General features: G+C 47.1%; 3 protein-coding genes and 2 long non-coding RNA genes across 16 annotated transcripts; 3 read left to right on the plus strand and 2 right to left on the minus strand.

Annotated features, from left to right (window-relative positions):
- Window positions 1–7,126: 7,126 nt before the first annotated feature.
- Window positions 7,127–8,923, minus strand: rps16 (ribosomal protein S16). Its single transcript, XM_084701943.1, has 6 exons — window positions 8,832–8,923; window positions 8,691–8,742; window positions 7,874–7,975; window positions 7,603–7,699; window positions 7,428–7,475; window positions 7,127–7,313 (listed from the first exon to the last, which is right to left on the minus strand). Exons 2-6 carry the CDS (start codon window positions 8,736–8,738, stop codon window positions 7,168–7,170), a joined length of 441 nt encoding a protein of 146 aa, XP_084558069.1. The 5' UTR covers window positions 8,739–8,742; window positions 8,832–8,923; the 3' UTR covers window positions 7,127–7,167.
- Window positions 8,924–24,896: 15,973 nt separating this feature from the next.
- ppp1r12a (protein phosphatase 1, regulatory subunit 12A) lies at window positions 24,897–67,704 on the plus strand. Of its 11 annotated transcripts, none has more exons than XM_084701300.1 (27): window positions 24,897–25,215; window positions 41,778–41,908; window positions 44,632–44,750; window positions 49,184–49,343; window positions 50,000–50,144; window positions 50,280–50,354; window positions 50,634–50,725; window positions 50,980–51,137; window positions 51,388–51,512; window positions 54,015–54,239; window positions 54,504–54,595; window positions 55,052–55,171; window positions 55,803–55,955; window positions 56,299–56,463; window positions 56,594–56,740; window positions 57,591–57,681; window positions 58,341–58,523; window positions 58,759–58,915; window positions 59,634–59,755; window positions 60,008–60,073; window positions 61,604–61,620; window positions 61,781–61,901; window positions 62,178–62,282; window positions 62,532–62,579; window positions 63,949–64,020; window positions 65,530–65,784; window positions 67,497–67,704. In XM_084701300.1, exons 1-26 carry the CDS (start codon window positions 24,979–24,981, stop codon window positions 65,665–65,667), a joined length of 3,264 nt encoding a protein of 1,087 aa, XP_084557426.1. In that variant the 5' UTR covers window positions 24,897–24,978; the 3' UTR covers window positions 65,668–65,784; window positions 67,497–67,704. The 11 variants fall into 11 exon arrangements, with proteins under 11 accessions (XP_084557426.1, XP_084557427.1, XP_084557429.1 ...); XM_084701301.1 differs by having other exon boundaries at window positions 63,970–64,020; XM_084701303.1 differs by lacking the exon at window positions 65,530–65,784.
- A 5,984-nt stretch (window positions 67,705–73,688) lies between these two features.
- On the minus strand, window positions 73,689–74,675 carry LOC146276572 (uncharacterized). The gene is made up of 3 exons (XR_014762452.1): window positions 74,634–74,675; window positions 74,174–74,259; window positions 73,689–73,879 (listed from the first exon to the last, which is right to left on the minus strand). It is a non-coding gene; the product is annotated as an uncharacterized LOC146276572 (long non-coding RNA).
- pawr (PRKC, apoptosis, WT1, regulator) lies at window positions 74,200–119,389 on the plus strand. Of its 2 annotated transcripts, none has more exons than XM_084701507.1 (7): window positions 74,200–74,330; window positions 74,714–75,344; window positions 102,752–102,865; window positions 109,822–109,856; window positions 113,470–113,590; window positions 114,709–114,813; window positions 117,409–119,389. In XM_084701507.1, exons 2-7 carry the CDS (start codon window positions 74,757–74,759, stop codon window positions 117,493–117,495), a joined length of 1,050 nt encoding a protein of 349 aa, XP_084557633.1. In that variant the 5' UTR covers window positions 74,200–74,330; window positions 74,714–74,756; the 3' UTR covers window positions 117,496–119,389. The 2 variants fall into 2 exon arrangements, with proteins under 2 accessions (XP_084557633.1, XP_084557634.1); XM_084701508.1 differs by having other exon boundaries at window positions 74,319–74,449.
- Window positions 119,390–120,049: 660 nt separating this feature from the next.
- Window positions 120,050–121,215, plus strand: LOC146276574 (uncharacterized). Its single transcript, XR_014762451.1, has 2 exons — window positions 120,050–120,141; window positions 120,707–121,215. It is a non-coding gene; the product is annotated as an uncharacterized LOC146276574 (long non-coding RNA).
- Window positions 121,216–132,041: the final 10,826 nt, after the last annotated feature.

Below are 132,041 nucleotides of genomic sequence, written 5' to 3' on the forward strand. Positions count from 1 at the left end.
TTGTGACAAAATAGATTAGAGTTGTTGTGTGACACTGGAGTTGTTGTTCAACACAGCTCACATAATGTACCTTTCTGTGTGGTCTCCGGGGAGCTGCATTCAATAACAACCACCTGAGGGAATCAGCTGAGAGGGAGCTTCTGTTACACAGAGACGAGGCAGGAGGCAGAAAGCAGGAGGCAGGAAACAGGAACAGGAGACAGGAGGCAGAAGGTAGGAGGCAGGATTCAGGAGGCAGCAGGCCGAATTCAGGATATTGGAGGAATGAGGCAGGAGGCAGGATTTAAGAGGTAGGGACAGGTTACAGAAGCTACATGTACACCCAGATCCTTCGAGATGTATCTGAACAATCACAATGTTTCAGTGAGGACCCTGACTGTGGGGTTGAGGTCAGAGGAGGGGGAAGGGGAAGAAGGGGAGGGGGGCAGCATATGTAAACAGAGAGGGGTCGCTGGGGGTTCAGCCCTGGGAACCTGAGGACCACTCCCATCCTGACCCCTGTCCCCCCAACACCCCGCCCCTCGTCTAAAGTCCCCCCCACCTCCCTCTGTCCCTGAAATACACAGAGAGGTGATTGACGCAAGCCAGGTCAAATCAACACCTTTGACCTCTTTTACTGTACTACATGTAGATACTTTCTCAGTGTAATGCAATGGGGATTTCCTGAAGCCATTCTGCTCACTTCATGGTACACTGAAGAAGCGTGCATAGTTTTCCACTGAACCCAAGGTGAACAATCTTTCTTTATGACTGGTGCGGGGCAGAATGTTTGGAATGCCAAGGCCTTTCCTTGCATGACATGTATGAGTATGGCGATGATTTGTGTCTGACATTGGCTCTAGATCACCTCCAAATGTCCTCTTTGGCTGTGCCAGATGAGGTAGGGTTACATGACAGATGAGCAGGCATTTAGATCGCCTTACCCAACACAGACATGCACCACTGGACCATTGAGACAGAGCTAAATGAAGAATAGTTTCAAGTCTAATGCAAAAAGTGTCAACACCATGATAGAAAACCAGCTAGTCCATAGGAGAATATAGACTCCCCTCCAGGACTGCTATATTAGACTATTACATGTTGTATTACATTAGAACTATACAAAGCCAAACTAAAATTAAGGGGTCCTTCCTATGAGCATCTGAGCTATGGAGAGTGTCACTAGACTGTTGACCCTTCATTGGTTGGTTGATGTATACTCTGTAACCAATGGTGATGAAGTGCCCCTGTCGCCAGGCGCACACACAGTCTCTTCAGCAGATTAACCCTCATTGATTTATAGAGATTTACTCCTGAAAAGAAAACAGCTGGCACAGGGACAAATACCAGAGTTGGCAAGGAATACATTAAACCGGGAGAAAAGCCTGCTCATTTGTTTAAAAAATGAGACTTCATGCAATGAAACATATATTTACGGAATTACAAAATATGATAAGGCTAGGGAGCAATCAATTGGACGGGCCAAGATTATTACATTCTGAAACTTTTTTTACTGTGAATGCTTCTCTGACTCATTATATTTCATTGAATTGTTCCATGGTAAGGGTGTAACAAATGACTTTAAAATTATTCCATTCAAAACAATTGTACAAATTAGGATGCACCAGAAACTTCATCTGATTATATGTTAAATGTGATTGAACGTCACATTTTCTGGGACAAATGCTACGTAGCCAAGAAATTACTGTTGATTTCCCAGCTTTATCTAGGTTTATAATGAGGGAAACTGTGGATATGGATGTCCTGGAAAATGTTATTTTTTTACCCTCAGAATAGAGCAAAAGATATATAGATTCCCTCTGAAGAGCTGTGCCAGGCTAAAGACTCAAACCAAGTAAGAAGCAGAGGTTTTGGATCTGATTCAAACGCTACCTCGGAGGAATCCTACATGGAATTCATTTAGATAGCTATCCACCTCAAAACCCCCCAAAAAACTAAAAATCTTTATGTCACTCCCAGTCTCAAACTTCATCAACCTTCTTTTCTATACGGAGCCAAACAATTGAAAAAGTAAAAAATCCCAGCAGCGCCTAACATACACATTAACCCCACTCCCATAACGTCAGCTCTGTCTTTGTGCCAGAAGCCTGGAGCTCAGTTTCGGACGAATCCCCAGTGAGAGTCTCATTTGTGGGCTTAGGCATCCTCCACTCCCTGGTGTCTTGATAGAGTGCTGGATGAAGGCCTAGATCTATAGCAGCTCAAACAGTAGTCTCCCCTGTGAATGTGGCCTGTATCAGATCCAGCTGTGGTTATGTTAGGTGGGCCTTTGTGTGTAATAATGTTACACAGCGGCTGTCGGGCAGATGTGGCTCTGTCTTCTCTCTCTCTCTCTCTCTCTCTCTCTCTCTCTCTCTCTCTCTCTCTCTCTCTCTCTCTCTGTGTCTCTCTCTCTGTCTCTCTCTCACTTTTTCTCTCTCACTTTTTTTTTCTCTCTATCTATCTCTCTCTCTCTCTCTCTCTTTCTCTCTCTGTCTTTTTGTCTCTGTCACTGTATTGTTGCTTCTTTACCCATCCACCCCCTGCCTCCCTTTCTCAGCCCTTTCTCTTCTCCCTCATACAGATGTGCTGAGGTCTTTCAGCCTGTCTGTCTTGCTCTTAATCATTCCACACCTTGCCTGACCGGAGGTACCGGAACCTTCCGCTGTTCACTGGGGTGGGCTCCACCTGACTCCTGGGGAGGAATGAGAGGGATCACGACCCTGTCCAATCAGCTGCTTCCTGTTGTGTCAGAGGGCTCTTCCGAGGCCTGTGGTGATCAGAGGAGAGACTGGGAGCACAGCATCCGGCTGTGAAGAGGCTGGGGCAGTTAAAGACATACATCAGTGAACAGTAGCTGCACCGGGACCAAGGGAGATACTGAGGGGGGAGAGAGCGGGGGTGAGAAAGAGGGAGAGAGAGGGAGGGAGGGAGGGAGGGAGGGAGGGAGGGAGGGAGGGAGGGAGGGAGGGAGGGAGGGAGGGAGGGAGGGAGGGAGGGAGGGAGGGAGGGAGGGAGGGAGGGAGGGAGGGAGAGAGAGAGAGAGAGAGAGAGAGAGAGAGAGAGACAGAGAGAGAGAGAGAGAGAGAGAGAGAGAGAGAGAGAGAGAGAGAGGTGCAAGAGGGATGGTGATAAAACAGAAGTGGTGTTATTTATTGCTAGGGGGCCAGAGAGAGATGAGTTCACTCACTGTGAGGTGGAACAGAAGAGCGAGTGGTCATCTGGGGCTTTGCATGACCTGTTGGGGGACGTTTGAAGCTTTCAAAGACTTGACAGAGCTGTTCTTGCTGACAGTTACATAGAGAGTCTATCCCAGAATAGTGGTATGAATGTGAATGATCTTGACCAATGGGATTAGAGATTGTGCCCTTCATTTGCTGTGAAGGGCACAATGACTGAGGTGAACTGAAGGCCGACATTGGCACAATATATCATGTTGGGAATTAGTACTGGAGAAGGGTGTTACGGGCAAATTATGTATTTAAAAAAGAAATCCATTGTCGTTGGACATGGGGACACGGGAACTTGCTCAACTCTCTTGGAACATATTTAAAGATAGATGAGAGCTTTTTTCCTTTCCCTGCTGGTGAGTGACTGTTCTGACCTCCCTCTGCCCCACTCACAACTGTCACTCGCTGATTTAGGAATATTTTTAAATCAGGGGCTGTCGGGTTGATGGGATGAGGATGGGGTATCAGCGTCCCCAGAGGTCTTATAAATCTGGACAGTTTACTGGTGGGGGAAACGGCCAGACCTCTCTGTGTCCGAGGCCAGGATAATCCCAGTACTTCCTCTCCTCCATGTCTCTCCCCTGGCCCACCGCCTAATGCATTTACTGTAACTAACAGCCGCTGTTTCCCGATTGACACGCTCCCATCCCTTTCTCCAGGAATGTGTGTGCCGTACTCTTGACTCTGTGTGTGTGGTGTGTGTGTGTGTGTGTACGGGATAGGGGGACAGGATTTTCGGACCAGGGGCTTGATTTCTATGCTAGCATTGGGCCGACAAACATTGATGCGAGGGTGCTCAAAATATATAGAGTATGAGAGAGAGAGAGAGAGAGAGAGAGAGAGAGAGAGAGAGAGAGAAAAGTTAGCTTTAGAGAAATATGGGTGACAGAGCTGGTCTGGAGGTCTGGAGAACTCATTAATTTTCACACCAATGGCTACTGGCCACCTCTTCCACCCACTCCTTCTTCACCCCACCCCCACAGCCCTCTCAGTTCCCCTTTCTCCAACTCCACCCCCAGCTCCTCACCCTCCACCTTCTACCCTATGATGGCTCTGGCAGATAGGGTGCTGTAACAGGGCCTCCGTCACGCTTGTCCTCTCTCTTGTCCTTTCTCTGCTCTCTCTCTCTCTCTCTCTCTCTCTCTCTCTCTCTCTCTCTCTCTCTCTCTCTCTCTCTCTCTCTCTCTCTCTCTCTCTCTCTCTCTCTCTCTCTCTCTCTCTAATACCCTGCCCCTGTTGGAACACCACCACAGCAAAAGAGGAACGCGCAAGTATCAAGTCCTCTCGTGCTGGCAGCGTCCGGCACCTTTCAACAGCCTTTAGGCCGTTTAATGAACCATGTCGCTTATCGGCACAGGGTGACCCTAGCACATGGCCTGTGGAAGTCACACTGCGTACAACACAGGCACATCACACGGAACAAACACATGGACAAATTCTGAGTTTCAACAAAGACATGTTTTCACAATCGTCAGATCTGGAAAACCATCCCCAACCCTTTTGTCTCTGGTTTGTGTAGTGATGGGTGTATTCGAGCATGCCTTGGTTTGTGTGTGTTCATGTATGTTGTGTCTACAACCCAACTAAGCAAGCCGTCTGGCCTCAGGGGATTATCCGTGATGGCGTAGAGGTTCCCGCTGGTCTGTGGCCGGCCCGCCAGGCGAGGGGGAGGAGGTAGGGGTGGTAGGGTGGTCCTGGGTGCTCGGGGCACCCTGTGACCTCTTAGTCCGGGTCGGGTGTCAGGGACTCGCCCTCTGGGAGGACTGCGGCTTGACCCCTTCGTCTCATTTCACATGGCGCTGTGTTCCAGACTGGCTCCAAGGTCATGTTCAGAGCCCAGACATAAAACAGACTGTCAGAGCAACAGAGACACAGACAGGCTGAGAGGGATGTCGCGAAGGGTGCAAGAAGGACAGAGCCCGAAAAAAAGAAAGAAAACAGAAGGGAGAGATAAGGGAATGAAAGGCAAAGAGAGAAGGCCGATGATGGGAGATAAAGGCACAGTGGTGTGAAAGAAGTGGGACTAATTCCACTTTAGTTCACGTCTTGGGTAAATACATTAGGAATGAGTCAATGCTGGCAGGCCACAGTGTGACTAAACACCACAGGGGTCAATAACTCTAGGTCTATTCTGGCTGCTTTCTGACCAAAAACACACTAACGTCCCAGGTTTTGTATTGTTCTGAATGGCACTTTGAAGGAACACTCGGAGTGATGCACATCAGGTGGAGAGGGAACTCAGCAAGTGAGCCACAGAAGAAAGATCTAGGCTCAAGTTGACTTGTTTTGACCAAATGCTTTTCACCCCCAGGTGGTTGATGGCCTTTCAACAGGTTTCTCTTTTTGTAAAGTCACTTGTGATCCCTAAAACAAAAAGACAGAAGCACTCTAGGCAATTCAATATCCAAGGCAGGAGCGACAAATTGTCACTTGCCTTTCAATGCCTGTCTTCAAAGAAAAGTAAAAAATGTACTTAGGAAAGATCCAGACAATGCACCTCCACAACACATATCATCTGATGTCTGTTTCACAAAAGAGACCAACATGTAGATGTGATACAAAGGCCCTGTCTGACCAACACATTCCTTCCTGCGAAGAACTGTCCAGCATGATTCTACCAGCCTGAACGATCACACTCTGGCCTCACACAGCGGCGTGTCACTTGGATGAGCTACATTTCCTCACGAGCGAAGCGAGCATCTGTTTGTGAGTGCTACTGTCCTCTGATCCTCTGAGTCTTTGACACCTTTCCAGGCCAAGTGTTGTTGACTCACCCTGGACAGAGAGTGTCTAAGGGGGAGGGGGGAGAAGGGTGAGGGATGACAAAATGCATCCTAGTCCAACACCTTCTCTGTTTGTATGATTGTTGGAGGCAAGAGAGTGGAGGTGTGGACAGGGGAAAGAAAGGTGTTGGATGGTGGAAATGTGTGTATAGTTCCCTACAATAAACAAATAAAGCCTCCATCATAAATGACAGTTGTCTGATATATAAGCGATTTACTGTTGTTGAACTGTCTTATGGTGTCTGTTTATCCAAATTTGAATTGTGAACATTTAAAGACAATTGGTGCTCTAAAGTAAACATGTTTCCTAGACTTGCATCCGTATAACAAAACGCTATGGCCCTAACTACATTGTATGAAAATGTAGTTTAACTACATTTTTGTTGGGTACTTGTATCTCCCTAGTTGGCAAGTTTGAATTCTTGGTCTTCTTCTGGAGAGGATCTGACAGTTAACATACGTAAACAGCAGCAGCAGTGGGCCCCATGCAGTGCTGATTATTTGACTGTTGTAAAAATCCCTGCACCCGGGAGAGGCTCAGAGTGAATCACATCTGGGCCTCAGCTCAGCAAGCACTAGAGCTCACCTGCTCTTCTGATTTAGGCAGTAGAGGCAAAAGCATTTTCTTTTATTCTGATGGATCCTCCCCAGAATTTTCTGCATCTCATTTGAATATGCAATGGCAAAAGCAGTGCTGGGCAGTTTCACCACATCTTTACATGAACAATTGTGCTCTTGTGGCTCCATCTACTGGTGAGGATGGGGAATCGCAGTTTAAGTGAACCCACCATTTGCCACACAATTATGAAAGGCTGCTATTAGCATTCTGACTAGATGTAGCATTCAACATCCTTGCATGGTATAAATAAAAATATTTATAATCACTAGAGAAGTCAGGGTACTGACTTGCCAATGTACTTCAGTTATGTACGCACCCACATGCTTAAATCTTTCAACCTAGGTGTCTTGAGCAATTTAACAGATTAATCTTTCCAACAACAACCATTGTTACTTTTCTCTTGCAAAATGTGCTAATTCTAAGGATGTCTCCATACAGATATAAGTTAGCATAATACGTTGGCAACAGACATACAAAAGCATTGCAACCTATTTGAAATCAACGGCGCACACAACTTTTGTCCCTCAATTTTATTATATGAAAATGTACAGAGAGATTAACGGTAGGACTTCTGGTAACGGGCACGGGCTCCAGGTCCACCAAACTTCTTGGACTCGCAGCGACGAGGATCGGCAACCAGCAGGGTCCTGTCGTATTGGATCAGGATATCCTTGATCTCCTTCTTGGAGGCCTCGTCCACATCTGAAAAGGAGGCTTGGAGGTTAACTATCGCAGACCACTTCAGAAAAGTAACAGCTTAATCAAGAGTTGAGACGGGCAATGTGAACGTAAAACAGGATCATGGTGTTAACTTACACTTCTGATAGTAAGCGACCAGGGCTTTGGAGATGGACTGACGGATAGCTGTAGAGAAAGAACACAAAGGAATTGTGTTCCATCATCCTCATAATCCGTCATACATACAGCACCAATCAAATGATATAATATGGGTTTACAAATCTATACGCAAGAGCAAGCATGAGCCGTTTACCGTAGATCTGGGCGACGTGTCCACCACCCTTCACCCGGACTCTGATGTCAACCCCAGCAAAACGCTCCTTGCCCAGCAACAGCACTGGCTCTTGAAGCTAAGGACAGAGGAAAGGAACATGTCACCCACAATGCTAGGACTGCATGGAACTGGATCTGTGACAAGCTGAGAAGCACTTTAGATCAAATAATCTGAAACAAAGTCAAGTAAGACTGATAAGCAAGAACCTGTCGAGCTCGAGGATGATTTCTGCAAGGCTCTCAACACCCACCTTGTACTGGAGAGTGGCTGGCTCAATCATCTCCAGGGGTCTGCCGTTCACCTTGATAAGGCCATTTCCCCTCTTGCAGTGAGCTACTGCTGTGGCGGTTTTCTGTAATCACACAACATGGTTCAATCCAATTAGAGTATCCACTCTGAATATTATCTACATTTGTTACAACAGTTTTACTTGTTAGGGGAATAATCAGCAAATTTGAAGCAATAATAATCTGGCTACCTGTACATATATGTGTCCATTATTAAGGACAGATTAGCCATGCCTTGATAGTTAATAGTAGAAAGCGTTTAGGAGTGATGAAATGATTAAAGGGGTTGGCTAGGCTAGATGATGCCATGCCATAACATGTAGCCATGGGCTGAAAAGATGGCTAGAAATCTTGCTGGCGTTAAAATGACTGCTATATCACTTCAAGCACGACAGTCTACATAGGGTGCTCACTACGTATTAATTGCATTACATTTAGACTTGCCATTTCCATGCTTCTTACAACGCAGACAACTTCACTTGGGACAGTGACGAACAACACTACTGACAGCAATTTAGCCAGTTAACTAGCCTAGGCCCAAATGTTTCCACCCCATTTCCAATTTTGAGAGATCACTAAACTTGGAAAAATATAATTGTAAAAGTTTCTAGCACCTACTTTAAAACAGTTCATCAAATATATACTGTAACATGTGGTACATTAGTTGACTGAAACGGATATTGGCTTCTTTCCTTGCTAACGCGTTAGCACCACAACATGCTACGTTAGCCAGCTTGGGTGGTTGAATACACGTGGAATAAATATAGGCTTTAAACTTACTTTGCGTCCAAAAACTTGGACAGATTGAAGAGGACCTTTAGCCGGCATGTTTCTGAAATAAGTAACATACAATATTACTTTCACAGACACAGAAATGTCTTAATTTTTACCTTTATAACGGGTGAGGAAAGGAGAACGTACCGTCTTCAGCTAGAGTGCCGTACGGAGAGGCCGAACGGGTTTCTCACGCCGAACATCAGGGGCAGAGGTACGACATTCACAGTCGATATGCGGCTAAACGGATTTTGTATTTACGACAGTTGGAGTCCCTTTCCTCCATTTTGATATTTCACCACGCCCACTTTCAGAGTTTGTTTCCTTGAAAGGGCCATGAAGGACATTATTTTTGCAATGCCTGTACATAAGAATGGAATTTAATTGTATTACGGCTTTTGGTTGCCTGTCTTGGAATCTGCATTTCACTCAGTCGTCGTCATAACCTTTCTATTATCTAGACCAGGACAGTCTCTGGAGGAAATAGCGTGGAAATTCAACCAGAGCATCAAATAAGACGGACTGCCTTCAATACGCTCAGCCAAGAACACATTATATCGGCCATTTGTTACACCTTTTGTTTTAACAACCAAGCCAGTAGAGGGAGTCCATATTCCAACCTTTGTGCATGAACTACTGGTATAAGCCCACATGGTAAAAGTTTAGTGGATTTAACACCAAGCAGAGTTTTCACTCATACATGCATGTCATTTAATTATGCTAGGAAATTGTATTTTGTTTTGTATTTGCCTTTATGTAAGCCTGACATATTAAGCCCATTGAGGGGCCATGAATACTCTGCCTGCCTGCTTTCACGTCAATGATTCCAAAGCTCTGTTAAAGAGCACCATCTACTGGACATTAAAGGCAACTACATAATTTGTATCTTTAAAGTGACGTAATCCTTTTGGTTCACACTTCCCTACTGACAGTAAAGTGTCAGTTTGCTTGTCAGTTGAACAATCTTACGGACATATGTAAACAAAACACGCACACAAATGTACATATATGTATCGTTTTGTTTGCATATGTCTGCAAGGCAGTAAAACTGACAGGCAACATGTCAATGCACACAGAATTCCTGCACTCAGCATGTATCACTGTAATGGGTTTCTCTGTTTTTGCTTGGGTTTGAGTTGAATTCTTTGAGGTTTATCTTGACCACAGGGATCATGTGATCACAGCTGTCTGGGGAGCTCATGGTCCGAGGATGGGAAAGGGACCCCACTGTTAATGTGAGAAAGAGGAAGTGGGGAGCCTCTGAGGCTGTAAGTGGCCGACCTGCTGTGTGTCTGTAGGGCTGCGGTGGCTGGCTTTCCCATGAGTTCTTAGCCTACTGCACTGACGGGGCAGAATGACAAGAGAATGGGACTTTCAATGTGCGACTATGGAGGGTCAGTTCAATCAAGGGACTTGAACGTAGCACATGACAATGTACAGACACAATATGAAATGGTACTGACGCACACCCTGCAGACATGAATGACAGTGACCTGGAGAGAGGAGAGAAGGCACTGGTGTCTGGGCATACTCTTACCCTTAAAGGAGGGAAGCGGCAAGACCATTCCTGGGGCAAAGGAGGGCTGAAGATAGATAGCATCTTGGGAATCTGTATACAGTGGCATGAGTCATGCAAGCGATGCAGCGCCTTCATATGCCTGACATTTACTGCAGGGAGAGTGGTGTTTATAGTGTGGAGTGCGGATGAACAGGCACCTGGCTTCTTTTATTGTCAAGTAGTAGTCTGACTCCCCTTGCAGCTCAGTAAGTGAGCTGGCCTGGATGTGGAATGGTAATGGTTTTTGTCGTTCCTCTTGCTTCTCCGGCTCAAGGATTACTTTCACTTTGGTTCCCCCTCAAACTAGCTCTAGCTTGTATATTAGCTCCAGGGTAAATGTAGTTGAGTGATGTGTGCGACTGCTTGCAGGCCAATGCCGTCTCTAGTTAGCGCTTTCATATAGACCAGAGTCCCCTGAGCAGCAATTTTGAAAGTATATATTTTCTGTCTCCCTTAAATTTGGATGAGGTCCATACAAAATCCCAATCCACAGGGTTGATCTACTCAAGCAGTGTGTTTGTGTGGGAAAGCTGGAATGAAAAGAAAGTCCTTTTGTTTTTGAAGTGACAGTTATGTCACTATTATTGAAGTCAATGAGGGCTTAGTATTTGAGCGAATGGGTGCTTGATATTCAAGTGAATGTGGACTTAAAGTAAAGTACAGCTTGTACCTTTTCTTGGTTGTACTTCAAGTTACTGAAGAGGTCAACTAATGTGTGGTACTATATGAAGGGTCTGTATCCTGGCCGATGCTCAGACTGACAAGAGTCATTTGATGCTCATAAGAATTAACTGTATACTACCCTCTCACTTTGCTACAGAACAGTTCATTTGTGACTCCATCTTGACATCAACCAGCAGATTACTCCTCCGAGGGATGTCCATGCAACCCATCAGTGCATGGTAAGTGTGTCGATGTCTGCACCCCAGTGGGGTAGACAGAGGAAGGGTTGTGTGGGATGTGGACCCAGGTCTGGATGATAAGCAGTCAGAGAGACCTGTGTTTGTGCGGAGGGGGCGTCTCACAGCTGGGGCCCCCGCCGTCTGCATAGGAAACACTTTAAGGCCGCAGAATCGTTCCTGATTTCCTGCCCTCTACTCAGCGGTCGGCCTAAAGCACACAATCCCTTTGTGTCCCCTAACTGTCGAGCTCTCCTTACATTGTCCAGGCTTCTTAGCCATTTAGAGTTAAATAAGCTCAAATTGCTGCTTTAGGTATGATATTTCAAGCTCGGCCTTTGTAGCGTGCTAGGTGCTCTGCACCATCACATTATACCTCTTTTTTGCTCAGAATCGGGTCAAAGACAGACATCTTTTATACTCGCAGAGCGCTAGAGTTACCTCAGTCCGTTATTGTAGCGGAGCCCGTCCCTACCATAGACTAGGTCTGAAGTGTAGGACTCTGAGAGAGTCTGCGGCCATCCAGTAAAAGCAGAGAGAGAAAAAGAAGAACAGACAATAAATTAAGAGCACACCATATATGTGCATTTCCTCTGGGAGAGGCCCTATGGAAACACCTCACCTGGAGGTTCAACCCCAGGACCTTGTCTTGTCACAGCACCCCGAGCACGATACAACGCTCTCAGATTTACTGCGGAGGGCCTGCTTTTTCAGGGCCGGACATATCGTCTCATTTTGACCATAATAGGCTGTGGCCAAGGTTGAAAAAGTGTTGCTGGTAGCTGAAGTTTCCCCAAGCAGAGAGAAGGTTTGCCAAGCACACAGGGTGAGGGGAGGGTGGGAGGTGAGGGGTTTTGTGAGGGATACAGTAGTACAGTTACCATGGCGACGAGGCAGGACTCTTTCTACGAGACTTGCTTATGAAGCAGAAGAGTGACATCCCATTGAGGGGCCATGAATACTCTGCCTGCCTGCCAAGAGAAATAATGACTAGAAGCACCAGGTCTTACCATTTATATCCGTGTTTGGGACCGTAAATGGGTTCTGTCTCCCTGATCTCTCCCCACCCTAATCTTTGTCTGGGAAAAGTTCAGAGGCACTTTCCAGGTTCCTCATAATGACTTGTTCTATTGAGGAAGGCTTTGCAAAGATGAGTAATAATTGGTCAGAAGAAAAAGGGTAATGCTAATAACAATAGCACCTATTGTTTCTACCAGCCAATGACAATTGTCCTGTGGTCCTACTGACCAGCTTATTTGATGGAATAATACTTTAGGATAACATTTTAAATATTATAGACGCACTTTCTATTCCCAACGTTGATGCACCATATGCACAAAGGAATAAACATTTGAAACAAATTTGGCTTAGTTGATTTGGATTAATCGCTACGTTAGGGTTAGGGTTAGGCTGTGACACAGGTACACTGTGGGACATTCATATCCATCCCCGTCTTTGTCACAGGAGCACCAACTCCTGTGGGGCACCACAACAGGCCAGCATTACGGGGCTTTCCCCCACATTGCACACCATTTCCCCAGGGTGAGGGCGCCTTTGTGCCATGGCAGTGGTAAATATTGATGTCTGCCCAGTGGGTTGACAGCTCATGGTTGTAAAATGTGGCCCGATATTGAACCCTCCCTTGGACTTGAGCCCCTTCCATTAATTCAACTATTTTAAGGTGCATCGGCCACATAGCAGAGAGCCAGGCAGCAGCTGTTCCCTGACTTTGTCATCCTCCGTCTGCCTGGGTGGTAGGGCCTCAGCATGATGCTGAGCTGAGGGGACCAGGTCCATGGGGGGCGGCAGCCATTGTGCCCTGTTCTCTCTGCCCATCACCTGATGCTTTCCAGAAACAGGGCATTAGCTCCTGGGAAGAGACAGACAAGGAAATGGACAGGGAGAGAATCGAGAAGAACCGGCTCTGTTTGTGTGCTTGTATGCGTGTGTGTTTGTGTGTGTGTGTGTGTTTGTATGTGTTTATGTGTGCTAGTGTGGGTTTAATAGTGAATTAGGAAAACGGAGGGGACCAGGAAACCTTTCAGAGTCCAGGATTTGAAGTCACATAGAGGATGTTATGATTTAGGTAATGTAGGACTGTCATTGCCCAACCGTTTTAAAGATCATTATTAAGATAATATTGAGTCTTACCACAAAGAGATTTAAAGTCTGATACCCCCACGTTCACACAAACAAAACATTGACATCCCTTCTGAGAAAGCCTCATTATGCATCTCAGAGTAGGTTAGTGTTTATAGAGGGGGACAGTGGCTCAAAGACTGTCTAAAGAAGCTGCACTTGAAAACGTTGAGGACATTAAGTTTATGTGTCAGCCGAGCAAAGTAAGATGTGAAATGAGACAAGCTTGCCAACGCACCAGTCGTTCTGTCACTGTCTCTCTGTCATACTTGTCCCTCCCACATCTCTCTCTCTTTCTCTTTCTCCCACACTCACACACACAACTCGTTTTCACTTTCAAACCCTCTCTCCCCTCGTCAAGCATACACACACTCTTGTCCTCCCACACAATCTCCCTCCATCTCCCTCGCCTTCTTTGTCTTTCTTTGTGTCTCCCCCTCCTCCCTCTTTCCTCTGTATGTGTGTGGGTCCGGTCAGGGTTCATGTATGAGACAGAGGGTGGAGGGGTGAGGAGGGGCCAAGTGGGTTCTGGGTGACATCAGCAGGGTTCAGGGCAGGAGCAGCACAGACCCTCTCTCTCTCTCTCTCTCTCTCTCTCTCTCTCTCTCTCTCTCTCTCTCTCTCTCTCTCTGTTCTCTCTGCTCTCTCTGCCTTCTCTCTGCTCTCTCTGCTCTCTTTGCTCTCTCTCTGCTCACTCTCTGCTCTCTCTCTCTCTCTGCTCTCTCTGCTCTCTCCTCTGCTGTGTCCTCTGCTCTGTCCTCTGCTCTCGCTCTGCTCTGTGCGCTACTCTCGCTCTGCTCTCTCTCTGCAGGTCATGGGTTTAAGGAAAACAAACATATAAAGATACTAACAATAGGATTGGGTAATAATTAGTGGTGTAGGGAGTGGATGTGTGCTCAGTGGACGTGTAGTGTACAATAAGGGTAAAGGTTTGCCACAAAAACAATCGTTTTAATGTGCTTGTGGAGAGAAGGGGCTCTGCTAATGGTAAGGCCACGCCTACAGGACACAGTTCACAGGTGTGCTCTATCAGTGATCCGGCTCCTCCCCCTACCTGCCGTCCTGCAACTGAAGTAAACAGACAAAGGAACAGTAGACAGGGAGAGGAGGCCCGGAACACAGGAACACACACACACACACACACACACACACACACACACACAGGCAGACGCATACACATTCACCCATACACAAACTGGGGGACGTGCCTTAAGGGAAAACAAATTCGAATTTGTCATACGTCATTCGTATGTATTCAGTTACATAATATTGAATTTAATCTTGAATACGAACCAATGAATATGGAGACTGATGTATTTTACAGTCATGTATAATGATGCTACTAGTTCCTGGGTTTCCTTGGCCATCCATGTAAAATTTGACAATCCCTCTTCCCTTGGACAGTCTGAGTGATTATGTCTCTAAATCTCAATGGTTATGTACATTTTAGTTGTGTACATAAGCTGTCTTTGAGTCCATAACGTATGTCTGAATTTGTGTGTGTGTTTGTATTTTTGGTGTGTGTGTGTACAGTCATCCTCCTCTGAGCTCCGGGCTCCCCCGAGTGGGGATGGGGGGGCTGATGAGAAACTAGGCCAGCTCTCTCACAGGTCTCCAGAGGAGCACTCCTTAAAAGGCCTGGTTGGATGATGGCGTGGACTCTCTCCTCTCCCTTTCCTTTAAGCAGCACAATACTAGCAGCCGGACTTGCAAGACAGGCTGGCTTTGGGAAACTCATCATGCAGGAACACACACCAGTGATGACATCATAGATTTGCACTAAGGCTCCTTATCAGCTGAACAGAAAGAAGGAGAGGGAGAGAGTTCTCCCTGGACCTGTAATGTGATCTTAGCCTACGGTCTGATTCCATTATGCAAATAAAGGACCTTTGGACAAGTGTTAAAAGGTAAAGATGTTTTTGATGCGCTTGACAGTATTGCCAAGTGTGCCCGTAACTGAGGAACTTAGACAGCTTCCTTTTCTTCTAAAAGCAGAAGCATGCAGAAACACAATTGAAATACAAAGATGCAGAAGTACTAAAAAAGTACTCATTACCAAAAGACAGCAATGTTCACCACCAAATTGCATTGCCCCTTTTATTTCCATATAGTCCCATCAGCCCGTGTGTAAACCACGTTCTGTAACCAATGTCTTCAGACAACAGCTGCTGGCCTTTCTAGTTTCGGGAGCCCCAGCTAAATTTTTCCACTAGGACCTCTTTGATGAGGGTCAAGGACCGCTTCATGTACACAATGTCTAATGTAGCCAAAACACATCCCAGAGTCAGTCTTAGACACTTGTTCACTGGGTTCTCCACAGGGCAGCTCTGGAGACCCTGTCTTGTGGCATGTTAGAATACCATGGGCCTAAAAATAAAATGAATTAAGCTTGTTCGGGCTTGCTGTTTTATTCTTGCTTTTTCCCTCCTTCCTCCTCTCTCTGTCTATCTCTTTCTTTCTCATACTCTCTCTCTCTCCCTCCCCCCCCCTCTCTCTCTCTGTCTCTCTGTGTCTATCCTTTCTCTCGCTATTCCCTTTCAATCCTCTCTCTTTATCCTGTCTCTATCTCTCTATCCTGTCTCTATCTCTATCCTGTCTCTATCCCTCTATCCTGTCTCTATCTCTCTATCCTGTCTCTATCTCTCTATCCTGTCTCTATCTCTCTATCCTGTCTCTATCTCTCTATCCTGTCTCTATCTCTCTATCCTGTCTCTATCTCTCTATCCTGTCTCTATCTCTCTATCCTGTCTCTATCTCTCTATCCTGTCTCTATCCCTCTATCCTGTCTCTATCTCTCTATCCTGTCTCTATCCCTCTATCCTGTCTCTATCTCTCTATCCTGTCTCTATCTCTCTATCCTGTCTCTATCTCTCTATCCTGTCTCTATCTCTCTATCCTGTCTCTATCTCTCTATTCTGTCTCTATCTCTCTATCCTGTCTCTATCTCTTTATCCTGTCTCTATCTCTCTATCCTGTCTCTATCTCTCTATCCTGTCTCTATCTCTCTATCCTGTCTCTATCTCTCTATCCTGTCTCTATCCCTCTATCCTGTCTCTATCTCTCTATTCTGTCTCTATCTCTCTATCCTGTCTCTATCTCTCTATCCTGTCTCTATCTCTCTATCCTGTCTCTATCTTTCCATACCACTCTCTTACCTCTAGGCACAAATCTGTGAGCCATCTGTTGTTATCTGAGGAATGCTCTCTCTTATGGACATATATGCACCAGCACATTGACATGCTCGGCCTATTTATAGACTACCAGCCTACCCGGGTGGTTATTGTAATGATGTCACACAAGCTCTTAAGATAGATCACATTGTTTATCTTTGGTTGCTCTCTCTACCCACTGCTCGTGGCCTGTTTGTTTGTGTTTGCTTGTCTGTTCAGCTACATGTTTCTGATTGCTTCCATGCAGCGTATGAGAAGAATCAGCACCCAAGCGTGTTTCTTGAGCGACGAGTCAGTGAGAGAATGATTTGGTTTACAATTACTGGTGTACAATTACTCTGCAGTGAACTGGCACTTTTCTAATGGTTGTGAAGATTATGTAATTGGTGTGAAAGTATTGCAACAATGTGCTTGAGGGAGACCCATGTACATACATACCTGTGTGTGTGTGTGTGTGTGTGTATGAGTGCGAGCAGATCCTGTGTCAACTTGTGTTTGGCTGTGTCTAAAATAACGAGGTCTGACATGGGAAGGCACCTCAGGGACGACAGAGAAGATTGCCCCTACAGCTGACATGTCAGCTTTCCTTCCACCATTCAGACACTTCACACACACACAGGCATATGTTCGAGATTATACATGTATTCTGTCTCCCCAGCTAGACGTAGAACAAACCAGAACCTCTCATGGGTGGTTGAAAGACACATTATTAGTGTCAGTTTGTCTCTTGTGACATGTACATCTCTCTATGTACGGTAGCTCTTAGCTCACAGATAACAAACAGATGATGTGAAGTAAAATGACTGCATGATATCCTTACTTCTATCAAGCCTGTTTTCACCTGCAACAGTCATCTCCAGTGTGGAAAAGTCTGTGATTGCGACTGATGGCACACATTCGACCTTGACCCAATTTTTACCTCTCGCTCTAAATTAAACCCTGTTATAGAAAGCTACAGCGTGGCCCACCCACTCTGTGACATTACAAGCACCTTTGTCTAGCTCCCTGGCTAAAATAATTGTCCATAAGGCCTTTGCTGGGTTACTGAGGGTGCAGACTGGGTCCACATATATATAACAGTTGTCTGGGTCCAGAGCACCATGCTGGGGTGAATGCATTAACTTTGTTTAATGAGGAAATGTCTGTCTGTGTGATAAAGCCAAGTTTTATCAGAATCGCGTGGTGACAGTCCTATTGCACTTGGATGTTCTGGTGTAACTGCCTTGAAGGGTGAATATTCACAAATGACAGTACCTTAATACCTTGTAATTAAGCTTAATTGAATCACTCCACTCTTATCCCTTCATCTAAATACAGCTCTAATTTCTTTCAAGTATGCTTCAGTTACATCAGGCTTACACTGACATGATTGTCAATTGCTATTTAGATAAAAATAAATGTATATTTGTATTTGCCTGCCTTTGCTGTAATGCTAATTCTCGAGAGATACTGCTGCGTTAAGACTCATTGTGAGTAGCAACACTGAGAGAGGAAGAGTAAAATAGAGAACAAGCTGAACCACAGTGAGCACAATTAAAGACAGCTCTGTTTATAGTTGTGGACGGAAGGGTTTGCTTCATCTTGCAGACACTCAGCAAGCTAGCTTGAGGACTTCCTGTGCTAAATGAATAGAGTGTGTTTAAAACAACCTTACAGTCCAGTACTGGACATTTCAGACTATAATGTTACTTAGATTATGTCTCTGGGCTGTTAACTTTGGGAGACCCTATGTCGTGACTGAGCAGTTTGCCACCAAAAAGACTGATAATATGTAAAGACAGAAATACTTGGACAGTGTATCCAATTAAAAAACAAAAGGTTATTCATTTGAGGATTTGATTTCTGGGGTCATGGGGGAGATGCGAATTTGGTGGAACAGGACACCATAGGACACCTGTTCATTGAAACATGATGCATTCTGAATATAGATTTGAGGGCCTTGAAGTGCTGGCAATGATAAATGAGATGTAGGCGACCTTTGACCTTCTGAGCAAGACCCCCACCCTCTCTGTTTTGGACCCCCGTTATCATCAACAGGGTTGGCTTTAGTTCTTTAGTTTACCATAAGTGTGAGTAGTAGGAACATTATGTGCTTTTGACCTCGAAGACAGATATATTTTATACATTTAAAGTTTCTGATAGCGATGAAGCAACAGATACAAAGTTGACTCGATGGATCTACAAGGGAAAAGCCTTAAAGTGTGCTGTCTAAGAGATAAATGACTCCTCTCAGAAAGCATCCATCAGATTCAAGTGCAGGCTCTCAAGCAAATCACTTTTGAACCTGCTTTTACCATTACCAGATATTAGACCGTTCACTGATACTGGTCCTATCAATTCAAAAAATTGACATGGTGGCCATTCCAGTCTCAGCAACTCTAGGTAACTTTAGTTGTATCTTAAAACAAGGCTAAAAGTATTCAATCCCCCTTCTCCCTCCACTTCATCAATGTCACACATCTTCCCTGTTATGACAGTCTGAAATGGACAACCTTTTTCCATTTCACAACATGGTTTTGGCTGAAATGATTCATTTGAGCTTGTAGCTCCAGCCCATTACGACAGGCCTTTGCACAGTTCCAGATTTGTACTATTATTAGAACCTTTTCTCTAGGAAACAAGGTCACTGCAATTGCCTGTCTTATTGGGCTGTCACTTCTTATCCTGCCTTAAAGAGACATGTAGCCTTCCACCAGAATGTGCAGGAGAAACAGTTTTGAAAAACAATGGGATTTTGGTATATCCTCATCACACAAAGTGTAAGACAAAGGAACATGTATACCGAGTCCAGAGACTGGATATGAGTCTATACGGTCTGGACTGGAGAATGTGTTACAGGAGATTGAAGCCACACATACTCACAGAGAATCAAGTGATTGTACAGCTGTACTGGCTGCTAAGTGAACTGCCCTATTTCTGTCACCGGGTAGAGATCAGCTGTTGTCTACAAAATTATCCCCATACAAACACCCCCATGGCCCCCCTCCCGTGCCCCCCACCCCCAAGTCTTCACCCCATGGCCCCCCTCCACGGCCCCCTCCCAGGTCTATGCCCCACACATGTTCAGTGCTGTAATATCCTGAAAGTGTGAAGTAGATCTGACAAGCTCCAATGAGACTGCTGAAAAGTGACCCTCACGTCCCCCTGCCTGCCTGCATGCTCAGATTGGCACACTGTGCTGTGGGGGCAGAAAGATGAGCTGTGGACAGCTGCAAGGAGGGGGGGGGGGGCGTCGCACCATCACAGGTCTGTTTGAACTACAACCCCATGGCTTCAAGAGTCAAATTCCCGCCTGTCTCATTCAGTGTCTAAGCTGCTGTTTACACTGACATTCAACTGAACCCTAAGTACGTTGTATGCTCAAGAGACTATATGGTGTATACTTGTTTTGAATCAAAGAGTTGTGTCCTTCTACCTCACAAACACACACTATTCCTCTTCTAGTATTGATGAGTAGAAACTCACGGCCCCTCCTGAATCTCTCTGATCTCAACAGATCTCTCTCTTTGCTTGATACATTGTTGGCCCTTGTCTGGATGGTAGCCGTGATCATCGGTTGCAGGGCCGGCCCAAGCCTTTATGGGGCCTTAAGCAAAATTGATTTGGGGGCCCCTCGGCGTCGCTTATCGTTGCTGATAAAAAAAAAAGAATATATAAATTTTTACATAATACATTAAACTGTAATTTCATTTGCTCTTGGGTGCCCTCTGGTAGCCACAGGGGCCCTAAGCAGCTGCTTAGTTCGCTTATGCCTTGGGCCGGCCCTGATCGGTTGGTTCATCTAAATTCCACAGGCATCTTTGATCACGTACACTGAGGTGCCGGCCTCCCGGTTAGAGTCTGCTGTGTGGATGAGCCAAGATGTATATAGGAGGTGTCATTGTGGACTTAGTGCCTAGTTGGGGCATCATGCTGTGCTTTTCTTCTGTGAATGTCATGATATGCCCGAAGAACTTGTGCATATGACAACATAGTGGACTGAGAGCTCCACTGTCTGCAGACCTGCTAACTCTCTCCTGATACCAGCGGCCAGGAGGGAGATCTAAAATCCGACAGTGACTAATTGAAAAGACTAAGGGGCTGAGTCGGTGCTATCTGGACATTTCTAACCAAGGCTTTTGTACCTCACAAATAACATCAAAGTGTGACTATTTCTATCAGTGTGATTGCACTACAGTCTAGATGCTCTGGTCTTGTAGGAGTTGAGCGAGAGTGTGTGTCATGGGCGCCAATGTTGCCACGGTAACAAGCACAAGGCAACAAGAGAGTGGGCGTCTGGCTTCAATCAGATGATACTTACTTGTCCATACTCACCAGTCACCCCTTTCTGAGTGGCTGCTGCCTTTCTAACCTGCACTGATAGCTCAGTGTGTTAGTATGACAGCTACAAACATACAGTGTGTGTTTCCTGGAAGGGTTTCTCAGAACTGTCAACTGTTTTACCTTTTCAAGATTTTATTTTTATAAAGTAGAAAAAAGTAGTCTTAGTACACCCACTGATTTATCTTGTACCGCTTAGATATCTCCTTGTGTACAGAACATGCCCTTTCATCATTATCACATTTTTTTAATACAATTATGTTACTCCTTTAAGCGACAAAAACATCAGCCCCCCTCTAACCTGTACCCTCACCGGAACACTAAATCTTCTCACTTCATTAGGTTTTACAAACTGTGTCAGGGAACGTTTTATTTGAAAACACTAAGGTCATTATATTCCGAATTAATTTCTCCTTGGGAATCAGTCACAGACAGACTCTCTGTCAGAAAACAACCGCTCACCCAACAAACCTACATTTCAAATGTAAATGGTGTTTGTATTGCCCTTTTACAAATAATGTCACATAGGGATTCACATATGGCTGCAGATCAATTCCTGTAATCTATTTTAGTTATTAAAATCTGCTCACACACCACTGTGTCTTTCAAGGACAACAATCAAAGAGTTTGCCAGAGTGATTTTGCAGTGATACTGGACATTTGTGTTAGTACTCCCCCAGACACTTTGATCTGCTGCAGGAAAAACAGCGAAACAGCCGTTTGGCATCAGAGGGAAGCATTATGAGGGAGAGAGCCTTCTCATTCAGTGACACATGACTATGACGCACATAACTGAATAGGATGACAGCACTGCATTGACTTCAGCTGTTGAACGTGTAAGACAAGCCACCTAATAACAGTTACTGTACTACAGAGTGTGTGGTGAAATGGAGAGTGTAGTCATAATAATAAAGTGGTCGGCTCACTTTTCACCCCCTGGGAACTAGTGACACTTTAAAACACAGAGGCTGTGGTTAATGTGGGTCAAATGTCACTTGAGAAATGTCTTGCTCGGTGGGAGAGTATTTGACTGCGTATCAAGAATTGCAGGTTTGAATCACTTCCTGTCGCTTTGAATAAAAGCATCTGCAGTCGCTTTGAATAAAAGCATCTGCTAAATGAATGTATCATAGGCTATTATATATGATATAAAAGATGATGAAAACTCCCCTGTACTATAATATCAAACTGTGTCTCTTATATGAGAAGAACGCGGGTGCAGATGGCTTGGCCTTGGGCAGCTTCTGATGAACAGTGGTCTTATGAGTCGTCCAATCAGATGATCAGAGGGGGCCTTCACTTGGCTGTAGATGGGACTGAGATTGGCAGAGCCTTCCAGTCACAGATGGTTTCTTGACGTTCTCCACCTGCCCACAGCAGAATGGTAATGCCCCGCCATGTTTAGGTCTCCGTCTATTTAGTTTTGTTTTATCCTCTCTCCCCACTACTTCTGCTGGTACATTAAGTACTCTGTTTGAAGGACCATCGCTTCCAGATAACTGTGATGAATGTCTTGTTTCTTTTGCGTAATCTGTCAGTGGATAGCCTGTTCTGACTCCAATGGTACTGAATATTCTGATCTGATAAGTTTCTTGGTTAGTTGACAATACTGCTTTGACAGTGTACATTTCTACACCCGTCATAACAGTACAATCATTGCCAAACAGCAGAATAGGAGATATGTACAAGTGCTCTTGGCAGTACTGCTGTATGGCATTATAATGTGTCAGAAGTTCGCTAATAGTACAGTATGTGTCAGCTATTAGTTTATGTAGTTTAATTCCACAAAATGTAACACTTTTATCAAGGTTAGAAGTTTGCACATACTTTCAGACAGGTCATCAATGTTAAACAGACACTTGGCAGGGTCTGAATCTTACACTTACACTTACACACACACACAAACACTGGATGTTACATGTGGCCTCTCACACACTGTCCAATACTGGAAGGTCGGCGTGGTTCCCTTCCTACCAACAGCTTACAGGGCACCTTCCCTACAAGCTACAAGTCCTGATATCAGCAACTCTTCCAGCCACAACTCTTCCAGTCACTGACACACCCCTGACATTCTGTTCTCAACAATCCCTGTGTCTCAACAAACCTCCCTCCCTGTGGTATCCCATGATGCTCCTCTAGTATGGTGAACCATCCAGGGGTGCCGGTAAGTTAGGATAAACTGTAGTCTGATCCTCCTATGTGTATCTTGGCCCCTTCAGACTCTTCTGTCCTGGCCCAGAAACATCCATGCCTCAGCCTGGTGTCTCTGCCAGGAGAATTATTTATCTGTTGCATCTGCAGAAATCAGCTATGGTAAGTCTGTCTTTACTGAATGTCCACTAGGGCTTGATAGGTGGGGACAGGGGTTGGGAAAATAATGTTAGGGTGGTCAAGGAAACCCCAGAGTTATCCTTATAGAGATTAGCCTTGAAGTTGTTATTCATGTTGTGTAAATTATTTGGATTGTTTGCCGAGTGGATCTTTTTACTGACCAAATTTCAGTTGGGTCACCTTATTTCTTGGAGGATAGGTTTAATCAGTAAGCACTGAACCACACACACCCTACAAAGTACTTTTAAATGAACATTTCAAAAGTTTAAACGTTTTCTTTATACTATATACATAAACTACTGTAAGGTCCTAAAGCATTCCTGCCACGCACGTCTTCCAGGGACTGCTCAGGAAACTGGTCGGTGGCAGTCCACAACCTGCAAATAAGGACCCAAAAGCCACACCCCCTGCCGCGTACACATTGCCCTCTGCCAACAATAACGTATGGTGGTGCCAAAACAATAATCCCTTTTTGCTCGGCCACCTTGCTTTGAGTGGGAGTTGAGCTCCCACAGTCCACTTGACATTCCAAACACTTCAAGTTTTGATGTCAATTAAAACAGGTACTTGCTGTTTTATTTTATTGTGCACTGTCTGTTGTAAAAGAGAAACTCTTGTAATGGGACATGAAAATCTCCATGCTATATAGTATCTCTCTCTCAAACTTTTATCTCAATGAATTATCTTCATTAATTTCTCAGCTAATGTTTTACAGGCATTAGTCTCTCTCTCCATGTCTTTCTGTAATGGTTTCCTGTGGGAGTGGCACTTTAATGTCGATCAAGATTGTAAACACACTAGCCAGCAGCTGATTCTACAAAGGAACTACCACGTGTGGTGAACTTTTTATTCGTATAATTTGATGTATTTTTAAGTGTGTTGTACTTTGAATTTTTTTAAACGTTTACACAATAATTTCACATTCATGTAAACAATAATAGCTGTACATTCAATAAACTATTAAGCAACATTCCACGTTGAGAATACAATGACATGTATTATGTGTTACTGTTGAGACATTTAGCATGAAACATTAATCTCACTTCACTTGTTTCCTAAAGATTAGCGTGCAACAACTGGCAACTAGTTTTGCGACCAATTGCTCTGTTTTTATGCACAGTGAAGGGATGTAATTTGCACTTAGTTATGGCATAGAGTATCTATTTAATCGATTCTTGGCTGATACAGAAGAATAAACATATTTTCTAATTACTTCGTAGTTGACAGTGGACACATATTACAAATATTGCATTTTGTCATGGCTATTTAAATGTAAAATAAAACAAGTTTCAAACAATATTAAAATATCTGGTATGGTCAAACAAATTCGTCATCATGCTAGAGTTCATGTTCTTTTTAATGGCCTATTATAACAAAATTACCGTCTCTGTTCACCTTTTCCCTATCTGTTGATGATGACGTTATACTGCAGATCCTGAGGTGACGTTTCATTGTGTATACCCGATGTGTGTGCCAGAGTTCGCCAAAAATGTAGACGGCGAGGTAGGACTTAAAAAAGTTCGAACGACAGCTGACCGGAAACGGGAAGGGCATGTCACATCTCCTGCTACCATCAATTATAATGAGAAAACTATAACATAAATAAATATCCAAATATGTTTTAAATTGCTTTTGGAAAAGAATAGCAAGGTAGACCCCCAAGCGAACCTTTACGATTCCGCTCAGCAGGTCAAATACCGGCTGTCCTCGGAACATAAACCGTACAACCCTTTGTCTCGCGACTCGCGAGTTTATGGAAAACAATCCAGACGCCCTCTTTCAGCCCCCCCTTCCCACGCCCCAGTGCGCTGTGGGATAGTGGCACTATAAAGTATATCCTCTCTCGAAGAAAGATAAGGAGCCCAAGACAGGAGGGGATGAAGATGGCGGACGCCAAGCAGAAGAGGAATGAACAGTTAAAACGGTGGTTAGGCTCGGAGACAGATATCGAGCCTCCTATTTTGAAAAAGAAGAAGACGAAGGTGAAGTTCGACGATGGCGCCGTGTTTTTGGCTGCCTGCTCGAGCGGCGATACCGAGGAGGTGCTCCGAATGCTTGACCGGGGTGCTGACATAAACTACGCCAATGTAGACGGTCTTACTGCCCTCCACCAGGTTTGTTTGCTAACATACAACAGTAACTTTCGATTATATCTGCTTATTTAATACAAGAGACTTGTAGCAATGGAACCAAAGATGGAAGCAAGCTAGCTAGCTTGCTACCTGTCAAAGGAGAGCCATCTCATTCTGTTTACCTAGCACGCCCGTCCTCGTCGCTGAGAGAGGGCCACAATAATCGTCCTGGCTGGCTCGAATGGTTTGATGTGACTGTTAATTTGATTGAAATATACATTTGGCAGAGGAAACAACACCATCGGACATGATTGTGTGCAGAAAATGAATGAAGTCTATAGCAAAAGTAAGCTAAGCAAAATACCCAGCCTCTGCCCCTGCTGACACTAGCGCGAGCTAAGCAAATGATTCATTCGGTCTTGCTAATGCTGTTACGTTAGCTTTAATAATCTTGGTTGTCCGGAATAGGTAGCCAGCTAGTCTAGTGGTGTCGCTAGCTAGTCGTCGTATATCCCCACCTGCAAGATTCAATCAGCTTGTTCTTATCAAGTGTTATGTATTTATAGTCCACATTTATAGTAGCAGTTAATATGACCAAATGGTAGCCTCGTTGTTTAGTTTCTTTTAATAAAGAATATAGCTACGGGTTAATGAGGTCCCCTTCTCTGACACTGAATGTATGGTCTAATACTAGCCCGTGAGTTAGCACTCGCTTAGCTGGGCTTTATACAAGCATATCGAGCTTCTAAGTTTGCTGTGTGGACATGATAGAGCTGGCGTCCTTTTTCGTTTCTTTTTTTAACGCATTATTAAACCCTTCAAGGTTGCATATTAAGTCCATACAAATGGAAAGTTAATTTGTTTGAATGTAAACGTTGGTTAACATAAAACTGAGTAAATATCTACGACTTCTAATGACAATTGACGACAGTTTTTTTTTTTACTCCCCAAGACAGTCAGATTGCGAGTTAGCAATCGTAGCTATAGGCACAGTAACCAAAGCGTATAACATGACAGTTGAAAGCTATTTACTGGGAATTGACTTATTATAGTCAGTGTTGAGACACTGATTTTAAGTATTGAAATAATTGAGTGTACCGAGTAAGGTTGTTCGATGAAGAGCTTCATGCATCAAAATATGGCCAACCAGCAGCGTGCTAACAAGGCTAGCTCTACCTCATCCTTAACTTGTACTGTCTATGCACGTATAAAGCTAACGACGTGCCTAGAAAGTGCAATTCTTTTTTCAGGCTATTGTCTTAAAAGTGTTTCGACATGATTTAACGAATAGGCTTCACTATTTTAGGACATAACTACTTATTTTTCTTGGACAACGATATGACAGAGACTGGTATCCGTTTTGAGTACAGTTGCGAATGACAGCGGGGCAAGCTAGGCTACGTTATCTAGCTAGCTATTAGTCAAGGTAGCCTAGCCTAGCTAGTTCTGTGAGCTTAGCAACGACACACTGCAGACAGCCACGTCTTGACATTGACTAAAGATGTCTAACAATGGGTCATGTCATCGAAATGTCAACATAATTATAATTTGAAAGCTTAATCTTCCATCGGCATCGATTTTTGTCGAGGTGGGACAACAGTTCGTTACTTTCCGGTATGATCTACAAGATGACCTAACGATGTAAAGTCGGCCTACTTTTTAGTCTCTGCCAATCTAGCATTCAGTACACTCGGATGAAGTTATATGCAGAGGAATCTTGCTGGTGCCTAACTGACATCTGAGAGGGAATGCATTGTTTACATGTCAATGCCTGTCACAACGAGCTGTGTTAGGGAGAATATTATAGGTTACCTGTTGGCCTGACAATTCCGCAGCTGGAAATAAACCTCAGATGACTTAAACAGAACCAAAGGCAAAAAACCCAGACCTGTTTGTTGTTGGTAATGACATTTTATGCACTTGCGTGTAAAATGAGTAATGAGAACTGTCTTTGAACAAGAGTTGCATTAGTGTATTTAACTAGGCCTAGATGGACGGTGATCTCATACCTTTAGTCATTGCTCACAGATGTGCTGTTTACTCAGTAATGCATCACTGTCTTAAAAAGCTGCTGCATGGAGACTGTGGACGTAACCTTCATGTTATATCTGTCTGTGGTTTTGCAATGCTGTATTTGTTTTATATTTGAAAGATAACATAAAAAAGCATCACCAAAAAGAGGATGGGAGTTTTTTTGTTTGTGTGCAAATGGTAGCCTATTTATCTAAGATCAGCTTGGCCTAATAATATAGCAGAGACTGCAGCCAGTTTAATTTCTCCTGGAATTAGCCAGCCACCCGCACACTCATGTGGCCCGAAAAAAATTGGACCGTTGTACAGGGAGGAGCAGAGAGGGGAAAGAATTTGCTGTGCAGCTCTTCAGACCTAACCATGTCTGGAGAGCAGGCTGGAGCTGCTTGGTGTGTGTGTCGGTGTGTCTGTGTATGTACGTTCCAGCATGTGATCTGCAGCTCCGGGGTCTTAGAAAGGAGTGCAAGGCGATATAGGGATTTGCTTTTAACGTGCTAATCTCAGGATTGGAGTTGGTTCAACCTAATGTTGGGTTTTCTCACCAAGTGGGGAATTTTAAAGCCAGACTTGTCTGACATTCAGCTCAATGATGCCTCTGCTAGTGTGCTACTTTTGTGTCTAACATCAGTTATAATCCTAGTTCTACCAGATTGCATTGAAAAGCAGTTGCTTCATGCTTTAATTTTTTTATAGGTAATCTTGCTCTCATGTAAATGTGTTACCAATCTCTTCAAGACCTATAGTTTAGCCAACGTCTGGACCACATATGTTCTCTCTTTAAAAGAAGATCCAGTCGTTTTACAGATACTCATCCCAGATGATGATGATGGTGATGATGGAACACCTAAAATATAGATTTACTTCATGAATTGCAGAGTCAAAGTTTCTCAAGACATGACCCACATTTTACTACCATAAGAAAGAAAACACAGCTTTTACAATGTCATGATTGATGTGCTTCACTATGTAATCCTTATTCACTAGTTTTCCACAGATAATGGGGATTTTTATAGTGCTGTTAATCTTACCCAGCCATGAGTTTGCCTGATAGTTATGCTGATGACATAATGCCACTGACAGTTTCCAGGTGCCCCAGACCATGTCCTCTACCTCTCTTATTGTAATGAGATGGTGACCTCTGATTTTGGATTGAACTGCTCAGTGTTTTTACAGCAAGGGCTGACCACTCCTTCTTGGGACCAGTGATTGTGCTGGCTGGGGTTATAAATAACACCAGCACAAGTTCCCCCGACTGGGCATCAGGAGACGATGGTACTAAGTTTGGGTATGAGTCACACCATACACAGGCTGTACAGCTCTGTGCGGCTAAGCTTTGTAGAGGAGGCTGGAGGCTTGGCACAGGTCTGCCTTTGGATTTCGCACTGTGGACAGCCTGTGTCTCACTTGGAACTGACTTTTGTGTTTTGTAACCTAGAAACTCATCAATGACCTTGTCTTGTGAATGGTGTGCTATGTCGTTCAGCCAGAGGACAGTCGCGTTAGAGATTTCTGAGAAGAAATTGGTGATAAAGAGAACGAACAATTGGTTAACACCTGAGAAAGATTCTTGATTGGATTGTCATTTTTAAGAGATGGTTACCCCAATGACACCTCATGCCTGGTCTTGTGACGGGAGCTCACACCTTGGCCAGTTGCTCAAGAGAAGGTGGAGATGGAGAGAAAGGGAAGGGGACTTGTGAATGAGGTTGGCCAAAGAGGTGTGTGTGTGTAGAAAGACAGATATTCTCTGGTCTGGGTGCGTAGCATTCCCGGGCCCCGTCGCCCTGGCCTGTGCATTCCTCACATGACAGTCGGTAGAAACCATGGCAAAGGGAGAGCAGAGCGGAGCAGGCATTCCTCAGCTGTCACCCCCCCCCCCCCATCCTCTCTAGTCATCCCATGTCGTTCCGTCTGTGTCTCTGTCTTTCTTGCCTGATGCTGGGGCAAGCTCGCTAGCCTGCTGTGCCCTTCTTCAAGCCTTTAGAGAAGGAGAGACGGAGCACCCAGAAAAGCAACGGCCTCTCCCTGGCCCACACCTGGCCCTTCGTGTGTGTGTGTATGGGAAGTATTGGCAATCTATGGCTAAATGAGGTCTTTGCATCATGATATGGAATGCCAGACTGTTTCTCAACATTAGCATACACTCCCTCATTATGACCATTCTATCTCCAAATACTATCTCGCTAAGTAGCCATGGCAACGGCTCATGCCCGGTTTGCTAGAGGCTTGTCGGTTAATTTGCATACACCGGGAGTTGCATAACTCAGACTGAGCCGAGAGGAACGACAGCAGCAGCAGATCAGCAGCAAACACGTACTGTAGACTGCATGAATCTTGAAATGGAACAAACAGTGCTGGACGTCGAAGCAGCGACAGTTACATTAACAAATTGCCCTCTTTGCTCCAGCCCCAATCCTGACCCTGAGATTCTCAGCTGTGCAAGAGAAGCTCCCAGTTGGCCAATGAGGGCTACAGAAAGGGATGCTGCTGACAGCCCCCCCTGTTCAAAGCCTTATTGCGTCCTGTTACACCCTCTGCTTTGTGTGTGTGTTGTACCAGCAGCTGGGTGGGACCCAGTGTTCAGGCAGGCTAACATCACTATGTTTTATAACAGTTTCACCAAGCCTGACTCACCAGTTTTGATAACCCTAAGGGTGCAATGAACAGGTAGACCTTTGAGGTGTCCAGAAGGTAGGCTCAGTCCTCTAGACATGACTGTCTTCAAAACTCCTATCCAGCTGTAAAACTGTTTCTTAGTCATGTGGCAAATTGACATTTTTGACAGCAAATTCACTGAGCTTACCTTGGGAAGCCAAGTTTGGAGCAGTTTGGGTTTACTCACACCACCTGACATGTGTTGTTGAGGAACAGAATGTGTTAGGTTAGGGTGTCCGATTTGGGATAAATTGAGTTGATTTGGGACATATTTCGTTTTTAGTTTGGGATTTTTGGCGAGAAGAATGATGTTTAGCCCACCTTTTGATTATAGGCAGTAAATCCTTTGTGTTGTTTATCAACTGAGCTGAACACCAAAACCTCCCACCACCTCCAGAACCACTTCAGCCTCTCACTCTTTAGAAATCACAAACAGCAACAAGTGTTGCCATTGACAACCTCTGTGCCTTGTGTTTGACTGCAGAGAGTTTGGCACTGGCATGCGCTGGTTGCTTAGACGGGGCATAGCACGCTTGCCTACTGCACATGGTACTATGTTTGGTTGGTGGAGGTGGGGGGGGGGGACTTTCAGTGGAATGCCCTGCATCCTTTGTTGAAATCACACAGCCTCTCCGGGAGACCTCGTCTCAGCCTCACAGACATCAGCATCGCAGAGAGAGTTACTGCCCTGAACAGAGAGGCCAGTCAGCCAAGACAAAGGTCAACGGCATGAGATGGCTGCTTTTGAATTGGAGCAAAATGGTATTGTCTCATTGCATTCAAGGTTGAAGTGAAGGAACAAGATTAGCTGATGGTTGTTTCATGACACGAGAGACCATGCGTCATATTTAATGTAGAGTGTGTTTCTGTTCTTGCTTTTCTCCTGCCATGCGAGCAGTTTTCAATGACCTGAACACAGACAAGCACCTCATGCATTTGTAATTGCGAATATGACAGCAGCAGAATGAAAACACATTAAAATGTCACTTAATTATTTATTGTCTGCAATCAAGACAATCTGGATCTTATTGTTCTTTGCATAGCCCATACATTTAGCTGCCGCCCTTTTACAAAGGTTAATGGCTAACAGATATGCTTGGTGTATGTAATGGCTATAGCTATACCAGATTGTGCATTCTTCTGTTTCTAATACAGAATGCCAATAAACTCAGGGTTAGCATCACCACCAACCGCCAACCATTCATCAAGTGACTTGACAGCTCTCAAAGCATCAGGTCCACCAAACTTGCACATCTGACCTGTTTTTATAATTGGCAGGTCGCGCCTTACCAGCATACCATGCTAGTGTTTTCATTCAAGTCTTTTTCCACCAGCCCTATAATCAAGCACGAGGAAGGAAGTGTTTGTGGCGTGGCGCCAAGGTGCTTTTCAACATGTTGGGTCATCTGTTGATTGACACAGATGCCTCACTTTTTGTTTTGTTACACCTATGCACTTCTTTATGCTCTTTCTTGGAAGTCGATTTGGATAAAAGCGTCTGCTAAATGAATAAATGTAATGTTGCAAGGCCTTTAACAGCGACTTTCTGAGACAGTTTAAATGTAAAATCCAATGGCGGATACATTTATTAAAATGTTTTTTTTTCTCCAGTTAAGGTTATTTATAGTTGTGTTGTACCTTAGTTTGTGAAATGGACTCCTTGGGCTTGGTGCCTTAACTTCAGAAAGGCTGGACAGGGTGAAGTATTTCAGACAAGCGTCATTACAGGTTGAAACTGGTTCACCTGGGGTTGGAGGGAGAATTCCTCAGCTGAGTTCAACCTACCGTCATGCTAATGCCACGTATGTGTTCAGACTGACACAACAGCTGAGCTGTGGAGATCAACCCATCAAGCAGAGCGTCCATAGACGCTCATCTTGTACGTGTAAGAGTCAAAGAGTCAAGGCTCTTCTGCATCGCTGAGGGCTCTGCAAACCAATGAGAGTCTCTGGTGAATATTCACCAACCATCGCTTTTTTGTTAGGGGGGGGGGGTGACAAGCAACTTGAACAGAGATTTCCTGTTTTTCTTTTCTATGTAATACTTTACGCTTGCTATACCTTTCTCTACGTCCTCCATCAAGCGTTGCATATTATTGCGCTGCTGTGCGATGCTTGTGGAATAACTTCAGCCTGTCTGCTGTGTGGCACAGTCTCTCTCTGCTTCCCAGACTGGGCTGTGTCTCAGAAGCCTTCCCAACGTTGTTTTGTTCTCCAGCAATCACATGCCTCATGCTGGGTGGATGTTTTTTATGTTAGATTGTGTGTGTCTGTCAGTCAACCGAAAACACCTGGACTCTGGAGACTCTTCATTGTCTAGTTGCAAAGAGGCCAATTAAAGCAGAGGGTTGTCCGTCTGTCGTCTATTGGAGGAGACGGGTTGCATTCTTTCCCTGAAAACCAAAAAAATTACTTGCAATGGCTGCGTCGCCAGCTGATGAAATGGGTGAGAGTTGAGATGAGTCCAGTTCTAAAGCATGAATGTGAAGGGAAGGACGAAGTGATGAGAAATGGCAGACTACACGCCAACACTGCCCTTTCTCTGCATTCACATCCCAATTCACCTTATCGTGCAGCCCACTCACACAATATAAGCCTGTGCTTGAAACTCAGTACTCAAACAAGCGCCACCATCACCCCCCCCAGTCCATTGATCTTGCTCGTGTTTTTTTGCCATCAAGCAAATGTAGACCTGCAAAACTGCTGTGTGCTAGTTGTGCAACCCCAGCCTTTAGACAAAAAGTGTTTGGGGAGCGTGTGTTTATCCGACTGCAGAGGCATTGCAGTGTCAGTGAATGGGCCTGGGCGGTCTAGGAGGCACAGTGCTTGGCTAGGGAGTTTCAATGGCTGCAGGCGTTGGACGCCATTCAAACTGACAGGCTTATCTGTTTTAAAACTACCAGGTAGCCTGATTTTGTTGCTGTATGAACTGAATGTATGTTGTCGTTCTTTTTTGCACAGTTTTGCATTTATTGTAGTGTCATCAGTAATTTGATATGCATATTTTATGGAGCATGTAATTGATGTCAGGTCACTGAGTTCCAGATGTTAATAGATGCTTGCCAAATGAATAATTAAATCAACCACAAATGCCCCTTCTGCTGTTAGAATGTATAGAGGGGGCAAGCTTGGCCCTAAACCAACAGACAGCTTTGTAGTACAGTTGTTGACCATAGTCTGAGTTTAGTTAGTCACTCACTGGTGAGCCATTGTCGCACTAGAGATGCTTTACAATGCGGTTAAAGGCCAAGCTGCCCATGGCCTTTGGTTCCCCTATCTTTAGACCCTGAATATTTACATTTACTTGCATGATCAAGGGTTCTTGCACCCTGTCATCCATTTCACAGTTTGCTAAAGTGAGCTGGTTTAGAGTGGGCTGCTCTGCTCTTCTTCCCTGCTGGGGCTCGCTGGAGGGATGAGGGTGTCGTGAGCTTCAGTCAAGACAGGAACAGGAAGTGTGTGTTTATTTTTCTCATTTCCTCACCCAGGCTCTCTGCAAGTGAGCTCTGCTTCATCGGTTCCCTCTCCTCCTGCATGTGTCCCTGCACACAACCCTGCACACACCCTCACAGCCAGCCTGTGTGTAGTTCTGTTCCAGGTAGGCCATGGCAACCACACGGTGCTTTCAGGGCTCCTGGAGTTCTTTCAGCTGGAGAGATGATGACGGCTGAACTTTGCCCCAACACTCTTTAGTGCCTGATCCTTTGTGCGCCTCTCAGTTCAGATGCCTGATTGTGTGGTGTGAACCGATGGTTGGAGCCATTACTCCACTAGTCGCAGAGGTGATCCATATTTGTAGTGGTAATGGCTATGGATCGGTGCTTTGCCTGGGGGGCGTACTCTGGCAACCACGCTGCCTGTTTACTTTCTGGTGTTGTTTTGGCTTTTGAGGCTCTGATCCCAGTACAGAGGGGACTTTACATTGAAGGCCATGTTGCGTATTTACACTGTAGATCAAATCTTAGGAGATTTGGATACTTGACTTGCGTTTAAACTAGAACCAACCAGACCAGTACTGTGCATTTGGGGCCAGTATCAATTTTAGGGAGTAATACATCAGATTACTAAACGAAAAATAAGTCTAACGGTGCACTGAACAGTGAAATTCACTTATGTAACTATAAAAAAAAGCATCAATAGGAGAAAATAAATATAACTTTAAAAAAATTACTCAAAGGTGCATATACACAGAGACCGATATTATGGGCCCATATCGGTTTGGTTCTACTCTAAATCAAACTGCCTCACCCCTGTGGTGCTCCTTACTTTGCCCCTTTACTCTTTTCCTTGAACCCCTGACGGTAAGATCTCATGGAAAAAAAGAAAAAAAAACTCTTTGGAGTGTGGCTCTTGTTTTGACTGCTGAGCGTAAGCTGGAATGAAATGTACAGTTACGATCTCCCCTGCCTTTTTTTTTTTCCCCCCTCCGCCTCAATCCCGGCCTTCTTTTTCCATGGGAATCCCAATACCATATATGGTGGTCCTCTGCAAGAGCAGGAGGAGTGGAGACTAAGGCAGCGCTGAATGTGTGTGTGTGTGTGTGCGCAGGGCTTATCTTGTGGAAGGACCCAGCTGTCTGGCCTGCAGTGCTCTCTAGCCCTCCACAACAGCAGAGGAACCGTGTCCTAAATCTCCCAAAAGGCTACAAACATACAAAACATTATTTTCGATCCCGCACACCTACATTTGCGCTCACAGGCCCCTTTCGTTTTCTCTCATTCCCCCCCCCTCCACACACACACACACAAACTGGCGGTAAGCAGGAATTCCTTTTGTGGAAGTGGCTGCAAGCCTGTTAGCCTGTGACGTAGTGGTGTGGGCGGGCATGAAGCACCGATCCTTGAAGTCCCGGAGCCCTGGAGTATTACTTATCTGGGAATTTCTCCACTGGTATGCTAGACCAGGCCTTGGTTGCTGTCCGACTAGGTGACTGCAGAGCGAGGAGAGAGCAAGTTACAGTAGCGAGGCAGGGAGAGGGGAAGAGGTTGAGAGGGAGGCCAGCTTCCACCTCCAGGAGAAGCAGCTCAGACTAGTCCTTTTGCTTTATATGGGGGTAAGTTAGGCTTTCCGTGAAAGAAAACAAGGGCCATGTTATTGAGCTCCACTGTGGATGCCCCTATCTACCGTTATTAAATTAGCTGCTGACTGAAAGCCAGCAGTCATATTTTAGTTGCACATGTGATATTTTAAACACCCTGACCCTTCATAGATAATGTTTTGGTTTTCCTGACAGCCACTCAAACGTTGCAAACCCCCTCCTTACCCTCTCTCTCGCCTCCTGAAATTAGATTACCAGTTTCATTTTCCAGTCAGTGAGGCTTATCCAAAACACATGAGCCGATGATGGCAGCGGCAAAGGCTTAAGAGAATGACAATGAGATGTGCCCAATGACTACAGAGTGAGAGTTCGGGAGGAGGGGAAAAGTCCCACATTTGAATGATGCAGTGTTGATATTGTGAACTCGATAATGCTATCTATCATTGTAGTTTCATAATGTCATGGTTTCAGAAGGCTCAAAGTGCCCTGTGGCCCGCTGGGTGCTTTCATCCCCACCCAAACCTCTGATCCCAATAACTGTGGAGGTGACTCAGGGCTTGCTCTGTGGTTTTGGGTTTGAAACAGCTACTTAGTTACCAAGCCAGACCCTGCTTATGACTCAGTGTTGTGGTTTGTTTTGGTAATGGTTTAGAAATCCATTCCAAACTTGGCAAAGATTCTATACATTTTGGTACTTGAAAGTTTTTCCGCCCTACAGTAATACCAAGATTGAAAGTTGTGTAACGTTCAACACTTTCTGTGGTTTAAGGTGTGCGGGCATTATGCTTGCCAGTGATTTTGCTACTTTTGTGGGAAATAATTCCTTCGATGTCATCAGGTTTGTCGTTTTCATCCTGGACATCAGGCTACCTGTCCACTGTACTGTTTCACTTCCTTGTCTTGCTAAACGCTAGCGATTATCCAGGTCGACCATGCAAATGTTTATGACCACTGCTCTTGGGATTACCTGCAGGACTTGGAGCATGTGCCACTGACTTGTTCAGCGGCCCAGCCGTCAGAAGCCCGACCTCCCTACTAGTAGTCTCTCCGGAGCACAGAGATGGTGTGTTTTAGTTGGCCGTTTGAGAGCCCTGCCAGAGGAAGTGAGGGAGGGGTGGAGTCCTCAAGTGTCCCCTACTTGATGTGGAGTGCTGCTATAGTTAGCCTGAAGCGCTCCGCTCGATGCCCTAAGAGATTAGAAAACCTCATCAGACACAGGTGTGCCGTGCGCTCATTACAGCTGGAGGAAGGGTGCCTTTCAAAGGGTGGAAAAACCACGCTGACGCCTTTCTGAACTTTTACAAGGCAATCGTTTTTGGATTAAATTGCAGTTAGGTTGTGTTCATTTTCTTGTTTGAAAGTGTGTAGACTACATCATAGTAGTACCCACTTTTGGCTAGATGATGTGCACTAAATCTTTCTGAAGTAAGCATTTAGAGTATTAATCGTCAGTGTTTTGACATGTAAAAGCTTATTGGAAGATTATGACCATTCATAGAACTTTGTTTACAGTACAACTGCAATGTCTGTTTTGATTTAGCAATAAATAAAAGCAGACATTGATTTCACAATAAATACATGAAAATGAGTTGACTGTGAATGAAGGGTAATGGTAACATTATTTATAGGAATAGATTTTTTTTCTTCAACAATTACACCTCTTTCCCCTTTTTGTTATTCGTTATGTAAATGTTAGGCTACTGTTGCCATCCCTTGGGTCTGGTCAGGTTACCTGTTGTGGGTAGTGTAACCTGTCCAGGGAGAGAACTGGCAGCTTAATGACTAAAATGTAAAGCTGCATAGACAAACTGCATCACTATCCTTTGACTATAATGGGTCATGAGAACCTCACCAGTGTGACCTGAAACTCTGCAAAAAAAAACCCATATAAAAATAAATAAATGGAAGAAGAACCCCCTCCTTCCCTTTCAAGATTAGCTTTTGATCTTGTCTGGCGAAGGGTCCGCTGCTTACGCCTGCCTTCGGGGGCTATGCGGAGCAACCCCAGTGTGCTTCAAATGAAGTCTTTTCTCTCCTTTTATTTATGTTTGGTTCAGAAAGGGCTTCGACGGGTCTGAACTCCTGTCCTCTTGTTTCGGTCCCCTCTCCAGGAGCGCGCACGTCACTGGGTGCATTTTTCGGCCCCAATCTAAGGACGAGGGCTTTGCCCATCTCCTCCGATCCCCTGCTAGCCGGCTAGGGACTCTGTGCCCGAAAATTCCTTGGGTGTTATTTTAGGATTAGGCCGTTGCATACGATGGTCACTGTATTGTTTTCCAGCCTAATCTTTTCCATATTTATCCTCGCTGGGCGGGTGGAGTTTATTAAGTTAATCCACATATAGCGTCCTGTAATCAGCCCCATGTGGGCGCGCTGAAGGGGAGTGTGAAGTGGGAGATTCTCAATAGGTCTTTTGCTTTTCTGTCTCTCTTTTGAGGAAGGCACTGCAAGTATGTCATGTTACTGTTGGGTCTCTTTTGAGTACGGCAAGTATGTTCTGTTACTGTTAGATCTCATATCAGGCAAATCCAAATGTCTTCTCTTTTGACGATTGGTTTTAGCATGTAAGCCTTATCAAGAGGAAGTGGTCTGGCTTTAATCTCGTTCAGTCGAGGAAAGAACTAGATCTTCTTCAGTCGTCCTAAGTATGTGACAGGGTTTGTACTCTATACACAATGTTTGCACGACTCACAGATATGGCACCTTGTAGTCAGAAATGGCAGCTAACAGTGCTAGGCTACATGTGAGATTAGCATTAGCCTGTGCTAACTGGGTGGTTTCCAGTGATGTGGCCTGTGAGTGTTTTGCTTGCAGGTTAGCTTGCATTGGGCTGCTTCACTTTAGCCATTTGTCTACAAAGACACTGTACAGTTCAATTCACATAATCTGCGTGTACACAATGAGTGACATTGAAGCAACTCATTAGAACAGGGGTCTCTAACCAACCCTGTTCCTGTGGAGCTCCTTTCCTGCAGGTTTTTGCTCCAACCCCAGTTGTAAAAAAAAAATTCAATCAACTCAACAGCCATCTAATTATTTGAATTTGGTGTGCTAGATTATGGTTGTGGCCAAAACCCTACAGGAAGGTAGCGTACCAGGAACAAGGTTTGTGAGCCTTGTGTTAAAATAGACTCCCAAAAAGCAGCAAGCACAGGGTGCTAGGAGGAGCTGCTGCCCTGGTGGTCTTTACACACATTAGGCTCCTCCAGTTCCCACTCTCCCCGCTCTGGCGCTAAGTGTCACTTGAGGCCGAGTCACTTCCTGGCTCCCACCAGCTGACGTCCCTGTGACGGTCTCCAAGCAGGGTCGGGAATCTGGAGCACGTGGGCTGAATAAACACACACACACACACACACGGTTGGATTTAGAAGGAACCTTTTTGTTTAGATGGCTAGGTAGAAGACATTAGTTTTTTGTTGTTGTAAATGTTTCACCTGAAATCTAATGGTACGTTCTTGGTCACCCAGCTCCCAGTTGTAATGATTGAGTGGGCTGCTGCAGAATAATCTCTCTGACCAATTTGTTAATGACATCCTTTTGCCCCGCCAATCCAAAGCCTAATGGATACAAAGATACTCTTTCGGAAGGGGTAGATATAGACCGTGCGCAATTAACATTTAATTCGGTTTGAGCGATGAATTGAATCCTGTACGTCAATTATTATGTTTAGTAAAGCAACGGACGTCCACTTCCCAGAAATATCCCACCCCTCTTGAGATTTTTTTCCAGAAGGAGCACCTAGCTCTCTGTTCCGTACCTCTTACTGGCAAGCTTATGAAGAGCCTGCCAGGCAGTACAGGCAGCAAGGCTGAAGCACCTGCTCCTGTGTGGTGACATGATATCCAGCGGACCAGTCAGCCTCCCCCTCTTTCTCTTTCACTCCCACCCCTCTCCCTGTGTGGCCACCAGCCAGTTCTGCTGTCTCACCACTGCGCTAAGCGCTAATGAAAGTCACACTCAGCTGTATAGAAATCCTGTCCAGACTCCTCTCCAATGCCTGGAATTCAGAGGAAAGCTTTTGCTGGCCAGTGGAAGAGTAACCTGCTCGTTAGTCAGTCTGTTTTATATCACCAGCAACATTATAACTAATGGACGAGTTGGAAATTGTTGCAAAGTGTCGGCCCATGGTTTAGATTCCAGTGACACATTTGACAACAAAAGAGAAATAAAAACAGACGTCATCTAGAGGTTATTATTAGATGAAGTTTGTTTTTATTCTAGTCTTTTGTTGTCAAATGTTTCACTGGAATTTAAACCATTATGCCTACGTCCAAGATCATGCAGTCGAATCATTTGGAGAAGGGCTATTTTTGTGACTGATTCTTTTCTATTTCCAGTGAGTGTTGCTTCACGTGCCGGGCTACCTCTACCCTGTGACTGACTAGGCCTGCTCTCCTTCCGCCTTGCACTGTGACCAAACTGGTTTGAGTGTGTGCGTTTCAGCTGGGGAGGGAAGTCGGTACATGTCTGTGGTTCTTTGTCTCTGCCTGGTCAGACATGGCTCTCTCTATGGTGTCTTCCTATCAAATAAATGTATAGCCACTGGCTGTTATTTACATTTATATTTAGTCATTTAGCAGACGCTCTTATCCAGAGCAACTTGCAGTAAGTACAGGGACATTCTCCCCGATGTAAGTAAGGTGAAGTGCCTTGCCCAAGGACACATCATTCAGCACGGCCGGGAATCGAACCATCAACCTTCTGATTAATAGCCCAACTCCCTAACCGCTCAGCCATCTGACCCCCTTGTTATATTTCAGTTCTGTTCGCAAAATTAGCCTTTATGCCACACCGCAATGTGTTTCTGTAAATTGAGTGTGAGTAAGGCCAAAAGTGGAAGTCTCCAAGACGTTTTTTTTTTTTTTTTTTTTTTAAGCGTCTGCAAGAATTGCTGACTGTGGCTTCAATGCCGTCATGGGCATGCAGAGCATTCTGTTGGCAAAAGACGGGACCCGCTCTCCACAACGCTACCATCACATTCCACAGAAGCTCCTATATTGGTCAAAGAATGTGCAGCAACACCCACCACCCCTCTTCCCCCTCCAGCAGTGGTAGTGTCACTCCTGCGTCAGTGTTTCACAGGCCTCTGGGAGATTCCAAAGATAGAAGAATGGGGGAGTTTCACAGTCAAGTATGCCGAGGCCCCATCTGCCTCCTCTCCCAGCCAAATGCTCTTTCCAAGAACTCCTAAGGGAGGATGACCGCAGTCCCCTGACTGTCGTGTCACGCTAGGATGTTCCTCCTGATGTGGTCAGTGACTCTGGCACCTGTCAGACACACAGTTCCTCCATGCAGGGGATTAGCTCTAATAGACTCCTGGGGCAGCTGGGTGGGCCCTGGGGAGGATGCTGAGCAGGACGGGGAGGATGGAGATGAGGCTGAGGGAGAGGTCAAGCAGAGGGGAAGTTGAGGGGGGGGGTGTTTGACATGTGTTTGTGACATCATGACGGTCATTGATTTGAGTCATGGTTGTGTCTGATGGTGACGTGGGCGTAGCGGAGTGTCAGAACTCTTGATCTTGACAGCCTCTCATCAGGTTCATCTGGGAGCGGGGGAGAACAGCCTGACTCGCTGCAAGTTAAGACGAGCCCCCTCAGTTAAACTGCACCTGTAGTACTAACTGGTGGAGGAACACACACACACACACACACACACACACACACACACACACACACACACACACACACACACACAGACAGGCACACAGGACTCTAGATAAGAGCAGTGAAGCCCACACAAGCTCCCTCCAGCCTTGACCATGAACGGCACTGTAAACAGTCCAAATTTGGACAAGGATTCCTTCTAGCCAGATAGTCGTGTGCCCAGAACGTGAGGCTGTGGTGTGTGTTTGTGCCCCCCCCCCCCCTTCCTCTTAACAGTTCAGTTGTCATAGCAACCTGTGGATAGAGTGGGAGACTTGCAGGCAGGCCTTTAAAAGGAGGATGGGGGGACCAGCAGCAGCATCGACATCTTATCAGATCAAGTTTACAGGAACTCAAAGCAAGGATTTAAACCTCCCAAAGCCCAGAGACCTAAAAGAGAGCTTCAAAAGCAAAATGATCAGCAATGGAGCTGTGTTTAGGCCAAGTGTCTAGCCTGTAGTTACATCATGCATGGAGATGTGTGGGGGGGGGGGGGGGGGGAAAGAGGCAAAAACGTTTCCAAGATTGTCACGCGTTCCCGCTTTTCCTTAATTGGAACATATTTCAACAAACTGATAAAACTTCAACCCCTTTTTCCGTCATAAGTGACTGGGCCGTCTTGCTGCATGCTGTCATCCTGTTGTTTCTGGCTATGGCTTCTCTCTCTTTCCCTTCTTACTTTGTCAGGTACCGCAGCTTCTGTCAGTTTTGAAGTGAGGTACACCTCGACCTCCCAGGTCTTTCCAGAGGTCATACTGTGCCTGCCCCTGCACACCTAACTAACCCATAAGTATCTCCTCATGCTGGTTTATCTGGTGATTATCACCAACCGTCTCTGGAGGAGGGGATCCCTCTCTGAATTGCTCCTCCCAAGGTTTCTTCCACTTTTTTTCTCATGTTGGGAGTTTTTCTGGGAGTTTTTCCTTGTCTTCCTTGTGGGTTTAGGTTGGTTGGGGGGCAGTTCTCTGGGCGTATGTGAAGCCCTCTGTGACATGCTTGCATGTAAAAGGGTGTAAAAAGCTACAAATACATTTGATTTGGTGGTTTCTGGGATCAATAGTTGTTTAGGGGAATTGCATGTAGGTTGAAATGTTATCTGTTACTTTCCAGACGTGAACCTTGTGTATGATCAATCCCTGGTTGCCTAACTGAACGAATGCAGCACGTACACACACACAGGCACACACACTCCTACTTGATCAATATTCTATTATCTCCATCTCTTCTCGTCCTCTGCAGGCGTGCATAGATGACAACGTTGACATGGTGACCTTCCTGGTGGAGCATGGAGCCAGCATCAACCAGCCAGACAACGAGGGCTGGATCCCCCTGCACGCGGCAGCCTCCTGTGGATACATGGACATAGCAGAGTGAGTACTGCTGGGGGGGAATGGCTTTGAAACGGGCAACATCGTGTCTATGCTGTGCGTATAAATAAACGACGAATGTAAGAAGGAAGTGCAAGTGTTTTTTTTATACTGGAGAAGAATGGCGGATTGTGTGGTGGAATGCTAATTGACCTGATAGGCGTACTGTCGATCTCGATGATGGATTTGGTTCGATATGCATGTTGCAGAACACAGCTCAAGGCGTTTCTCTATTTGTTTTCTTTAGGTGTTATTAAAGTGTCTTTTCCTTGAACGATTGCCTTTTGCTTTAAATTCATCCACACAAGGTTTAGGGTTAGGTGTGATGTATTCTCCAATGTTAGGCTGAGGGCTTGCTGACCCCATGCTGTTCCTATTAGACATCCACACTCTCCCTGGGCCCTGGGTCTAAGCCGCATCAGGCTGACCTTGCACAGCTGCTGCTGGGGCCTGCAGTGCCCCCGTTTGGCCCCCATTCCTGTTCCAGCAAGCCCTTCATTAGTGAACCCTGTCTCTCTCCCCTCCGGCCGCATGATTGATAACCCAGCGTGACGGCTTGCTGCTTTTAGATAACCTGATTGTGCGCAAACCCTTTCACCTTGAGGAAATACATTTGTGCTTTGCTCCGTTGATAATGGATACTCGCCAATGCAGTAAGAATCAATTGACAAATTGGCCCGTGTGTGAGGAAGTATTTGTGTTGCTGCGAGCATTGCAACGCTGTATCACAGCAGAGTTAATGCATGTGATGGCTTTCTGTGGACATCCATTACCTTACCCTACACGGTATTGACAGTCCATCTTGGCAATCATTGGCCAGGCTGAGCAATCAATGAATCCCAGTATACATTGTGCTCCTACAAAGGAAACAGTTGTGTTAAGAGCTCAGGGGTGGATACGGCTCAGTGGTGGAGCATTTGACTGCAGATCAAGAGGTCACGGGTTCAAATCCTCCCTGTATGCTGCTTTGGATAACAACAACATCTGCTGAAGACTTCATTATGAATGTCTTTAAATCCTAGCTATTTCCAATACTTTGTGTGCGTGTCATAACTGACGGAAGCGTCTCACTATGACCCGGCTCTCGTGATGCATCACGATTCTCGTCTCACACATGAAACCTCAGGGTCAGCAGCAGTGTGGCTCAAATCCACAGTTGCCATCTTGGGTTGTCGCCCCCCCTCCCACCTGTTTTGAGGCAAGCAGACCATTCATAGAGAGAAGCGGAGAGATATGATCAGTGGGTATTTGAACAGGCTAAGGAGGACCGCAGCGGCTCACTGGCTGTCATTGTTCTGCATGTTGGGAGTGTAATGTGACCTGTTAAACAGCTCCTGTGTTATATGACAGCACAGGCAGCCTGGCTCTGCTGGATCTCTGCTGTCACACGGTCAGAGACACGACCGCTGTCCAAGTTGGTGCCGTGTCACTCTTTCACGGCCCTTGATGGACTGTTTGCTCATGTCATTCTTTCTGTTGTGTTTTGTATCACTCTGGAAGACCCGATAATAATAAACAAACCCCCCCCCCCCCCCCCTCTCAGCCAAATCCACCCTAATGTCAGGGTGGATTCATTAAAAAGATGAGTACAGAAGCCGCCAGTTGAACTTTCAGAGGAAACTGAGCTTGGCTAGCTGGTCCATCACTGGAAAGCATGGAACAAGAGCGCTGTTTGTCTCGCACACAATGGAACAATGAGAAATGTCAAATGCCTACTCTGATGGCGATGACTAATGAGTGGTCTAGTTTTAATGTGTGTCTTGGGAGATCTGCTGTAGGTGGGTAGAGGGGCACATAACAGAATCATTGACCCCCCCCTCCGCTCAAGCCCCCTTCCCAGCAGTGTAGAACCACAAGGGGAAGACTGGCTTCTCTCCCACCCCCATTTCTTTGGTGTCAAACCCACAACCATCTGCCTTACAGGGCTGGACACTCAACCGCCAAGCCACCAAAGCCTGTAAAACCAATGTAAAACCAATCTAAAATAGGCTGGGTAGGAAGTTAATTCAAGGGCGAGTAAAACTGAAATCATAATGGTGGTTGTGGTGCTTTTTGGGGAGTCTGTGGGGGTGTGCTTTATGTGGGCATGTTGGTGTATGGTGGAGGGCCTGTTGTTTGTCCACCACCATGTTGGAGGCTGCACACGGCAGTATGGCCAGGGGCTGAGAAGGCTCTTCTGCCAGGCCTGGAGGAGGGGCTGAGGAGAGAGCCATGTCATGGGGGGTCAAACTGGGGGAAAGGGATGGCATGCGGGTTATTGTTAAAATGCAGAAGCCACGATCGTCCTATAAGCCCTATAAGCTGGTGACTTTGTTCCAAAAGCTGTAGAATGATGTTTCCCAGGTAGTTGTCCAGGGGACAATACAAAAAGGGCCCCCTCAAGGTCAAGGGCGAAATGTACGACCCGCTGGATTGTGACACACTAGTCACCCATGATATTGTAGGTTAGTCACTGGACTGTTTCCCAACAACGGCGAAGGTGGATTATTAACAGTTAAGGAGAACTCATAAATATGTCCATAGGATGAGGACAAATGACCATGGTGACCTGACCTTTATGGAATGAAAACTGCATACATGCAGTTTGAATACATGTATTCATTCATCAGACGTTTTATCCATCACGACATTTTGAAGCTTGCCGTTTCCTAAAGAAGCCTTTTATAGTATGTGGCCTTTTCTGGAGTTGGCGGTCCTAAGTATGGTTGTCGTCCCTGTGTGTCCAGGTACCTGATCAGCCAGGGGGCCAGTGTGGGCGTGGTGAACAGTGAGGGGGAGACCCCCCTGGACATCGCTGAAGAGGAGGCCATGGAGGAGCTCCTGCAGAACGAGATCAACCGCCAAGGTACACCCCCCCCCCCACCCCCCCACACACACACACACACACACACCTCACCCTGTACCCTGTCCATGACCCTGCAGTGGACCAGGCATACCCTTCATATAGTCCACTCCTCTCCAGACTTTATGGGCATGCCTTCACCTGTTCCTCCATTCGACTTGTGTTTATATTCATTCCTGATTAATTTGAGGTCGAGTGTGCGATTCCCGCCCCCGCCCAATAATTCTACATCTCCAACAGGCTAAGCACTTATGTTCTGCCTCTCAAAATAGATCTGGCTGCTCTGTTGAGTAAGGGGGAGTTGGGGTGGGGTGGACTGTTGTTTTGTGTGCAATGGATCATGGTAAATGTATCTAGGCTGCTGCTGCTGCGGCCTCCGGTCATGTCAGGCAGCAGGTCTTGGCAGGCCTCCAGCTCCCCTTGTGCACCCAGCCCCAGTGCACCCAGCCCTGGTTCAGTAGCGCTGCGTTGGGCCGGCCCAGCAGGCACGCACGCACAGTTTACACACCGGTCTCGCTCACCCCTCGGATAATCCGCGTGTTCAGCCAAGCTAGGCAGCATATGTGGACACGGTGTCCAGGTATGTCACGGCGTGTACCTTGTCATAAAGGAAAAACGCAAGGGTGAGCCACAGAGTGGCCTGGGGGAGGGAAAAGAGCCTTACGTAACCGAGAAATTGGATCCTCCGCTTCAAGCCTGATCACTCTTTGTGATGGTGCTAAACTGAATGGAAGCAGATTTCAATTTTTGGCGGGGCCCACCCCCTGTTTCCCCCGTGAGCGGCCTTGTACAGGCGTGCTAACGACCGCAGGGTGGTGTGGGGGGGGATCTCTCCCCTGGCCAGGCTGCTGAATGACAGCCACACGCTCTGCCTCCTAGCAGGCTCCGCGCACACTCAGCCTCTCTGGAACATTCAACCACATCCATCACAGCCAATCATCTACACACACATCTGTGTACCTTAAGTTGTTTTGGTAACTATAATTAGCCCATTGTGTTTCAGTTTAGCCTTTCAGGCAGGTGGCCGGGCCCACATTCCTGATGTCATGCACTCCAATGTCCCCCGGATGTGCAACCCAGCATCAGGTCCTCTGTCCACAGGGAAGTGACATGGGGATGGCTGGGTGGAAGACACCAACTGCTCCCACAGGGACATGAAGCGGCCAGGCTTGTAGTGTCATCAGGGTCCTGCTTTGGTTAAAGCCTACAATGTCTTTTTAACACTTCCTCAGTCCTCCAGGGTATGTTCTGTTCAGCCTGCACCCAGACATAATTACCCACATCCTGCTGTTTGTTAGCATGTGGCTCTCCTCGAGAGCCTGTTGGGTAACGGCAGCCCGAGTCCAGCCCGCACCCACAGGAGCGTGGCCTGGCTCCCACTGAACGCAGCTGTCAGACAACATTACCCCGTGGCTCGACGGATGCCTTTGTCCGCAGATCTGGGCTGAGGTGTCAGCGCCCCCCCCACCACCACCACCACCGCCTCATCCCCTAGTGCACACCACTGCGCTCACCCTGGTCATATGAAGAGGGTTAGTTATAACCCCCCCCCCCCCCCCCTGGCTCGGCATGTACATGTTTTGCCTCGGGAGGGGGGAGGAGGTTTATCTGCCCAGTGAAAAGGGAGGAGGCAATTACCTTTCACTGTCCATTACAGTGGGAATTAGCGGTGGGCAGAGTTTCACGAATGCCCCCTTTCAGACGAGCGTCCTCAGAAGAGGGGTGAATCTGCTCTTGACTCCGCACAATACAAGGCCACTGGACTCTCCATGTTCGGAGGTAGGCCGGCCGGCGGGCGTTGCGTAACGGCTGTTGTGTAAGCTGGATGTGTGTAATGTGCTTTTCTCCTCTCGCTCTCGCGGGCCGTCTACTCCGAGACGCCCAGTGCTGTGGTTAAACTCGTTAAGAGGCCACCGCCATTCTCCCCCTGTCTGGATTGACCTTCAGATCCTCCCTGTCCTGGTCAGGTTAACCTGGTCAGGTGACTGGGCTGCCCACCACTTCTGCAAGCCCTCCTGTCATGGCAGCGCCTCGAGTTGAGAAACAGGACAACCCCCAGTAGCGACACCTTGACCCCCCCTTCCCCCCCTCTCCCCTCAACCCCCCCCCCCCTTCACTGTAATGGGCTGGAGGGGTCACTTGGCTTGCCTAGTCAGCAGTTTCCCCTCAGCAGAGATTAAACTCGTTTAATTTTGTCCCAGGCCGCCAATTTCCTCAAAGACCTTGTCAGACTGCATGCTTCCCTTATAGGATGTTCCTCAGGAGCTTTACAGCCAGTGTCTTTCAGACGTGTTCCTTTCAATACTAGCAGACCAGCACTTTTTAAGTACAGAGAGATGAAAAAGGGGGGGAAAAAAATTGTGTTTGTGCGAGAGGAAGGAATGCGTGCAGATTTAACCAAACTGTTCTTGGTCTGCTGGCCTCTCTCTCTCCATGTACTGTCTCAGCAGTTCATTAGAAGGTGCAGTGTTGTCATGTCAAACATCTTAGTAACTCTGCCAGCGCTCTGCTACTTCTTGGAGCTCCTGTCCAAGGCCTGTTGGCCTTGCTGCTTGAACAGCACAGCTGCAGTCCCGCCAGCCTGCTCTAAGGAGCGCTGCTAATGGGGCTTCACCTACCTGTTACACATTGACCCCGTAAGTCAACCATTTGTAAGTCAGTCTATAGTAGCAGAGTCCATTAGAATCTGTTCTACACACTTAAGAGCACTCCTAGTGAAACGAGGCAGGGTGTTTACATTCATCTTCAGTTGGCATGTTAACACAGACCCATTTCTCTTTTTGAATTAGACGTTCAAATTGTTTTGTTTGTAGTTGAACCGATAGCATTACCGTGTGTGCTCTAATGTAGAAGAGTCGAATACCTCCCTTAATGCAGTTAGATGAAAATCCCCAGCATGTCTGTCTCTCTCAATGGTACGTTTGTCAGACATGGGTCTTTTGTACCGGAGTGTGCATGTTCCATTCGTCCTGACTGTACTCTGAGAAGCCCTGGAGGAATAAAGGACTAATTGACGTCCATTATGTCAGCCCCAATGTATTGCACTGTAGTGGCGTCACATGGACTGTGCTAAAGGGCAACGCTTTTCTAAACAGTGCAGCCATCTATAGTGCCATCTCACGCTGGCTGACTCCTGTCACCCCAGGGCCGGGTGACCTTATTGATCCAGACTGTCACCGCGCTCCATCGGAGATGTGCATTAAACTGGCCTATTCATTCCTGCCCAGTGAGGTTTGTTGACTTCTTGCTCAACCTTTTTAGTTGTATACGATCCACTGTCGGGGTGAACCGCGGCGGTGAGATGAAGTCCATTTCAGGCCCCTTGACTGTGCTGATTTTCTTCCCACAATCGAAAAGCAGCGCTCAGACAAGCAGGGCTCTGTCAGTGAGTTAGGGGGAATGTTCCAGAGCGAGCTGTCCACGCTGACAGATCTGTGGCCCGTCGGCCCTCTCACGCCCTCCTCTGTCGTGGCCGCGGGCCAGGCTTCTGGGCAACCTAAACTGCTGCCTGTCCAACCCGCAACCCCCCCCAATGTGATCTTACGGTTTACTTAAGACATGCTTCAGCTCTCGAACCTCATCAAGCGTGACAGGTACTTGTCTTAACCATGTCACCTCACCCACACCGGACCGAAATGAGCCGTGCAGCCTGCATGGTGAAGCTTATCCAATGAGATCAGAAATCATGTTCCAAGTCTGCTGACAGAACCCGACCCATGTGACCTTCATATGACTTCAGTTTGACATGTCAACAGTTATTTTGGGGGGGGACGGCAGAACAGGAAGCATCAGCCGTTTATAGGAGAAGTTGAACACAAAGGTTCACCTTTGAGTGTTGACCCTGTACCACTGAGCGCTCTGGCCCTGTGTGCTGTCGGCACGGAAGGGGGAGATGCTCCTCCAGTGTCTTTTATTGCAGAAGTCTCAACAAGACAACACATGCCTGTTCTGTGCCTAGCCTGTAGTGTGTAGCATAGACACGCTGGCCCACATAGCAAGCTATGGCCTACATGTTTGTCTCCCCAAGCAGTTACCAAAATGTACAGATATTTGAAGTTAATTAGTCCAAGTTCTAGTTCTCAACGTTGCCCTCTAGTGCACAGTGTCATTGACGATTGACACACGACATATTTATGTTTTACTCCCATAAAAAAAAAAAAAATGTATGTACTTTTTAAGTTGAGCTAAAAAGAAGTCAAGGTTGTAAAGGTTTTGGCATTGGTTTAGATGTTCTGCCCGGTTTCAAGTGACCTGACATCCCTAGATTCATGTTTTCAGGCCACTGTTGGGCTGGGCTTCTTGGCTCATCTCTTCCACCTCTTTGTCACCATGGCAGAGCTTAAGTTGTCGTAGCCTTCGCCTACTCTTAAGTAGCTGCTAATCCGGGCTGGGCCCGGCTAAGGGACGCCTCCTCATCTCTCACTCCTCCCTGACAGGAGTGGACATTGAGGCGGCCAGGAAGGAGGAGGAGCGCATCATGCTGAGGGACGCCCGCCAGTGGGTCAACAGCGGCCAGATCAGCGACGTCCGCCACGCCAAGTCCGGCGGCACGGCGCTCCACGTCGCCGCCGCCAAGGGATATGCCGAGGTTTTAAAGTAAGTCTGACTCTGTTACGGCAGCTCAGCTTGGTGTGGCACTGCCTGCAGCGAGAGACCAGCTCTGTGTATCTGAAAGACCCCTCTGACATTTGCGTCGATGGGGATTCTGATGTCGGATTTGCGAATACGTTTCATTCCGGGGTTCCGTTTTTTTTTTTTTTTTTTTTTTTTTTCTCCTGAGGGTCCTTTATTGTCCCATTAGTCTTGTTTGCGTCTCTTCACATCATGCCTTGTCCTCGGGCTGTGACAGAGCAGACACACTGACTGCTCAGGAGAGGGACTGCAGCTTTCTGGCCATCTGTTGCTGGGACGTCAGCCAATCGTCTCTTAACACAATCCACCGTCAATCATAGCACCTAAACAAGATCTGGGATGCCCAGTCCACCCACCCCTGTCCAAGAAATGGACTGGAATGGATTCACTGTCAAAGTGGCTGGCATTTGGTTCATCTGAACATATGGCCACTAATTCGTCTTTTGTTAAGTACATTTCCGTTGTTTTTTGTGTGCGTGTTGCGAGTGTCCAAGGACCACAAAAAATGGTCAGAATGTTGAGGTTGCAGGACCCTGGACCCTGGCAGTGACGTGCGGTTGCACCACCAAATCCAAGCTTTTCCAAATCTCAACTTCTGTTTTTTGTGTCTCCCCCCTCAGGCTTTTAATCCAAGCAGGGTATGATGTAAATATCAAGGACTTTGATGGCTGGACTCCGCTCCACGCTGCTGCACACTGGGGCAAGGAGGAGGCCTGCAGGATACTGGTGGAGAACCTGTGTGACATGGACCTCATCAACAAAGTGGTGATTCTCCAGACCCCTCACCTCACACCTCCAACATCCAGCCGAACACTAGACAACCCACGCAGCTCCCAGTTAAAGCTGGGATATGTTAGACCCCCGCTTTGTCCGCACTTTGACATAGTGTGTTGTCCTCAGGGTCAGACAGCGTTCGACGTGGCCGATGAAGACGTCATTGCCTACCTGGAAGAACTGCAGAAAAAGCAGAATCTGGTAAGCCTTTTGTGTCGTGAGTGCTTGTACAAGGGCTTTCGTTTGAGCTCTAATGCACCGAGTAACCTTTTGATGGTTTCGAAAACCCGTCAACTGAGTTGTTTGCTGTGCAGGTATCCTCGTGACACATGCCTTTTAATGGCATTACAATATCTTTTTTTTACAGTTTTACGTGATATGTCACGGAGACCTGGAATAGTTCTTGTCTGTGTTGTTGTTCTCAGACTTCAGGCCTTAAGGACTGCTGCTAATCCCTGCTGTGTGTGTTCCTGCTTTCAGCTTCTCAGTGAGAAGAAAGATGTGAAAAAGTCTCCTTTGATAGAAACCACCACCACTGGGGACAATAATCAATCTTTGAAACCACTGAAGAGGTAAATAACATGGCAGAGACGGATGAACTAGTAATGGGTTGTCACTACTTGAGAAACTCCCACCGGTTAGAGAATTTGTCTAAAGCCAAAGGCAAACAACCTGTTTGAACCAAATGTAACAGGTGGTTTGATTCTGATCATAGTTTGGGAATGGCCAAAAGAACCAAATGAATGAAAAGTTCTTCATAGAAGACGATTTGTTAGCCTCTAAGGTGAGTCACAGAACCAAGCCTGTGTGTGTGTGTGTGTTCCAGCAAAGAGACTGTCCTCCTGGAGCCGGAGAAGAGCGCCCCCCGTATCGAGGCCCTGGAGCCGGAGAAGGTGGACGAGGAAGAAGAGGGCAAGAAGGACGAGTCCAGCTGCTCCAGCGAGGAGGAGGAGGAGGAAGACTCCGAATCCGAAACCGAAGCAGGTGCGTTGGCGTCAATCCTGGAAAGACGTTTTCGCCGCTGTCTGAAAAACCCTTCCATGACGCCGTGCGTCTCTCTCTTCCCCCTGCATGGATTTGAATATGCTCCGATAGCACCACTTGGAAAGGCACTCCATGGCCTGCGTATCGCGTCCATTTGCATGAGCGCGATGTGAAATCTACTTCCACGTTCAGTGCCGCGAGTGTTCACCTCCCTGTTCCTACCAACACTCCCTCCCCTCTGCCGTTTCAGACAAGAGCAAGCCTTCGCCCCCGGTCAGCAACAGCACCAGCACCAGCACTCCCACCCCGGCTCCAGCCAGCGTCGCCGTGTCATCGCCCACCACCCCCACCACCCCGACCAGCCCCACTAACCAGGTGACTCCCACCTCGCCTCTCAAGAAGGTACGGCCTGGTGGATAGGGTCTCCTGTTGCCCGGATAACCGGACATCAACCTCCCAATGAAGGAACTCTGTTCCTGGTGTCAGGGTTGAAGCACTCTGAGTAGAGGGGCTGAGAGAGTGGTTGGGGGGGTTTCAGAGAGTTTCTTGTTCCAAGGGCTGGGTGTTGGAGGATGGGAATTGTAGTTGACTGAGGATCAAGAGGGCCCGGGTTTAAGCCCCGCCCTCTTTCTCCCACCGCGCGTTGTCGAGGTTCAGAGCGCGTGCAACGTGAAGGCGTCTCATTAGGTCACACCTGTGAGCAGCAAAATACCATGTGGTCTCAGCTGAATTCAGTTGTTACCCCCCCCCCCTTGTCCACCTCAGGCAGCGTGATGCGAGGCATCTGCCCGCCCGCCTTCACAAATCAATACGATTCACCATCTATTTAGTTTCTCCCTGCTTCCACACAAACCCAATTTTGCGGTCGTGCGAGTTGTGTAGAAGTGGGAGTTTACATAGATGAGGTTATGGTTGAAATGTTGTGTTCGTCACATGAGCTGTTACTCTGGGTAAGGGCGGTAGGCTCGACACTGCCCTGACACAGAAAACTGAGAACCCAACAGACGTCAGGCTGGCTCCGGGAGCAAGAGTTACGATTGGTTGGAGAGTAGAGGCCCTCTTTATTAACAAACATGGCAATAGATGGACCGCGGGGTTTGTAACCAGTTGTGACAGTGTTCACAAAGCTTGCGTCACATGGTGTCTGTGGTGAATTTCAAAGGCCCAGAAGATGATTACTCACCACTGTTCTCCTTTGGACTGATGCTGCCCCCTGCAGGATGCATGTGGTGTAGCAGCAACAGGATGGGCACTGGACCGGTCATAGTGACAGGGGCTTGATGCAGTGTTGGCCTTGATGATATAAAATAACACAATAAGGTTTACATGGACACGTGGATCTTTTTCTGTGTGTCTTTTTCAATATTATTATGTGGGCCTTTTCATTTATTCAGTTGAGGGTCTTTGAGGGAGGTTGGTTTAGGTGCAGTTGTGGTATTTGAGCAGAGTTGAAGCCTTCTGTGACATTGTTTGTAAGAAGGGCTATACCACTCAAATGAGTTCACCCACCGAGTGTTTCATGACTTCCATTTGTTGACTTTCTATTGGTCACAGACCCAGCAGTCAAATCAATCCAGAGACTGTCCACCAGCCCATTTTATATACCAGCCAATGAGGACTCCTTATTTTTATTCACATATACCTGTCCACATTTTAAAGCCAAACACGTTACACAAAGTTCCCTGTCTAACAAGAGTGAGAACCTTAACAATGTCCAGTTTGACACTAGCAACGATGTTTTTCTGACATATAAAAAAAAAAAAAAAAAAAAAAAAAGCATAAGCTTTAAGGACTGGTCTCTGTTGTGCCAGTAAACATTGTGTGGCGTGTCTGGGTCTTAAAATCTGTCTGCCATAACGTGCCTCTGTTTCTCTGTTGCTGCTGCACTGTCTGTTTCTGTTTCTGAGTGTCTCCCGCTCTCATCTCCTGCTGCCCTCTTTCTCTGCTGCTCACTATCTACCTGTCTCTCATTTCTTTCCTTCTCTCTCTCTTTCTCTCTCTCTCTCATCATGGCTCTTGTCTTGGTTGGCCTTAGTCTGATTATATTACTGTGGCGGAGCCGAGCTGTCCTGCATTGTGGCGTCAAGGCTTGCGCAAAACTGGCATTTCTCTTGTGCCCAAAAAACCTATGGTGAGGCATCGGTGTGTTCTGTTCCAGCGTTCTACTCCCCCCCCCCCCCCCCTCCTCCTTCTCCCCTGAATAATTTCCCTCACCCACCACAACACCCCTAACCTCCTCAGTCTGACCCAGATGTGGGCTAATCTGTGTTCCTGGTCCGCTCTGACACGGTTTGATCAGCATGATCTTCACACACGCTGTCCTCAATGCCTTCACTGTGTGTGTGTCCCCGTGACCCGTGTGCTTTTGGTGTTGTCGTCCACATCCAGCCATTCTCTGCTGTCTCCTGGACGTATCTCCGCGTAGCCATTGTGTTTTGAGAGTGCATTGTGCCCACAGCTTGTGTGAAGCCTAACAGGGTTGTACACGGGGCGCTTCCCAGCCGTGCCAGAGCACGTGTGAGATCTCTCCCCAGCTTGGTTCGGCCCACCGGCGTTTAGTTTGAAGGAGGAGAATGTATGCTGCTGTGTAACATGACTCGCCTGTTTGGCTTTTTCGTAAACATTTCCTAGTGGGGATTAGGTGTGCAGCATGCATCCAGGCCCTCCCTTCCCCCTTCAACATGGACATGAATGTCTCCTCTGAACGCTAATGAATCCACACACATGGTCGAGTACCGGATGTACCGATAGCTGTTTGCCTATGATTAACCCCAAGTGTTATTCACCCAGACACTAAACTCAAATCTGCTGCTACTGTTCTTTATGACAGTGTCACTCAATCCATCCCCTCCTCTGTCCGGGGCCTTTCTCCCCCAGGTGGCCCAGTCGGCAGGGAAGGTGTCCCCCAAGGAGGACGAGAGGAAGGACGAGTCCCCCGCCTCGTGGCGCCTGGGCCTGAGGAAGACGGGCAGCTACGGGGCGCTGGCGGAGATCACCACCACCACCAAGGAGGCCCAGAAGGAGAAGGACCCGGCCGGGGTGATGCGCTCGGCCTCCAGCCCCCGCCTCTCCTCCTCCCTGGACAACAAGGACAAAGAGAAGGTCCGCCTCCCAGAGCTCCTCCCCCCCTCCCCCTGTCTAACCTCGCGTTTCCCGACGCTAGGTCGAGCGCTACCACGGAAACCAGAGGTCTAGGGACTCCTTTAGAAGGCCACTTCCTGTCTTAACCGGTTGTCGATATGACAGCATTCAGGCTGTTCTGAAGCGTTGGGTGTCGAATCGTTTGACTCGCGTTCGTTCATCATCTTGAGACAGGCTCCAAGTAACCCCCGCGTCACACGACTCACTGGCGTTTGACCCTTGCAGGAGAAGGACAAAGGGACCCGGCTGGCTTACGTCGCCCCCACCATCCCCAGGAGGCTGGCCAGCACGTCGGACATCGACGAGAAAGAGAACAGGTGACCCTCTCTGGCTGGGCTCTCCCGGCTGCTCCACAAGTGCATGGAGAGCAGCGGCGCCCCCTGCTGCTCCCAGCTGTGTTCGACAGGCTGGAGGAGGCTTCAGTCTGGCCCTGGGCATGCTGCGGGGCTCGCATGCTCTCTGTTGCCTTCATGTATACTCATGAAAAGCGGTCAAGCAAACATTTATTCCGAAAATATACCTGCAGAGAGTAGTCAGTAGGCTATATCTAAGGAACAGAAGTATTTTCATTCACCCTCATTTTACAGTACATCTAGTTTCTACCAATATTGCATTGATTCGGTCTGACCAGCATCTTTTACTGCTAGAATCTTCTTTGGGTGGTTAAACACTCGCTCAGAACCCCTACAGTAACAAAGCAGGCCGCGTGTCATCAGCCCTGGTGTTTGTGTGTGGAGCCCCAGGGTGCTATTGTAGCTTGTTGCCTTCCCCAGGGACTCTGCTGCTAGCCTGGTGCGCAGCGGCTCCTACACCCGGAGACGCTGGGACGAGGACACTAAGAACAGCGAAGGCACCGCCTCCACCAACAGAACCACGCCCAGCTACCAGCGCAGGTTAGCCCCAATGCCCCGCCTGCATCAGTACCCCCCCCCTCCCCCTCTTCATCCCTCTTGACCCCACCCTCCTCTCCAGGGCATCGGATCGTCAAAACATTGATCCGATCCCTTTACGGTCATTCAGTTGTTAGAGTCAAAGTAACGACCTCGCTGACTTGGTCCTCATCGAGTTTTTAGTGTCGGTTGTGGTTTTTAGTCTTGTATTTAGTTTTGCACACCAGTGCGGTTGAAGCATGCTTGTACATGCTTTGTGAGCAGCTGTTTCTGAGAAAGCCATGCAGATCATCCACATGCATCGCTCTCTGCCAGTCGTTTGCATGACTGCACTCGTCCTGTCTGGTTGCTGTGCTTGTAGTGTTTCCTACCCCAGCCATCATCAGAGGCCCAGTTGCCTCATTGGCACTCCAATGAGACTACATTACCCACAAACCCTACAGCACAGACAACCAAGACACAGACAGACATGCGTCAGAGCTTGTAGTCTTTAATTTTTTTTATCTGTGTGTATATATATATGTTTGTGTGTGCGTGGGTCCCCTGCTAACATGCCTCTCTCGCCTACCCCAACACGCCACACCACCCCCCCTGCCCCTCCCCCCACCCCACCCCTCACCCTCCGACCAACCAGCACGTCCCACACGCTAGCACTAGGGCGGAGTGGCAGCACGCGGGACGTGCCCGCCAAGTCCTCATCTGCCTCCAGCTTGGACCCTAACACCTGTAACGCTAAACCCTGGCAGTCGCCCTCCTCCCACTACCAGTCTTACAGCATATACCGCAGGTATACCATCCACCGGTCCTGGTGCCAACCTCCACCCTCTCTCTCTCCTTCTCTCTCCCTCTCTCTTTCTCTCTTTTTGTCTACTTCTTTGTCTTTCTCTCTCTCTCTTGACTCTCTCTCTGATTGTCTCTGCATCATGGAAATGCATTCAGTGTGTCCAGCTGGAGCCTGGGTTGTGTGTTTGCATCATGTGTGAACAGAAGTGGGTATCCTGCTTCTTTTTTGTATTGCAAAGGTATGGGGTTGCACCTCTTCTCTCTCTCTCTCTCTGTCTCTCCCTCCATCCTGTCTCTCCTCGTCCTCTCCCATGCTCCACATAACGCTGGTCCCTTGGTGTCCACAGTGGGTCGTTTGGCCGGAGGCACGAGGACCTGGGCTCCTCCACCACGTCCGCCTCCTCCACCACCACCTCCTCGTCTGTTACCTCACCCACCGGCCACCGCGGGCTGCTCTCCAGCCTGGGCTCCTCCTCGGCCCGCACCGGCTCCTCCAGCAGCCTCACCAGCAGGTACACACACCTGTACGCTCGCAGCACTAACAAACCAATATGTGTACATACACACACGCGACTCCTTTACGGATCACGTTTTATATGTCAGGACAGTAATGCAGTAATGACTGTGAATGCGTGTGTTCAGGTACTGGGCAGAGGAGAGTGCAGAGAGGGAAAAGGACAAGGAGAAGGAGTCTGCTGCAGTTATCCCCACCATCAACACTGGCTCCACCACCACGTCCTCTACAACCACTGGCACCATAATAGGCTCTGACGGCAGGGAGAGGCGCAGGTACACACACACACACACACACCTGCACACACACCACCATATATGCGGACGTGTCCCCATTCAGTCATCAGACGAACTTGTGAATGCCCTCAAGGTCCGGTGTGTGTCTTGCTCTTTTCAGTAGATTTTTCTGGACACACAGCCTCTGTTTGAGAACAGGGTGTGATCTCTTCCTTCTCATTCTTTGTGTACTCTGTGCCGAGGAGAGAGAGAGAGAGAGAGAGGGAAAGATAGAGAGGGAGAGAGAGGGAGAGAGAGATAGAGAGAGAGAGAGAGAGAGAGTGTTTAACTGGGGTTAAGAGTGTGTCTTCCTGTGTAGTCTGCACTGAAATAAGCCACCTGCCAGGGCTGGGGAGAATCATGTGTCTCTGCTCTGGTGAGTTCTCTCCTTATAAGGAAGATGGGTAGGAGCAGCCCGCTCCTCAAGGCCAAGGCTCGGCCCCTGAAGTGAACGAGTTCGTCTTTCTGTAGGAGGACGTAGACAACCTTTTCCACGGAAGAAACCAAAACCGCAACAACTCCTCTACCTTTTGCTCGTCCCAAGTGGATTATATTATTATGTGTTATTAATGTGCATTGTGTGTGATGACCACATTCCTTACCAACCAAACCACTGGTACTTCCTAATGTCTGACCTGAACCTGTTAGCTGTCTGGTAGACACCCACTCCTTGATAGACTACCAGGCATTATGACACATGGTCCACTAGTCAACCATGGAAGAGCTCAATAAAGAGCTCAGGATCAATAAAGTCAATTGAATTGTAATCCAGTCCCAGCGTCTGGCGCCCATACCAGCCGTGTGTCCAGGTGACTCCCCCTGCCCTGACTGTGTTTTGTTCCTGGGGCAGATCGTACCTCACGCCTGTCCGCGACGAGGAGTCCGAGTCTCAGAGGAAGGCCCGCTCCAGGCAGGCCCGCCAGTCCAGGAGGTCCACCCAGGTCAGCCCCCCGCCTGCCCCCTGGACACACACACACACACACATCGACAGACACTAACATGCACACACACACACACACACACACACACACAATCTCCACATGCTCTGTCTATCAGCTGCCAACTGTACAACTGTAAACTTCCACTCCTATAAAAAGTGGTGGATTATAAATGTGAGCATCAACGATAGTTACTGCTGACTGTCACATTTCTTGTCATAGTCCATTTTATCATGCTACTGAAACGCATTATGTTTACCATTCTTTGGTCTATATTTTACGGCTGAATTTTATTGGTTGTTCTTCCTCGGGTGTTAAGTTACAGTTTGTATAAACTAGGCACACATTCCTCACTGTGGCAGTGTTGTTATGAGACGGTTGTTTACAAGCTGAGGGAAATGAAACTGTTCCTCGTCCTCGCCGAAACGCCGAGATGACTAAATGTGGTTCAGCTTAAACTTCCTATTAAATCGTTAAACCGTTTTTACAACAGAATAATGCTCACCGTGAAGGTCCTGAAACGAGTCATAAAAGCCACGGTGTAATTTACTGCAAACTGCCATTTTGTTGCTGAGCCCCTTGTGAGATTCAAAATGGCCAAGCAGAAAGCTGGGCTCTGACTCCCGGTTACTCGCCTCACTCCTGCTTTTGTCCTTCTCCAGGGCGTGACCCTGACTGACCTCCAGGAGGCAGAGAAGACCATGGGGAGGAGCCGGCCCACACGGACCCGGGAGGAGGAGAAGGAGGAGAAGGAGAAGCAGGACAAGGAGAAGCAGCAGGAGGAGAGGAAGGAGACGGAGACCAAGGAGGAGGACTACCGGTCGAGGTACCGCAGCCTGGAAGAGGTAGGTGTTCAAGCCTCTCCCAATCCCCTTTGGGAGAGACCACTCCCTCCAGGTCTTACTGAAGTGCTTAACCGTCCAACGGTTGCCCAAGCTCAATTGATGATCCACGCACACAACGAAACCCCGAACGTGTCAGCGAGATGTATTTTGAACAGACATGGGTCAAGTCGCAGTACCGACCAAGGCTGTCGTTTCCTCCCCCCCCCCCCCTCTCTCTCTCTCTCTCTCGTGGCAGCCGTACCAGCGCTACCGCCCCTCCTCCACCTCCACGGTCAGCACGGCCGCCCCCTCCTCCAGCTCCTCCCTCAGCTCCTACAGCTCCCTCCACCGGCCCAACAGCCTGACTGGCATCACCTCCTCCTACAGCCGTGCCTCCAGGGACACGGAGAAAGGTGGGAGATCTCACGGAGAACATGCCAGCCTCACATGTCTCACTGTTTGATACTAGAAGAGGATAACTGGAGTGAGCAGTGCTTTGATTTACATACCTCCTTGTTCGACTGTGCACCCTTACATGTACACACACACACACACACACACAGTATTTTATTTTGACACAGTTTCTGCCTTAGGATCCAGCTTACATTGCAGCCTCACCACAAAGCCAGGCAGGCACAGACAGGTTAAGCTGATCTCAAGCCTGTCTTGGCATGGATCCCCCCCCCCCCTGCACACAGGTTCACATGGAAACTGTGCCCCACTCGGCTCAATCCCTCCGAGGGGAGAGGATTGGGTGGCTCTTAATCGAAATAGTTCTCCTCTGAGAGGGTAAACTCCCTGGGAAAGGCCTTGGTTCCATCCCAGAGCTAAAACACAATCCACACTTTGTTTTCTCAGAGCCTGTTTCTTTGAACCCCATCCAACTCAATTGTTACCCGAAGTTTGCCAACGAGTGCAGTCAAACAAACAAAAGGTTTATGCCAAATTTAAGATTCTGTCGATTTGGTCATAATTGGTGCTCTTAAATGGTAATTTCCTTTTTATTTATTTTTTGTCACATGCCAGATTTGGCTTTGTGTGCTTATGAGAAGGTCAAGGGCTGCTGTGTGATTTGGGGATGGGGGGGGGGTTCTGTGTACGTGAGGCTCACCTGCTCTCTCTGTCTGACAGAGTCGGACAAGAAGGAGGAGGAGAAGGAGGGGGAGGACAAGTCCCAGCCCCGCTCCATACGGGATCGCCGGCGGCCCAGGGAAAAGAGGCGCTCCACCGGGGTCTCCTTCTGGACCCAGGATGTACGACACTCACACACACACACATCCTCACTCCTCACACACCCACTCGCAAAAATGCACACATTCCAAATTGTATAGCAAAAATGTGTATCTTTTTGCCGACACACAGATCAGTAAAGGCAAGAATAGAAACAGAGGGCATTATTGATTCAGCAGGTCAGGTAAGCGTAGCTGGATCGGAGGTACACACGAGAGGAGCTGTTGCCCAGATTAGGGAGTGACCAGTGTCTGTGTGTGTGTCTCCTATTCCAGAGTGATGAGAATGACCCAGACCAGCAGTCAGACTCGGAGGAAGGCAGCATCAAGAGCGAACCCCAGGTAGCATCACACTCTCTCCTCTTCTGCTCTCTCTTTCTCTCGCTAATTCTCTCGAAAGCTCTTTCTCTCTCTCTCAAACACACTTACACCTACTGTCTTTGTGCCTAGTCATTTAGCCTGAGGGCAAAAGTATAGATAACAGGCAAATGAAAATGCATTGGAATTTAGAAAAATCCCCGGCTTCACTGTAAGCTTTGACCCAACTTGGACTCCAGCTGCTGCTCTCTCTCCTCCTGCCTCTCCCACCTAGTATAGTCAAGGCCAAACAAGCACAACTTTGCTTTCATTTGTCCCATTTTGGCCTGCTTTCCTTGGTACAGTACAGAAACAAGACCTTTTCCCTCTTTCCCTCCCTCTGTTTCCCCCCCCCCCCTGCTGACTTTGGACGTAATTCTCCCCCCTCCTTCTCTATCTTCCTGTGATTGTCCTGTTGCTAAGGTGACCTTGCAAACCACAAGCAGTCTAGCCTGCAGTTCAGTGAATTCCAAAACAAGGCTGCCACATGAGGGACATGTGGATCACTGGTGTCAAAGTACACGGGAGCTCGAGTTTGAACCTCAGTCGCTTGAAGAGCAATAGTTTAACACACCTCAATACATCAAGGAAACAGGGACAAGGGAGCATACAATGTAACCTCCCGTTTATGCCAAGCCTTTTGGAAAAACTGTTACTTTAGATGGCAAACTGCCTGGAGATTGTCAAGGCCATGTTTCTGCGGGTTTGGCTTGTCGCAGGGTTTCTCATACAGTAGGTCTAGATTAGTAGGAAAAGCATCCTCTGATCTTAGAAGACCTCCAGATCCAACGCAGGATGGATTGGAGAGAGAGAGGCCCTCAGACAGAGGGGGACCTGGGCAGCTGGCTCCAGATCACACAGGAGGTGGAGGGGCGCTCGGTTCTGACAGCCAGCAGGCCTCTTTGTTGTTGGGCAGCCCGCATGGGCGGGGCCAGAGCGGAAGACAAAATAGGAAAGGGCCCATTAGCCGTGCGTAGATAGGAAGGCGTTCAGGAACAACACTGTGGTACAAACTCAGGCTGTTCCCCTCTTGCCAGCTGATTTTAGACAGGCTCTAAGTGTACATTATCCTGGAAGAGGACACACTAACAACTACTCAAACTGTTCATTCATCATTAGACTTGACAGGAAGGAGAAGGGTGTGTTTGGGGGGGGGGGGGTGCGGATGTCTACAATCATGATCCTACTGGCAGAATCTCCCTTCAGTCTCTTGTTCACTGTGTATATTACTCAGTTTCACATTTGTGAAATCCGGGTACCATCAGAACATTCATTTGTTTTGTGCACATCTTTTGCTGCTTCATGACTTGATAACACGGATGCACTTGTAGGCTTCCGTTCATCTACAGCAGAACAACCCCTCACATGCACACTCATCGAGAATCTACATTCCAGACCTAGGCCTGTCTAGACACCAGGAAAAACTCAAGTGCACTCTGTCATGTGAACTTTCAGGGTGTTTAGACAACAAGGAAAGACAATACAATTCACTCACTGTGTGGCTTTCTTTTACAGAGTGACCGACTGTCCAGGTATGTTTCAAATTAAACACACACACACACACACACACACAAGAGCACCCTATTTACCCAATGCACTGTGCCACTTCAGACAATGACCACACTTTCCAAGCCCTGGGTAATTGTTAGCTGCGAATGATGAGACACAGTGACGGTGTTTGTTTCCCCCCAGGAACGAGAGCAGCACCTCGTCCTCTGACCGCTACGACGCCCTGGGTAGCCGTGGCTACGGCGAGGGGCGGAGGCCATACTCCAGCAGACTGGACAGAGATGATGCCACTGACTACAAGAAGGTACCACAGCTCCTAACAGGCTCCCCATTCAGAAATCCCAATTCCACAACGCCTGACTGAACCCCTCATGCCCTCGTGATGTGAGGTAGACGTTTCGAATGCAATATGTTGACTCGCCTTGGGCTATTGCAGGATGTTATTGTCACCCCTGTGGCCTTTTGTGAGTTCTTATCTTGTGAGAGGTGTTTTTGGGACACGGCGATGGACCCAGGTGGTATGTTTGCGCCGTCCTGGTTCCGTGGTGCTGTATGGACTGACGCACTGTGTCTCTTCCAGCTTTATGAGCAGATACTCGCTGAGAATGAGAAACTGAAGGCCCAGTTACGTGATACCGACCTGGAGCTGACAGACCTGAAGCTACAGCTGGAGAAGGCCACACAGGTGGGCTGGAAGTGGGGGCTGCTGGAATAGGGGGTTGGTCTGTGGAGATGGGTGCTAAGGGGTTTCGGGTAGTGGGGGTTGGTTGGCTAGGGAAGTGGGGGGGCCAGGCGGGGGGGGTGGGGACGTATAACTCTTACTGTTACCTCCTGTATTATGAGAGGATGGAGGGAGGGCAATGTCAAAGGAATCTCCATGTGTGTGCGTGCTGCCTGCCTGTCAGCTGTCTGACTGTGGCTGTTTGTGTTCCAGAGGCAGGAGCGCTTCGCTGATCGCTCACAGCTCGAGATGGAGAAAAGGGTAACTACTCTCTTTGTTTTTCCCGTAACATTACACGACTTACTGCCTGTTTTAATTAAAGAGCAGCAGTTCTTGTTATATGAAAGTTTTCATTACCTCCTCAAAACAATGTACTTTTTTTTGTACTTGAAGCGATACTTTTCAAATCTAAATGAGCAAAAGTAGCATTCCCTGCACATGTGTGGAACGGCAGACTTGGCGTACAGTTGTCGCTAACAAAGTGGTAACACATGCTAACTGGTTTATGTCTGAAGGTTACGAGCAGGCCCCAATTTCAGCTGGGTGGTGGTATGGTCTAACAGAGTCTTATCCTCCTAGTGCTCTGCCACTGCTGCTGGCTGCTGTCACACGCCCATCTCCTCCAGTTCCCCCCTGTGGGGGATATGGGGCGGGCTCTTCCCCCCCTCAAAGCACCAAGCTCTCCTTCGCTCACCCGTTTTTGAACCTTCTAGCCAGCGTGTGGTCACCCCTTATCAAATCTTGTCATGTGTAGGAGTGTGTATTGTGTAGTCTGTATAATCTGTGTGTGAGAGGATGATGGTCTGTGTTTGTCTTGGACGTTTTTACTGTGTGTGTGTGTGTGTGTGTGTGTGTGGGGGGGGGGGGGGGGGGTTCTTCTGCATGTGCTTTTACATGACATTGCTCACTCGCATTTCGAGGCACCTTCATTGTCATCACGTCGGCGGCCTTTTGTCAACGTTGTGTCGTCGACCATGGGGAAAACGACGCAAGCGTCCCAAAGCAAACCTTCTCACCAGGTTGTCTCCTGTAATGATTGGCTCTTCTCCCGTCTGTAATAGTGTGTGGAAATTCCCAGTGTTAACCAAACCGTAGCCCCCCCCCTCCCCCCAGGTCACAGCAAACATTCCCTCACTGCATGGAGCTCCCTGAAAAGGGGGACTGCTTCTGGTTAACCCCTAGCTGGCCCTCGTTTCCCTTCCAGTGGCGTCAAGACGTCCCATGAACTTATTTTGCAGACCTCTCCGTTCATTCCACCCCCATTCCACGTTTCATCCCTTTTTTAGGGGTCTTTTTTAATGCCCTCATCCCACGACCCCCATCTCTAACAGTAACCCCATCAGGCTGATCTATGTCCACGGCTAGGGTCCGTAGGCGGGAATGTTCCACCGTCCTCTCCCACGGCCGTGTCTTGATGACGCCTCACGGTCACGCGTGTGGTCACGTGTGTGTGTTTGTCCTCCGCTCCATCCTCCACCCTCTCTCTCTCTCTCTCTCTCCCGTCTCTCTTCTGCGCGTAGCAGAACTGGGGGTTGTGTGTTACACGTGTTTGCGGCGTCTGTTTTTGTTGTTGATGTTGTTTTGTTTTCTCTCTCATCAACCTCGCACACAACCCCTGGCCTGACTGCAGTCTGTCCCTTCTCCCCTCCAGGAAAGAAGAGCTCTAGAAAGAAAGATCTCTGAGATGGAGGAGGAACTCAAGGTACACCAGCCCTCCGCACCCACCCCTCAGGGGCAGACACAGAGTTTGGGGCTGTTTTTGGTTGGGAATTGGTGCCTAGTGATTGGAATCTTACCTCAAGGTATCACATTAGTATTGGTCTGAGCGGTAGCTAGAGCTTGGCATGACAGGTTAGATGGGAGTGTATTTTGTCTTGTCTAGCAGGTTCTACCATGCTAATTCTCCAGTGTACTCATGAAACCAGAGGGCAAAGAGCAGTTGACGAGAATTCACGTGATCGTATAGTTTGTTGTACTGAAAGGATCACCTCTGGGTCTCTCAATGGCACCAGTCTCATATTCCCCAGGGGTCACGGTTAAGTATTCTGTGAATTCCAGGACCAGGTAGCATCTCTCATTCCAACTCAGTGCAGCAACTCCTGGAGTGACTTCCTGTTCAAACTCTTCTGAGGAGAGTCTTCTCACAGTGGAGGTTGTTGTTCTGTGGGGTGGGCACCATGTGCTCCTCCCAGCACTGAGCCTGAATGTGGGTGTCTTCTTTCTAGGTCATGGACAGCTGTGTGATCATGTCTCCCTCTCTCTTGTCTCTCATTGTACTCCAGTTTGCTACTGTAGATTCCCATCTCGCCCACATGCCGACCTGGAAAGCTTGTGTCATTCCTCCTGTGCTGAAACTCTGTCCCCATTTCCTAACAATCTCCTTTTCCCTCTTTCTTTCTTTCTTTTTTTTTTTTTTTTTTCTTCCCACCACTCTCGTCTATTCATTCCCTCTTACCATGTTGTCCTTTTCTAATTCCTTCTTTTTTCTGTCCTGGTTCCTTTTCTGGTTCACTTCCATTATCCTGTCTGTCTCCATCCCCTCTGTCTGTCTCCATCCCCTCTGTCTGTCTCTATCCCCTCTGTCTGTCTCTATCCCCTCTGTCTGTCTCTATCCCCTCTGTCTGTCTTCATCCCCTCTCTGTCTGTCTTCATCCCCTCTCTGTCTGTCTTCATCCCCTCTCTGTCTGTCTTCATCCCCTCTCTGTCTGTCTTCATCCCCTCTCTGTCTGTCTTCATCCCCTCTCTGTCTGTCTTCATCCCCTCTCTGTCTGTCTTCATCCCCTCTCTGTCTGTCTTCATCCCCTCTCTGTCTGTCTTCATCCCCTCTCTGTCTGTCTTCATCCCCTCTCTGTCTGTCTTCATCCCCTCTCTGTCTGTCTTCATCCCCTCTCTGTCTGTCTTCATCCCCTCTCTGTCTGTCTTCATCCCCTCTCTGTCTGTCTTCATCCCCTCTCTGTCTGTCTCTATCCCCTCTGTCTGTCTCCATCCCCTCTGTCTGTCTCCATCCCCTGTCTGTCTCCATCCCCTCTGTCTGTCTCCATCCCCTCTGTCTGTCTCTATCCCCTCTGTCTGTCTCCATCCCCTGTCTGTCTCCATCCCCTCTCTGTCTCCATCCCCTGTCTGTCTCCATCCCTTCCTTCCCTCTGTTTGTCTCTATCCTTCCTGTCTGTCTCCATCCCTTCCCTCTCTCTGTGTTATGGTTTTCCTGCAGAACCTCCCCCAGGTAAAGCAGGTCCAGGCCTTGAGGCAGGTTAAGGAGCGGCTGCAGGCTGAGAACCGGGCCCTGGCCCGCGTGGTTGCCAAGCTGTCTGAGTCTGCCTGCAGCCACCTGCCCGCCGTTGACCTGTAGCGCCCCCCTCTCCTCCCAACACGACCACCACCACCACCACCACCTCACCACCACCACCACTTCCCTCAACCCCTTCTCATGCTCTCCATCTGTGCTCCGCCCCACGCCCATAGACAGGCAGGTGCCCCCACAGCCACCTCGATAACACCAGGTTTTACCACTGTGACAACCGCCCCCCCCCCCCCCCGTTCTTCTGCCTCCCCTGGCCTCACCATTTTTACAATGGGGAGTGTGATTTGTTTTTTTTTGACCGGGCACTTTCCTTTTTTAGTACACCTTTTTAAGAACAGAAAGATTGAGCACTTTTTTTTCACTTGGGATTTTCATCAAATTTTAAGTCAGGTGAGTACCAGTTGTTTCATAAGCAAGTGGTACTAAACAATGGTCACATCTGTCTTTTTGCAGCTGATTTCCAGCAGTCTGTTATTAATAATTCCGATGTGCTTTAAAGGAAAGTGTCCTCTTTTCTGTTCTGTCCCCAAAGTGTGCCGTCTTGAAGCCTTGATCCAGGGAGTTTGGCTTGTCTTGGCTTCTTTGCATGACATGGCTTTTTCTTTTGGCGCCAAAGCGGCAGCCATTTTTTCGGGGACGGGGACAAGTTCTTTCCCCTGTCCCTCCCCATGGTTTTGATTTCCCCCTTTTTGAGATGACATCAACCCAGCCTCGGCTCAATGGCTGTGTGCTTCTACAGCTACACTTACAGGAGCCAGGTACTAGCTACTGGAGTTACTTGTTTGATCGACCTGTGGTACAAATACACCTCTTGTCCCAGAAGGCACTTGCTCTCTATTCTGGGGTTCCCATTGGTTCTATTGGGTGATCCTGAAGTGAATTGAGGCCTGGTTGGTTGATTGTCATTCGTATCGGAGTTTTGACTCGTGTTGTTAGTCCCTGGACTGTTATTGTACATGTTAATGTATCAGAGGTAGATATATTTATACCATGATGGAGGACGTCATGTGTGGTTACTCAGGATAATCCTCATCTGCATGGCTTTACAGAAACTCCAAACTCAATGTGTTAAAGCTTTATTACAGAGATCTTTTGTAATATTGTCTCAAAAAGGTGGAGTTCTAGGTTTTTGGTGCTTGTATGTGGGATAATAATTGAGCATTAAACCTTTTTTAAAGTAATGTATAAATGCCTCAGTTACAGCCTATTTCAACAAGTTGCTGTGGGTAAATGTTTCACAATGGCTCACTGCAGGCAAACAACAAGAATCAAGCATTGTCACTTTAGGCACTGCTTTCAAAGCAAAATGGTAATGATTTCAAAGTGAACTGCACCCGAAGCTTTGACCAACGTGACAGCCACCTCTGCAAGTCTACCTTCCCGTAGCGTACACAGCACCACAGGTGGAGTGTAGGGTACAGCAGTTTGTTTTTTGTCCCCCTCTCATGCATTGGAGCCCTGTATGCGTCGGAACAAAGGAAAGCCTGTTTGTTCTGCTGAGTTTGTGCTGTGCTGTATTGGAGAGACTTTGTTTCCTGGCTGCAAATGTGTAGCCATTCTTGTTCTGCATGGCTAATTTAGCAGAAATTTTGGACTGTGGTGTGTGTGTGTGCCTGCTCACTTTCTCGTGTGAGAACATTTACGTGAAAGAATTGTTAGAAATAAATAAGCCGAAATCAAATATGTTAGCGAGAAACTTGTGTGGCTTGTTGGAACAGCTGACATGCATACATGCTGCCATTAACACGTTTGGAGAACCGGACTGGCTGGTTCCAACAGCACCTCCAATGTGTCTGTCGCGACTCGTCTAACCCGACTCTTTCCCTCTCCCCCCTGTTTCTCTCTCTCTCTCTCGTGTTGTTTGTTCTCTCTTTCAGACGCTACCAGACTTGAAAGCAGACAACCAGAGACTAAAGGACGAGAATGGAGCCCTCATTCGCGTCATTAGCAAGCTTTCCAAGTAGACCCACCCCCCCACCGCGCCCCTCCATCCTGTGCCCCGCGCCACCTCCCTCATGGCAGTGACTCATGGAATTGCACATTTAGATATTAATTGCAACAGACATCAGAAACAAGAATTCCCCCCCCCCCCCACCCCCCCTCCTCCTTCCTCTATCCCTCCCTCGTCCTCCACTGTCCCTACCCGTTCCCGTTCTCCAACCATCCATCCCCCCCCCCCCCCCCCCCCACTATTGTAGACACCTTTGAGGTTATTTTCCACTTGATTCAATGGTTACTGGTCCAGATCCAGGATCACAGTTTACACAGCAGATGAAATGGGGATTGTGAAACGGCATGCCAGTGTTGCGTTATGGACGGGGAAGCCTCGAAATAAAACCCTATTTAACCATGAAGCCTTAGTTTGTACATAAAAAAATTTAAAAAAGAAAGAAAAAAACACTTGCACCAATCTCTCAGCTGTCACAGGAACAGTTATTATACCAACACCAGATTTTATTTGTGCCACACTCTTATTCAATGTGATTTCTTCTTCCCCCCCCCTTACACATATCCTCTACCTGCATAGACGTGTGGTGCAATGTGTAGTTTCCTCCTCCCTCTCTAAGTGCCAGAAGTCACCCTCCTTATGAAGGCTCTGTCTCCCTCCCAGCAGATGACTTCCCAGCTGTTCTACACCTAGTCGTGGAGAACTCTCCCTTCACACACACACACACACACACACACACACGCTGCCCTAATACTCTCATCCCTTTCACCTTTCAAAGCCCACAGGCACGCGCACCCCCCCCCCCCCCCCCCCCCTTCTCCTTCCTAACCATGCCACCCAGCCTCCCTCCATTTCTGTACCTTTGTGTGTCTTCCTCAAAGAGGGAAATGGAATTCTCGATTTATACGGATCATGGTGGACTTGGTGGAATTTAAGCTTTCACTGTATGTGCAATATGCATTTATTTCTTATAAAAAATAATGCTTTAATGATGAGTCCATCACTAGTAGAACCTATCCATCACCCATCCTTCCTCCTTGCTTTCCCCTTTCCCCCTCTTTTTTAGCTTTCTTTAAGTTTGTAGTGTAGTCAATGGTTTATACTCTGTAATCCTCACTTCGTTTTAGCAGGTACTGAGTGATGCTGTATATACCTGTATGTATTGTTTGAGCCCAACACATGGCATGCGTTAATGGTTCCCGCCTGTTACTATTAAAAATATACAAACTCCAGATGACAAAAAAAAAGTGTGTTTTAGCTATTTTTCTTTTTCCTTTTATAGTCTAAAGACATTGGATGACAGTAGGGCCACTCTTAAAGGAGTTGGCTGGCAGTGTTCAGTGATTCTTTTCTCTCCAGTTTTAAGTGTTCACGATAATTGTGAGATAAGAATAATATAATTTCTTCACTACATTTCACACATTGTATTTAGTATCTTTGGAAGAGTGCTGTTCATTTTCTTTTCTTTTTTTTAAGCTGTAGTATTAGCCAAGATTTTGTCACTAAAATATCTTTAGGTATCGCTAACCCAGTCCTTTTATGATGTCTATATGCACTGTCAATGCCATGTGAGGAGTCTGGATGGCAGGTTCAGCTAACTTGCCACCTTCAAAATAAAAGTCCATGCATCAGAAACAGTTTATGCATTTCAGTGGCCTTTTAAAGAAATACTGTAGGAAAGAGTCACTGTAGATGGACTGTTGGCCATCTCCTCTTTTGGTTTCGATTTTATTAGACTTTTTCTTTTCTTGTTTTTTTTTTTTTTCCTTTTTAAATGTCCTGTCATCTTGTAAAATAGGTGTGTGTGGCTTCATACATGCAAGCTGTGCTGTGACTACCAACCACTGAAGAGTTCATTAAAAATAAACTTGTACATTGTAAAGACCTTGTGTTTTTGTATTCATATAATAGTTTTTTATTGTTATTTCCTCAAGTGCGAAGGCCTGGACAAGAAGTATGACTTCTAGGAAGTAACATACCTGAATTCAGTGTTCTGCCACTAGATGGTGCACATTTTTATTCCATCGTATTTACTAATGATTTCTTTTAACATGCTGAGCATGAATTCTTTATTTATTTCTGTATTAGCAGGCTGCAACTGTGAATTTAAGATGATTACGATTTACGATGATGCTAGCAGGTATTATGACATTGATGTATTAGTAAGAACAGTCCATTAAACCTCCCCTGACTGGTTCTAACTAGTTGTTTTAACCACCATAACGATGAGTAAAATGCCATTTTGTTCTGTATGTATGGCCTAGTTTAGAACAATGACTACTAAATGTAAATGCAGTAAATCAATGACGAAAACACACTTTGTAAGACATGTCGGGCTTGGTGATTGCTGCTGCATGCTGGTAGCAAAACAAGCCGGTGGTTGTTGTTTTCTCTGCTTTCCCATTCCGCTCTGAAATCACCCCAGCGATAACAGTGTGAGGCACAGCGTTTCCCCACCCATGGTTAGCCACAAAACGGGCTTCAACACACACACCTTCTGCTCAGTCTAACACGCAGAATACCCAAAGCAATGTGGGGAAAGACAAAATCAACTACCACCTGTACCTAAAGTGATTTGAGCTTATACGATCTGTGTGCTACTAAGCTCGTTCTAGAGACTAGTTTCATCAAGCTTCATGGCCCATTCCAACCACCTTCTGAGACACTGGGTATAAGTGGTGGTATGTGATAGAGCTGCAATGGCCCAGAGTCATGCAAAATGGGTTATATTTTCCATATGTGTTTTTTGCTCAATGGTGGTTCACTATAGTAGTCGTACTATCAGTCTGGTTAATGTTTCATGTTGACACGCAAATTCCTGTGCTGCAACCTCAAGCATATTGTCTTCATCAGAGCTTTGACCAGAGTTAATGGGAAAAGGATCAGTTGGACAGCTTCCCAGACACAAAAATGGCTGGTGATGATTATAGAAGCTAATGGATTAAATACTTATATAGGCCTATTCATGGTTTCCCCCTGTAGTCTAAGTGGATTTGTTGGGTCTGTTGGTCATAATGTTGCAGAGTGCATGTATTTTTTTAATAGGTGTATGTATTTTCTTGTTGGAATATAGACATTTGTAGTTTCAATACCTGTGTATCCTTGTGTGAATGCTGCTGTGATGCACAATGACCAGGCCTTGCTCCCACAGCTCCAAAAGACCTAGGAGGTCTGAGTTCTGTTTCAACCTCCCCTTCTGACCGCTCCAGCCCAGCCTCGATATTAGTTCAGTGAAGCACAAAAAAATGTGGAACATTCCCCCAAATAAGTTTGACCGGGGCTTAGACTCATGATTGGTGACTGACAACGGTTCTACCCGGAGATGCGCTGCTGTGCTTCTCTGGGTTTTAAATCCTTCAGAGAGGGGGGGAATAAGAGCTCAGCAGCTCCTGTCTCTCTCTCTCACACACACACACACACACACACACACACAATCCCCTCTCTCTCATTCTTTCCACTGCTGTGGCCTAATCTCCCTCTCCTCACTCCTGTCCTACTGTGCTGAAGTTGCAGAGTGTGGTGGGCTAATGGCAGAGCAGCTGACAGCACAAAGCTAAACCCCAGTTTATGTCTCTCTTGTCACACAAACGCTCTCATTCACACATTTATTCGCATACTCGTTAAACAAAACACTTCTTGCTTAAAAGAGTTAAATATGAGTTACTACTATTATGACACAGTCACCATGGGTTGAGAAGGCAGGTTATAGGGAGGAAAACTGCTCGTCTCTTCTGACACAACATTATCATAGGATGCAGTTTTATACACTAGAAGCAATGAACAACTGTGGTTATGTGACCATGGTAGCAAAGCAAGTTATTCAATCCATCTGCCTCCCTAGAGGTGTCAGCTGGTGAACAGAATTTTAACTGGTGCGGTAGACCTCGGATACTCACCTAATTTACAGTTGGAATATTTGATTCATAAGTTTAACTGTCAGCTTAGGGATGCTACAGTTGCAGCATCTGACACAACAATTATGTTGCAAAATGTCAGTTACTACATTTTAATCAACCAATCAGCATTCAGAGAGGGAGATGCTGACTCAGGAATGCAGAACATAGCCTGGGCTTGAGAACACGTTGGCTTGCTGGCCCACTTAGTCACCCACCATGCCATTCTCACCAGATGGCACCCCACAGATGGCATGGGCAGCCATTGGGTGGCACAGCATGGGTAAGGGACATACCGTGCTGACAGGGAGAGAGGACTTCATGACGCTAATGCCCACATCACCAGAGCGAAGCCCGGGGTCAAACACTGGATGCCTTTTTTCTTCTTAATGAGCAACAGTCTTTTTCGTCTGTTCTAGCGTGGAAGTAAACAAATCCCACCACGCCTACAGAACGGAAACTAGAAAACTCTTCAGGTTGTGACTACTGGTCTATTATGTCCCCTGCAGAATACAAAACATGAACCATATCTGTTTGAATCTCTGACCTTTTTTTCTTGACCTGCTTCTGTCTCTCCCTTTCTCTATCTCTCTCTAGATCCTGCTAGTCCTCTCCCTTTCTCTATCTCTCTCTGGCTCCTGCTTGTCCTCCATGTTGAAGCCCTGCTGCATCAAGTCTCGTGTTTTCATCCAGTGGCCAAACTCAGACAGACATTCCTCTTGGAGACTGAATCCCCCCTGTGCCTCAGCCGGTATGTCCAGCACACTCACTGGGCCTCAAGAGGCTGCCTGAGTGATCCTTATCTCACAGTCACCTCACTATTGGACAAGCAATTGTTAGAAGAAACCAAGCTTAAGCATAACATTGAACATAATACATCTGTTTTCAACATCTGGATTAAGCATTTTCCATAGAGATTCTCCATTGAGAGGTATTTTTCATCCAAGACTACAGTTGATTTGTGTTTGAAGACAACCCCTCTGACCCAAATGGATAGAAATGCGGTGGGGTGTCTGGGACAATATATACTGAATATATTGTCATGGAGAGTTGAGCACCGCATCAGTTCATATCCATAAAAAGCTGTCTGAGATACAACAACAAAAAGATCATTTTCATTTTATTGGCCACCTTGTGGCTTTTTGGTGGAAGCATACCTGCGGGACGAATGAAAAACTTAAAATAAGAGAAAACATGATACAATGTCATGTTTAATATAAGTTTAAGGCTACTGGGCATGAACATTTTACGTTTGGCTTTTTTCTTTTTTATCTTAACACTTATGTACATTGTGGGCTGTGAGTAAAGAGGAGGAAGAACTGATCTGAGAATTTATTGAAAGAAGCCAGACTGTTTTTAGTGAGGGTCTTGAACCTCTAAAGATAAGACAAGTTTTCAGAAATGGGAGGGAAGGCTTCTCCTGTCTCCCACTGGAAATGTGTTCATGGAATGCTAAGTGGGATTTAGTTACAGTAACAGGGAGTTTGTGTTAGCATGGAGACTTGGAGAAAACCCATTGTGTCCTGTCCTTCTTTCTTCCACCCCAAAACCGACGGAAACATGCTAAATATGCAGCAGTTTGACCTCACCCTTAAGATCAGGAGCTATTTTTAGACCAGGCGTTTAAGTCTCCTCCTTGGTATTTTTCTCCCTTATCTGTGACGTTTGACGACAATGAACAGTGATTTGTAAAGTGCACTTTTGTGTCGATATGAACAATGCCTGTTGGAAACCCACCTGATAACATTACTCAACTGACTAGATATGTGGAGGGCTGAGTTAGAAACTAAGTTTCAATTGCAGGTCACACTGGTTCTCATGCTAGTCTCTATACCATTGGAGTAATATCGTAGGTTCCTGAAACCAAAGTCTAGAGTGAAATGGTACACTTGGATGGCAAGCAAGTTATTACAGTGGAGCTCTGCATCCATGCACAGCACACAGCAGGATGTTACCTTGACCAGGGTGTAGTCTATGGATCATTAAACATGGAAAGCCTGTAAATAGCTATATAACCGTTTGCAAGCTGAAAGTAAAACTGAGGTTGGGTTATTTTATGAAACAACAAGCGTGCTAATAAGGATAATGCATGGGTTTTTCCAAGTTTATAATTGGTCAAGGTTTACACGTGAGCTCAGGTGGACATGCCAAACCACGACTATCTGTTTTTATTCCCTCATTCATCAAGGGATTTTAACCAGGCTATCATGGAAGGTCATATGCCCCTTTCAGTTTCATTTTTTATTTTCGTTTCATCCAGCCATTGCAGAAAGCGTTGTAAATGTACACAGATCGAGTCCTAGATCGTGGAGGCAGCAGTCTGTGCTATTGAGATGACATAGCTTCTGTGTTCACCTCTAAGCTCCCGTGGGCCGGCCTGGGTGACTCATTCACCGCATAAAGAAGCTCTCCGTGGGAGCTGCGTGGGATTGCGCATGTCATCAACAAACTGTAGCCTACCTCAAAAGAAATGTTCGATTTCAACTCAACATAAAACAGATATTGCCTCCGTAAATAATGCAAAAGGCCTACAGGAAGCTCCAAAATTTTACAATTGAAAGAAAAGTAGACATAGTATGAAACCAAGCAGATATAAACTCGCAGCTAATAAGTATCTGTAAACAACGCTTGATAAAATATATTGCATTACGTTAAACTTGGATTTAATTTTCATTCCCCTACGTGTTATTATAGACATCGATTGTATTCGTACCTACTCGTGTGTCCTCGGAGAGCCCAGAGCGCGAGAAAGTGGGCAGAACGCTGTTCGCTGTTGCGTGTGACTAATCGAGCTTCACCCTGTGAAATAGCATTCAATTCATACCAACCGTCTGTTCACCTGAGAGATCGAAAGCGTTGTAAAAGAACAGGTGAGTAACTCCAGTGGTAATTTAGATTTAAGTCGACTACTTGTCTGAACGTTAGTTTTAAACAACAGAGTAAAACTTCTGGACATCTGAGTGCTGACAGCGCTGAAGTTCCTTTAGATGTGAGTGTTGTAACTTTCTAACGAAGTTCGGTTTTTAATGAGACCTGCTAAATCTTTATATCCTATCAGTGTGACTGCAAGACACATTTTGTAAACATGAATACAACATACGGTACATTTTATGGGAAGTAAACCATTAAGTTAACATTCTGCATTTATCCAATTTAAATGTAAATGTTCTCACCTGTCTAGTGGTGGTGTAGGAGTAGGCTACTATCGAACACTGAATACTATTGAATCAAAAAACAAAAACAACTTTTCCAGGTGAACCCCAATTGGTGAGAACAAACGTGCAAAAAAAAGCATCATGGCAACGGGGGGATTTAAATCTGCACCGACAGACTTTTTAGAAGAATGGAAGGCTAAACGGGAGAAAATGAGGGCGAAAATGCTTGTGGACATAGCCGCGGCCACTGGCGCGTGTGCTGGTAACGTGGCTGCCACTCCATCTCTTGGGACAGGCAACAGCAACAAAAGTGAGACGCGCAGTGCCGCTCAGAGCACCGAACTGAACAACAACGCCAACATTGATCGCGGGGGCTCTGTTCCCGTTAACTGCCTGACATCCTCTCCAATGGCACGCTCATCATCGTCCTCGGCCTTGAAGAGACCCGAGGACGACCTGCACCCCACCACACCAGCGCCCAAAGGAGCAGACAACCAGGGAAGTAACTTGAAGAAGACACCTCAGCCGGAGAAAGTTCCTTGTGCCTCTCAAGATTCCAGCCCCACTGCTGTCTCTAATGACAGTGACAAAGAAAGCACGTCACCTGGCAAAAGCAAGGAGAAGAAGAATAGTGGTCCAAGCTCCAGGAAGGGGAAAGGGCAGATCGAGAAGAGGAAGTTGAGAGAGAAGCGCCGATCAACTGGTGTTGTCAGCATACCATCTAACGAGGTAAGTCAGCTGTCAATCAAACTTAAGTTTGTTTACATGCAGTAAACTCCACATTAAATAAGTACTTTTATGAACAAAGGTTTGGCACATCTGTTAATCATTCTCCTTATTATTATTATTATTCAAAGGCAATTCGAGCTACATTACCTTATACTTAATTAAATACTGACTCTATAATGAATAATAAAAAAAATGTATGCCATCACCCCAATTTAAATGAAAACTAACAGTTGGCACACATGAACACATCCAGCACCCCAATTGAATGATTGCAAGTGTTGAGGGAGGTGGTGTTATGTCATTAAAATAATTTCACAGCCAAGGCTGGTTGCAGAATGAAACCAGAACGATGCCAAACATCACCTCCAGACATGGCCTTTCTGCAGCCTGCTGAGTGCCTTCCACTTCTGCAGTTTGGCAAATGATTCATACATGAACAAACCTCGTTTTATGATGTGGCTCTGGATTTTTTTGCTTTGGGGTTGCCTAGAAAAGGAAACTCATATACAAACACACTCACACATTCACACACACTGTATGCCAGCCACCCAGATCCTGTGAGTTTCACTTGGAGGTCGACCAGTGTCTGAGTTGGCGTGCACCATCCTGTTATTAAGCGCTCTGCCGTGCCAGAACAAAGTAGTATGAGAACTGGTCGTAAGCCAGGTGGTAATGCTAGGTTTCAGCACGGCGGGAGGCAATTCAAATATGTACGATCATGCCCCATGATCTCCCCCACTGGCTCGTTCGGGGAAGAATAAGGAACGTTACATTTTCTGGGTAACATATTTATTGCTGTGGGTCATTTCATTCCACTTTCCGCCAGTGTTCCAAACCTACACAAGGGCAAACACTATGATGGCTTCCCATGTGATTGGATCCACTTCACACAAGTCCCCGGGCATCCTGAATGTGGTTGAATAGGTGTGAATAGGTACGCCTGGGTAATCTCTCCTGCTTGTTCTCAGGCTACAATAGCCTGTTGGAGAGGGCTTTTCAGAGAAATGGGGAACCCAATAACCCTGACTGTGGTTACGATGGGCTGATAATGGCTTCACGCTTAACTGGAGACTACACTCCAGGTGGGTCTGGGCTGTGTCAGTCAGGACCACCTCCCTACATTCCAGACAGGTGTCACCTTACGCCCTGCCCTGTGGTAGAGCGAGGGGTGTGTCTCTTACTGATGGACCTGAACTTGCTACGACCGCTACATAAGAATATGGTGTGTGTGTGTGTTTTCAGAGAAATGCTGAGGCTGTTATTTTTCACATGCAAGATGCAAAATATTATAGTGTGCACACAGTAACCAGTGTCTTTATTTTCAGCAATAATCTTGCCAATTTCTGGCAAGTGCATCGACGTGGCACAGAATTCCAGCCACAATAGCCGTGAGCCCATTTATTATGATTGTATTCTTTTAAAGGATTATTTGCCTGACCTTACAATTTATGCATGGTGCTCTGAGCATGTTTCTGTGGAGTGTGTGTGTGTGTGTGTTTGCTGGTGTATGCATGTGTGCATATTTACACAACACTCTGAGCTTGTCAGGTGTGTTTTCCTCCGCGTATGGGTGGGGTCAGAGAGGTTGTTGTGCCTGTCTGTGCAGTCGGCCACACCGAGGTCCACACCTCGTTTACATCCTGCATTGTTGGGGGGCCAGACACTTTTATGGCTCCCAGTGAGTTATGAGCCCTTACTGGGCACTCTGGAGGTTTCAGGCCAGAGTAGGAACTTTGTTTCAAGTACAGCACTGGACCCCACTGATAACAGCTTCTGTTGTGTGTGTGTGTGTGTGTGCACGTGTGGACAACACAATCCTTTCTGAAACCTGCCTCAATTTTAGCAGCAGAATGCCTCAGTGATCTATGATACACATCTATGCCCAAGATCTCTGATAATTAATACCCTGGTGTTGGGGCCATGTAGCCATGGGGATTTTTTATAGAGTTACATAAACTAGCATTTATACACTGTATGTCTGTCATAATTTAGTTTTTATGCGCGAGTATGAGAGAGAGTTCACTGATAATCTATTACTATACAGACAAAGCAATGTGGGTGTAATGTATTTAATTTCTTTGGGAATTTGGATCTGTAATGTTAATTAATGGAAGGCCTTTTGTTTGTCATCTGGCATAGTCAATTAGTAGATGCTCTTATCCAGACTTACAGGGACATCCCCCCGAGGCAAGTAGGGTGAAGTGCCTTGCCCAAGGACACAACGTCATTTCACGCGGCTGGGAATCGAACCGGCAACCGTCTGATTTAATAGCCCGATTCCCTAGCCGCTCAGCCATCTGACTCCCCGTCTCAACCAGTTTATGGCTCATTGTTTAAACCTTCTTCCAAATCTGATCCTCTAACTTTTTGTCCAAGCTCATTTGCCAACAGATACAGTTTTAGGAGGCAACAAAAGGTTGCATGAGATTGGACTTGACTTTATAAGATGAAACACGAGTAAGCAGGCCATTGGGAATACCAGGACCTGTCTCCTGCAGGGTGGTCTGTCAGGTGCTGTCTGTGGCTACCTCCTCCACACCTCCACACATCTGATCCCAACATTTCTTCACGATCAGCTGACCTCGTTGTGCTGAAAGCAGTAGACTTGTTTAGCACGCCTGATGAGACATACAGAGATCTGGATGAGCCTATCAGCTCCGTCAAGTCACCTGTGCTCTGGAATGAAGCCCTGTAGAAAGCAGTTATTTGACACAACTGTGATGAAGTAATAATGCGTACATGGAGGTTTTCATGGTGCCTCCTCCTTGAAACAAACCCTGTGAGAGAGTGAAAAAGGGAGAGACTTTCCCAACCTCCATTCAGGGGCTTTCTGGGAAATGTCTCATAGTATGTTGCAAGGCCCCCGGTGACGACTGTCTCTTTTCGTCACCTGTTTGTGATATTTCATTGGAGAAATTGTTGCTGTCTTGCAACACAGCGTTCCTTGGCATTCACCAATTATCTGCTGTGCTTTTTAGACTTTTGGGTCATTTGCTTTGGATCAAAACGGCATGCTACATGAATACAAGTTGAGTGTGTGTGGACAGCGCGTCCTCAGGCAGCAGTGTAGGTTTTAACACTGCCTCTCTAACCTGTACCAGTGGGGGCTCCATGCCTCCCCCCTCCTCAGTGTTATGTTTCCCCCTCAGAGGAAGCCTCTCTTCCTGCTGCAGCCTCATCATAACTCAGTGTTCTACAGCCCCCCAGGCTGCATGGATGGGCTTTATTGGCCCTCTGCAGGGCTCGCAACTAACTCTTCTTTTTTTGTCAAGGTCTGTCTCAGTACCGTCCCAAAGTGCAAACTTAACCATCCCTGAACTTGAAACTGAACGTGACCTGTCCAAAAATGTACATTTTTGTGTTTTTGCATTTTGACATTCTGTCATGGGTCCAGGTTATTTTCAACACTATTTAAGTCATCCATACCGGGGGCTTCCTTGTATTCCCTGGTGGGGCTCAAGTCAATGTCTTAATTTCAATGTGAATACACAATTTTAGTGCTTGTTTCAGGTGGTTTCAACACAATTCTTGGCTGTGGCTGTAGTAAAAACGTTTCTAAAGGTTGAAAATATATTTGAAAAGACAGTGATCTGGTGATGTATGTTGCTGTGATCATTATATGGGGAACAGATTTACCTGAAAGCCAGTATCACAGACAAAAAACAATCTGGGGGAAACCAATCTCCTCAGGCCTCCAGGGAAATCTGTCCCCCCTATGTTCTCAAAAGACTGATGTATAGATAAAACGTGTTATACATAATGATCACAGTAACATACATCACCAGCATCACTGTATTGCTTTACAAATGGGCAGACTGTAATATACAGGGGGGAACCACTGTCCTCAGGCCTCTAGGGGGTTAACAGCAGGGGCCAGGAAGACGGAGCTTGGAATGTTCTAAGCTCTGATTGTTTTCAGGTTCAGTTTCAGCTGAATCATCTTATCTTTTTGGAAACCCCAACCCTCCAATGCTTTTCCATGAACTTTACATAATTAAAAATCCATAAATTGCATAAATATTTCGATTTCACATTGATGTGTTAACTTATTGTACAGAAGCCAAGGCATAGTTTGTCCAGAAAGTGCATTTCACCTATTTCACATCTGTTGAAAGGAATGTCATAATGAAAGTCTTCTTGGGGCGGAGCAAGTTTAACATGCTCTTAAAGCCTTCTCCAAACAAGGTCACATCATCAGAGCAAATACCTCAGGGATTTTATCGTGGGCTTAGGTAAGCAAGGAATTATTTGGGCAGGGTGGTACGCTTATTTTAGTTGCTTGTTGGTAGAACAACTAGCATATGGGAAACAGTTCAACTGTACTGTTGTTCTAAGTAGTTAGGTTTTTTTGGGGGGAGGGGGGGGAATCACCGTCACAAGAGCAAGTTTGTGAGAGGTGTGACTAATTGGTAAAGTCCCCAACAGAGTTCTGGGAGAGTCTGGGGAATTCCAGGGGGCGAGCAGAGGAATGGAATGTAGATCTAGTGTTCCCTGGGTTACTTGACATGGTTTCCAGGTAGGCCCCATGTGGTGGGGGGCACAGAGGGGTCTCTCTAAACCTCATGAAACACCCTGTTTCTCCTAATGGGCTGTGGCACAGGGGAAGGGGCTGGTTTCGCAAACTTTTCATGAAACGTCATCGCTCATTAAGTCCAGACTAGGTGAAGCTCTGTGAATAACCCTCCAATGGGCTGTCAGTGGAAATCACACCGCTGGATCAGGAAGGTGGGGGGGCGGAGGGGGGTGGATGGAGAAACAGTAGGTGGAAATACAGTCTTAGCTGAGTTTGGCCCCCTAAGCGACACACTCCCTGTTTGTCTGAGCCAGCCGCAGGTCAAGAGAATAAGTTCTGGCATGAAGACCCTTTTGGTTTATGATGAAACGTCCCATGAGTCAGGTTATGCTGTAGACATTTCAGCAGCTCACAAGGATATATCGTAAAAATATTGTCCTATGTAGAGATGTTGATCAAAACCAGAGCAATGTGGATTTGTTCTTCTTCTTGATCTAGGTCAGTGGTCTTTAGTTATGGCTGTCTCTGACCTCCACACAGCACAGTAGATTATTATGCAGCAGAAACGCTCCCCCAGACAGCCTCCTGTGAGGAATGCACAGTCATGCAGACCTGTTTGTCCTAGCCACTGACGTTCCCAACACGTCTCGTGAACTATGCTCTTTGCACCTCCACGCACACACACACACGCTTGGAGCAACACTAGTTAGCCCTGTCACGGTGAAGGTTAACATAGTTTGACAATGATGGGGTGAGATCAGTGGAGCTGGTCTTGGGCAGTAAGGCTAACCTACATTATCTCTAAAGGAGGACTGTGCAAATGGACAGCAACAACAACAAATTGTCCTGTTACTAAGGCGTGTGTTTGAACTTTGTGTGTGGGTGCAACATGACACGCTTCTGTCAGAGCTGGAGTGACGCAGTCCTGGCTGTCTGAACGACCAGTCACCAGCCCAGTTCGCCAAACCAGGAAGTCCAGCGTGACCAGGGAGATGCCTCCTATGTACGTTATTGTTATGCATCCTGTTCATGAGTTATGTAACGTGACCTTCATTGGAATGATGAATGAAGGAAAACATCAATGATTCCATTTCAAGATCTCTAACAGATCAGTGTCCCACTTCTCCTTCCTTTATAAAGGATACCTTTGAAATCCATGTAGGTAAATGTCTCTTGGCTTTTAGGCTTAGTTGTCCTCTCTGTATCTGACCTCCCTTCACACTAAGAGCATTAACGTGGCATGTCATGATAATTGATTGGCCGGTTGTTGAGACGTCCCATCCTGCATAGCCTTATCCTTATGTCTCTCCTGCGGCTGTGCTGTTTGTCCAGGATTCATGGGGCAGTAAGCGTTTTTATGCCTCCCATTTGGAAACAGCTTGCGTGTACTTGAGATGTAGTTTCAACACTTGGCCCTGCTCTCTTTCTCTCTCTCTCACACACACACACACACACACACACACACACACACACACACACACACACACACACACAACCAGTGTGTGGAGGGAACCTTAGAGAGTGGAGGATCAGGGTCAGTCTGCTGATGGCTTGCTCTTCCCCTGTTGATCTAGCTGTACTGTGTGTGTATGTGTGTGTTTGTGGTGTTTGTTGGACATTCCTACGTGTTGGGCAGCAGTGTAGGATTTGTGAGTCAGCCCTAATCAGGCCACTCTGCGTGATTAGGCATTTGGGAGCCTGTCTGTGTAGATTCACTACAGTAGAATAAGTCTGCCTCCTTCACCCTTTCTCCCTCATTACATCTCTTGCTTTTTTTTCCTCCACATATCTCATTCTCTTTGAATGTCTGTGACAGTGAGAGTTGTCTTGCGCAGTGACAGTTCAGCAGACACTAGTACTTATGTCACCAGGAATATCTCTCAAACTTTGTCCCCTGATAACGATGAGATATCAAGCAGAACCACTGCAGGATATGTTGTGTGTGACGAATGACAAACATTCGTCACAAAGCACCTGCCCTTTTTGCTCTGCTCCACCGTAGACGGGGAGAGCCAGATGCCATAGCAACACCTAGGCAACGAGAAGTATGCAGAGAGGCACAGGTGTGAGGGAGGGAGAGTTTTCTATTAAAAACACGTTTCCTTTCGGAGAAATCTCTAATTAACCGATGCATGCAGTCTGCATATTGACGTGGACAATGTTTTGGGGCGATTAAGCGAAAATACCATTAGGCACACCGAATGGAAACAAATTAAAATGTGGCAGTCTAATAAGTTTTCCCCTGTGAAACACTAAATCAAATAAAGAATGCGCTTCCAACGGCAATAAGATTGAAGGTAGCCTTGATCTTTAAGCTTTTCACCTAAACCAAGGAATACATCATGTGTTGGAAGAGTCCGGAAAAGCCAGTTCGTCATCCATTTAAGCTTGGATGGTGGAGCTGAGTTGGTGTGTGTTGTTTTTGTAGCGGGAGAACCGGGCCCCTCAGCTGTGTTTGTTAGGATCACGTCTCTCTGGCACTGCCCCCAACAGGGTGCCACACTGAGCGATGATTGGCTGGTGCAGCATACCCACTTCACCATGTGACCAATGGGTGACTAGGTAGAGTTTGGTTTAGTTCACAGGTGGTGTAGAGGGGTGAACCCCATGTCAACACCCAGAGGGGTTGGGAACACATCCAAACTAGAGTTGTTTTTGAACGTATTGTCGGTGCTCCCTGAGACTGTATTGTGTGGCTCGTGGCAGCTTATGGGGGGCTTGAGGAAGGCCGGTTTCTCCCCCGAGGCAGATGGAGAGGCACGAGGCACACCAGGCCCAAAGACAACAGCGACACGGAGCAGAACTCTTGGATCAGGGTGCCCATTGTTACAGATTAGCCGCTTCCAGACCTGCTTACACGCTCCGTGACAACTCTTTGGGTCTTGGAGCCGCGGGGAGTTTAGCAGACACCCGCTACCCAGCCAAAGGTTACATTCCTGGGCCATAGCAAAGGAGATAGTGACCCAAGGAGACTGTTGGAGGCTGTTGTGAAATGTAAATATGATGGTGTAGCAACACGCCTCCACATATAGCGCTAGTCAGCAGCATGCTCAGGAGGTGAGGAATGTGGAGAATGGGGACGTCAACAGCTCCTTGTATCAAGAGTTATAGTGTCATCTCTAGTGTTCCCATAGTTTGATGTACCACATGAAACATATAGTGTAGGTAAGGCTCTGTCAGAAGCTGTTTCACAGCCCATTGGTCAGAGCCCCTGGGGAAGCCTGAAGGTCTTGGGTCATATCGTCTGAAAAAACTAGCCACTAGTTCTGACTGGAAAAAGACAACCTTGGGTAGGGCCAAAAACATACAAGCCTGTCATATAGTGACACCTCAGTTCCTCAAGTGATTAACAGCAGACCAGGACCAGATCCTAAAAGAAGAACACAACTCAGAAGCAATGTACATTTTTGAAAAACAAATTATTCTAAAACTTAAGCATGCAGACAGTGCATGTAATAGGTTGAATTGGTGTCTCTAGGGTGTGTTGGAATGCTCACGTTCACTCTTCATTGAAAATGCAATGCATGCATTGAAAAGCTGTCCACTGACCAGACTGACACAGTGAAAGAGCTTTCTCCCCTGCCGAATGAAAGATTTTCTGCACGCCCTGTTATGCATACTGATTTTCATAAGTACACTTTCGCATAATTAATTGAAATGGTGTCTGCCAGTCACAGGCACCCCTTGACACGAACCCGGGTCGGAAATTCAGTTTGAAGAGACAGAGGGGGCCTGCCAAGACGAATCTCTCTCTCTTTTCCTCCCCAGAGAAAAGTCTGGTGGTAATTTCATTGCTACACCACATACTGAAGCTTTTCTTGTTCCTCGGGTGTTCGTGTTAGCCACTGGAACAGTAAAGACCAGCTCTGCTTCCTAAAAGATGCATGGGCCAATGACACGTTCAGTTCTGGCGTGACAGATTGGATTCTCATCCCGAGACACCCTCTCTGATTGTGAATGCCATGCCCTGAATATCCACTTCATCCTGTCTCTCCTCCCCCCTACTCGTAACCCAGACCTGAACCTGATAGTATTTAGCTTGTGGATACAAGGTGAATTTATGTTTGTCTGGTTTATTTTGTCATTTTGGGGATTTGTAAATTGTCCCCCAAAAAATGTGTTGGGTGAATAGGGACGGCCGTGTTGGCTGAGTGGTGAATCAACTCGTTTACATCCAAGTGCTTGACTCTAGCGGTGTGTGTGTGCTCCTGTCGTTTGTCTGTGTCCAGACGTTCCGTTGACTTTTTTGTGTACTTTAGAGCCAGGCTCTAGTAAACATGATGAAGGGAGGACCCTTGTGTGGTCTATCTTTCTCTCTTCATCTTTCTTTTTCACTCTGTCACTTTCTCTACCTTTCTCTACATCTCTCTGTCCCACCCCTTTCTCATCTATCCTTCATATATGTCTGAGCGGTGTGATACAGGGACCTTCCTGAGCAGAGTGAATGGCCTGGTGTTGTCTACTTCATCTAACCTCAGGTCTGGATTTATCTAGGACGATAGACGGATCCAGAGCAAACCGTCCTGCTTCCTAGTGAGACTGGGTCTGAGACAGAGAGAGCAACACAGAGAGACTGAGACGGAGAGATCAACACAGAGAGACTGAGACGGAGAGAAAAAGAGAGGAAGGGAAGGAAGGAGGGAGGGAGAAGTAACGCAAACATAAACAGGATGTCGCTGGTATTTGGGAATTTTGACTTTGAAAAGAGCTAGCCACACACTTTTATGTTTATCTTTAGCGTTGTTTTTTCTCCTACACATACAAGATGATCGCATTAGACATGATTTCATTGGTGTACATGTCTTGCTGTTTTAATTATTGAGGATTGCAATTGTCACAAAGTGGTAAGCTATTTACCTGTTGCTACGCACATTATTCAGTGTCTTGACTGGAGCCAGCAGAAGGACTACAAGAGGAAGAATAATGTCTTCCTGTTTGCAGAGATCTCAGGAAACACTGAAACAACATGACATGGTCATAAACAAGTAGGCAGTACACACACACAGGAGAATAAATCAACACAGTTCCCTAGACTTCAGACAAATGTGCACAAGAGATGATACCAAAAACAGAATCAACCTGCAAAATGGAGCACAGAAAAAGCGCGGCCTCTGGAAAAAAAGCTGCTCCCAGCCTTTTTAGATAGACATTTCAACAAACCGTGTTGGACAACAATGCGGGGCCGGCCTTTTGATGTGCGTTAGCACGACACGTGAAACTGAGCATCCTGTTTCCTGGGCCGTGGCCATTATCCCCTCACTAACACGGTCTTGGCAGGAGAAACGACCCACTCAGCAAATGCTTCTATCAAAAGCCACTCTTTCCAGCTCGCTCTCCTTTTCCGTGTCCAGTGCCCTGGGCTATGCTTACACTTTCACGCTGTTCCGGCAAGTCAGGACGTGGTGTTTTTTCCCTCTCCCCTCCCCGGTGACTGCTAGCACCACACATGGCCTGTTCAGCCTCAGACAGCACTGACCATGACTCACAATCTGGTGTGGTTGTCTGCCAAGCCCCAAACACAATGGTTTCCGTAGACAAAGCTCCCTTTCTCAGAAGAATGCCAAACATGTCTTAACGGTTTCTGATACTGTACATTCGTCAGGTCGTGTTACTCGTCAAGGCATGCAAGCTGAAAGGTGCTTTGCGATACGCCTCCCTCAGCTCCAGCGAGGTTACCAGTCCACACCAGTTACGTGAGCCCTTTGGAGATAACGACATATAGAGCTTCTTGATGTACGAAGTGTACTGTGTTCAGATGTATTTGGTCTATCCTAGATGTGAGATACATATGAGTTGTACTTCTCTAAAGTGTCCTGTTTTTTTCCAAGCCACCAAAATGATCTTATCAATCCCCACAGGTGTTCTCAACCTACAATGTCAGTTGGAACACATAACAGAAGAAATGTAGAACTGAGGCCAAGACCAGTGTTTCCAGCACAGGGAATGTAGAAGGGTTTTAATGTTCTTAAAGATGTGTGTCTGACTGAGGGGCAGGTATGTAAACCTAAAGGTCACATTAGACAAGTTTAAACAGATTGGGATGGCTACAGGAGGTCCTGAGGCCTCCACAGTCACATGCACTCTCTGTTTTTTGTATTCCTTATCTGCCTTTTATCACTTTCTCTCATTCTACCACTCCCTACGACTCCCACGTCTCAAGACAGTCATGTTCCTGTTATACCTGTATGTTCTGTGTGTCTCTCTATCTCGTCTCTCTTGCTTTCTTTCCCGCTTCTATCCAGTAATTAGAATAATTGAAGTGTATGCCCGGTCAAGTCTTTAACCTCCATCTTGTTTTCCTCCACTTTTGAAGAATTCTTGGAAAGAAAACTTTCATGCCATTACATGCTGTTGAGGTGTTTCTTAGAAGGAGAACCACAGAAAGCAGGAGATGCAGTTGGTGGCCGTTAGGAAATACGAGACGTAGCTAATCTCTTTCTATTCAAATGCCATAGAGAGAGATATAAAGGGAAGGCCTCATTGCTTTGGGGGAGTGTGATTAATGTTGTGGATCAATTTGTCCTCGTAAGTACTTATATCATGTTTTGTGGATACATGGGGCTCATTATGTAATCCGATTCCTGTGTTGACAATGTATCCTCTATCACACAGCCGTCCAACGCTGAAGTTGTGCCTCAGCTTCTGGTGCGTCACGCTGTTATGCTAGTCATTAGCGGTATTGTTTTCTGCAGGGCGGTTAGGCACCTGTTAATCATTATCGGGCAAGATACAAAAGGGTTTCGATTGAAACTGGTGGACGGATTGACTCGCTGCTTGCGTGGCAAATGTAAGCTACATCACGGCATCCTTTCGAAATCGGTTGGTTGCCATAAGCCTTATCTGTTAATTAAATCACTATTCTGCAGCTTGGCGACCGCCAGAGTACCACATGAATCTGGACATGTTTCCAGTTGGTTTCCCTGATAGCATGTGTAGCAATGTGCTCTTCTGGCGGTTTGGGAAGACCAAGCTGCTGCCCATCTGAAATATTCAAGGACCCCCTATCAGCTATATTATGGGCTGGCAGCTGTAACTGGATATCTCCTTGTGATTTGTCTTTCCCTTTCCTAAACAGTTCTTAATTACAGTGGCAGCCAGGCCCTGCAGGTAGTTTGACGTATTGGTCTGTCTAGTAAGCAGAGGCCGTGTGGTTTCAGGTGCGCTTGAATCATGCATGAGGAGTGGCGGCAGGCCGATCCTGTCTCCTTAAGTTCTCGACGGTGTCGTACTCTCTTCTCACCTCTCCGCCTCTGACCTTCTGGATCTGTCTATGTTCCTGTTTCTATTCACTGGTTGTCTTTCCTTCGGAACCTCAGCCGTGCCAGATAAGCAGCGCCGGGGTGCAAAGGTCACCAGAGACGTGGGAATGGTGGTGTCCATGTTGGTCCAGCTCCAGGAGAGCCTTGGTTCGCCCAGACAGACTGGAACATTCCCAGAGTCCCCAAGGGGGACGGTGGGCTCACAAATAACATACATACCATTTGTCTCTTCTAGGGGAATCTCCCCCTTTCTATATTAATCCCTCTCTCTTCCTTTAGCCAGATCCCTCTGTCTCACTCTCTCTCTATATATATTTCTGTTTCTCTCTCTGTGTCTCTCCATCTAGCCCTCTTTCTGTTTCTCTCAGTTCTCTATCTTCCCGCTTGGGGCCCTCTGGCTCCCTCAGAAGCTCCACAGAGTTGATTGCACATTTCTCAGGTGATCCTCTCTGCAGGCTAGGTTTAAGCACAGGGCACACATGCACCATGTGAAGCGCCCCGCCACGACGTCACAGAACCTGACACCAGCAGCAGCACAACAGAGCTGGGATTTACCCCTTGGGGGGGGAAGCGGGAAGTCAAGATAAAGAAAATCAGCTTCTTATTCCTCACAGGAGGAAACGGCTCGTCTGATGTCAACTGCTGGAATGCAGGAAGGCTTTGTTTAGACGACTGTAAATCCCCCCCACCCCAACTCTGCCCCATCATACACCTGGTGTCCTGAACCACTCTGGGGTCCGCTGCTTATGGAAAGTGTGTGTGTGAACTTTCGGTTGTGCCTTTCACACTATCTCCCAAGTACCTCGACAATCTTGGTCATTTACATGAGCGTTGAGTCCCTTGCTCATTTGCTGGGAGGTCAAGGTGAGAGCTGAGATAGGAGGATTTCCAGTAATGACTCTCAGGATTCAGCGTCCATTTTTTTATCTGCTGTTTCCGTATGGCTCAGGGAGAGAGAGAGGAAAGGGACCCGTAGGTTCACCAGCAAATTACTGGCAGGGATCCTCTCTAACAGCCAGTGTGGGAAGCGAGCGATAAGTATCCGCATTCCATGCACTTATTTGTATGTAAATGCAGTGACGCGGTGACTCACTGCTGCTGAGTGCGTGTGTGTGCTCGCGCTAGTGTGTATGGGCCCTGTCATTGTTGCTCTAAGCCCGCCCCCGCTGTCCCGTCTGAGCTGAACTGCTGCTGGAGCAGAGAGAGAGTTTAGGAATGCACTAATCACGCACCTCTGCCAGCCTGCCCAACCCAACCTAGCCCAGCACAACCTTGCCTAGTTCACCCCAGCCCAGCCCAGCACAACCTAACCCAGCGCTACCACTCGAAACCCAACCCAACCAAGCTGTGCCAGCCCAACCCAGCCTTTTGTCCAAACTTCAAAACAACAAACCCCCAGTCCAGCCCCTTTTTAGGTACATCTGCCCTCTATCCTCCAATCAACGAGAAGCAGCCAGTGTCACTTTTGGGAAGAGCGTTTTGTCTCATTCCACCAGGACACCCCCCTAGCCGTCCCAGACTCCCCCCCCCCCCCCCTGTGCCATGACGGGAATGTTGTGACCCAATCCGTAATCCGGGCTGAATCGTATCCCCTCAGCTCTGAAGCCCAGCCAGACAAAAGGCCTCATTCATAATGAATGGTGTCTGATCAGAAGGGCCGTTTCCCACTTTCCGTTTTCACTTGCACCGTCATCCTGCACCTGCTTCACGGAGTTTAAGCAACGTTTACATATAATAACAATATCTTTGCAGCCGTGAACTTTTAGACAACAGACAAGTCAAGCACTCCCTGTAAATATTGTCTGCAAGGGAGAGCATCGTATTGGACGTCTCCACTTGGGCTTCTCCTCACCCTCTGAAGTAGGCTTATCTTCTTCCTGAGCAGAAGAACTCGAGACATTCTCAACTTCACTTTGTTTTTCTTTCAGTGCCAAAGGGAGTGTAATTGCTTGGGTATATCCAAGCCAAATATTTTGGATGATGATGTGATGTTTAGATATATATATATATTTTTTTTCACACTGCCATCTGTTCTCTGTCTATTTTTTGGAGCATTTTTTCTTCTTCTTTCACATGAGGTTAGTTATCCACTTAGATGTGGACACTCACTAAGACATAGACAGTTCAGTCAGACAGGTCAATCTCTACATTGACCGACACTAGTGCATTTTACACTACAGTGTACAGGCTACCTGATGTATGCTGCCCGCTCTCTCGGAATCAGTTTTGATCAGTCATTCCAAATGGTATAAGAAAAGTAATTTGCTGTCTAATGCAATCGTCAGGGACAACTACAGTAAGGACTTGTTGGAAGGGCATCAGCAGGAGTTGTATGATTTTTGGTAGGTGAGAATTATGGTATTTTAGGTTGTTTCATATTATGTTCTATCTGGTGTGAAAGGATGTTTTCAAAATCCCGGAAGTGTTTAAATCCTGAAGAGAAATATCCCCTGGACCAACTGTTTCTGTAAACAACACGTCACAAAGGGAATCTGATGAATGCTTATTTAACCTCATACACTCTTCTCTGTCTCTGGTTTTCATCCTCCCTCTCTCCCTCCCTCGCCTGGCTTCACACCGTCTTGTTATTTATTTGCGAGAAAAGAGAAGAGTAATCGAGTCATTGGAAAAGTATTTTGTTTTTTTATGGAGTTGTTTGTTTACCCCTTTTGGGAACAGTCTTGGCTGGAGGCTCTAATGTAGCTGAGCTGAAGCTCTGACAGTGTCATCCAGAATGGAGCTGAGCATCTATCAGATAGACCAATGAGGAATGTGAGGGGCATCGACACCTGCAAATGTCACTTCTGGGGGACAATGGTCATTCAGACTGCTGCACAAGCAATCCCTCGTCCAAGCTTGAGGGGACATCCGTCTAGATTTTATTTTCCTCTTTTTACAAATCTTTTTTATAAAAGAAATGTGTTCCTAACCTGTAATTTATTTTAATGATGAGCTGTAATTATCCTCTATACCCTCGTGTAGGCCCACATTTTGGTGCCGAGCACTGAGTAAATCGGTAATTACTTAAGTGGCAGGCTCAGCATTAAAATAGAATGTCTCAGATGCAAGAAATATTGATGTTTTCCATGACAAAAATGAGGTCATCGGTTTATCTAAACGGTGTTCAATTAGAAAGTAGCAAGTGCTGTAACCGATATTTATTCTTGACTAACTAGTAAAGTTGGCACACGACTCAGTAAAGCTCCGTGTTTATGAGGGCTTGGCTCCTGCTACCTCAGAAATACTCTGGTATAAGGCCATCAGCGTGCTTTGGTTCGTTGGTCCAATCAGTTTAATCATTAACAAACTGTTGGATCTTGTATGCAGTATAACCAGGAGGAACAGCCATACAGATCATGTTTGTGCTTCAGTGCTGAAGGTTATCTGACATGCTTTATTGAAGTCTGTTTTGATAAAGGCTTAACTGTGGCCCCTCTGTCTTCAGCTGAGATCCACACTTTGAAGTTTCTCCCATTGTACCATCGTTCTGGAAGCCAACCTCCCATTCCTCTTAAGCTATTTTCCCAAACAAGCCAATACAGTTATGCAACACGCTCATAAAAAACAGATGCTTATCCGTTCACCTCAGTTCACCCGCTTTAGTGGTTAAACAGTCAATCAACTAGTCAACCAATCAAAGGCTCCTCTGTATTCTGTATATATTCAACTAAATAATCTGTTTCCTTATGGGAAAATTGCCATGAAAGTAGTGAGATGCTATGCGGCCATCTCACGATGTTTGTCCCCTTATAGAAAAGCGGTTAGTGTGTTAGTGACGTGCCCTACTGTGAACCAGTTCTTTGAAGTAGTGTTGAGGGAGTCTCCCTGCACAGCAAGTTCTGACAAGAGAGTGTGGTTGGTATTATTAATAGTGCTGTCATTTAAGTTCTGCTTCCCATTCGTCTTTTGTATGTATAGATTTTAGGTTTATTAAAACCTTCTGTCCAGACTCCTGAGTCTGGAGGCTAGCAGGTTTTAAAAGCATAAAATGACTCCTGATATCTGAAGTGATTTGGAATTTCACTCGTCCAATTTTTTCAGCATTGTAGAAGAAGTAAATCGCTGGTAAGATGTTGACATCAGTTTCAAATTGCTCATCAGCCCTTAGATCCCATGCCGTTATTACAAACTTCAAATCAAAGAACATGTTTTCATCTCCGCTTACGGGAATTAAACAGCAGTGGTCATGATGCACTGGGAGTCCCAAGACGATACATGGTCGTTCAGTGACGATAGCACTATCAACCTGACTCATCTGACTGTATTCACCCTCAGAGGGGCTGTTGTTATCTAAAATGAGAGGCTGCAGGGGCCGTTTACACTGCAGCCTCCCATCCTGGCCTCCCATCCTCACCCCAGTGAGCCCCCCCTGTCCCCACAGCCAACCTCTCTCTCTCTGTCAGACTGTCACTGTCTTCCTGCCCCTTTCCCTCCAGAGTGAGTGGAGGTGGGTGGCTGGAGGAGAGGCTGTCACAGATAACACAAGTCAACTCGCATCTAAGCACTGCGTGATACCTCAGACTGCTGGAATTAGTACTTGCGGCGTGTTCTCATTGTCCTTTCTATTTAAAGAGTTATCACTTCTAAACTCGGCACCATTGTGTGTGTTTTTTCCCCCCGATGACTTGGTCTTCTCTCCTTTTGTTTCTCCTTCCGTTCTTTGGAAGTGCAAAGCATGCAGTGACATAAGCATGCTCAAACCCCCAATCAGTGCTTCAATATTAATGTGCCGTTTTTTTCCCCGTTAGTGAGCTTAATAACCGTGGTTTTAACGGTTTTAATTGCACTTGCTATTGCTCTATATGGCCAAGCCCGGGGAAGGCAGATGGTGTCTTAGATCTCCCTGGTGTATTGTTGCCTTTGAGGAGCGTAGCAGCAATGGGCAAAGTCACCATGCAGGGAAAATGTCTCTCCTAAAAGGATGAGGACCATTTGACACAGTTGGGTTTAATACCGGAGGATAATGAAAACCTAATCAGAGCGGAGATGGGGCTGGCCTTTAACACAAGCCTAAAGCGAAACTGTTCTGGCTGTGAATGTTACACTTCTCTGTTGACTCCAGTGGGGATTACCTAACTTAATTACACTATCTAACCACACATAGAAGCTTCCCTCCAACCAGCCTCCATTTGTTCTACCATGTGATTCCACCCACACACGTAGATGCAGCCTCCAGTGCTGTGTGCTGCTCGGTTTCTCTACGTGGTGTGTGTGTGTGTGTGTGTCACTGTGTGCTAGTTCATAGAACTTCCTCAATATCAGCCAGCTCCACCTAGCATGACATGAAGCCTACACTTAAAGACAGGTCCCCTCCACCCCCTAGATAAGCCATATGGCCCCAAACATCACTGGTTAAACATTTGGTGGAGTTGCAGAGTGAGGACAGGGAGTTAAGAGCTGTTTCACAAACTTATTTTCTTGTTGGTTTTGGAATCTTATTGTGTACGGAGTCTGGTGGAGGAGGATAAGAATAGCCCAGCTCTGAGAGAGTAAGAGAGAGAGAGGGAGAGAGAGAGAGATCTCTCCGTGGGGTCCCTCGTGCAAGTCCTCTGCTTACAGAGCAGATTGCTGTTTGAAGTTAATCTGTCTTTCCCATCATTCCTGGAGCCCTCAGTCCTCTGTCCGAAGTCAACAGCAGCTTATTATGGCGGAGCTGGTTTGGCCCACACCCACGCCACGTCTAACTAATGGGCGGGTCTGAAAGCCAAGCACGCCCTCCCTTCACCGTCTATCACTCAGTTAACACCGCAGAATTAACCGAACCATGACTGAACACTCTCGCCAGCCGCGGCGATCTGGGACGAAGTCAGTCCGACCTGGCCATCCGCCACATCAGTGTAATCACTCAAGCAGACTACATGTTCGTTTGTCTGCTATGGAGCTGGGGGGGGGGGGGAAGAGTTGGTTTATTGACTTAAGAGTCTGCCACTCATCCTTCCCTCGTGAGAGATCTTGCTGCAAAAAAGCGAGGGAATGTGGTCCGGAGGGCCAAGACAAACCCTCAGAAACCCCATCCACGTCCTTCCTGCTCCGCCATGGCTGCCGCTGTTTCACTGGAGAGCAGTCTGGCGGTTTCATACCCGCTCCTCTGATACTGCAGCCTGGCTGGACACTCAGTGCTCGCTGCGAAGGCTCATTTAGGACTCATTACACAGCCCACGGAACACAAGGCTGTCTATTGGCTCGTACACTGGCGTGCTGTGCGACTCCCTCATTGATAATTTGCATCTGATGGTGGTTATCGATTGAGTCTCCCTTCTTTCTCATCAGGAGGACATCAAAGTCCATATTTTATCTACCGTCTGTGTCTGGGCACACAGAGGACCATTGATGTTAACCATTCACTATCATTAGTTACAAGGAATATTGATACTTTCTGCTCCCACTCTGAACACAGTGAATGCTCTTTGAGTTTCACCACCAATTCTATAATGTGTTGCAGGCATACAGAGAAACCCGAATGATGTTGGGGAAACACTGCCTGAGTTTAGAAAGTATGTCAAGACTCCCCAAAATGTGAGGCTCTCTAATAAATTATGACCTGTCCAAAACAAGTTATGTATGTCTTGGAGGCGTATGGAAATATGTGTACATACTTGAAAATCTTTTATAATGTATTCACTTAGCAAGTAGTAGCTTTTATCCAAAGCAACATACTGGGGATTTGAACTTGCAACCTCCTGATTTGCAAATACTCTACCAGCTCCATACTATCCTCTACTAGCGGTACCTATCTTTGTAAATACTGTACCTACTTAGTTTGTTACAATAGATGGGATTAAATAATTCGGAAACATGATGACCTTTTAGGGTGTAGGAATCCAGAAGCCTGTGTTGATCTGTTAAACCTCAACAAAGGCTGGATTCTTTCTCGTTAGCTTCTCATTAGTTAACCTTCAGAAACGTAGACTCTTCTCCTCCTTCCTGGAAAATAAACTGTAACAAATCTCCTTTCTGGTTGCACTTATTGCCTCCTTGTGTTTTCTGAGACTCCAGTTCCCATATTCCCTTTCGGATATCTGTTCCCCCCACCCGCACCTCCCTCGAGATCCCGGTGAGGAAATGAAAGGGAAGTCTGACAAGTCTTCCCTGCGACCTCCTGTTTTCTTTCTGATGTTCAGAGGGCCGTCAGTCACAGCTGCAGACATCCCTGAGGTCTGTGCGGTAGGTAGCTAAGCGTGCCAGGCAGGTATGCATCTACAGACATCCGTCTGCCTGCCACGTGTTGTAGAAGAACGAAGCGTGGAAGCAGAGCACCGGCTCAACCGTGGGTTTCTCAAGTGTAGTTTTCCATGGCGTTTGAATATCGAATTTCCATCAGGAGAGACTCCATTGGAAGTCGCAAAGCATTTTGACTCGATGTATGTTCGGGAAACAAGCCCGTTGCATTGTGCACTGATGTTGAATTCAAGTTGTTCATCAATTTGAGAGACAAATCGCAAGCAAACCACAGAATCTGGGCGCTAGCCTGTTTGTTCAATGCACTTCTCCAACATTCTGCAAGGACATTCAGTGACTGATTGCCTGTTATGTAAACAGAGTATCGTAGGTTTTCCCGCACGCCAAGTTCTCCAGAAATAAATAGCGTTTGATTTTAACGGATTAGAGCTGATGGATTCAGTGATGTGTGGTAGAGGAGGACTATCTACACGCTGTTGTTGAGGTGACAGATGGTAGCCATTACATACCATTTCCACATAGACCAGCCGGTTTAGAATTGCACCTCTCCACACATGTGGACTCAGATGGGAGAAAACATGGTACATGTGTGATGATTCACGGTTTCTGGAGGACCTGTAGGACTGTATTTTCTGGCAATACAGCCCACCAATCAGGTGACGACGTTGGGGGCCTAACATTTGTCCTGACTCTGGATGGCTAATGTGTGATCTCTTTTTTTTTTCTTTCGTGCATCCCTTTTCATGTTTAGGTTTTTTTTTTTCTTCATGATGGGTGAATTGTTCCTTTTTAGATGGAGAAAAAGTCTTTGTCATTTTCCAGTTTTACCTTGGGTTGTTTACGCTTAGTACGTTTATTTTAAAATCTTGAGTACTGGAGAAATTCATTTGCATTGCTTATACATAGGTCCTGCTACTGCTGCTAGCTGGCTGCTATGTGCCCAGCTTCACTGCTAGCCATTATCTCTGTGCTTTTGATTGCTCTATGAAAGCAGAATAGCCCCGGCGTTGATGAAGCTGTGAATGAGAACTCAACCACAGCCAAGAAACCCCAGAGGAAGACGCCAACAAAATGCAAGAGCCCCACAAAGGTAGAGGAGACCTGAATGGTGCTGTGCGAGGCTCGAACTGGCAGAGGCTTGTTTCATTACAAAAAAACCAATCAAAAGGATGTAGAGCAGATGGCTCTCCTCTTTAGTGGTGGAGGGAAGGTTCTACTTGGCTCCCTGTTCAGTACCGCTCTCCCAATTTTTTTCGCTTCGTGCCCAGCCACAACTATCACAATAACCAACTGTTTAGCTGCTGTGCACAGAATTCCCCCGGCTGTCAGATGAGCCTGCTTTGTGCCCGGTTGCTAGGTAGCCCCAGTGCCGATGGATTCAAGAGGCTGGGAAAAGGAAATTATGGGATAGCTTGGAGACACTGTTGTAAACTGGCACATTTTAGTACTGTAACTGCAGATCGGGGAGGGGGTTGGTCATGCGTTGGATGTGCATGAGAGCAAGATAACAGGCATTCCAGGGAAAAAAGGGTGTGGAGAATGGGAGTCTGTCTCCCAGGGCTGCGGGGTCAAAGGCCCTGTGACGTGCTGACAGACACAATAGGAGTGGGTCACGAGATAAGCCGCCATTAAACTCAGGTTATAAATGTAAACATTATCTTTCTCGCCAGTCCCTCCTGCATCAACCCTGACATGCACTCCAGCAGCGGTGCCCCCCCCCCCCCCCCCTTCAGCAGGGGGATAAAAGGCCATGCCCGCTTGTCCATTGTACTGGGAGGGGAGTGAGGGGGGGGGGGGGGCGGAGAGGAACACATTTGTGTCAGAGAGAGAGATGGAAAGGTTTCCCTTTTGAGACGGGGTCGTTCTGTCTTTGTCTGCCGGCTCCCAGGCCGCCCTACCCCTCACGCTTCCCCGGGTCTCGCGTGGCTGTGTGTAGGGCCGCGGGCGTTCGGATGACGCGCTGAACGGCGAAGAACAATAGATGTTAGCCCATCGGCTCTGCTCCTGCTGGAAAAGTCCACACACCCGGGCTAGCTGGGGGGGGGGTGCAGGTTGGAGGGTGGCTGGTTTAAAGGACATGGGGTCTGTGGAGTAGGGTTTCTACATGTTGGGCCGTGAGCAGCAATGCTCCAGGCATGTCGGGTTGTTGGATAAACGTTTTTTTTTGTGGTTGGAAGGCTCTGTGCAAACACATTACAAGGGGTAGGAGGTGCATTGGGGGGGGGGGGGGGGGGGGGAGGAAATGTTCGTGCCAGCGCCGGGGCGAAAACAAGATTATGGGGTTAGACAAAATACAGGGCGGCTAGCTTCCCTGCTGCCCTCATGTACGCCATGCATAGTCACCCCATTATTAGAGCTAGTTTGCAGGGATAGGTTTCATTACAGGCCTGGACCCCATAGCAGGGCTGGTTCCACAGCTCGAGCAGGCTCCATCACCTTCAGCCCAGTCCCACAGTACCTTCTCTGTTACAGTTACATTTAGTCATTTAGCAGGCACTCTTATCCAGAGCGACTTACAGTAAGTATAGCGACATTCTCCTCCACTGTTCTCAGTTCCAGGCCCTCACTGTGACTGGGGGGCAGATGGTAAACCATTCATGTATCAACAGACGAGCCTGCTTATGTCTGAGAAGGAAGGTTGTATAAGGGCAACATGGTTCTGTTTGGAAGCAGGATGGGCAGTGACAGGGGGATATGGCTGTGGGAATGATTTAACATGCAAGTCGCTCTGGGGAGTTTTCACCATTCCGTTTTCAAGTGAAGAGTATCTTCTAGAACCAGCTCTTGCGGTTGCCAAATATGGACCCATAACCCCCCGGTGTGTTTGCAGTTAGCGTGTGAGCTCCTCCCTGGTCAAACACAAAAGAGAACAAACAGATGACTTACTAATAGAACCCTCACTCCATGCTGCTTAAGTCCTGCTTATCAGGACCAGGTCAGCAGTGTTTATGGAGAGTCAACATGCAGAGGTGAAGACCCCCACCCCCTTCCCCCCTGCACTCCTGACCTGGGGGGATTTAAATGATGATCTCTTGATTAATTTTGTCACTCTACTGCATATTTGACATTTTACTGGAACATAAATGCATATGTGGCATGTATGCATGTGTACTTATATGTGTCTGGTGGTCATCATGGTAACCAGTCTGTAATATTTTAAAATGCTCAGCCCAACCAAGACAAGACGGCTCTAGTTCTGTCTTTTCTTATTTGGATGTTGTTATGCGGAGCCAAGACTCTATCCGTCAGATAATTTCACCCAAGAGCTACATACTCATTAGGAAATTAGAAGCAAAACCATGTAATTAGGCAATTCTTCATATGACTGGAAAATTGCACAGGCGAAACATGATCAGGAAACATCATGCATTCATAAGTATTGCATGCATGTGTAGACCATATCATCCCCCTAGTTTCAATATATCTTTTCCCCCCATTAAACATTTCTCACTTGAACTTGTCATCCTCCCTCCCCCTCTTTCTCTATCTTTAGCATACTGATTACACTTCAAATTTAAGGCTTTGAACAAAACATGTTTAGAAGAACTCAGGAGCAGGATACCAATTGAAATGATGAACATGTTTATACCTGAAGTTTAAGACCTGTTATGGTGTTTGAAACGGAGCCCTGGTTAGATATGTTGAAAATATTTTATGATCAAAAACCTTATTCATTCAAGGGAGCGGTCATAGAGAAGTCATGGCCACACATCTGCTGTGGTAAAGGTCAGAGGCTTTGAGGCAGGTCAAACCATTTGACCCAGCAAGAGGACTACCCTTCAGGCCTCCAGCAGACAGGGTCAGTATGTGGGTGGATGGGTCTGAACAGAGGCCCTGCTTGGGGCCCTGGAGCCCTGTGATGATGGGCCGGAAGTAGCCATTTTAGGAGAGAAGCCCCTGAACCTGTGAATGCCTCCCAAGCCACCCCCTTAACACAAACGTGCACACACAAACTCTTATCTCTCAAACTGACACAGACACACACACACACACTAACATGCCTGGTCAACTGCATGGTTCTGCCAAACTCGCGCTTAACAGCGTGGTATAACGGGCCTGGCACATGGAGAGCGTTCTCGGACCCGGTGGGTTAGCTCAACAGTGTCTCACTGATAAGGGCACTGTCCAGAACGTAGTAGATCTCTCTCTTTCCAGCCTGCCCTCTCTGACCATGTCTGAGGGATGCACAGAGGAGTGCTGATGCGAGCTGAGCTAACACTGTACATTAGTGCTGGATGCTGGACCAAGACTGTAGTGCTGGGCGTGTCAGGAATGATGGACCAGCAGCAACAAACTGGGTTTTGTGGCAGATGTGTTGCCCTTCAGTCGAGCCAACATCATTGGTCATTCTGTTAGTGGGATTTTTAAGATATCTTGTCAAAAATGTATGGTAAAAAGTAATACCATCTTTTTATATATGTTTTCTAGCAATGCTTTTCATCGACCTTGAATGTTATAAATCCCATTTTGGAAAAAAAAGGCAATGGTTTCACAGCCAATACAATCTGTTATTTATGAGAATGTCCTTCTACGCTGCTTGACTGTCTGTCCCAAAGCAGCCTTGTAAAACCAAAGGTTCATTGGAATTTTGGTCCAGCTGAATTCCAGTGAAAACCCAACACACATTCAGAGATGGGGAGGGAGAGAGAGAGAGCCAGAGTGAGAAGGCTGCAATAGACATGGGCGATAAATCCTGCCTCCTGGGGCCTGAGGAAGCTGGCAGTGACCTGGAGTCTCAGGGATGGTTTATGGTTGTCCAGGTAGTTCACCCGTAGCTCCGTCCGTCTGGGAGCCGGCACGGCAGTGGGAGGGGCTGCGTGCTTGGGCTTCATGGCATAGGAGTGCCAGTGGGGCTGGAGCCAGGCACTGACTCGACCTGCCATCCTTTAGCCATCCTGTGGAGCAGATGAGGTTGTGGATGTGGAGACCCAGCTTGTCAGACAGCCTGCCCGGTTGGGCGTGAGACGGTACCTTCACTGTAAAGGATGGAAGCCAGTGCTGGATTATGTATTCTGTTAGGGGGAGAAGTTAGTACGACCAGGCAGTTATATCACAGCTTCCAGGTCCTGCTAGAGCAGTGTGCATACCTCCAGAGATCTAACCTTCCCAAAGGCCGTGTTGACCCTGGCACACTGCTGGCCTGTGGTGTTCATAAACCCCCATCTCCTGATTTATTGCTTCTGTCTTAATCTTTGGCAATCACACAGAAACACACATACACACAGCAGAGCGGACTGGATGACGAGGCACGCTGCAGTGGTCAGGCAGGATCACCTCTGGGCCCGCTGCGACCGCATCGCTACATCCCCGTCAGGAAGTCAGTGCACACGAGTCATTAAGGCCGCAGTACCGCTTGCCCGCCACCGACAGGCAGCACCACGCAGGAGGCGCGCCCTCTGCTTGTTTATTCATAAATCCGAGCGGTAAGTGGACAGGGCGCTGGCACACGGACAGCACCTCCCCGGCCAGGTGGAACGGAACCTTTCTGAGGTTAGAGAGGAGGTGGGGGGGTGGGGGGGTGGCCGTAATGGCGCAGTGATGAGTGTTGAGGAAGGGCATGCGAGGCATTTGACCCCTCACTTATTCAGCTCGGGCTTGGAGCCGCAGACCGTATCGGTGTTTGTTCTGCCTTGAACATGTCGTCTCATTCAGGACTAGATAAGGAACGCTGTGTACGCACACATCATTCCTCAAAAGGTCTCTCACCACAAAGCTAATAAAAGGTGTTTTTTCCCCTTCCTCTGCTCCAGGGATGTTACTTGAGAGTAAAGTCTATCTGCTCAGAGCAGGTCAGACGTGTTGCTAATTCCTACTGCCACAGATGAGTTCTTAGAATGATAGATGGAAGGAGGACAGCATTTTTCCACACACTGGCGCACACAGTTGTGCACGCACACACACACACACACACATTGGCGCACGCGCGTACACGTGCTCACAGCCGCATTCCTAGTCGACGTGACGGTAAGCCCCAGATGTTGATTCTTAAGTTCACTTTCTCCCCCCGTGATGGACGGGCTCCAGTGAGCCCCGCCACGGTTCACCCTCCCGTCAGCTCTCTCCAGAGGCCCCCGCGCTCCCAGCCCGCTCAGCCCGCGCTGCCTCCACCGTAAACAGGAAGGGGAGAGGAATTCTGGGAGTCGACCACTTCTCTTCCGACCTCACTCCCCCGTTTCCTCTCCCTGTGTTCAGGCGCGCGTCTTTGTCACTTTGTCCGAGACCCTTCGACCGACGGATACAAGCCACTCGCGTCCCGGGGTCAAATGGCAGTTTCCATTTCCATGTTGATGGGTAATGCTTGTCAGGGTGATGGTGACTGATGGATATTAGCTGTGTTGTATCTCCTGGGCTTCGGCTGGAAGATGCAGTCAGGTTGTGGCTGAAGGTCATGGTGTTCCTTGTCGACTTACTTCATTAGTCACTGTACCTTGGAGTGGTCCCACATGAGGCATATGGACCGCTCCAATGTCCTCATCATTCAGTGTTCTCTTAGATTGATTATGGCCAAGCATGGAGACAAACATGGGTCGATCTCTCCCCGTTTAGCCTCTGGAGTGTTAGGAGATTGGCTCCGCAGGAAAACGCAATCTTTTTCTGACGTTTGGGGGAGAAAAACTCCCATATATGGATGCGCTGAAATCTCTGCTACTTTTAAAGGGAATACGAGAAACACATGGCCATGTTCAAACAATAGTGGGTAAGAAGGACCGGCATTCATTTCCAACATAAACACGAGAAGTTCTAATTCCAGATTTGAGAGCCTGCAAAGGACTCTGGTAGATTAACTGCGTGACTGCATGTCTGGTCATCAAACTTCCTGTTGATTCAGACTTCTGGGTTCTGTGGGACTCCTGGCCTCTCTCGTCGATTGTTTGTTATCTGTGTTTAGTTCTTCACCCCTGACCTCTCGCCCTGACTTGGCAAGACTGGCCCTCTGGTATGTGGACTGGTCCGCTGGGGTGAATACTGGCGCACTGGGTCTAGTATGGTACAGTGGGGTTTGTGCAGAGGAGACATGGTGTTGAACCATGTCAGACATTCCTCTCCACGGGTCGGCTGGATCACTGCAGCGTGTCAGCGCCCAGAGGCACCTCAGACTGCAGGGAAACTGACACTGCTCTAATGAGCTGCTCAGTATGGGTGTTTCAAGGGTGTTTTGGTGTGTGTGTGTGTGTGTGTGTGTGTGTGTGTGTGTGTGTGTGTGTGTGTGTGTGTGTTGGACAGAGAGATGGGTTGAGATGGAGAGATGGAGAGAGTCTGAGAGGGAGAAAGGGAGAGATGGAGAGACCGAAAAAGAGGAATGGAGACAGTGTCAGAGACCAGAGGGTTAGCAGTTACCATGAGCATCAGTCAAAGTTGGAGCAGGGGAGAAAGGAGGTTGACTTTTTTTTTTCTCCCCCTGGAAAGCTGATAAACTGCTTGGCAGGAAAGTCTTTGTAAATGACCACATTCCTTGTTGGCCCTGTAAGGCTATTTTTACCATTCAAGGGCCTACTCAGCAGCCAGCTTTTGTTCGCCCTGCAGCGCGAGACAGGAAAGCCTGCTCTCTGGGCCGTTCCAGCGGGAGCCTGTCTGTCTTTTACGCAGACCTGCCACCCATTTCACTGTGGCAGAGTAGAGCCGTTCATCGAGGAGTGCATCGTATTTTCCTCACTGATATTTCCTACTTTTGTCTTCACACTCTATTCACTACTTTTACAAGAAAGTAAATAAAGTTTGAAGGCAAAAATATGTCTTCATTTAGTATAGTGTATTTTAAGAGGAGGCTGAGATCAGAGGAATGCCTCATTGAAGTTACAAAATGTCCTGGGTAAAGTGCAACATTTCTCACTTAGCAGGTAGCTTTAACCAGACATCAACCCATACACACATACACACACACACACACACACACACACACGGACACACATACGCAGACCTACGTCACAGCGATGTTTACTCAGTTTGCTGGTACATTCCGCCCAGTCACCAGGCCTGCTGTGTGTTGACTGGGCAGGGAGGTGAAAGGTCCCTTCCCAGGCTGTTCTCTCTTGCCTGCGCCGCAGTGCGCTACCAGCCTGTGGCGTCAGTGCTCCCCAGGGCTTCTGGGAAATGAGTGCGATCATTTCCTAAGAGGATTAGGAGAGGAGGGTGTGGGCCCTGGATGTGTCTCGACGGAGGTTACCACGGTGACTGTGAGAATGACCCCGGCTGTCACCGGGCATCAGCTCAATGTCTTATTCTCCTTGAATGACCATGTCTCTGCCTTTCCCCCTCTCTTTCTCTCTTTTCCGCTCTCATTCTCACTCTTTCTCTTTTTCTCCCTTTCTTTCTCTCTCTCTCTCTCGCTCTCGCTCTCTCGCTCTCTCGCTCTCTCTCTCTCTCTCTCTCTCTCTCTCTCTCTCTCTCTCTCTCTCTCTCTCTCTCTCTCTCTCTCTCTCTCTGTCTCTGTCTCTGTCTCTCTCTCTCTCTCTCAGAGTTTGGATGAGCTGGATGATGATGACGGAGTAAAGAAGGACGAGGACATCACGCAGCACAACACGGTGCAGAACGAGGCCATGACCGACCCCGGGGCTGCCCACCTATTACAGGTGAGGGTGTGGGTCCCCTGACGTATGACTACCAATGAAGGCTTCTTATCTGGGATGGGTATAGCTCAGTGGTAGAGCATGGACCCAAACATCAAGAGGTCCTAGGTCCAAGTCTCCTATGTACCATGATACTTTGGATGAAAGCTAAGTGAATACACTTGCACTTGAATCTATTAATGGTATTTTACAGTATATATTAGCATTCCTGACATGTATATTTGAACTGGCCACCTACCACGTAGTGCAGGTATAACATATGTGTCGTGCAGGGTAGATTTCCTTGCGGTGATGTCCGTGCATGCCTGGTCCTCAATCTGGCTCCTGTGTAGAAGGGCCGCAGCTGAGGTACCTCCTTCCTGCCGAGCTGAGGCACTGTTGGCCCGCCAGACACACATCCTGGAGCAGGGCTGTCCTAAAGACAGGCAGCAGGCACTGAAACACCCTCACAGCCAGCAAGCTGTGTCCAAGTACAAATGCATTCGTCACCTACAAAACTATCTATCTCCGTTACTGTTCAACGTGTTGACATTAGCGGCGTTCTAAGCATATGCCCCTGGCGCTTGGCTGGGATCATATGCACACTCCTCAGTCTGGACCATTTCTTCTTAAAACAAGTGCTGTTAAATTTCACACACATGCACAAAGTATTGTGAGCACACACACGCGCACACACACACACGATGTGCCAGGATTCTGGAGTACATCACGCCTCTGTTGTCTGCTGTGAGGCTGGAACCATTTATTTCGACAAAGTGAGCTTTCCTGTGTACTCACAAACACCACATGAATAGGAAGGGTCCTACCAGCACCGTGTGAACCTGACAATCAAGTATCTGCTTCGCTGTTGCGATGATCCACCCTCTCTTCTCTGTACCACAGTCAGTCCTAAAATATTGAGTTGTCTTCACCTCCACCACTCCTAGAAAACCTGCTCAGCCATACATTTTGACCCAGCCATGGTGAAGCCCATCCTGGGTCGACTCACTGCAGGGGAGACCTTTTAACTGGAACCAGATGAGGGCTTCACCTCGACCCACACCACGTCTCCCCCTGATCCAACGCCAGGCAGATCTGCTGGTGGTGCTCTCTCTGGGGCGAGACTACGGTAGCTGTCGCGCTGATCGAAAAGAGGAGGGGAGAGAAAGATGGGAGATGGAAAAAGAGAGAGGATGGGGGAAGAAAGGTGGAGAGGGGGAAAGAGAGAGGAGGGGAGAGAACGATGGAGATGGAAAAAGAGAGAGGAGGGGGAGAGAAAGGTGGAGAGGGGGAAAGAGAGAGGAGGGTAGAGAAGGATGAAGGTGGAAAAAGAAAGCGGAGGGGAGAGAAAGATGGTAGAGGGGGAAAAAGAGAGGAGGTAAAGAAAGATGGAGAGGGGAAAGAGAGAGAGAGCGAGAGGGGTATGGGAAATAGAGAGGGAAGGAGAGTAAGTCGGGGGAAATGGACAGGGGAAAAGAGAGAGAAAGATGTTTTTTTTACTGTGTAGCGGTCAGACAGACATCGGTGGAGACAGAGCATCCCAGAAATGTGCCGTTTTACCCTGGGCCATTCATCAAAGTAGACAAGTGGTTGCTATGTTGGTCCGATGTAAAATACTTCTACCCAGAGAAAACCGTGTGAGGCCTGTTAGCTTCTGCCCTGCTATCCAGATGTCTGGAAGACTCCAAATATTGGACTGAAACATCTCCATTTTGGGGTGTTCATGTCAGAGAAGGTCTTTGAAGTGTGCCTGTGGACCTGTGTGCCCTCCGGCAAAAAGAGAAGTACTGGAACTGTCGGTGTTTTGATAAGCACCACCGTGTTTTCCTCTTCCCTCTTGTCTCCCTGCGAACCGAGTGCAATTTGACTCTGCTTCTCGTTTCACTGCTCATGAAGGTACTCAAGAGTTTTCAGCCTGTCGCAACACCGTGTGACGAGGATGTTTGCTGATTGTGTCGGCTAGCCTGCTTGTGTGTGAGAACAGTGAGAGGCTTGTCTGACAATGGCTAGCTCTCCAGCATCTCTGTGTACCTGCTCATTTAAACAATCAGCACACACTCACTCTCTCTCTCTCTCTCTCTCTCTCTCTCTCTCTCTCTCTCTCTCTCTCTCTCTCTGTCTCTCTCTCTGTCTCTCTCTTTGTCTCTTAGTCTCTTTCTCTTTGTCTTTCTGTGTCTGTGTCTTTGGAGTTCTCTGGGGGCCCTCATGTGGTCCTGGTTATCAGGCCTTCTCTCAGTCATGCTCTCTAGGGTAAGGGGAGCTGTGCAATGAAAACAATTTCCATGATCCTGGAGCTGTATCAGAGACACAGACTGGAACCTTCTGGAACATTCCACCTCATCATCTGCTTTTAATGTGACGCTTGGTCCGCTGATCACTGTGTACAGGAGGGTGGTTCTGGGGCCTCTTGTCTCTGCTCATCCCTGTGTGTTCTTAGTGTGTGTGTGTGTGTGTGCACGCCCTTAATAATCGCTCCTATGCAAAGATAACATTTGTTATACCTGAGTAAGATCCTCTACTCTCACTCTCTTTCTGTCTTTCTCTGTCTGCTCTTTATTTCAGTTTTTTCGCTTGCTCGCTCACACACACACATACACACACACACACACACACACATTTTGTGGTGACATCCAACACCTCTTGACAACCCTCATTTGCATTTTTAATTTGCACCTTTCAGTCCAAAAGCGTCAGGCGATTGCTTACCAGCCAGGGAATAAACCCTGCTTTTCTCTCAGCTGAGCACTGTTTGGAAAGACTTTCAAAAGTTTTGTAGTTTTACTTGTCAAAATATTTGAACAGGTTCTCACCTATGTTGACCAAAGCTTACAGGCACATAAACCAAGTCACCCAGAGTAATATTTGTCCTTTACTAGTTTTCTGTCAGCCAAAGTAGGTCATGTACCGTACTCCGCTGTTCCAGCTGAATTCTTTTCCCCCACCGTCTCAAATGTCAATCATAGTCTTGTATATAAAGGACACATCAAGAATGGAGCATCTCGGGGTATCCAGTAAGATAGCCATCTTTTATCGGCCTTGTGGAGCGAGATGGGTTAAACATTTGCAGCTCAGGGTTTTTGGCAGTGTGTTGGAATCCAGAAGGCATCTATTGTTGGACTTTTATAAGGCATGCCTTTAGAGATTTATAATGTTTTAATGGGCTGTCAAATTCACAAAAGCCGTCAGATCACAAACAACCTTAAATTCCTTTTCAAGAAATGTGCATGTGATTTATGTGAGGGGAACATTGGCATGAATTATGCATTTGCTACTAGACCCCCCCCCCACACACACACACACACACACACACACACACACACACACACACACACACCAGACATGCTCCCCTCAGTCAGATAGGGATTGATATGACACAGCTCTTGTTTGTCTCAAGTCAGCAGTGGGCTGAGACCACAGTCTAAAGGTCAAATGAGCCTAGCGCTGTGATGAACAACCTCTCCACCAGTCTTAACAGAACAGCTCCATAGACCAGAACGCACAGCTACTGCAACCCTGCCGTAATGTAAACTCAGTTTTCAATGCATTTAAGTCTCTATTCTAGTCCAAAGTTCCAGACTTGGCACTATTGTGATCATGTATTCCCGATTTTATAGTATTTGATTCAGTTCAGCAGTTCCTTATGAGAGTGGATCCAGTAGTCAGTGTTAGTGTTGTCTCTGTTGTGCCATGTGTCCTCTGTAATCGAGGCTGCTACGATGCCTATTATGGGAGCTGTCAGCTGAGCTCAAGCATGATGAATAGTCGTACGTCCCATAATGCACCCCTGCTAAAGAGGCTGCACTCGAATGGTGTTAACCTACACAACAGGCCGTCGAACATTCTAAGATGATCTCTCTGAAGCACAGCAGTGGGCACACTGATGTGCTGAAGTTGGAGAGGAAGGATGAGAAGGCATGGTGGTTCTCTCTCTTTCCTCTCTTTACAACTGTCAGAGCACCCTTGCATTCATGAATGCATTGCCTAGAGTTGGTCAGATCAACACAGACACTGTAAAATAACATGTTTTCTCTTTATATCTCTGTCTGTCTGCCTCTCTCTGCCTCCCTCTCTCTCTGCCTCTCTGTCTCTCTCTGCCTCTCTGTCTCTCTGTCTCTCTCTCACACAGACACACACATACAAAAATATACATGTATTAAAAACTCCAGGAACCACCTTTAGCCTTGATTAGATCTCACCAGCAATGATTTAGCTAATCAAATCTCCACAGCACCTTTATTTCACTCAAAAAAACGGGGTTTGGCTGTCAATTCTTAAGGAAGGACTCACCTCCTGATGTATTTGGTCTACGGTGCAGATGAGCTTTAACTACACCTGAAACAAGGACACGACTGTATCTGAGGAGCTGGGCTGAGCATACAGCTGGTGCTGGTATAGGTGAGGGCTTCTTGGTGATGTACCCGCTATCTTTCAAAATATATTATGATGCATATTTGCATTTAGACAGCCAATCTTGTGTGTCCTATACTGTGCTCCATTTTTCTTTAAAACAAGTTTTGCAGTTTAAATATAGACAAGTTTCTTTTAAGTGTGGAGCTACCAGTGCTGTGGGATCAGATAATGAAGGCCTTAAAGCCTATGAACGTCTTATTACTTTGGTTTTAGGGCTTTTCTCTAAACTTCCCTTCCTCTATTTCTCGCTCTCTCAACTCTCTCTCTCATCTCCCTCTCTCCCCTCAAATCTACTGTCTCCAGTCCTGTCACTTTGCTGCCATTAGCATCCGGCCCTAACACCCAGCACTAAGTCGTCATCCTCATGGACAGTCATGTGAGACATTGTCATCACAGTAAGCCCTAATCCTTTATGAAGTCAGCAAAGCTCTCCTGAAGCGCCACCAACACCACAAAGTTGTCCTCCCCCGTCACTTTGGAGCCAGCCTCACTCTTTTTCATAGTTTATGGAACACATAACCGCTAGCTCAAAGGGTTTTGTATGTTGTGACTCACACCTATGTCTGATAGGGGAGGGGAATGGTGGTATCCGTGGACTTTGGAACCATATTCAAAGTGGTTATCCCACAGTACAGCAACACAGGGATGAAACAGACACCCTGGGCTTGCCCTGCCGTCCATCCTACTTGGCCTGTCATCTAGCATCCCTCTATCCTGCATCCCTTGTCCTCTATCCTGCATCCCTGGTCCTCTATCCTACATCCCTTGTCCTCTATCCTGCATCCCTTGTCCTCTATCCTACATCCCTTGTCCTCTATCCTGCATCCCTTGTCCTCTATCCTGCATCCCTTGTCCTCTATCCTACATCCCTTGTCCTCTATCCTGCATCCCTTGTCCTCTATCCTACATCCCTTGTCCTCTATCCTACATCCCTTGTCCTCTATCCTGCATCCCTTGTCCTCTATCCTACATCCCTTGTCCTCTAGCCTACATCCCTTGTCCTCTATCCTGCATCCCTTGTCCTCTATCCTACATCCCTTGTCCTCTATCCTACATCCCTTGTCCTCTATCCTGCATCCCTTGTCCTCTATCCTACATCCCTTGTCCTCTAGCCTACATCCCTTGTCCTCTATCCTGCATCCCTTGTCCTCTATCCTGCATCCCTTGTCCTCTATCCTACATCCCTTGTCCTCTATCCTGCATCCCTTGTCCTCTATCCTACATCCCTTGTCCTCTATCCTACATCCCTTGTCCTCTATCCTACATCCCTTGTCCTCTATCCTGCATCCCTTGTCCTCTATCCTACATCCCTTGTCCTCTAGCCTACATCCCTTGTCCTCTATCCTGCATCCCTTGTCCTCTATCCTACATCCCTTGTCCTCTATCCTACATCCCTTGTCCTCTATCCTGCATCCCTTGTCCTCTATCCTGCATCCCTTGTCCTCTATCCTACATCCCTTGTCCTCTAGCCCACATCCCTTGTCCTCTATCCTGCATCCCTTGTCCTCTATCCTGCATCCCTTGTCCTCTAGCCCACATCCCTTGTCCTCTATCCTGCATCCCTTGTCCTCTATCCTGCATCCCTTGTCCTCTATCCTACATCCCTTGTCCTCTAGCCTACATCCCTTGTCCTCTATCCTGCATATCCTTGTCCTCTATCCTGCATCCCTTGTCCTCTAGCCTACATCCGTCTACCAGACACGCCCTGTATCTCACACACATCCCAGTAAAGCTGCTGGTCCCAGAGGCCAGATGAGGATGGAACCCTTTCACACAGAGGGCTCAGGACACACCGGGGTAATGGATGGAACGTCAGGAAGCCAGACGAGGCTGGTGCATGCTGGGAAGCAGACATGGGGAATGGCCTCCCCTTTAGCCTGGCTCAGAGTGAAGGAAGGAAGGAAGGAAGGAAGGAGAGCAGGGGAGCTCCATCAAATTAGACATGTTCCAGTGTCAGCCCTGAGCGCAGAGTATAGACACACACACACACACACTAGAGCATAGCACCTCTGAGGAACTGACCTGCTTTTTAGATGAAGGTGTTCTCTTCTCAAAGGAAATCTTTGGGGGCATTACCACCTAGGTATAGACCTAAGCAACCATTAGATTATTCAATAATGGAGGGGGTTATGATTAACGTCCTCACCTGGGGTTGCAGAAGGAGATTGCGGTGCATCACTCTGGGCTATAAGGGTCTAGCTAAGCTATTAAACTCAGACAGAATACCTATATATCAGCGCAACAGCAGAGACTCAAGCTCAATGTTTATATACAACCTGCAGGCTGGTCCGGAATAGCTATTCCAGGTGTATTTCTGCTAAATCATATTGCTGGGATGGAATTCAGTTTTTATGGTCTACATGCATGTTTGTTTATATTCTTATTTGAATTATCTTTTCCACTAACCCTAATCCTATTCTTAGTATCTGATCTGTGAAACATATTTATAATAAATTACAAACTGAAAACTTCAGAACTTCAAAACACGCCTTCTGTTTGTAAGGTTGTTGTGTTGTTGTTGGAGAACATTCTCTCTGGACTGACACAACTCTTCTGCCTTGTTGTTCCAGGATACTCCAAGGTCTGGGAGCGGTCGTCATAAGAGGTAGGAGACCCATCTCTCACAACCACCTTCCAGAAAGAGTTGTGTTACGTGCCAAGGGATGAATTGCATCGATTTGGGTCATTAATGACTAGTACATCCGCACAAACACATTTGTTCATTTTAGTTTCTTGAAACTGGAATATGTGCGCGTATGTCTGTGTGTGTGCATGTGTACCGGGCACTACCAGTCAAGCAGACTGGTCAGAAATGTCATTTCTGACCAATAATGGTCAGAAATGACAAGGCAGCTTAAGTAAGCACGCTCCTCTCTTGGTGTCAGCTGGACGCCAGCAGACATTTTCCTTCTAGACGTTGGCGGGCGCCCTGGCGAAAATGAAGTGATTTGCTCCAAAGGTCTGTGGCAGTTCATTTGAAAGGCTGGATCCAAACCAGCCACATATACTGCAGCATCTGACTTTAAGTTCAATCAAAGTTGATATGGTCATAAACGTCTCTGATTGCAGCCCATTTTCTGTTCTCACAACTTGTCTGATTGACACGTATTATACAGCTCCCCCAAAGCCATTCCTGTCTCTTGTAGATGTGAATTATTTGTAGATGTGAATTATTTGTGCTCCGATGGAACCTCACTCCCGTCACTGCACACTTCACTGCAATACTTTCAAAGAACAATTTGGAGTTTTGTGCCCCTCTCCTCCCCGTCGTCATTAGCATGAGACAATGACCACCAAGCGCTTGTCGAGTTGAGGCGGAATATAGGCCAGGACCACCAGCTGACGCTCTCAATCTGGCCAAGCAATTACGCCGGCCTGTGATTGGCTGGCGTGGCCACAGTTGGACAGTCCGGCGAACTGGAGCGGAGTGGATGCCAGGTGGGCACCACAAGGCTGCTGATGGGGGGGGGGGGGGGGGGCTGGCATGGGCTAGCTGGTATAGCAGGTGTGGGCTAGTGGGGATGTGCAGGGGCTACCTCTTGTCCCTTCAAAGCTGAAACATCAGGAGAGTGCTGTGGTTTGTCCTCTTTCCTCTCTCGCTTGCCTTGTTTGGTTGGAGTTGTGGTTGCAGGGATTAGATCATCAACATGATCTGGACCGAGTTGGTGGGACATGATTTAGGGCTTAGCCAGACCTGGCGCCTGTGTGCTCGTGACCAGGATGGTACAGAGTGTACAGTCTGGTGCTGGCTCTGCCTTGTCTGCCCACCTGCTAGGACTCTGAGCTGATCACGGGCTTCTCATTCGCTCGCTCTCAGTATCTCTCGCTCTCTGTCTTTCTGTTCCTGTTTCTCTGTGTCTCTCTCTCTCTCCCTCCCTCCCCTTTTCGGTCTCTCTTTCTCCCTGTCTCTCGGTGTCTGTCTCCCTCTTTTTGCGCTCTGTGTTTCTTGTTTCTTCCTCTCATTCTCACAGCGGGTTGCTAATAGGCCAGAGTGGGCTGTTTAGCACGGTGACATGGACACTTAGAGCGGGCTCCCAACAGATGCTGAAAGCCCACGAGAGACTCAAGGTTGTGTGTGTGTGTGTGTGTGCGTGTGTAAACAGAACATGTGAAGCTGCAGCCTTCTGCTCTGGAGGGGGTTGGGGGGGGGGGGGGGGGGTTGACAAAGGTCAGCACCAGAGTTGGGGGTCCATGTGCCCCAGCACAGATGTACTGCTGAGTGTGGGGTGTGTGTGTGCGAATGTGTGTGTGTGTGTGTGTGTCTATGAGGGAGGTGTGGCCTCCAAGTGGCCTTCACAAGAGAGAGGAAGGAAATGCACTCTAACTGGGTGTGGGCGAGCACCCTGGGAAGCGTTTCCACCTCTTCCTCTGCATCAGAACCAGCGGGCAGCACTGCACTGTTTAGCACTGAAAAGGAATGAAAGTAGTCTTAATAGGCTTTAGTAAATGTCAAGGAGCCAAAGACTCAGGCTGTCTGTGAGTGTCTGTGTGTGTTCCAGTCCGTGCTCATGGGCCTGCTTGAGCGTGCGTGCGTGATGAGTGACAAGTCAGGACTTGTGAAGCGGAGCTGAATGAGGTGATCGGCTGGAGTGGTTGTCGCCATCCAGGTGGCCATTGTGGGCTTTCACTCGGACTTGTGCTGAACCAGGCTCCCATTTGAGACGTTTTTTTCAAAGTTGTCTTCGCTTTCACGAGGGGAAATGGGCGCTTCAGAATGTTCTTTTCAGACACAGGCATAATAGAATGTCATACTTTTCAAAAACTAGAATGAGAAAAACGAACTTCCCAAATGAGAGAAAAGGCCCAGCACATTCCTCTTCCGTTCCGAAAAAATGAGTGAGCTGTGCCACAATCAGTAAATACTAGTGCTGTCAGTTCAACGCGTTATTAACGGCGTTAACGCAAACCCAAATTAACGGCGTCAATTATTTTATCGCGCGATTAACGCTCTTTTTGGCCTAGCAAACTTTGTAGTTTTTTTCACATGCTGTTGCAACAACTACCGACGTTAGAAAAACTACAACACCACACCGGATCTAGCTAGACCGGAAACAAAACAACAGGCACGCCAAACACTCGTTTGGCTTGCGAGCTGGCTAAAGAGTAGTAGCAGAGCCCGTTTACGGATATTAGACATTCTCTGGTAGTAGGCTAACGTTACGTTTTGAGTGGATGACGAGCGCGAGATGCCGAAATGGATGCCAATAAGATTCTGAATGGAAAGTTTGATTTTAAAAAGTTGCCAAATGGTTCTATTGACAAGACCAGTGATCTGTGTGTTTTGTCGTTGTAAACTGAACTATCATCGCAGCACGTCCAGTCTGAAATACCACTTGATGGCCAAGCACACAGCTGATGCGAATTCTCTGCCCCCTCGTCAAAGCCAGGCGATTGCAATGTTGTTTTCAATAAAAAAAATATTTGCACAAAGCAATCCGAACCACTTTTCTATGTTGATAAGAGCATTACAATTTGAAAAAATATTGGGACAAAAAGAAATCAGGGACATTTAGAATAGATAAAAAAATGTGCGATTAATTGTGATTAATCGCGAGTTAACTATGACATTAATGTGATTAATCGCGATTAAATATTTTAATCGTTTGACAGCACTAGTAAATACTGAAATAAATCAGCTGGGAACATGGGTTCCTCCGCTCCCTGGGTGCCCTGAGTTGTCTTCGGGACAGAGCGAGACGGGTAGCGGATCAACGCTGCACACCTCGCCCCTCGCAGCATTTCTCCTCACCAGCTGACAAACAGGGCCACATTGTTTGCTCGTGACGTGAAAAGAATGGATGCCAATTCCCGCTCTCTCCAGTCCCTCTGTGTTTGAGATGGACACATATTTAAGCCTTTCATTCCCCCCCTCCCCCCATCTCTGCTCAAGTGGCGAGATGAAACTTTTGACAGCTTTTGTGTGCTAATGGAGCTTAGAAGCAGGGGGTGCTGACGCAAACACTGCAGAGTGATGAAAAGTTTTTTTTTTAATGGATAAAACACTGTTATTTTCGGGCCTTAAGAGTCAGTCTATTAGAAGCCCATTGTATAGCCAGGGCTTCAGTCCTAATGGTCAGAAACAGCTTTTAGCTTGATGCATTATTTGTCGCTATTGACAATCAGTAAGCGTCTCCCTAACTGCTTCTGTGTGTGTGTGCCTGCTTGTGTGTGTTTGCATGTGTGCCTGCCTGTGTGTGCGTGTGCGTGTGTGTGTTCAGCTCCTCAGGGCCTGGCTCCGAGGAGGAGTCTGGGGGAAACAGCCGACAGCGCCCCAGCCGCCCCGGGCGAGAGGCTGCAGCCCCGGGAGGCCTGGAGAGAAGGCTGGAGGACCTGGAGAAGGTAGCTGCTGCCTGCTCTGCTGGAGCCTAGCCCCCTCACTGTTACTGCTGCTTGCACATAGAAGGGTCCAAACAGACAGCAGCTCCAGCGTGGAGCCCTGTGGAGCGTGCACATGTTAGTCTGTATGGGTCAGGGTAAGGATTAGATCTGGTCCTCTATTAGCAGTGTACTTGACATCTACTGGTGTACTGGCATCTACTAGTGCAGATACACCACCGCTTTCTCCCGTCTCCTGTCTCCTAACCTGTCTCCTGTCTCCTAACCTGTCTCCTGTCTCCTAACCCGTCTCCTAGCTCCACACTAGCCTAGCTGTCCAGTTCCTCCTTCACTGCAATATCTCCTCGTATCTCTTCAACGAGCCAGGATGACCTTAACCATGGAGACATTTTACTTTCCAGCACGGCGTTTCTGAACTCCCCGGGTCGCTCAGCTCTGCTCCCATCACTTTTCATTCTTAAATGTCAGGGCCGGTCTGGGAGGAAGTGGGAGAGAGGACAGCTTTAACCTGGCCCCCCTGCTGGGAGCCAGGGCTCTCTCTCAGCGTGATGGACTGCTATACTGGTCCATCTGTTTATGTTTCCGCCTCCAACGTGTTGTGTTACAGGCCTCGTTCACCTGGCTGTTTGTCTCGTTTGACTGATGTTACGGTTTTATCCAGTTGCAGAGGCATGTGCTGCATGCTTATGTTTTCGTGGTATCCCATTACGGCGGCGTCCATCTTAATAATGCGATTGATGCTTTGAAGCTCGGGTTACTTACGCCACTCAACATTGGATCAGATAAATACTGCTTTGGACAATCAACCACATCAAGGATAATGTTTTCTTGTCGTTACAGTAGATGTGTTTCCTTGGAAACTGGTTCTGGCTTATCAACTGTAGAGGGGTGGTTTAGCCAGAAAGGCAGATTGAATAAATAATTCTGTGTACATTACTGCCGCTCCCACCGTTCTGCATCCTCTCATTCTGCTTCTGTCCTTCCTCAAGCCATGCTAGCACCTGCCCTCCTGGTCCCCTAGGTGACCTTAACGAGTATTTATTGTCTGTTAAAGTCCTTGGCCTCAACAAAGCCTGTCCTTCTTTTAACAGAGGTAATGGTGTGTGTGTGTTTCATTTCAGGAGCTGGCCATGGAGAGGCAGGAGAATGACAAGCTAGTGAAGGCCCACCAGGACAAAGACGACCTCATCGACAAGCTAAGGGAAGAGATCGACCTGCTCAATAGAGTAAGTCTCACTGCATAGGCACCCTTTCTGTCCGCTGAACTCAAAGACGGTGTGGTGTGTAGGTGCTTTTTTTTCTGTCTCCCCCAGTGAATCTGTGTTTGAAAACACAAACTGGCCGCCAGCCGCGCCTGGTCGCCTGCCTCTCCCACAGAGGACGGTGCTACTCAGCTGTGGCTGACAGAGCTGGTGTCCTGTTGACACGGCACTGGGCTCCAGCAGAGCACAGACAGGCCGAGAGGCCCCGGGCAGCGAGTGGCCTCGCAGCTGTGTGTGTAGAACCCCACGAACACACTCCCACCTCTCCTATCTGCAGCCAATCAGCTTGATAGTGTGAAGCGGCTCTCTCAGAGCAGCAGAAGATTACAATTATCCACTGTCGATTAGAGTAAAACTCTCAACACGCACACGCCGTCACATTCTCCCCCTACCCAAGCTGCTTATTTGGCCCTGATTGGTGTTTGATGGAAATGAGTTCAACTCATTGTCAGCCATCACCGTGGTCCCTCTATCTGGGCTGCTATGCTGGGCTGTTCCTGGAAACCAACACCCAGTTTGAGGTGAGGTCACCTCCCCTGCAGCCTGTGGCAGGGTGTGGGAACACTGGTGGTGTTCGCCGTGTGGAGCCCGACTCAGAACAGGCTGGTCTCTTCAACCCTGGGACTTTCCCTGACGGATCTCATCATCTTATATGTTCTCAAAAAGGAATACGGCCTGGGGTTTCAGTAAAAACAATCCCCATGATGATCAGTGATCCATAAACCATGGTGAAGGAGATTCTGTGTGCTGAGGAAGGTTGGATGGGAATGCATTTGGACAATACTTGAAAAAACTTCCCATTGTATCAGAGGCAAAGGAAGTCTCCGCGTAGGACAGAACAGCTGTCACCATGGCAACCATATATATTACCCTGGCACATAGTTTTCCCAGTAGTACCAAGAAATCTGGCCCGAGAACAGTCAGATTCTGATCTGACCTGTAATACATATCCTAGTGGAGCTCTAAGCCTTGTCAGAAGTTATCGTTGTTTTTTTTTGGTTTGACGGATCAAAAACATAATTCGCTCCTGGCATAAAAAAATGACTAGACTCGGGCAGCCAGGGTTTTCCTTTTTTCTATTGGTCTGCCCTTTGAGGTCAAAGCCGTGTTTCCCCCAGACTGCCGGAAGGGTTCAAAGGTCAGGGATGCTCATGTAGCAGACGCCTCACCCCCTTCTCTGAACCCTGAGCTCATTCAGAAGTCCTCGCCGCTGGGAGACGCTCCACCAACACTCCGTCTCACGACCTCCTGATCCACTTTTCTGGGTCACGGTTCTGGCAGGCGGAAAACACGGTTTGTTTTTCTTTTTTTGGGGGCATTTGAAAAAGGAGAAGCAGTGTGGGGGGGGGGGGGGCGGGGGGATGCTGACAGCCTTTCATGTCTCAGATATACTGCAAGAAGAGATGGCCGCCGTCCTCCGACAAAGCATTCCAACGCAGACAAGTTGTGAGCCTAGAAACACACAGGGCCAAGGGTTGTGTTTCACAGGAGCCGCCGTGTGTTCTCCCTGGGCCTGACTGGTTTCATTACCTTGACATTTCTTCATTACAATACTACCCACAAGCTATATGGCAGTACGGGGGGGGGGTCCAGACATGGGGGCTGATGCCATCACATACAGGAAGTGTGTCATTTAAAGTCTGGTCCTGGAAACGCCAGCCGTGGGTGATAACCATCAGACAGCCTCTCCCGGAGACTATACAGAGCAAGGCCTGATGGGATAGAGGGAGATAAGTATAGATCCAGTCTGGCATCTTCTGTCGGGGTTCCAGATGGAAGGTTGTCTCCCCAAGAGATGTTCCTCTAGCGGAGGGGGGAGGGGGGGCTTTGATAATGTTCCTCCACTGGCTCACTGAACACCCCCTGCTGGGAATCTGCCTCTGGATGTCCCTGAAGAGTCCAGGCTGTCTGCTGCTGAGCTCAGGTGCATGATGGAGGCCGCTCCATCTAGATCTTATCTCATGTCTTATTTTGGTTCTCATTTCGGGGAAACTCCTCTGTGGTTCGTAACGTTTGACTACGTCCCTGTCGTTAGGGAGCGGTATCCTCCTCTGAGATCGACCTGGTGTCTGTCTCTGTCCACGGCGCTCCGGTGTCGAGCTGCTCTGTGGTTGCTCTGAGTCCGGGTTATCCTCCCGTCCTCCTCTCCTGTACCTTCACGCCTTTTAAAGTTTGCAGAGAAGTGCGACTGTGCTCATTCCTCTCCCCCCATCCCCCCCCCCCCCCCCCCCCCCCCCGTCAAACGGTCGTCGCCGCCGGTGATGGAGGAAGCCGAAAATGAAAAGTGTCACTTTGGGATGGCGAGGGTGAGGGCTTTGAGGAGCCGTTGGCAGCTGCTCGTCTGTGGCTAATTGAAGCTGTTGATGTTTAATTTGTTATTATCGAAGGCGAGGTGGCTGAAGGGTAGACCTAGGAGTTCCGACTACCTCGCTCTCCCGCCTCAGTCCCCCCCCCCTGCTCCTGACAGGCTGGCTGAATGTGGCGACCGGATGGTACGTCTTTGCAGAGGGACAGTGTGTGCTCCTGTCCAGGTGTCTGACGGCTCGGTGTCTCTTGCAGGACCTCGACGACATCGAGGACGAGAACGAACAGCTCAAGCAGGAGAACAAGACTCTGCTGAAGGTGGTGGGTCAGCTGACCAGGTAGAACCTCCAGCAGGTAGAACCAACAACAGGTAGAACCAATGACAGGTAGAACCTCCAACAGGTAGAACCTCCAACAGGTAGAACCAACAACATGGACATGTCCTTCCCCCTAAATGAACAACACCCTTTACAGTGTCTTCTGACTGCCATGTCTCAGTTTCCTGTCATTCCTGAACAAAAAAAATAAATAAACATTACATTTACATTTAGTCATTTAGCAGACACACTTTTATTCAGAGCGACTTACAGTAAGTACAGGGACATTCCCCCCGAGGCAAGTGGGGTGAAGTGCCATGCCTAAGGACACAACGTCATTTGGCATGGCCAGGAATCAAACTGACAACCTTCAGATTACTAGCCCGACTCCCTAACCACTCAGCCACCTGACTCCCTGACTCCCTAAACATATATATATATATATATGTATATATGAGAGAGAGACAGATTTGAGAACCTCCCAGCCTTAAATTCTACATGTGTTCCCCCTGAGGATGGGATTCTGACTTCAGTGGAAAGTTTTAAAGGAAGTGAGTGTTCCTGTTCCTGGTGTCTTTGTGTCTCTGCGGACGTCCTGATGTGTCTATGGTGGCATATTTAATGTAAATTTGTTGTAAATACTCCATTTTGATTTTGTTTGTTTTGTTCGATAAAACCTTTACTAAGGAAAACATTGAATGTACCCAGTTCATCACAAAGCACACAAGGTTCTCCTCTCGGTCGTTTAAGTGAGCTGACAATGCCCTCTCCACATTCATAAATTCACGGTCTGTTCACCGGGGGAGGGGGGGGGGGTCTTCTGACACAGGAAACGTTCCCAGATCCAAGTCATCCTTATGTATAATGACAGTGTATTACATAGCAAATATACTCTGTGAATCATTTCTACATCCATGTCTATTAGACCGTCAATAAATCCTGTGCAATTCAGACCACATTTCAGACAAAACCCCTACTGTCAGTCAAAGTGGGCTATGTGCCTCGCCCCGCCCCTTTAGGGACACATCCAGGAGGGCCACAAGCTTGAAGGAACAAGAGCATTCGACCGGCTCGTACCCATGGTTACCTTACCATTCACGTGTGGTACATTTGAACCCAGGCTGTATAGAAACAACCCAGGCTCGTTGAAGATATACAGTATATACCCATGCTTTAGCTATTTCAAGTGTCGACAGTTTAGTATTACGCCGTAGTATGTTGGTGGTGAGGTTTTGTTTTGGGGTTTAACCCTGTAGGAATCAATGTGGAATCTTTGTGTATGCGTATTTTGGCGTCTTTAATTCAAGCGTTTACAACTTGCCTTTTTTTTTTTTCTTGCAAATGTTCTTAGCTGTGTTAGCTGCTCGTGGTATACAATGAGCGAGATATTTACAGTAAGTTACAGCTCTCCTTTTGTCGTATGATAACCAAATCAACTGAAGGAACATGCTTTTTGAAGGGGCTCTCAACTGTTTACTCTGAGCAATGATGAGGGTGAGACAGTATATTCCTCTTAGCTAATCTGTAGTGAGACCATGCATTCGTGTGGGGGCTGGAAGGGGGTGCAGAGGGGCTGGGGAGGGGGTCAGTTAATTGTTGTGACGTGCAGCTTTCTATCTCTCCCTCTTGTCTTGTACTTGTCAAGCCCACTGGGTGGCAAAGAATATATTAAAAGTTTTAAACTGTACAGAGGGGATTCTGAACACAACCACTTTCTCACACACACACACACACACACAGTCCATCTCTCCCACACACACACACACACACAGTCCATCTCTCCCACACACACACACACACACACACAATCCATCTCGCACACACAAACCGACACGCGTCCTACTCCTCTGTCTCTCTCCACGACATCATGCATGTACAGAAGATGAAGTCATTTAATAAATGTTGATTATCTCTCCTCAGTCGACTCGTTCTTGTTCTTGAAGTCTAAGTTGATGTGACAGTGCCGTGCGTCTGGGCAGGTAATGTACTCTGACAGGACTGGGGTGGCAGGGAAGGCTTACTCCTCCATCGCTCTCAACCCTGTTCTCAGTCATCATACTGGTCACTTGTAAGCCTAGCTGGTAGACCGTCCTCTCCCTATATAGCGCTATATCTCTCTTTCCCTGGCCAACTCTGTTTATGGATTCCTCCCAGCCCTCCCCCCCCCTCCCTTCCCCAGCTCGAGTCATTAGTCCTCTCACCTTGAGAGAGGAAGGAGAGAGGAGGGCTCCACAGGAAGCACATCACCACTAATGTCAAGGTAATTGCCTGGTCTCCTCAGGTCTCCTGGCCAGCCCCCATAATACCTATTAGCATTTTCATGAAAAGAAAGGTTTTGCTTCAGTATGCTTGTGTAAAGGACTGAAACTATTCCATCTGTTGGGAGGACTGTTCTCAGGGAGCCTCCCTGGACTCTCCGTCGTTCCCAGGTCCTTCAGTCACCTCACCCATCCCACGTTTCAGCTTCCGGCTCCCACCCAGAACAGCTGCCTAAACCGCTCAACCTGGTTGATGGTCCAGTGTCATCATTCATTCTCCCCAATCCACCGTGGTGATGTAGAGATCCAAATGCAAGTTGCATGCCACGATCCCAACGCCTCACCGGTACTGAGCGCCACAAAGCTCCGATTTGTAATCCAAGTCTGAAGTCACAGATGAGGAACTATCAAAGGTTATTACCCCAATCCCTCATTAAGTTGGCTCAGTAGCTGTGCCACAGAACAGAAGGGACACTTTGTATTCATAGTTTTTAAGCAGACTTTAAAGATGTACTTGGAGATGATGCAGCTGGTATGGTCTGTCATATAGAATGGCCCTCACTGTGTACACACCCAGATGCATTTGATCCTGTGGAGCTGATAGCGGTCTGGGGAGGGTGGCTGTGTCTCCTTATCTTGTTCTTGAAGGAGCCCATATTTCATTATCAGTGGTTTCATGGCTGCTGGTCCTCCGAGTCTATCTCTGCTCCATCTCACATCCAATGTGCTCAGAGCCACTCGCCCATCTAGAGACAGGTCACAGCGACGGAGAGAGGAAAGGATTGAGGGAGGACAATGGACAAAGAGAGGGAGGGTGAGGGGGAGAGAGAAGGGATGAAAAAGAAGGAAATTCAATTTGGTTGTTTTTTTGTCGGGTCCATTTTGACCAGTAATACAGTTGTGGTGTATTACAATATATCTTTTGAAAATCTCCCCACCCGTTCATTTGTCTCCCTTTTGCCCGCTTCCATGTTCTAGAACTCCGATCCTGGCACAGACATTGCCCCAAACGCATCGTCTTTGGTCTTTTCCAACCGCACATGGATGACCTTGGTGTTTCTGAGAGCCGTTCTGTGGCTGACCGCCAGCCAGGTGGATCTCTGGTCACTCTCTTCCACGATTGTCTGGAAGCAGCCCTGCTCTGACTCGGAGCCTGTCACGTGAGAGCTTGGCGACGACATCACCCTGACACTGGCTCTTCTCCCCAGCTTCCATCGACGCGGCACGGCCACGTCGTGATGTTGAAATGCCCTATTCAAGTCAATAGAGGAGCGTGGTTTGTCATGTCTGTCGTCTCTGCAGAGTGAAGACTGTGAATAACTCATGGAATGGATTCTCATAATTTCGATCTCCTTACACTGTTACCATAGCAATGGTGGTGATATGTATTAGTGTAAACACCCAGGCCTGATTATGATGGCGTACTATACTCTGATAGCATGTTTTGTTTTTCCTTTTGTCTGCTTAATAAAACGTTTTGAATCAGATGAACATGTATGATTGTTATACTATCTAATAATAATATACCCATGTAAATATATATGAATCAGCATTTAATTTTGGGACTGTCCTTCTGGAGACACTGCAGGCTACTGACTGGGTACTGTACTAGCAAGGGTTAGAGGCAGCGCCTACAGCAAAGCAGGTTTTTACAGTGCTAAGCCCAGCGCTGGAGGACCAGAGGGTGACTTCCCTCCCTCCTCCTCCTCCTCCTCCTCCTCCTCCTCCTCCTCCTCCTCTTCCTCTGTTGAGAATAAAAGTAATCTCTTCCAGAGATCCTCTGGTCCGGTAGCCATGGCAACGAGGTATGATGCGGATCCCGATCAATCCTTCTCCAACTGTGTCTGAGGACACACGCACACACACGCACCCTCCCTGTTAACTACAGATATTCTCCACAGCCTGGTTATGGAAGAATAATGGCGCGCTAATGACCAGTGACACCAAAAACATGGCAATTCTAAATTTTCTTTTGCAACATCTGGGGCAATTAGGATGAGGCAGGAGATTGGGAATTGAGAACGTTGAGTGTGTTTTTACCTAGGAGACACTGGCTATTGGAACTCCTGCTCCTCCGATGTAGAGTGTACTGGTTGTGTCTGCCTGAAGGGCTCCCTCTGTGCCACATTGACTTTGCTTCACCAGTAGGTGGCGGTGTTCCCATCAGATGCCTGCTACACACCAACCAGCATTCCCATCACCACAGCACTCCACAGATTCAACGCTCTGATGTTTTGCATATGCCCTTGACCCCAATGTCTTCTCTCAGTCCCTGGGTGGAATATCATATTATGTTTTGTAATGCCGTTTGGTGATATCCATCGTCAAGTGACCATTTGAATTTAGCCAAGTGAATCAATTTGCTGGTAAATGTAGCCACATTTTTGCATAAAATTCTCACTTTTTTGTGAACATTATACATGATGCTATGCTATTTTCCATTGCTTGACTTTGCAAATAAAAACCTTTCATGATAAATTCTCGGTTTTTCAGTAGACCTTTTGCTACACAAACACAAGTCACAGATATGAAACAAAGTCAGATGATCATTATTATTGATGCCTTGACAGTGGAAAAGGTGGTTTCTCCAAAATCTATCAATATCTTAGTTTAAAACCCATTACCCTTGGTATATAGCAGCTTGGCATTTCAAGTCCGTTTGGTGTAAAAGAGCCATATTCCGGCATTGCACGATAAACCGTTTCTAATACAGGGCTTACTAAGTTTGATTGTTTTGCTGATGAGTCATAAACCGGAAAATGGAAGCTCTCTGGGGACTGTCGATAGTCTGGGAAGGTCACTCTATACAGTTTCCATGACAGCGAGGGGCCCCCTGGGGGGACTAGTGGCTGTTGTGTTCCTGTTGTTTCGGGGGTTGATGTGGAGGGCTGCACCTCGGGGTCCACGCCAACCTGAAGCCCCCGCTGTCGTGTCCTCTCCTCAGCAGGGCTGCCAGCAGGGGAGAGGCACAGGGCCATGTGGGCATGTTCTGCTCAGAGCACAGGCTCATTCTGAGCTGTTCCCCTGGGGACTGTCACGCACACACAATAGACCCCCTTCCCTGCACACACCCACACACACACATACACACACACAACAAAGGTACTGTCTTAAAAACTCCACACAGACAAACTCACACATGTAAACACACAAGCACACATACTTTACTCAAAGCATTTGCTGCTGGAATGATCGAGACAGCAGAAGCACACCAGGGACTTGTCTTTGTGCAGTAAGTCAGATGCCTGGAATTTATCTTCCTCCCATGTGTGTGTGCAAACAGCGCGTGATGAGAATGTCAACACATCAATCAAACTACACAGGACAAAATATATCCTAAAAAGGCTTCTCTTAATGTATCATATCAATAGTATATCCACAAACCCACCCACCTGCTTCCTATACCTACATCCATACGCTAAGCTCACCTTTTTTGCCTCCCTCAATCTCTTCAGCCACATGCCCTCCCCCCGCCCCTCCATTATTTACGTATCTCTAGCACACAGGTGGTTTTCTAGCAAAGTATGGCTCCTGGCTGGCTCATCCATTAATGCATGGACGTTCCCACGGAGACCCAGCAGGGGGTTGGCGTAAGGGAGAATCTAACAAGCCAATTATCCCCCTGGGGTTGCCTCTCACACAGACACACAGGCAGGGCGTGCTCAGCGCTTTGGACGCAGACCTGGCCAACCCTCGAGTCAAGATGATAGGTCCACTGATACAGAAGAGACCAACATTCAAATTTAACGCAGACAAATGTGCCCAGAATTTATCATGGAAATTCCTTGTCGAGAGACAATTGCATGCCACTGGTTTTTAATGAAATGAGCAATTTCACGGCCACGCCCCACAAACAAACAAACATGATTGTAACATGTTCTTACAATCCTACTGTCTCTTTCTTTTTTGTCCTATTTCTCCCTGTCCCCTTCTCTGTCCCGGTAACCCTGGAACAAACCTACCAGTGCTTTTGCTGGAGTGACATATTTCTACAGACAGACTGTCCCCAAGCCAGCAGACGCTAACCTGGTGAAACCGTGTGCCGTGACATTCAGAGAAACTGTGGAGCTGTGAGGGGCCAGTGTGTTCCCCATAGCAGGTGACAGAAGACTGGAAAGGTCACCCAGCTCCTGGGTCTGTACACGGTCCCTAGCCATGACACTTCAGCCACATTTGCCCTGCCCCCACAGGACCAGGGTATCCCATGGGTCGGGTCTCTTACTGAGTCTATGTATTTAGACTGTTACTTGACTCTGACCACTGAAAAACCCTAGCACTATGCACGTCTGATCACTGATCTTCTGCAATACTTTATAAATGCATGTTTACGTCGCCTTGGATACAAGCATACTCTGAATTAATTGAATGTAAATGTCCTGAGGGGTCTCTATGCATCTAGTCTGTTGTTACATTCAGCTTGGAGACAGTGATGCCTCTGAAGTCCTGGGGCATCATGTTGAACATGGTGAACCTCAATCACCCAGCAATGCAGTTGAGCAGACGAAAAAGATTGGCAACAACAAACTCCCCAAAAAGCTTACTCTGAGGCCTCGCAAAGAAAATGACTGGTTTCGGGTCGCTGATGTGTCGAACAATGACTAGGTGGTGCTCTTTGTTAGATGGCAACAAGATTACTTTGTTGTGATGTTTCTGAGTACTTTCCGGAAGATGAAAGCAGAGAGAAAATATTTTTGTTGTTGTGTGCATTCTTTTACTTCCACAGGCAATATGTTGGGGGCTTCTAACACCTGTAATTTGATGCTGGAAACTTTGATCTGTGATTTTACTTTATGTATGGTGCCATGCCAGTGCCTTATATTTTGCTTCCTCTTTATTGGACAGAAAATGTTAAAGATCTGGTTTGCAATGCAAGTTTGTAGAGAAATGGGTGCTTTACTGGTTCTCAGGGGGAAATTGCAGCTGGCAAGAAAAAAAAGAAGAAACAGGAGTAAGAAATGAAAATTGAAAACGGTTTACAAATGCAAAATATGCAGTAGATAAAATAAGAGGAAAAAAACTATTATAATATAAAATGAATACCAAATTCGAAAAAACACAGGGATGTACACAACGTACATATCACAGACAGATGCACATTCTAGTCTCAAAAGTCTGCAACTTGCTTGAAAATAATTGAACAAATTACAGCAAACATGAGGGAACTGGTGAAGTGACATCTGTGCTGTGAATGTTAACATTTTTTGTCTTGTTCACGTCTGTAAACAAGCTTGAATCATGTATTTTTCTCGCTAAGAAAATCTAAAAATGAAGATAATAGTCAGATGATAACAGTAATCATATTACTTCCGGGCATGTTGCAGTTTTGCCTCAACAGAAATAAAAATTAATACATTTTTCAAAATAGCTAAACTAATTTCTGAAATCATTCTGCGCTGTGAAACTGAACAGTGGGGCTTCTCATGTCCTTGTATGTCAATCAGAGCCATGTAAGACTTGAAAAGGACAGAAGATGATAAACAGCCTGAGGCAAACTATGTTTAATAGATGCATTCCACATTGTATACTAAAGACATATCAAGTGATTCCAGAGTATCTTGCCGTGTATATTGTTAACAGTCTAACGGTGGTAATGTATGTCAATACACATACCATGTGAATATGGTTTAACACTTACTGAATACATTGATGGTCCAGTAATATTCACTCGCTGGGTCACAATCCATATGAATGGTGACATTTTCCCTAACTGACATTAAATTAAATGTATGTGTATCAGAACATTAAAAAAGCATTACATGTTTTGGTACTTAAACAAATAACATAGTCGTTGTAGCTAACAAGGCCCTTTTTTTCCAGCTGGAATAATTGATGTGTGAACAAAATGACATTCCTGCTCTAATTAACATGCTTCGGGAACACAGCTAAACAACGCTCACAATTTTGTGGTTATTTGCAATACAGGATAAAGATGGTAATTAATGGAGAAAAAGAGAAATCCGTATGGCTGGTAAGGTGATGGATGTGACGTTAATCATCCCAAGCTCTACCATTCATTAGTGAGCCACCTCACTGCCTTCCAACAGGTATTTTCTGGACTAATTTTCCATCTCTCAATCACAGTCTTTCCTGCGTTGCCATCAAAGAAGGCCCTTGAGTTGGACGGCCACTGGTCTGCCAACCTGCAAGAGCTGGATTGGCAGTGCATGGCGTGAAAGCATCGTATCTAAGGAGGGCTTGACAATGGAGAAGGCTTAGTGATCAACCCAGCCCCCTGAGCTGAGGAGGGTTAATGCTTCCCCAGGTCTATTGTGTGGCCGAGAGGAGAGGATCGTCAGCTGATCATGTGACGGACTTGGCTTAAGTCTATCCACACATTCTTTGCCTTTCCATGCTACACACCCACAGTCCCACAGCCCCCCCCCCCCGCCCCCCCATGCTACGGTACCAGGGAGACGGAACGCTTTGTTGTGGCCAGGAGGGAAACATGCTTCCAATTCTCTCCTGTCGTTTTCCTGTCCTCTGGCACCACTTATGAATCCATGTCATGTGAGCTTCTTAAATGGCTAACCGCTGGCTTATTTAATTTCAGTCACTCATCGATTTATGTGACTTAGCCCAGAGTAATTGGGGTACACACTATGCAAAAAGTTGTTTGCCCAAAGGCCTTTGTGTGGTACCATTTACTGTCATTAACATGATATAGTTATTTTTCTGCAGAGATGTATGTGTAAGTGCAGTCTGCCAGCTGGAGAACCATTATGGTAATGTGCAGAGGTTTCACATCTTATCATGGTTTGAAGTCCATTTAGAGGTTCCACTTTCTCTTATGGCTGGGGACAGACTGCTGAGAGAAGCCTTGTTGGTAAATGGAGAGGGGAAAAGCATGTGCGTGTTTTGTGTTAAGAGTAACTATTGTTGCACTAAAAGCCTGACTAGATGCTGTATAAATGGTCAGTGTATTGTCTCTAATGACGTCCAGTGCTGCAGGTGAGAGCAAGGGCCAAATAAATTGCTCTAAACCACTGCTTCACCTTAATGGTTAAATGAAATGTAAGGTTTCCTGAAAGTCTTCTATGTGTGAATGTGAGTCTGGGATAGAGTGACAGAGAGTTAGATCTTGTTTACATCCATTTTAGCATGAGCCAGACCCGTTGTCAGGAAGCAAGTTCTCCTCCAAAGTCATCGTGGCTCCTTTGTCACTGATCTATGATTCAGATAATACAGCTGACCCCGCTAGAAACTTTCCAGTGCCCCGCAAAACTTTCACAACAGCAAGTTTCTGATTATACCTCTAAGAGACAATGATAGGTTTGACCCTAAATGACAGCTCTGGAGGCGGGGCACACCCCACCCACACTGTTAACCAGAGGAGCGAGGGGAGCGAGGCCGGCAGGCAGATCGTCTGCTTTTCAGGTGTCGTCGTGGGCGAACTAGTTGACCACGTTTGTGATAACCTCAGATAATTTGAAGAGAAAATTACAGAGTGTAACTGCCAAGTCTCCGGAGCATGCCATGCATGACAAAGCCGACTCTCTCATAAAGAAAATAAAGAATGTATTCAGTTGGGTGCATTTTAGTAGCGATAGAACCTCTTTGTGTTAGGTAATGAGGTAAATTATAGACTGGGCTGCGTCAGTAAATTACAGGGCGCCAATCATCCATGTCACTCAGATTTAAACAGCCGTTTTAATTGTTCTGGCCTCAGTCTCGGTCCCCTCAGGAGTGAGATTGAGAGTATCTCGAGAAACTTCTGTTTCGTGTTCGAAAGAATGGCTTGTTTATTCACCTGTGTTTTTTACGCAGGTGAGACAACCTGAACAGTCATTTAAATGTGATTACGAATCATGACAATCACAGTTTACTTAGTTTTCCTAATGAAGCAGAACCAGTGTTTGTCTATACCATCATGAAGGAAACAAAGTAAGATTGTGGAAAGACTGTCCCGGTAATGTGCTGAAACATGACAAATCATTAGTGTTAGTACACACTGGTCATACTTAGTCGATGGAATTTGGGTACTAGTACAGTAGTTGGCCATGCTCTTAAGATGAAGTAAATTATAAATGATAAATAATGATGTGTTAACTGGAGTAAATATAGTATGCATATAGCAGTATGCATGTAGCTTGCTGTACATTTGTACAGTTAATTTGATCAGATATCTCCTGTTCCCAAGGAGACCAGTCTATAAAGTACACGGACAAAGCAAACAAGCTCCTAGAGCCGATTGGAGAGTATCTCACAGTGTATTAGACGTGGTCAGCTTTCAATGACTGAGCCTGTCATGTACTGTAGGACATGTTCTGAGATGCAGAGTGGTCAATTGCTGCTTGAGGCACCAGATCTAACACAGATCTGGCAAACATGCTAGTAGTTCAGTGGTAGAACATTTCACTGCAGATCCAATGGGTCGCAGGTTCGGATACCCCTGTGTACATCTGTATGTCTGTTAAAAAGGGTCTACGAAATACATTGAGCACATTACAATAGCATGCAACCTGAGCTGCTGTCGTCTGTGTAGCCCCACTTGTGACGACATCACATGACTGCCTCACTAAAAATAACCATCCATCTCTGTGTAAGACCTACAACCTAAAACACATTCACGCTTATTTCTACTGGAGATGGTACTGTATGTTCATTCCTCAGCTAGATTCATTAGCCCAATAGCAGGAGGAAGAGGCCCGGTTACAAAGCCAACAGCCTAATGATAGTAGTGTATTCACAGACATCTACTTGCCGTGGCTATTACTGTTTAGCTCACAGGTAGAGTAAAGCACATCTATTTCCATAACTGCTGCAATGTACACACAAGGACCCTCATTACCTTGGGATGCAGAACGCAGGATTTCCCCCATAAATTAAGCGCACACAATGTCATTGTCGATGTGGTTTCCCCCCAGCGTACATATAGGTAAGGTTAAAGCAATTAATAACAACAGACGTATGCCTGTATGACATTCAGCCGTGTGCTGAAGGATTGGGTGGGTCATCCAGCCGTTCCTGCGGCTCTCATTGGGATCCCCGCCCCCCTCCCTCTGTGTCGATGCAGATGAGGTCACCCCCCGCCGCGCTGTGGGACTGATAAGACTCAGCTGAGACTGCTAAGCTAAGACACTTCACATTGAATCGAGTTTACAGAAATGCAACGTGTACACTGCTCCCACCCAGGCCTTGCTAAGCCCTCATTGTTATTTCATGAGCGCTAAGCATGGTAAAGATCTCGCTAGTTGGCTGGAGGTAAGGGGGGGTGCCGGAGGGAACATATGGGGGTTGGGAGCAAGGGGTTGGTGGGGGGTGTTATACCTCATAAAGCAGGTCTGCTTCAGGCCAATCGGTGGCCATTTTGGTTCCTATAAGGTGAGTGATCCAGCACCCTCAAACAGACTTCAGCCTCCTCTGATGCCCATGCTGGAGAGGGCCGGGTAGACGGACAGGTCGATTTGTTTTGATCCATGACATCTCTGGTGTAATCACATGCCCTCTGGGGCATGCAGGAGAGCAGGTGAATGCGGAGATAAGGTTGGCCCCAGGTCTGGACTCACAGATTACTGGGGAAGTGTCTTCCCTTTCGAGCAGAGAGAAAGGGGTCAGTTCAGGACCTCTCTGCACTTATTCACCTCATCAGAAGATCACGTTTCACAAAGCAAGCTGTTCTCTCCCCTACTAAGAACAGGCCCAATTAGGAATAAACAAGGACAATATTTCTGGTTGGATATTACTGTAAAATCTGAATTAGATACAACAAATAGGCTTTTATTCAATGCTTCTGCCGTCAGTGGGGTTAGTTCATTTATTTTGATTGCAATCGTTTTGTTTAAAGACTTCAGTGGCCATGCCTTCTCACTGCAGTCTGAGGCAGTCTCACACCTCTGGATCTGCTGCCTGTTTACTTGACAGACAAGATATTATCGCAGAATTTCCATTTAACTGGTGGAGCATGCTGTGTATGCAGAGATTGGCTCGCTACATCTAGGCTTAAGGCTCATCTCCTGAACTCAATTTCCATATAACAAAGGAAACTATTAGTGTGCGAAATCTGCCAATAAGAAGAAGCAGAGAGAGAGCCTCGGCAACACGCAACTCCCTAGATGAGAAAAGAGAAAGAAAATGAGAGAGGGAGAGGGAGGGAGGGAGGGAGGGTGGGAGGGTGGGAGGGAGGGTGGGAGGGAGGGAGGGAGGGAGGGAGGGAGGGAGGGAGGGAGGGAGGGTGGGAGGGAGGGAGGGAGGGAGGGAGGGAGGGAGGGTGGGAGGGAGGGAGGGAGGGAGAAAGGGAGGGTGAGAGAGAGAGAGAGAGAGAGAGAGAGAGAGAGAGAGAGAGAGAGAGAGAGAGAGAGGGAGAGAAATGGTAGCATGGGAATATAAAAAATGTGAAAGAGCAAGCCAGTGTTTGTGACAGTATAGTGCATAAAAATGCATGCCATGCTGAATAACTTCCCCATTATCTCTTTAATTTGACCCCTAATGGCGTCTCTTTCTCTCTTTCTATTTAGCTTTTCTGTATTCTGTGGAAACCTGGCTTTATTGTGTGAGCTGACTCGCATCCCTGGCAAAACAGATCAATGTAAAGGCAGATGGAGGCGGCCTGGAGCATGCCAAGCATTGCTTATCGTTGTTGTCCTATTATCAGAATTGGAGTTACTTATCAATTTCAAATGTATCGTTTTATATTGATCCTGAAGTTGCGGCAAATCCAATTTCAATGTTAACGTTACTGTGTGACTGACGCAGCCTGTTCTCAATTTGCAACAGGGAACAACATTGCAATGAGGTGAATAATCAGCAGGTCGGTGTGAGATGTATAATAGGTCAGAAACAGACAGTCACCTCTCCCTCATTCCGACTAATGAAGCTTTAATACAAAGACGACCTTTAGATTAGCAACGCATGACATTTAACATTGTGTCCGGCGATGAGATTACAGTCACACATTTTCCTCTCCTGATTGCAGACTCAATTAAAAGCCCTGTTGTCGATTTGGCTTTTTCGGTGAAGACACAGTCATGTCTACTCCGATCCATGACGATAGCCTCTCCTCTGTCCCCCTCGTGCAGTGGGAGCAGGCTGGGGGACACTGCCATGGACCACACTGTCACGTCGTCCATCAGGCTGTCACAAGCTGGTGGCTGCCCTCTCCCAGAGAGGCTACCTATCTGTAAACAACGGCCAGAAATGCCCTGACCCCCCCTGGGGGGGACGTGCTGCTCTGGAACCCCCCCCCCCCCCCTCCCCCTCCTACCCCCACCACTCTCGTAGTGAGTCACTGCTCAGACGCGGGCGTGGAGTCAGCTGGAGACGATGACTCACGTCTCTGATGGTGGTTGTTTATGTGCAGACTCCATCGGAAACATTACAACTATTGATCTGTTGTGTTGTTTTGTAATGAAGGTAATGCTGCCGTTCCATCAGAAGGATGAGGGGCTGACAGGGTTGAGGGGCTGACATAGGAGTAGTCTTTCTGAAAGGGCAACGTGGGATCAACACAGGATCTCTGTGGGACAGTCATTCTCACCACATCATTAGGAGCAGCTGTAAAAAATGTCCAACAGTCCAATATGTTACATGTAGGTAATTTAAGCCTTCCGTGGTTTCTTAGCTGATGGTATCGAAGCGTCCTTCTCCCAAGGTCAGGTGAGGGGATTTTTGTGAGTCCATTAGCGTAGCGAGGCTTCAGATGTCTAGTGATGGATTGGTTGCTGTTGGCTACATGTCCATCAAGTCACCAAACAGCCAAATGGTGACCGACCTCGACACACATCTGGACGACATTCTCTCTTTTATTACTCCCCAATCAGTACCCCACGCCCCCTCCCCCTCACACAATTAATATTGTCACTATGGTTTTCTCGTCAGGGCATTAGCTTACCATATCTGTGTAACGATGGACTGTGGAGACGACCAGCGTCAATGTCATTAGCTCAACCACCCATGTCATCCCCTTCCATCCTCCTGTATCTGGGCCTTCAGAGACAGCTCCAGCTAGTCTGTTAGAGCCCCCGTGTCGGGCTAGCCAGTTGGAGCTGGTGGGGCTGTTTGCCGGGACTGGCCAGGGCAGCTGCGGGGCAAGGCTATTTCTGAAGGGTACCACTGAGGATACAGCTGGTGTGCTCGCTGTTGACAGCCTAGCATGGGCAGCTCTACTGACAGGGCTCCAGGCCAGAACCACTGAGCTGCCTTATGTCCTCCTAGGGGGTGGGGCAACCCCCCTACTATCCAATCAGCATATTGCAACTGCTGCCAGGCACATTACTATTCACAGTTTGGCAAACATAGGTGGAGTCTCGGTATACCAGCGCCATCTTGGCTGCAAAATTACATTTAGAACACTGTGTGTGTGAGAGTGCAATAGAAG

Source organism: Hypomesus nipponensis, chromosome 7 (genome assembly GCF_054491055.1).
Source record: "Hypomesus nipponensis isolate SF chromosome 7, ASM5449105v1, whole genome shotgun sequence".
Taxonomy (NCBI): Eukaryota; Metazoa; Chordata; class Actinopteri; order Osmeriformes; family Osmeridae; genus Hypomesus; species Hypomesus nipponensis.

Coding starts and splice junctions, on each gene's coding strand:
- pawr (XM_084701507.1), top strand. CDS start 74,757: ATGGCAACGGGGGGATTTAAATCTGCACCGACAGACTTTTTAGAAGAA. Junction 102,866..109,821: donor GGGCTGCCCACCTATTACAG/GTGAGGGTGTGG, acceptor TTGTTGTTCCAG/GATACTCCAAGGTCTGGGAG. Junction 113,591..114,708: donor GGCTGGAGGACCTGGAGAAG/GTAGCTGCTGCC, acceptor GTTTCATTTCAG/GAGCTGGCCATGGAGAGGCA.
- ppp1r12a (XM_084701300.1), top strand. CDS start 24,979: ATGAAGATGGCGGACGCCAAGCAGAAGAGGAATGAACAGTTAAAACGG. Junction 50,145..50,279: donor TGGACCTCATCAACAAAGTG/GTGATTCTCCAG, acceptor TGTTGTCCTCAG/GGTCAGACAGCGTTCGACGT. Junction 59,756..60,007: donor TCTCCTTCTGGACCCAGGAT/GTACGACACTCA, acceptor CTCCTATTCCAG/AGTGATGAGAATGACCCAGA.
- rps16 (XM_084701943.1), bottom strand. CDS start 8,738: ATGCCGGCTAAAGGTCCTCTTCAATCTGTCCAAGTTTTTGGACGCAAA. Junction 7,700..7,873: donor CAGCCACTCTCCAGTACAAG/GTGGGTGTTGAG, acceptor CTCTGTCCTTAG/CTTCAAGAGCCAGTGCTGTT. Junction 7,314..7,427: donor GGTCGCTTACTATCAGAAGT/GTAAGTTAACAC, acceptor CCTCCTTTTCAG/ATGTGGACGAGGCCTCCAAG.